Source organism: Brassica napus, chromosome A2, assembly GCF_020379485.1.
Source record: "Brassica napus cultivar Da-Ae chromosome A2, Da-Ae, whole genome shotgun sequence".
Lineage (NCBI taxonomy): Eukaryota > Viridiplantae > Streptophyta > Magnoliopsida > Brassicales > Brassicaceae > Brassica > Brassica napus.
In genome coordinates this window covers 19,744,178-19,880,076 of record NC_063435.1, presented here as the reverse complement: position 1 = coordinate 19,880,076, position 135,899 = coordinate 19,744,178, and the positions used below count along the sequence as shown (strand labels likewise).

Sequence of the window (135,899 nt, the reverse complement as noted above, 5' to 3'; positions counted from 1 at the left end):
TTCCTATTAACCTAATTCAAACTGGTCTCCGGTTCATGGTTTAACCTTGTCCGACTGGTGTTCTGGTTTGGGTTTAAAAACATTGGTCTGCAGTAAAGTTTTTTCTTTATTTGTAAAACAAATTTTAGAAGTCTCCAAATTCGAAAAAATGGGATATTGATAGCCCGATATTATTTGTGTGTTAATTTGAGAAAATCTAACTGAAAAACTCTTTGTAGTTAAGGAATGTGTTTGTTTGAAACTTTTTATGGTGAATATGTACAATTGCAAGAAAAAAGTCATTTTTAGGTGATGCGTTTTTTCCTAGTTTTTAGATTTTGGTTTTTGGTTTTGGCTTTTAGTTTTTAGATTTTTGTTTTTAATTTTTGGTTTAAATTTTGCCGTAGATTTTAATTTTTGAAAAAACTTGAATGGTGATTTTAGATTTTAGTTTTTTTTTTTTTAAATCAAACTAGAGTGCCATGTATAAACCTCAATATTACTCATATAATCTCTATGGTTCATCATATCGAATTATCATATTATTATCTATTTTACCTTGCAACAAAAAATCAGCGTTTCTGTACATAGAGACTCTCTAGTAGAGAGTGAACCATCTATAAGTATTACGTTTGGTTCTTAAATACGCTTTACAAAGTTCTGAAAAACTCTCATTTGTTCTTTTCTTTCTGTAAACATCAAAATGTTTCCTTGTTGAGCATGTACAACGTCATTTCTTGCTGCTTAAGTAACAATGGATCCTTTTCGTCGACCAGACACAAGATTCAGATAATTCTTGACATTGAATTTGTTGTTGATGTTCTGAGAATCTAGTGTCTTTTCCCGCAAAAAAATATAATCCGTGAACTTTGTAATCTACATCACCGAACTTCACCAGACTTCCTTCTTCACTTGCGTTTCGTTCATGAAAACCCTCTGTTCAACTGCCTCTTGGAAAACCCATGAATAGCAAGCATTAGATATGTGCACATAAGCATAAGTTTCATCTAGATCCAGCTTCATCAAACACTTTACTATTCGTTCAGCCATCTCAACATCACCAGTTTTCCTACTCGTTCATCTCAAAGAGCTCCATTTAATAGTGGCTTCTTCCACTGTTATATACGTTCTTTATTATTGCTCCAGCTTTCTCCAATAGCTCTGCTTCACCCAACACGTTAACCATGCAAGCGTAGTGTTTTATCGATGGTTTTATAAAAATGCTTTTAACTCATCACTAAACTGATCAAAAATTCAGGACAAATTCAAATTTACAGTTATCAAATATCTAATCACCTTCCTAGCAAGTCACAAAATTTAAATAATGACAGAACCAATACAACATATGTGTGTATTGGTAGATGCAATATTTTTTCCAACATGAGACTTGCAGTCTTCACAAACTGTTATTTTAATTATAAAAACCAACGAATAAGTTATTCCTGCAACTCATTTACAAATTACAATATTTACACTTACACATACTTTTTCTCAAGTCCATATCATTTACACATACTTTCTCCATGTCACATACTTTCTTGTGTGACAATGTCTAATTTACCCCCAAACTAGAATTAGTTTAATTATCTCTCTTTCTCTCTACCGTGACCCACTCTCTCTTTCTCTATCCTGACCCCACTCTCTCTTTCTCTTCTAATCCTAAATGTCAACGATTTGTTTTTTCTCAACGAACAGGCCAATAATTGCAGATCTTAACATCTTTCGAGTTCGTTTTCAGCTTCATCGTTGTGGCTCAAGCTTCTTCGCGGTGGTACAAAACCAGTATTGATTCGAAGCCGCCAAAACCACGTTATATCTGTCCAAGTGGCCTCATCCTCTCTGTGGTCAGCTCTCCCATCGTGGTCACTGTCGGAACTGTCATCATCAACCATATCAAAAGAGAAAAAGGATCGAGCACATCAATGGTGGTTTCTCCATATTTGCAGATCTGGTCTTCCAAATCTTAGGTGTTTACGAATTTATCTTGACTTTTAAAATGTGCAGAATGGTCCAATCAATTTTTCCCTAAACATTTTAATCTTTCAATTTAGCCCAATCAATGTTAAACCACTGCTTTTTATCTAAACAACTTGTATGCATTCACAACTCTCCAGGCCACATCAACGGCTAGACACCTTCTCCTATCTATAACCACACACCACTCCTGACCATAGTTAAAAATACCTTCACCATGACCACATCATTCCTAACCATCTTTCATCTCATGACCACAACAACTCCATCCACATATCCCATTTTTGAATCCCATATCCTCTGACCATCAGATCCACATCTGCACAACCTACACTATCACCACTACCACCGTTCCAAAAACTTTTTCATATTGTTTGACAATTTTCTATGCGTCCACATCTACCAATCAACTCCAATCAAATATACATAATCATAAAACTAGTTGACCATAAACACAAATAAATTAAAATTAAAAATAAAAATCAAATTGAATGTTAAAATATAGAAATACAAAGTTATAATTTATTATATCAAATACATTAGCTATACAAAATCAATGTGAAAGGGTGAAATAAAACACTAATAATACAAAAAGTATGAAAGTCAATTACTTATTGCAACCGAAATGTCTAACAAAAACCTCACGACTAATTACCTTCTTCCTTTTACTTTAACCAAAAAAATGCATCTTGTCTCTAAAAAAGGCATTTACGGGAGAAAAAAAATAAAAGTAAGTCAAATAGTACACCTCAAGTGTAAAGTATCTAAATATGTAAAGGAACAAGATAAAGTAACCTTCTATGTAACACTACAAGAAAAATGGGTTTTAATAGCAGACTGGAATAGCGTTTTTTACGATTGTGCTATGTTTGATATACCCGTTAGTTGTAGATAGCGTTTGTATATTTAGAAACGTTATGATAGAGTGGTATATTTGGAAACGCTATGATAACATACGGTTTTATATGTAACACTTGGATTTAATAGCAAAACATGATTAAAAACGCTATGTTTGGTTTTTGAATCCCTAAATCCTAAAACAAGTTTTTAAACCTAAACTCTAAATACAAACTTTAAACTCTATTTTAACATCAAATCATAAATTTAACTTCAAATATAAAACTTAAACTCAAAATTTATTCTTTTTAATTTTTATATATAAGTTCCAGACACACAAACTTTAATTCTTCAGTCAAACTCTATACCCTAAACTCTAACACCAAGCATATATAAAACCATACATTTACTAAATATAAACTTCGAATCTAAATTTTAATTATTTAACAAATTTCAAATCTAAATCTTAATCACAAAATATTTATATAAAAACTTAACACTTATACTCTCAAAACTATAAACCCTTAAATCATAAACATAACCCTTTATACAATATAATTATACAAACCCTATTATGCAGTTTAAAAAAAATGTATAACCACAAAATTCAAATCAAAATTTATATTTCAAATGTTAAATTATAATATATAATCATTAAATTTAGAAATTTTTTAAAACAGTAAAAAAAAATGTAAAAACAATCTTTATTGTCTTTTTTTGTGGCCATTGATTGATTCTAATCTAAAGGTTAAAATTTGTTCTTTTATCTATCTTCAACCTTTTTTCTCATTGGTTAATTTTTTTTTGTCAAGGATCACACTTTTTAGCCATTGATTTGTTTTGATCTGAAGATCTAAAATCACTCCCTCTCTTTTCTAACTCCCGATAGATCTGAGATCTCATATATTTTTTTTTTTTTGGGTTCTACGGTCTCACACTTCTCTTTCTTCTTCCTTTACAATTTTTACTCCTCTGTTCAATATCTTTGTCTCTGTTCATTCATGGAAACAAAACTATTAGATTTGATTTTGATTGAAGGTTGGGTCCAGGAGTTGAGAGATGAAGAATCTCGTAGAAGAGACATGACGACGCCTCTGTACAGTAGTCACTGTAACAAAACGTCTCTGGACCTGGCCTATGTACGCCTCCTCTCAAGTACATTGGAGAAGACGACCAGGAGACGACGAGAAAGCTTTGTGGAGAGGAGACAATGATGACGAAGACCAAGGTGGCTGGATGCGACGACGAGTATGCCTCTTCTCTGCAACTTGCCTTTCAAATCCCACGACGAAGAAGAAGAATCATGGCTGGATACGACGACGAAAGTCATGGAAGAACACGAGGACGAAGGTGGTGGTGCGGCGGTGAGGATTGGAAGATGAAGAAGACAACGAAGGGGCCAAGGGGGGTGTTGGTGCGGCGGCGTTTGGTAGTAATTAGGTTAAAACTGGTTTAGTTTTTGGTTTATTTGGTTTGTTGGTTTATTGTTTAATTAGATTTATTTTTTATATTTTTTTGTAAACCAATTTAATTATAGATAAATTTAAATAATAAAGAAAATTATAATTCTATGAATTAATTTTAAATTTAAATTATGTTTTTATTTTTAAATAATTAACTAAAAAAATTCTAAAATAAATATTTTTAATGTAAATAATAACAAAAAAAACATGCTATTAAAGACTATTTAATTGCATACAGAAAAACGCTATAATATATGAGAATAGGATAACAGATTAAAAAACCGCTATCTAATGTGTCTGACCTATTATGACGGGCGATGATACAGCGCTTCAAAAACCGCTATAGTATCGTTATATAGCGTTACTAGGGCCGGGCCGCGCTTCGCGCGGCGAGCGAGTGAATTCGTTAAGTATTCAACATGTTTTTTTTTAATTTCAAAATGTAATTATATATTTTGTATAGGACATTATGTGAAATTGCTTTATATAGAATTTCTGTCAATTGAACATCAAAATTATTGCAATAAGTAAATTGCATGATTGATGATTTGTGACTTGTTTTCTGCTTTTTATAAAATACATGTCATAATTTTTCTCATTATAAATCACTACAAAATCACAAAAGAATAATTGTTAAATAAAACGAATCATATTTTGATCAGATAAAATAATTGAACTAAAATATTTATTTTAAAACACAAAATACTACATTATTCCATTTTACTATTTACTTAATGTTTAAAATAATTTCGATGCGAAATTTATTTGAAAAATGCTTATATATTTATCCATAATTATTTATGTTCCATGATATATAATTAATTATAAGATTAACAATTTTTGAATAATATTATTTTGAAAAAAAAAAATAGTTACACTACTGTTATTGTCATTATTTCTAGATAATTATGTAGTTCTGAAATTAAAACCTCAAATAATCTTTGAATTAAAATTAACCGGTACCAAAATTGATATTAAGATAATTATTAATGCAAATTCAACATTTTCATAGCATCTCCTTTGATCTTATTTTGTTTGACATCTATGTGTAAGTCTAGATATTCACAGATGCATTAACGCATCCATCCACCAAAAGAAAATATTAGAGTAGATAAGTCCAAAGCATCCTTCTTTGCTGCTTCTTCTTCTTCGCAAAACTTTTGGATTTAAGTGGTTATTTATTAATTTGTTTTCTTTGATAAATACAGAACTGAAGAGGAACTATTTGTTCTCAAAAGAAGTAAATGTCTATCAATCGAAAGAATCAAGCTAGTAATGAGAAAACTACATCGTTACTGTAAAATATTACGCAGTGTATTTGTTATCATAAGTTAACTATAAAAATTATTATTCATTCCATTCGGATTTACTTAACGTTCTAAATATTTTTTTTGTCAATATATTCAAAGTTCTCAGAATTCTATATAAAGAATAAAGAATGATAAAATATGACTTTTTCTACCTTTGTAGTTAATGATCTTTAGCATTGAACACTAACGAAACAATTAAAATAGTAATTACATCAACTTCTTTAGTCTACGTGCAGACATCATGTAATTCCAAACGGAAGAAAGTACCATTTTCATTAAAAAAATGTAAGAATTATTACTCGAACTAATCCAGAAAATTTACAGTTGTTTTTTTTATTTCTTTGAATTGGATTTTGATCTAAACGTAATTAATTAACTATATTTAATTAAGGTAAAAAATACATTATAGAACTCTCAAATTTTATAAAAAGGGGGAAAGTAAAAGATTTTTGTTTCGTTCTTATGCAAGTGCAAATAAATAACTGAGACGTGGTGAATAATCCGCTAAATTAGCCGATAATATTGCTAATTACACATCTACATATATAAAAGAATGTTTTAACATTGTACGATTTGTTTCTTATTTGCTTGTAAATGTAAATTTAAATATCTGATTGGACGGTTGCATAACCATCTACTCTTTATTTTTATATTTTCGTCACTATCATCTTAAAACGCCAGAAGAGAAAGCAACTTCGTGTCAAGCATATATCACGCAGAAAATATTGTAGTTGGACACGTGTGTATTCTGAAAATGAAGGTCATCTTTAGCTGGATTTAAAATTTATGCATCTTATTTGGGCCTCAAATGATAAGCCCGATTCGCTGTAACTAAATTGTCCTTTAGAGCTTTAATGACGACAAAAAAATAAGAAGCGACTTCGTCTATTATCTCTCTTTAGTTTTCTTCAGACGAAGTATCTAATCTCTCTTTTTCTGTGCTTTCTGAGAATATAAAAATAGCATATGGATTCTCCGGCGGTGATGGTGGGCCGGAGTTTAACGATGGTACTGGTAGATTTATCATTGGTGGTCTGGAACTGTCACAAACTCCGGTAATAATAATCATCAGCCAACGTATTGGAATCAGATTCCCGAAATATCCAGAAACGGAGTTTCGAGTGGGAATGGAATCGCCTACAAATGATTTTCAAGCAAATATCAACGCTTTTCTTCTAAGGTGCGTGAAAGCCTGAAACTTTTCATAATCTTCAGTCGCCAACGATCGGAAAATACAGAAAGAAATCCTCAAATTGATTTAGAAGAAGAAAGTGATGAACTTCACGTGATCGAACTCACTTATTTATAGGTGAAGATCCGTTTGGGATAGGAAGAGGTGTATTGAATGAGATGGCTTGAGATGAATGGGTCGGTGATGTTAATGACAAAATTAATTGTGTTAAGCGAATCTAATCGACAACAGCAACCGTTTGCCAGTGATGTCTTCATTGTTTTTAGATAGAGAAAGATCGACATGAAGGCGGCGATGTGATCTCACGGGAAAAAAGTAGAGTGACGTCGTTAACCTAAGTTAAGCGAGGCCCAATTTTAGAAAGCCCACATAAATAACACACACGTTTAAATGAAACGCAAAACTTTGGTTACCTGGACACGTGTTGGCTCCTCCTTGCACGACTTTCTGACGTGGTGGATGACGTGGCGTGTCCAGGAGAGAGGAAACCTTACTTTATATATAAAGATTCGTCCGCTATTAAAACGCATTTTTCTTGTAGTGTAACTCTCTCATTTACAAATCATTCTTAATCGTCTTCCCTCTTAAACTCCCCATCACCATCTTTGCATCATACCACAGAGAAAATCAAGGAAGCATAAGACAAACTCATGAGGGAAATTCCAAGAATCATAGTCACTATGGAGACGACATTGATAAAAACTTCTTTTTAGCATCTTAAGCTGGCTATATAATATGTAAGGAATCCAATATGTAATTAACTGATTTGTAGAACCTTTTCCTGGACTTAGAAATGAACTGAAAAATAACGTTGCAGAGCTTATGCTTTACATCCTTAACAATATGCATACCAAATCCCAAACAATATATTCACTTGCAAGTTAAAAAAAATAACATTAAATTTAATGAGAAAGAACAAAGATTAATATTAAATGTTAACCAAAGTGGATTCAAATGTTTTTGAAAGAGAAATACAAAGATATTTTCAGAACAGATTCAAATTAATCAAAGATGAAACTGGTACACGAACACTCCTAAACAATTACTGATGAAAGCTTCTTGATACAATTCTCTACAACATATCTGAAGAAAACATACCAGACTTTTTTTTTGTCACAATCATACCAGACTTAAAAACTTGACTAATAGTAAGAAAGATCTAAATACGGCTCATCAACTATAGCCAATCAAACTTGGAAGTTAGCTATATCTCAGAAAAATGTGTTTTGCTGTTTAAAAAGATTGATAAGATTATTGTAAGAGAAAGAAAGCTGACCTATTTATACGCTCAGGTTCACCGACTCCTAATCAAAGCATGCATTTAAGGCTACATCGTGGTGACTGAAGTAATGGAGAATAATCACGAAGAAGAAACAAATGGATGCGTTTTAATGCCACAAATGATTCAGATGAAGATAAAAAGTCTCCACAACGAAGAAGGAGAGAACAACGCCATAAGCTAGGGTTTTCTTATTCAGGTTACGTGCATGTATTAAATCAACCGCATCCCACCACTTTCCTAGCCCATACATACAAAACCAAATAAATTCAACAGAAAATCTAAATATAAAATGGGACACGTGTCACTTTCTGGTGAGCCGACTTTCTGACGTGAAATCTGACGTGGCATCATCAGGAGAGAGTAAACACTCCATTATAATAATAGATGCTCATTGTGTAATCATAACTCTTCTCTTATGACCACATTTTAAAACAAAATATACCATATTATACAATAGGTAGAACAATACATAATAACTAATTTTATGTCATAATAGTGCATTACAATAGTATATTATTATAACATAAGTAGCTATATGCCTATATCAACTCTCACATACTATACTATTCCATTTTAATTTTTTTTACATAAACATTTATTTTTATATATAAAAAATGAATCAGTGTTTCAAAGAAAAAGAAATTAACATGTTCATATAGTTTCTTATATTACTTTAAAATTAAAAAAACTACCCAGTCTAAATCACAAGTTTGAATCACATCTTATTAGAGATAACTTTTTCACATATTATTGGTTTCATATTGGAAGCCTATTTAACTCAACACATACTAAGCCTATAAAAAAAAAGGGGTAAGATTCTTATGCGTCAAGGTAGCTTCTGCCTGTACGATCGTTGCATACTACTGTGAAAAATGAAAATGTGGGTGTGTTTAATTTTCATGAAAATAATTTTTTTTTATTATTTAATTTTTGTGGGATTAAGAATTATCCGAAAAGTAAATCGAGATGTCTGGATGATTGGGACCCAACAAGCTTTGATATGTGTCGGTTTGATTAGTATGGTTTCCCGAACCATCGGATGATCTCAGCGAGAGAGAGAGAGATAGGAATGTTTGGGTGCAAGTGTCTCTGTTGGAACAATCTCACAGAATTTCCGTCATTGAAGCAACCCCAAACCTTCTCCCTCCCTGCTTCTCTTCCCCACTGGCCTTCTGGTAATTTCTCAATTGTGATCCCTTCTTTCTTTGAATCTTCTAATTCATGATTCCGATCTAGAAACAAATTCTGGATTTAGCAACTTTAATGATATGATTTGATCCAATCCACCAAGAATTATGAACAATTTTATTTTTTTATCGAAACATTCCACTTTTTGTCACTTTATAATGCTTCAATTGGTTAGGTCAAGGCTTTGCTTCAGGAAGAATCAATCTTGGAGACTTAGAAGTAGCCGAGATCACATCATTTGAATTGATATGGCGATACGTCTCTCCTCGAGACAAGAACAAGTCTGTCTCGTTCTACAGACCCGACAACTTACCCGACAGTTTCCACTGTTTAGGACACTACTGTCAGCCTGATTCCCACCTCTTGAGAGGTTTTGTTCTTGTAGCTAAAGACATCGTCAAGTCTGCACTTGCAAAGCCACTTGATTATACATTGGTCTGGAGCTCAAACGACTTATCAGAAGACGAACCTAAAAGCGAGGGCTGCGGTTACTTCTGGTTACCGAAGCCTCCTCGAGGGTATAAACCGGTCGGATTCTTGGTTACAACGAGTCCCACGAAACCTGATTTGGATCAAGTTAGATGTGTTCGAGCTGATCTAACCGATAAATGTGAAGCACATAGAGTTATTATCACTGCTTTATCGGATTCTTTAAGAGTTCCTTTGTTTATATGGAAAACGAGACCTTCAGACCGCGGAATGTGGGGAAAAGGAGTCTCTGCAGGTACATTCTTTTGTAGAACTCCGTTGATGATCTCCACCGAGGAGATGGAAGAAGAAGAAGAAGATCGTCTCTGTAACAACATCGCTTGTTTGAAAAACCTTGATTCGAGTTTACACGCAATGCCAAACTTAGACCAGATCCATGCTTTGGTTCAACACTATGGTCCCAGAGTCTTCTTCCACCCTGATGAAGTCTATTTACCTTCGTCAGTCTCTTGGTTCTTCAAGAACGGTGCCGTTTTGTGCAGCGCTGATAACCAAGAACCTGTTGATGAAAACGGCTCCAACTTGCCTCATGGTGGAGCCAATGATAAACAGTTTTGGATTGATTTGCCGAATAATGATGAACAGAGAAACAAGTTTCTGAAGCGAGGAGATCTAGAATCCGCCAAGCTCTACGTTCACGTTAAGCCAGCGTTTGGAGGAACGTTTACTGATCTTGTGTTTTGGATTTTCTGTCCTTTTAACGGACCAGCGACTCTAAAACTCGGCCTCATGAACCTCTCATTGGCCAAAACCGGTCAACACGTTTGTGACTGGGAGCATTTCACTCTCCGGATCAGCAACTTCTCCGGCGAGCTTCACGCTGTTTACTTCTCTCAGCATAGCGGGGGAGAGTGGGTCGAAGCTCAAGATCTGGAGTTCGTGGACGGAAGCAATAAAGCTGTGGTTTACTCGTCCAAGCATGGTCACGCCAGCTTTGCCAGGTCCGGGATGTATTTACAGGGGTCAGATTTGCTTGGGATTGGGATAAGGAACGATACAGCGAGAAGCGATTTGTTTGTGGATTCGTGTTCCAAGTATGAGGTTGTTGCGGCGGAGTATCTCGGAGGGGCGGTGGTGGAGCCGCCGTGGCTTGGTTATATGAGAGAGTGGGGACCGAAGATTGTGTATGGATCGAGAACGGAGATTGAGAGGTTGAATGAGAGATTACCATGGAGGCTGAGGTGTTGGGTTGATGCAGTGTTGAGGAAGCTTCCGGTGGAGTTATCAGGCGAAGAAGGACCAACGGGACCCAAGGAGAAGAATAATTGGTTTGGTGATGAGAGATGGTGAATGGTGATTGTTTTCCCGTTGGAACAGAAACCTCTATTTTTGTAATGAGCTAATTAATATGTGTGATATATAGTGTTTTACTTGCCACCAAAATCTGTTAATGGGTCCTTCCTTGTCAAGTGACCAAATAGTAAAATAAAAATTTATATAGTAGTTTTTTTTTGTGAAAGATATATTAATCAATTATAAAATTTTATATGGTATCTATTTATCTATATATATAAATATAAATATATATAAAGTTGACTTGTGTGATGCACACAGCCCTCCACATCATCAGAAAGCATGGGGCTTTTTCTGCCACGTGTCATGTCAATATTTAAGCATTTCGTGTTTATGTTTCGGTGAGTTACGTTGAGTGGGCCAAGTATTGTGTCTGAAAAATTCATCGGGTTCTGTTACTGTTTTCATACAGGCCCAGATGTTAATAGTTTCTTTTCCTTTTGTTGGAGACGCAAAGCAAAGCCGCCGATGATGATTTTGGCCGACAGTCTTCTCTGTGTGAAACGTTAACGGTCCAGCTTCTCCTCCTCATTGATGATTCTGAGAAACGTCTGCAGTTATGGTATTCAATCAACTTCGTCCACTTCTTGAGCTTCAATTCATCGATACAATATTTCTAGACTCTCTGTTCAGTTTTCTCTTGGAGATGTTAAGTCTGTACGCTTCGTGGAGATTTTTCTTTCATCTCTGCTAGAGATTTTATTGGTAAATTTTCTCATCTGGGTCATTTGAATGCAAGAAACAATCTCTAGAACTATATCTTGTGGAGTTGTGGGTATAGAAAAAGAATCTGTCATTTTGAACTCTGTTTGTGTATATTTCTCAGCTCAGCAAAGTCAGATTTTTTGGGAACTCATATTCCATGTGAAGATATATTATCAACATATATCTCTCTTGGAAAGGGCCTCCCAATCTCCCATCAATAGAACCTCAATGGTATTCTCGCCGACGATCATTAAATCCTGTCGCAACCTCCCTTTCTTGCGTTAGATCTCTATCTATCAGTTCATTATGTTTTTAATACTTCTATCATTTGCTCATGATCCTATTTTGTTGCTTCGCGCCCGAAATTATTCGTATTTGGGTTGTTCAACAGATTGTCTCTAATAGCTTCATCAGTAAAACAATTGCGGATCTGGACATCACTGAAACTCTTCATCATAGAGATAAAAAAACACCGCAAACATGAAGTCGAACATCTGATTGTGCAACAACCATCAGATTCAACTATTGAAGAATCAGTTTTATTTACTACAAGAAACAGTCTTTAGGTGACTCGATCTCTTACCTTCTCTCATTGCTGCCATCATGTTTGCTTCTATTGAGCTGACTTCTTTCCCTAGACTAATAGCCTTACCAACATCAGTGTCTTTTTGACTAATATATCGAAGTCTTTGCTTATTAATCTAGAACCGTTTTTGGACAAACAAATTTCCTGCTGTTCACTTTATCTCAGGTGATTTGGAAAGGAAGAGCCTAAGATATAACATGTGGAGAGCTAAGAAAAAAGAGGATGTAGACCATTGACACCAGAAGTGATTGGTTCACTTCTTTCAGCTTCAGTTTCTCCTTGATATGTCACGTTATACTCTACCGGATCTTTTGCTCTTGATGTAGCATTAGTAGTTGGTGGCTCTCTATATCTCTTCGTCATACTACTTTTTCCAAAAATTATGTGTCCATTGTTAATATAGAGATATTACTGGTTTCAATTTTGGGTTGCTTCTGATTGTTTTCTTATTAATAGGGACATACTGTGGATAAATAGGGTCCTGAAGCATAGAAACAAGGGGTTATTTTATGTTTCTTTAACTCTATGACTATGTTCTTTACTGAACCATATTGGATTCGAAAGGTCTGAATTTTCTAAGAAATGTATCTTTGCGTACAGGAACTTGTGTGTTTGTAGTTTGTACATACTGAGCATGCTATTGACTCCTCACTTGCTAGGGTAATCTGTATAAACACAGAAAATCTACTTCTAGCACAGCCTAATTTGTGCGACCAAACCCTTAGTCTTGTGGATACTTAAATCCAAAGTGGTTCGCTTGATGTTATTAATGCTGACAGTGTAATTAAGGTGATTCATATGAGATTAATAATGGATCGATGAGTTTGGTCTGAGCTCTTTATTTCTCTCCTCACGGTTTTATGTTATTTTTTTTTAACAGGAGCACTTGAGGATGAGATTGGCGAATGCTCATATGGTTATCCAAGCCAGCTTGATGAGCCAAACTTTGCATAAACTGAGCCACTCTTTGTCGTTATCGCTTAATTGACTTCCTTGGCATGTACATCTCAGAAGGACAATACCATCTCCAACACTTATCTTCTTTATAAGTCAGGTATAGGATTTATGTAGGTAATATTATAGATAAGTTCCTATATTTGTGTTATGTAAATCTCTTATGTGAGTATATGCTCTGCACAATGATGTATATTCAAGAGAGAGCAACACTTTCTGCATTTGGAGGATTTGGAGGTCCAACAGAAGTTACTTGGGGTGGGAATTTCTTAAGTTTTATATGTCTGAATATCAGGTCAGGAAAGGTGAAGATGTAATCCAAACCTGGTCACAAATTTTGAGTTTAATGTTGCCTTTACTTAACTGGGCTTTCATGTATGTTGTCTCCTAAGTTTTCAACATATACTGATCATGAAAAGGATCAAGATTTTTACATATACTACCATCTGTTTGTATTTAATAATGTATATTTGAGCATATACTGAGCATTAAGTACCCGTTCAATGCCTTACACGGAACATTCTACGTTCAGCTTCGGAGAAGTTTCTAAGACTGAATGATCCTGTTTTGGTTTCACCATGAAAAGATGAAGAATGTCCTAAAAATGTCTGTTAATGTATGTGTTTTTGACATAAAAGCTACTTGTCTTGAAAATGAGATACCGATTCTTAATAATGTTGTGATGATGAGTCTACTTTTTATAACAATGTTGAATTCTTGTTCGGTATTAGTAATGTGGAAGTGGATTATTCTTTCTTGTGTATCAGTATTCTTTCTTGTGTATCAGTATTATTGGCGTTTGTGGCGACCAGAGCAGTAAGCTTTAGCCATTTAATATTTCAAAATTAGATTCTGCAATTCCTGTTTTGACTGATTCTTGGACCATGAAGCTTTTGGTGGAAACAGACAAGTAGAAATGATGGAGAATTGTTATGCGAAGTTTCAGAGCTCTGGGATCATATCCAACATCAGAACATTCAATATCCTCCTTGATCCATATGGGAAAAGAAGAAATTAAAAGAAAATGAGTGTCGTGATTAGTTTATAGATGATTTATAAACTTTACAAATAACTATAAACTTTTGTATAGAGATTATAGATCTCTATAAATTGTTTATAGACTCTTGCACCTTCTAATTTCTCAATAGATGCGACTACGGCTATTACTTTAACCAAATGAAAAAATGTCTATTTTGTTTGAACGTTGTCCATAATTTTATATCTTCAAAAAAACATCAATAAGCCAGTCTCTTTATGTTCTCAACCAATTAAATATACAATACGTCCACTACCATAACTATTTGTATACTTTAAACTGTATCAAAACAAATAGCATTTCGTAATTTGCACAATACCATCATAGGATAATCTATTACTAAACTCTGTAGGTGAACTAGAAACCCCTACATCTGTCTACCATAAAATAATCTAGACACATCTCATTCTTTAAAAGGGACAACCGCCTCCACACAAATAATAACTAAAACAATAGATTTTCAAATTAACCAAAATCTAAAAATTTTAAAAAATTTATTAAAAGTTAAAAATCTATTGATCTTATCGTAAAAAAATATTATATTTACTATTTTCAATATAAAATAAAATTTTAAATGATTTATAAAATATTATATTTTAATATAAAAATAGTTTTAATGTAAACTCACCCGCCCGTAGGGCAGGCAACCCCTAGTCTTAAATAATAAAGTTGGCTTATCTGCCCTCTCAGGCGTCCACATCATCATTCACATAGGGGGTTTTGCGACACGTCAGCAGTGTTGTTTCTATGTATTTTTTCTTTGCGATGAGTTTAGTTCTTGGACTTTATTGGGCTAGGTTTGATATACTTAAGTCTCTGAAAACAAATCAACAAAACTAAGCCCAACTAATACATTTCATCTAAACCTAAAGTCTCGCCTCTTTTCTTCTTCTTCTATGTAGCCATTGAATGTGTTCAGACTTTTCCACTTCTTCTTCCATCATAATCTCCCATTCCCATTAACTCAAACCATTATTTCATTCATCAAAACAAAAACAGCTTAACTCACATCACCCTTCCACTTCTCTATCCCACTCTATATAAGACAATGTCGTCATATGCAGCCTTCACACTGCTCAAAACACCACCAAGAAACCACCTTAAGCTACATTGGCGAACACATATTCTTTCAGTTCCACAGTTACATGTGAAGAATATTATATTGCTAGAGAAGCGACTGGTTCGTTTTCCCCTGAGCTCAGGTACAGTAATGATCGTAAGGAAACAATCGATTCCGAAGAAGACGATAACTACTGGTACTCTTTAACAGTTCCTACATTCGATTTTTTTTCTCATTAATTGTTTTTCGTTGATGGTTCTGTTTACCTAAAATATGATGTGCTTTGATGATTTTACTTTCTTCTTGCGATGCTTAACTTAAAAGGAACTTCTCCTGGTGGCTTGATTAAGGCATGTTTCCCTTCATGAAGGTCTCTGATCGTATCCTACTGATCCAAATTGTTGCAAGATGCAGCACCTACCTAAGCATTCCGACAATTGGGTACTGGTAAAAACTCTTTCTGATCTTTTTATCAGTCTAATATTGGATATTTTCATTTGTTTAAATTATCTGAGACCTTTGTTAGACATGTTCACTTTCCTATGGCAGTTGAAAAGGCCAAGTTCTACTACATTGCTGCTTTTTCCCCTAGCATGTATATCACTAGACTCCATACAGTAGGCATGTGAACATGCCACTGCAAACACCAAGGTAAATGGAGGCTGAGCTATGATCCTTCACTACAACCAAGTTCATTGATACTGCTCAGATATCTGGCAGGTGATCACGGTTAACCTTCATGTTCCTTATCTGTGAGTTTTTCATAGAGGTTCAGGAGAAGTACATGTCGTTACCAAATCCTAATACTATTATATCTTACAGTGTCTAATCATTGGAGATGTAGAGATAAGCAAGACTCTTGCTTGAACCAAGTACATGGAGTATGTTTTGGAATGAGACTGAGGCAAGAACCTTCTCCAGGGTTCACGGCTGGGAGGTAAATTGCCATATTTTCGCCCTGTTTTTTTTTTAAAAAAATTAGTATTAACAAAGACAATTTATAATTAATCTGTTTGGTTATTTTTTGTATAGACAATACAAGACGACTGATAGCAGCATCGCTAAAGGGAGTTACTTTCAGCCATATTGGACTCATACTTCTTCCAGTAAGTCTCATTGCCCAAGCATCTGCATATATTAGCTTTAACCTTACAGTCATGAACCTCCCATGACTCAAAAATAAAATATTTTGGTAAGAATTAATGGATTGCTAGAGTTTTATGATTCAATAATGAAGTTCTTTTTTTCTTTCTCTGAAACAACTATGTACATTGGTAGTTCTCTCATGATCTCTGGCAAAGATTTATGAATACTAATAATAATATTATTTGCAGGGGATAGCCCAATGCAGCCACTATGCTCAACATGGGATTTGCAAGTTTGTGTCAGCCTGCAAATTTAACCACTCCATGAGCTCTTATTCTTCACTCGCTGACATGCATGTTGCGCCTTAACCTCTTGGGTCTTGATTGCTCAGCACATTAGCTCCATCATCATCATCCTCTCCTTGAATGACCAACGCACAAAGATTCACTATTCGTGCTCCATTAAACCCAAAATCACAACAAGTGGTGGCTCAAACTGTTGCCTATGAAGTCTCTCCGTCTTCTTCTATGACCGCCGGTGTGAGAAAATTGGATCCTGCTGAGCCAAAATAGGTGACCCATCTAGCATTGAGGTTAAAACTTGAAGCTAAAGAGACAAAAAACTCAAAGGACAGAACCTCACTCTATTCTTTATATCTATTTTTCTTCTTCTTTTTTTTCATTTATCAAATTACCATGAAGTCCATGAACTCAGAAACATGAAAGATCTCCACAAACTAGACAGATGTTTGGGACTAAGTAAGATAGATTGGACAATGATTTTTATTATTTACATGTAAAGAAAAGAGAAACGAAGGTGTATTTATTCTTCCTCTAGCTAGATCATCTTATTTTCTAAATCTAAGCAATGATTAGAAGTCTTACTCCTCATAACTATGTGTGATCCGGGTTCATTTATTCTGCCTGCTATTTTTCCCTTACATAATAACATCCAACTTTCTTTTGCACGTTTATTTCTCTTTCAAAACAAATGGTTTCACTTTTAAAATTTCAGAATTTTATAGCTTGACACATAAAAAATAATAAAAGCTCTCATATATAATCTTAAATGCGATCAACTGATTTGCTACATCACTTTTCATTTTTTTTGAGAAATCACTTTTCTTATGTTGCAAAGTAAAGTCGGTATCAATGACATGTAATTAAGTAATAGAGCTTTAATCGTAGTTTCAAAGTATTTTCCCTCAAATTATTCATTTCTACATCATTTTGTTTTCCAAGAGTTACAAACGTCCATGTCTCTTTTCATTCTGGTTAAAGATAAACACGTCCACGCTACACAATAAATTTTTTGTATCAATATGAAAGAATGAAAATCTACTTTTTGGGTTTGATGATTTTAAAGAGCTATTCATTTCTACATCATTGTTGTTTTCCAAGAGTTACAAACGTCCATGTCTCTTTTCATTCCGGTTAAATATAAACACGTCCACTGTATACAATTAAAAAAATTTGTATCCATACGAAAGAATGAAAATCTACTTTTTGGGTTTAATGATTCTAAAGAAATTTGGTCAACCAATAAGTTCTAACCAAATCATAATCTATTCAAATCAGTTTATGTCGTTGGACAGTTGTTTGCTGTTCTTCTAATGCAATAACATGGTGTTGTCACATACTAGATATAATTGCAACTACATTCTAATTGTACTTTATAGAAACAAAAATACTAAGAGTCCGCCTGAAGAACAAAAATACTTTTTCCGATTGACACTAAACAAAAAAGGACTCGAAAAGATAAGAATAGTAGATTACCCAAAGACAATGTGATTTTAGTATTTGGTTAAAAGAAATTTTTAAATAAGAACATTGTTAAAAGACATTCATAATCACGGATATAATACATTCAGATATATCACAATCAAAAATAAAACTTTAACACATCATTTAAAATATATTAAAATATTACACATAATATCAAGCAAATGCAAAAAAAGAACGTATTTCCATTAAAAATATAACTGAAATGAATACTGAAAATAAAATAGTACAAATATCATAAAATGTAGTTGATAACAAATAAAAATTCAAACGCGTAAAAATTATAAACTAAAAAATATATATATAAATATATGTATATATCTAATTAGAAAAGAAACTATATTTATTATATTCAGTTTAAAGTAAATTTTCAAACTTTTTATGAAATTAAAATACATTTTAATATAAAATAAATTTAGTGTAAATTCACCCGCCCGTAGGGCGGACCAATCCCTAGTATACAATAAAATAACTTATTTAGAAGATCGTTTTCGCTTAACATTACTTATTAGTAATGGAAATATACAATAATTATTGTTTTATAATATAAGAGCAATTATACTAAATGACCTTAAAATAGTTTTTTTTTTCCACCAACATAGCTAACAATGAGGAAAATGATTAAAATAAGTTTCATTAAACAGCCAAAAACTCTTATATCCTAACTCTACGGTATACAAGATATGAGCCCGTTGCGTTGCAACCGGTTTTTGTTCGATGTTTTAAATTAATAAAAACCATAAAATGATAAATCATTTTATTATAGTGTTATGATTGTTTTTTGCATATGTTGTTTGAGATTTATTTATAATTAAAACGTTTTCACACATAAGTTCAAGTTAATATTTGTATTTTATAATCATGGTGCATAGATGAGTTGTTATAAACTTTATACTAAAGATTAGAGAAAATACTATAGATAAACATTAAAACTGAACACAATCCAAAATAAGAAATGAAAAGTAAAAAAAAAATGAAAGTTAAATACACCAATCGAATCAATAACAGCATCAATAACAGCACTATACATGCTCTTACATACTAATTTAATGTTTTATTTAATAAGTTTTTAAACTTTTATTTTGCTTGGATTTTTTTGAAAAATGAAAACATTCTATTTTATGGGAAGGAGCCATGTGAAGCAAAATGTATGCATCCTTTCCTATGCATATAATTCTCCATTATTACCTAACGGATAATATATATGAAAGAACGTGATCATTGCAAAAGCATTTTAAACAATTCGTAATATCTGCAAGAGCTTTTCTGTGAGATGTCACTGAACCTTATTACCTTACCAAAACTAAAAAAGAAATTAATTGTACTATTTGATTTCTGTTCAATTATTTTATATACCACCAACCAAACTTAAGTGCCAAGGGAGAAAGTCCAACCAAGGCCGTTAATGAAATCCAATATAATCTAGCTTCATAATCAAATATCACAAGATATATATTAAAGCTGATCTACATCGCGGCTAGCCAAATGCCCAAAAAAAATCTCACAAACGAATTTTTTCCATCTTTTTTTTAACACTGAAAGATGATTATATTAAACAAAAAACATTACATCAAGAGATACAGATATGATAACTAAAGCTGGATGAACCCAAAATTTAACCTGAACCTATCTTGCATGATGAAAGAGAGGGTAAAACCAAAAAAACAAGATCAAAGTGAAGAGGAGGAGATGCTCCTAAACGACACAACACCAATACTCCATGTGGGTCTTTGAAGAGACTATGAACTAGGAACCTCCCATAGTGAATAAGTGCAAGCAATTAGAAACCAGAGAACCTGAGCTTCAACACCGGAGAACAGAACACTTTGTTCTATAACATTCAACTGAGAAGTCGAGAGTATGACGAGAACGACTAAGAAACGCCAACTGAGAAGCCGTGAAAGATGAGGACTCGATCATATCTAGATCTTCAGCTTTTCACCTTCAGAATCAAACATGCAAATGATCGGATGAAACACTGGAGATGGAAGAAACAAAAAGCTAAACCTGACTCCAACCCTTTGGAAGCGGCCGGAGTCGGTGAACGGAGGCCAAGAGATGAAGAAGCTTTCTAAGAGAGAAGATGGAGTGTTTATTTACTTCAGCTAACCCAGAAAATACGAAATTTTTCCATCTATACTGATGCGCCTCAGATCGTAGAACCCACGTCCTGCTCCTTACCGCCATGGACTAGATTGGTTCGGATGAACCTGGACATTAGGCAAAGGGTCATCTTGACCAAATCGCATGGAAAATGGAGTCTTTGACTATCTTTAATATCAGATCGCATGGAAAATGGAGTCTTTGACTATCTTTATAATTTTCTAGTCAATCTTTGTTATTTCCTAGATATGTTTTTCCGCATTTCTTTATGTCTTTCTTTGACCACAAGAACTATAAATATGTAATCCCTTTCATGAAGTAATACAATCGATGTTCCTTCTTCTTTTGAGTTTATACTCTTTGTTCTTTGCTTAGAACATTTTTAGTTTTCTTGGTGTGGTTAACTCCAAGTTAATCGCCTCTTTCTTGTTGGACCGGTGCATCACATCCGGCAACAGATCGAGTTTTGCTTCCTTGTCGGACATGTGAGTCATATCAGGCAACAATGAAGCACCCTGGTAGTATCATTGGGCCATCCGCAACCTTTTGTGTCACCATTCATTCCATGAGTTCTCCTTCCTCACGGATCGAGTCCATATCTTTCTTTACCGGTCGAGTGTTCGTTCCTTAGGGCGCATCAAGTGGTATCAAAGCCACTCAACCGGTACTATCTATTCATCTTCTCATCTATCGATCTATCCTTCATCTTTTCAACAACATGTCATTCAAGAGGCAGAATGATACAATATCACTGTTCAAGAATTCATAAGTGAATTTAAGCAGATGATCGAGGCTAAGTTTGCTCCGATCCACAAAAGAATTGATCAGTTTGAGACACAACAAAAGCAATCTGTGCCTAGCCATGAAAAACCAGAATCAAGGAGGCTAGCAGCGGAAGACTGGTTTGTAGAACCGGAAAACCAGGCTCAAGGTTCACTTCTTGTCACTAGGAGACCATTGAGCTATGATCTTGGTCTAAACTTTGTTGAGGAGGAAAAGCAATTCGATAGTCCGACGCAAGATTCACTTCTTGTCAGTAGGAGACCATTGAGCTATGATCTTGGTCTAATCTTTGATGAGGAGGCACAGCAAGAAACAATTGAGCAATCAGATCCTAAGGAGACTAAAGAAGCTGCTAAAGAAGCTGCAAAAGAAGAACTGATTCAGATTTCAACTTTAACCCATTTCGATGATATTTTCAAAAGGTATTCTCATTATTCACGACCTGATCCATACATCCTTTATTTTGAGACACTGAAGGAACTAGAATATGGGGAGAAGAAGCTTTGGGCATCTCTAGGTAAATCAAACATGGAAGAGGGAAGGGTTTTGAGTTCGGTTCTTAACTCACAAGTGCAATCAAAGATAACTGAAGCTGTGAATTTTGTCTTTGGAGAATCAGCTTTCTGGAATCCAGCTGACAAAGCAAAGGCTCTGTTGTTTGAAGAATTGAAGCCATATATCAGAACGAAATTTCAGTATAAGTTTTTGGATGTTGGTTGCAGCAAAAATGTCCAGGATGACCTACAGTATTTGGAGGTATGGTTATTTCATCCCAAAGAGTATGATGTTGGAAATGGAACTCAAAGAAACCATCACATAATTTACAAAGTAAGAGATGGGCGTGGAATGATCAAGCTAAAGTTGCTCGCACAACTACAATGGTTGCATAAAGGTGGTAATGTGAACTTGATCTCTATTTCACCCATGTTTCTTTTTGATCCAGGAGAGTCAGATTTGTGGACAAATCCTTTTGAAGAGAAAGAGAATGATGTGCCTCAGATAGTACAACCCACGTACTGCTCCTTACCGCCATGGACCAGATTGGTTCGGATGAACCTTGACAGTAGGCAAAGGGTCATCTTGACCAGATCGCATGGGAAATGGAGTCTTTGACTATCTTTAATGCTAGATCGCATGGAAAATGGAGTCTTTGACTATCTTTATTATTTTCTAGTCAATCTTTGTTATTTCCTATATATTTTTCCGCATTTCTTTATGTCTTTCTTTGACCACAAGTACTATAAATATGTAATCCCTTTCATGAAGTAATACAATCAATTTTTTATTCTTCTTTTGAGTTTATACTATTTGTTCTTTGCTTAGAACATTTTTAGTTTTCTTGGTGTAGTTAGCTCCAAGTTAAACGCCTCTTTCTTGTTGGACCGGTGCGTCACATCCGGCAACAGATCGAGTTTTGCTTCCTTGTCGGACCTGTGAGTCATATCAAGCGACAATCAAGCACTCTGGTAGTATCATTGGGCCATCCGCAACCCTTTGTGTCACCGTTCATTCCATCAGTTCTCCTTCCTCACGGATCGAGTCCATATATTTTTTTACCGGTCGAGTGTTTATTCCTTAGGGCGCATCATATACATAAGAATATTTTTTTTTATATATTCTATCGATTGATCTGGTTGGTTTCTGAAAAAACACATTTACTGTTGCAGAGTGAATTGACTACAAAAAGGTAGACCGTCGTCTGTTACAATCCATCATGTTAACCACTTGGGCATAAATCCAAGTTTCTACTGATGAACCAATGATAATTTAGTTAGAATCGAAGATAGGATTGATATGGGTACACACCAAACTCAAAATATTACTACTAGACTACCCCATTTGGTTATATAAGAAATTTCACATTCTTTGATTGGCTCCTCTAGATGAAATATTGATGAGTGTTTCAGCATATAGATAGGATAAGTTGAAACATATAAGAGTATCGAATCACGTGAAATTTTCCACGTAGTATTCCAAAATACTCCCTCCGTTTGTGAATAAGTGTCACTTTGACACTTTTCACACAGACTAAGAAAGTAGCGGAAATATATGTAAGTCTTTATTAATTACATCTTTCTGGCCAATAGTATTTGAGATAAATAAAATTATTTATAAAACCAATGCAGTTTGCAATTAATTTCCAGCTGAAAGTAAGTATAATTTCCATTGGAATTGTAAAGTGACACTTTTTGTGTAACAAGAAAAAAAAGCTAGAATGACACTTATTATGAAACAGAGTGAGTAATAAATAAAAGGCGCCAGACAAACATTATATATTATATTTTATATATTGTATATTGTATTTTTTTTACGTATTCTGAAATAATATCTTATCTTAAATAATCAAAAAATCAGTAACTATTGTGTATATAATTAAATTGGTACGAACACATAAATAAATTTTATTAATCCAAACAATCACATCTTTTATTTTATATAATATATAATTAAATTTAAATGATATTAAGATATATATATATATATATAGAGTATACTTTTAATATTAATATCTATTAAATGATGTTTTCTACTCATATGATTTTTTTATAGCAAAAACATTGAATTGTTAATTACAACATTTTCATTGTAGGACTAATAGTTTTAGTAATTTATAATTTAAAAAAATAAATTCAATGCAATAGGTTTTAAATTTTAAGTTGTCAATATTTATTCAAAGTTTTTATCAAAAAAAATGTTCAAAGCAAATTTCGAGATTAAAATATTTATGTATTTTTTATATAGTATATAGTTTAATTTAATATACATATATATATCTTTAAATCTTAATATTTATTAAATGATACTTCCTAATATATATATATATATATATATATATATATATATATATATATATTAAATTTTAGTATTTATTAAATGATACTTCATACTTATATAATTTTGTAATCATTTGTATCTTGCAGAAACAAAAGTTTTAAGCCATGGATCACAAAAATTTGAGTGTGAAACTTTTAAAAATCACAAAAATTTGAATAAAAAAACCTATTTCTCTAAGAATTTTAGGAATCATTTTAGTGATAACATATGACTATCTCATTGTAAGGTTTCTCAAATAATATATAAGATATACTTTGAACTTTCTCATATATACCACTATAAGTAGTAATACGTATTATAATGAACTAAAATGTAGATGGAATAATTCATAACGCGCCCATCGTACATCTACTAGGCTCAATAAATTAGTTAGATGGGAAGAACATTTCCAACTTTTCCATTTCTAGTTCAACATTTTGAAAACCGTGTAATGGAAGATTCACAGAAAGCAATAGAAAGCGAGTAATACCATAAAGGACAAAAATAATCCTACTAAATAAGGTATAACAAAGTTGCAATATTGCAAATTGATTTGATGTGGTTTATTAGGTAGTCGGCGGAAGGCTTGAGAATTGGGTCACAATTGTGCCCCCACTGGGCTCACCATCTCATTTGCGTGCAATACTTTGTCATCACGCGTTCGCCACGCTTATTTTATCAAGTTGTTTTTCCTATATTCGAAGTTCTGTAAAATCCCTAAGATAACCCGGACTAATAAACATATAGAATACACATTTTTAATCCGATCGTTGACAAAAAGAAAAAAATTAATTCGATCGGACATAGATGGAAAGCATTAATGACTAGAGGCTAATATTATTGGAGAGAAAAGAATGTGGTTAAAAGTTAAGGTTTTTTTTTTCTGATTACCATAGTGTGTAGTGTGATCCCAAAATTTTATAAGCCAAATGACTATTCACTACGAGATCCGCAGGATCCGTATTTTATTATAACTTAAAACGCTCCAGTGGTCAAAGAAAACCAAACCAAAGGTGGAACTATCATGTATCTTTCTATTACCACTAGCCAAAACCACTTGGTTAGTTAAAAGTTAAGACTACTGAACCAGCTTCGAAGACTGTAAAATCTCAGCAAGTCTTGAAGAGCATGCATCAGCATAATTTGATGTAAAAGCAGTTATCTTTATCCAAAATAAATAATTGATCTTGGAGAGTTACTAGTTTAGGGTTTTTTTTTAAAAAAACATTGTTTAATAAACCAAATTATTTTGTATGTGTATTATCTAATACAGAAAAATAGCAGTTAATTATAAGCTATGCATGAATATAATAATGAAAAGTAATTAAACCATAAGATAATTATCAACTGTAATTTAGAAAATATAATTAAATAATTTGTGTTAACGTTATTACGATATTTAAACTTCCATGCTGTATAATATTTTAAAAAGTGGATTAACATACAAAAAAATTATTAGACACGATCAAAAACAAAATAACAAAACCCTTTTACGTTTCTAAGATTATCGTTTAATATGTAAAGACAAATAGTTATGCATGGCTATTTAATTAGTACGTGCCAATCATCGACTAAGTATAGATGAAAATTCACTACAGTGGCGACGACAGGCTTGATAAAATGGTGCACATTAGTTTTTATCTGTTCAAAGCATGATAAACCGACGCAATCACTCTCACACCAAATCAATTCTTGATGGACCTGAACACGTAAATCCCACCAATTGCATCGTCTGATCCTCTGAGGATCCACCCCGATGTATAATGTATTACTCGGACAAAGTAAACTCTACAAATAAAACATTACTTCGATAAAATTGTTATATAAACTAATCGGTTACTGTATTTGCATCAAATTAGCCTAAAATGACAGGTTAGCCTAATATCGCTTATGTTGTATATATTATACACTAATTAAATCCTTTTCTGATTTCCCATTAAAATACTCTAGAAATCACCGGTATTACAATGCTCTTTCTATTCATCTTATGCAAGTTCCGTTGTTTCCTAAAGTTCGAATCGACTTTTCCCGCAATATTATATATGATAGATAATCATTAATCAGCACCGAATATATATATTATATATATAACTTAACAATTAATCATCTGGAGACCATCCAAACAGTTTTTGAAACACTGATCACAAATAATATCAATTGAGCTAAATACACCTAGCTACCTCATAAAATACTCCCACACACTTTATATTTGAACCGAACCTAACCTAGCTACTTCGATCATTTTGCACTTATATATACATACATTAATTTCTAGATATCTATTTCACAAGTAATTTTCATATTTCAGTTTTATTCTCCAAAGCCATCTACAAGCTCATGGGGTAGGACCATAAGATCGAAAGAATTTGGATGATCTATATTATTATCACTGGTCCATTGCGCCTAGTTGATTACGCTTTCACATCATTAAATTTTAAACTATATCTCTTTGTAATATTCAAAGCCATTTAATCAGTATAAGTAATATCTCAATATATATATACCATAAAGCAATACTATTTTAATCATCACCAACTAATTAAGTTATGCTAATAAATGGAGCAAATATATGATTATAGATTGAGATACTCTAATCAAAGTCCCATCAGCAACTTTGAAGGAAAGAATCGAATAATTCCATAAGGAAAAGCTTAAATATCGTAAACTATTTTTTAGCAAAGGCATATGATTAAATGGGAAATCAAAATAAACTATTACATTTTAGTTAGCAACACTTAATGAAGAACTTTTGTATTCATTTAATTGTTAAAATTTAACCTTAGAAGGCGCAAGTCACATGCAGCTTCCTCCTAACTCGTCCTTTATATAAACTCACTCACACCACCTCTATCTCCACAACACATTCCAAACACATCTCATTCTTAATCAACAAACATATAACTTACTCAGCTTCACTACCAATCCTTTTGAATTCGATCAAAACACCTTGAAACCTACCTAAACCTTATTCGGTTTTCACTACATATACTATCGGTTCCATCAAACTCAACCCTAGAATGGAGAACATGTTTAGGCTCATGGGAAGTGAAGATTTCTCTGACAGACAACGGTGCATTTGGGTTAACGGTCCAGTTATCGTTGGAGCGGGCCCATCGGGGCTAGCCACAGCTGCTTGTCTCCGCGAGGAAGGTGTTCCCTTTGTGGTATTGGAGAGAGAAGAATGCATAGCTTCACTGTGGCAGAAAAGAACCTACGACAGACTCAAACTTCATTTACCCAAGAAAGTTTGTCAATTACCCAAAATGCCCTTCCCAGAAAACTACCCCGATTATCCGACAAAACGGCAGTTCATCGATTACCTTGAGTCCTACGCTACCCGATTCGACATTAGCCCTCAATTCAACGAGTGTGTTCAGTCCGCCCGTTACGAAAAGACCAGTGGTCTCTGGCGTATTAAGACGGTGAAGTCTTCTCCTTCCTCGGCCGTTTCCGGGTCAGAGATGGAATATATCTGCCGGTGGCTAGTGGTGGCGACGGGAGAAAACGCGGAGAGAGTTGTTCCCGAGATAGATGGGCTGACGACGGAGTTCAACGGAGAGGTGATACACTCTTGTGAGTATAAATCTGGGGAGAAATACAGAGGAAAAAGTGTTCTTGTCGTCGGATGTGGAAACTCCGGCATGGAAGTTTCTCTTGATCTCGCAAATCACGGTGCTAACCCCTCCATGGTTGTTCGTAGCTCGGTAAGTTATACAAATCAAAGTTCCAACTTTAAACTTAGTTTACAAATTTTTATAGTCAATAAAGATTTACCCTTAAGCTAATTTGGTATTTAATTTTGATCAGGTTCATGTCTTACCTAGGGAGATTCTAGGCAAATCGACTTTCGAAATCTCAATGATACTGATGAAGTGGCTACCTCTATGGCTAGTGGACAAGATTCTGTTGATCCTCGCATGGCTGGTTTTGGGAAACTTGACAAAGAATGGGCTAAAGAGGCCCAAAATGGGTCCAATGGAGCTCAAGGTCCTCACAGGGAAGACTCCAGTGCTTGATATCGGAGCTATGGAGAAAATAAAATCCGGCCAGGTAGATATCGTCCCTGGAATCAAAAGGTTCTCTCGTAGCCACGTGGAGCTCGTTGATGGTCAGATATTAGATCTTGACGCTGTTGTTCTAGCCACGGGATACCGCAGTAACGTTCCTTCTTGGCTTCAGGTGAGAAACAAAACAAAACAACTTCAATCTAATAGTTTCGGTAGTTTATTGCATAACAAGTCAACTGAATCTATTCTTTTTGTCCTTCAGGAAAATGACCTATTTTCCAAGAACGGGTTTCCTAAATCGCCGTTTCCAAACGCATGGAAAGGTAAATCGGGACTTTACGCGGCTGGATTCACGAGGAAAGGATTGGCCGGAGCATCAGCAGACGCTATTAGCATCGCTTAAGACATTGGTAACGTGTGGAGAGAAGAGACCAAACGACGGAAAATGAGAACACGAGTGGGTCACCGCAGATGCATCTCAGTTGCTTAGAGGTCAAGTTAGAGTTATTTCATACATTTATTATATTATTTTAAAACGGTTCGGGACAAAAAGTTAAAACAGTGTTTATTTATTAATTCATTTTTTTGTAAAGAAAAGAAGAAGAAAGTATACAGATAAAAAGATAGGGAATAAACAGTGTGTAAAAGAGAGCCCTGTCCTCAAGACCCAACGGTGTTGTTTTTGATGGCTGTCTGGGAATTTGTATTAACTTGGATGATGTGGTGTTTCTCTTTAATTATTTTATTTTTATGATTTTTTTATTTTACGTGTTGTTTGTAATGGTTTATGAAATACCAGTATTAATTCAATGCTACGCATGGGAATATTTTTGATTACGCAAGACCAAATTCAGTTCTGTATCACTAAAATTACACAACTTGATTATTAGAGGGAGATGAATATACATACACAAACCAATAACACATATTTTCGTTTATTAACCGCATACATAAAATTAGATTTGTTTTGAAAATGCATTGAAAATAATTATGTTATGAAAGTTATCAAACTCTTTAGTTTGAGAACATGTGTAATTTATTATTTAGTGTAATTCTATACCACCTTTAAAATATAGTATATGACATAAATGACAAGCTCACATACAGCATCACTAAAACTTCAAACGTACGTCCATTTATTTTTTTTCTTAGAATAGGATCAACTTTTTCATGGCGGCAATTTTGCATCTTTTCAACACTCAAAGTTCCAATCACCTTACATAAACCAAATTATCTCACTGAATATCAAAGTAATGACCGTAGAACTTTAAAGTGGTGAATTACCCGAAACCCGAAATACCCGAACCGAACCGATACCCGAAATGCCCAAGCCTACTCGGGACATTCATACGACACTAATTTTGAGTTAAAGTATCGAGATTGAATAAGAAAGAGTATAATCATTTCCTATTCTATTGTTAAACGATGGTAGTTCTGGTGTCGTTTATGATTTGTCAGTCAAATTTTAAAGATATGGGAACAAAAGAAATAAAACATCGTTGATATGTTTTGTTTTAATCATTATCTTGTTTTAATTGATTTTTAAATTTTTTTAAATCTAAGTGATATATGGCAGAATTTGGTTGGTCAGGCGTGTTTTTAAAAATATAGAAGATAATAAAACTAAATATTTTGACCATACATGTGGACATTATCTTCTTATGAATACTTATGAGTTTGTGTTTTATTAATTCAAAAACAAGCAGGATAAGTTATTCTTTCTATTTTCAAAATTTTTAAATCAAACATCAAATTATTTACGTATATATAACAAAACTTTAACTAAAATATGTTTTATTATTGTGTTGAAATTTTAAGAACACTCTATATTAATAATTTAAGAAAATATCTTTATACAAAAAAATTTCTTGATTAATATTTAATTGTAAATTGTTTTCTATCTTTTTTTTTAACTTTATAATAGAAAATATTATTTCAAGATAACAACATAAGATGTAAGAATTTTCTTATTTTTAAAAAATCTAATATTATTAATATAAATTTCCTTTTAATTATATATAAAAATTCATTAAGGATGTCATCAAATGCAAAAAATCACATCACAGATAATAGTATAGATAGATAATGTATTAATATATGTTTTTATTGTTGATAAAACAAATAATGGGTTACTCAAACGACAAAAAAAGTTGGTCCTTTTTTTTCCTTTTTTTAATCATGTTTAACATTGAAGTTCATTTTTCATTGAATTGTTTTTATTGGAAAATAATTTGAAAATGACCACTTATACTCCAATATACATATATCACGTTTCTTTTTTTTTACACAATGGGTAAACCACAATACAGCATCATATAATCTCTAATTATATTACATATGATAATCAACTACCTACAATATGTCATATTGATGAGCATCTCGCATAATGATTTTAGGATGAAGCTCTACGCAAAACACTTAGATCGACAGGACGGTTCTGCATGTATGACATTTTCGATGAATAGGTTCTCTCTGTAGTAGAGGACCACAACGAACAACACTACATGCAACATTCTGGAACCTTCAATAAGCTCTGCATTCTATAATCTGTAAAAAATTGCATTGTATGAAACTCGAACTCCAAACTTGAATATGGAAACCTTTATACTTTAACCACTGTTCTATGGTGCTTCTAAATATATGTATATATTATTTACAAAAAAATTTAAAATATGTTTTTAGGAAATAAAATTTAGGAGATTTTGAGGCCAAACTTTGAGTCCACTAACAACTATTTATGCTTTTTAATCACTGTTATGAACTTCTTTATAAAATTCTCTACGCTATGAATCATTCCTCTGTGTAAGAGTTTTTTTTTTGCCATCTGTGAATTTCATTTCAACAATAAGGACAACTAGATTTTGACCAGTGCAGGTGCACGAGTATATTTTTTTAAAAATATGTTTTTATTTATCTTTCATGTCAATAATATAAGGGTTAGGGTTAAGGTTATGTTTTTTTAGCCAAATAAATAATAATATAAGAGTTAGGCAAACTACCCGAAGTCCCGAACTGAAGAACCGAACCGATCTCGATCCAAAAAGTAGTACCAAATCCAAACCAAAATTGATTAAATATCTAAATTATTCAAAATTTTGGTTTTTAGATAACCGAAACCGAATCCGATCTGAACCGAAGTATTCCGGGCACCCGAATATATCTGAAATATATTTATATACATATATATTAATTATTTTTAGATTTAATATATATAAAACATCTAAAATATATATGATACTTTTAAGCTGGTTTAAATACTTGAAAATATATACAAATAATCAAAAGTAAATATATAAAATAGTAAAAGTGTACTTAAAACACCAAAAATACTTAAAATAATTATTGATTCTCTATCCAAATATTTGAACTAAAGTAATTTATATGTTAAGTTTAGGTATTCTGACATATGTTATTCAAATTTATATTTATTATATTATTTTGTTTATAGTTTTTGAAAAATTTAAAGTATATAAATATATAATGAATTTTAAAATTTTAAAAGTAATTTAAATGGGTTATCCGAACTCGAACCGAACCCGAAATAATCCGAAGCGAACCCAAATTGAAATTTAAAAATATTAGAATGAGGCTGAAATCTTTAACTCCAGAAACCCTAAACTCAAATAGACCTGAACCGAACCCGATTAGGTACCAGATAGATAGTTTCTCATAATATAATTGACTTCCAAATTTTCTTAAAAATATGAGCCAATTACTTTTTTTTTCCTCTTAATATACTGTTATCCATGTTTCCAAACAAACCTATTTTTTAAAACTACAATCTATGTTTCCAAACAAAACATCTTTTTTACAACTGCAATCCATGTTTCCAAACAAACCTAATTTGTACTTGAGTTTTAATAAGATAGATAGTTCATTACAAAGTACAAACAATCAATCCATCCATCCTATACTAAAAAGGATTGGGACTGGGGCTGTAACATCACAGATTTGGAGGGGACGGGTTTTACAAGATTCTGAGATGTATTGGTGATACTACAAACTTACCTTTTAATCCAGGAGGCGTTGTTTGTCTTACAAAGTGTGGTGTTGTAATGGTTTATAGATATATCAATGGGATGGACAGAACAAGTGTGAAAGTTGTGACTATATTCACAAGTTAGTCAGAGGACACGGTCCAGTTCTGCATTTAGCACAACGACTTCACAGGGTGAGTTCACATTCAGATGGTTCCATCTTTGTTCATTTGAGGCGTGAATTGCAATATGTGAATTGGTCCTCTAGCTGGGAAGAAGCTGAGAAACCAAAACAAGATTCAGAGGTTAAAGAGGGGTTGTCATGTTTGGAGTTCCAATTTTCAAGTGAGAAGATCACAATGTCCAGGACAAACACTGGTCAAGTTGAGAGTCGTGTCACTGATTCATCATCTCCAAAGTGTTTCATGTGAAAAGACCACCTGAGATAATATTGAGTGATGTGGATTCACTGTTTTGGGGGTTTCTCAGAATTTTTATGCATGTGGATATCAAGAAACTTGGTCTTTACTGAAGGTGAAAACAACCACGACTTGCTGCAGAAGCAGAAGCAACTACATCAGGTTCCAACACTGTTTTCCTGTTACCATCATGCCAGGAAACAGCCTTCTGAACATTAAGCTGGGAATCTATCCGAAAGCTGTGATCAAGGTACAGTGAGGATTCACGGTGAGATATCAATGGAAACGCAAAGGCTCGCAGCATAAATTTCCTGCATTAGAACCTTGGGGACAAAGTTCTCTCAGCCAGGGAGATTTGATACAGTTAAAGGAGAGGGTATGCCACGTCGACAGTAGCCACGTCAGAGAGAAAGAAGAATCACGTTATATAGCTGCTCGTTGGTAGAAATCAGATTATCGAAAAAATACTGTTGAAACTTTCTTTTCTTTTCTCTTCTGTTACTTTCCCGGAATATCTCAGAGTGTAGATCCGTCGTTATAGTCAGATTACATTGTGAGTCAAATAGGTTAGGTGTTTCATGAACATTGGATTTGTGGTTTCGCTTATAACAATGACGGCTCCTCTCTACGAAGAGTAAAAAGGAGCTAGGGTTTTGTTTTCTTTTAAATACACATGCATAGTTAACAATAACAAACGTTTGCTTCCATTTAATTTAGTTTCGATTTAGTTTTGATGATTAATTAGCTACGGACGCGGCTTAGGACCACGATAATGATGCTCTAATAACAAAATATATGGCTTTGGTTTAATTAAAAAAAAATTAATTAGGGAACAAACCAAACCTGTTAAGGAAACCGGGTCGTCACAGAGAGTTTATGTTAATGAGTTATTTTTCCTTTTTTTTGTTAATGGATATATATTTTTTGTAAATAAAATTCTCTAATTAATCCAGTATATTTAACATTTAAAAAAAAAGGAAAAAAAACAAGGCTGTATATATACCCTAATACTCTACAACTAATGAATTTACATAGAGAGCTAGATAGAAGAGAAATCTGCTATATTATCGATGATGGAAAAGGAGAACTGGATCTATGGAAAAGTTTGGGATCAAGAAGGAAACCCAAAGAAGCCAATACATGATGAAGAAGTAACTTCAGAAAAACTGAGTGCAGACTTTCTATTGAGTCAGGAAGACGATTATAGACGACGTCGTTGCATCTATCTGAAGAGCTACAGTTTGAAGAAGGCCAAATCCAATGCAGACATACGTCGCCACATATCAACTGCTCGTAAGTTTCTGTATCAGTTGAAGAAACTCGTCCGGTGTGGACATCAGCGTCGAATGTGATAGTACAGCTGTTTATGCATGGGTATTACAGATGAAGTGTTTCCCTTACTTCTGATTTACATATACGGTTTTGTTAGTTTAATAGTTTGCTTGAATAAACTATACTTTGACCAAATTCGTGGTTTCATCTCATCAGAATAATATCGAGATTAAGCTTCTGTTTTTTTTTTATTACTTACTTTTAGATAAGGATAAAGTTTACAATGATGTATATACAAATACAAAAACGTACATAATCTACAGAAAACAATGCTTTTATCTATTGAAAAGTTTTAACGTGCTTCTTAATTAGATTCATCTGATTGCGATTTTCAGTTTTAGCTATCAACCACTACATGAAACTCCAAAATTCTATAGGAAGCTTCTATATCTTTTACATCATCTCCAATATATTTTTTTTTATTTTTATCTCTAAAACTACGTGTTTTTCTAGTGTAGAAATAAAAGTTTTTAAAATTTAAAGTATATTTAAAAATAAAATTTTAGTAGCTTTAGCTTTTATTATTCGCTTACATTATTTTTTTAATTTAATTATATTTAAAAATTAGTATAAATAATTTTTATTTAAATTTTTATTTAATAATATATATATGTATATATTTAAAATAATAGTTTTGGAATATTTTTTATCTATTTCTTTTGGTTTATTTATATTTAATAAAATTCCATAAAATCAAGAGAAAATTTTGTTATATATAATTATCAAAACGTAAAACTAAATAAAATTTGTAAATAATAAAAAGAAACTAATGGTATTGGGATCAGAAATTATAATTTAAAGAAAAACTGCATAAAATTTGAAGAATTTTTTTAGCATCAAAAGATATATAATTATGATAAGTAAAATTAAATAATAATTTTAAAAAATTTTAAAACTATTATATTTATATTTCTACTATTATATTATGTGTTGTTATATAAATGATGATCTTTGAGTTATTACCATATTTTATAAAACTTGCCAAAATATAAGTCATATTAAATGTGAATATTTATTTCACAATTAGCTTCAAGCCATGTCATCATTGTTATATGTGGTGATGACACATGACAAACCACTTATCTAATAATGTCTAGAGATAGATGTACACTATAATAAAGATGAAGTTTATTCCAATGTATTCATGTAAACTAATAATATTTAACTACAAATAAAAATATAGAATTGCTATTTTTCTATTATAGAAGAAAAAATAGCAATTTCTAATTTAGTGGATCAAATAAAGTTGTGTTGGAGTGAATTTTGCCTCTAAATACTATTATAAAGGTAAATATAAAGAGGAGTTGAAAATTCTCTTAAGATCTATTTGAAGCTTTTCTATGTTAAATTGGGCTTACAATGGGCTTCTAACTTCAAACAAGTTGATGGTAAATGGATTGGCTTAAGTCCCTTATATATTATTTAAGTCCATTTTGTCTTTCCGATATAGGATCTTAATCTCCAACACCATCCGCCGAGATAATGGTGCATATAACCATTAATCTCGAGATAATCCATTATACCCCCTCCGAGATAATGCTATTTTTTTGCTATCTCGGTGGACTTGAGCATTTCCTGGACCATCGATTAGTGGGATGATCGGACCACTGTCCTAGCCGGATAAATGAGCCAAAGTGTAGGCCAGCTCTAATACCATGTTAAATTCAGACTTATCATGGGATTCTAACTTAAAACCAATTGGTGATTAAGTGAATTCACCGTAACCCTTTATATATTATTCATTTCTGAGTTAAACTCTTGATGTGGGAGATTAATCGTTTGTTTGGTTTCTAGATTCTGGATTTTGGTTTCTAGTTTTTAGTTTTTGGGTTTTGGATTTTATATTATTTTTTTTTTGGTTTTTGACTTTGCACTAGATTTTAGTTTTTTGAAAAGCACGAATGGTAATTTTAGATGTTGGTTTTTAGTTTTTAGTTTTAGTTTTTGCTTTTAAAATAATAAATTGAAAATATTCTTAATAGTAAAATATTTATCATGGAAATAATAAAATATTAAATATCATTACCAAAACATACATAAGTTTATTTAAAAAAAAAAAAACAGAAAACATAAAATAAATAACCGTGTTAATTTTATTCCTTAGAATAACTATCTCTCGCTGCAAGTCTAATCAGATATCTAAATCTTATGTTCCAGCACTCGCATGCGAACAAAGAAGAGTGTCGTTCGATACTACAGATAATGTCGATTGACACCTCTGTAGACAAGCATTAACGATCAGTTAATAATGTTCAACTAAATCCTAGACCATCTTTCGAATGCGCCTAGGTCTCTAATCCACTTAGGGTTCAGGTTTCGTTAATCGATTGCACTCTCGTACCTCTCAATTGTCTTATGATTTTAAGTTCAGATAATAAGTCACACTCTCCTGCTATTCTAACTACTCTAAATCCTAGTATTACAAGCTACCCTGGTGTATAGATCTAAAAACACCCTAGCAATCCTAATCTAAGAAACACAAAACATAGTCTGAATAGATAATAGATAAATAAATCAATGTTAAAACCAAAGGAGTTCCAAAAGAATCCTAAAGGAGTTCTTCTCTTATCTCCAACCCTAAAACTAAGAATAAAAGAAAATGTAGCTGTCAATATTGGCTTAGAAAACATATATATAGGGTTTAAAGTTGGATAGGGGTCTTCTGTAAATAAGGAAAACTTTGGGGTAAAGTGGTAATTCTTAAAAATTCTTTAAAATACGACGATTTGCTGATTTGGAGGATTTTTTATCGACACCAAGGTGTCGTCGATCAACAGTAGTTGATTCTCGATAGTTTTCTCTCGCGAGTCAGACGGACCATTCTTCAGTAAAGCGGACATAACTTTTGATCCATGATCCTTATTGACCTAAAACTGGTAGTATTGGAAAGCTAACTAAAAAATATATCATGTGTCTATATATGGGCTCAATCTCAATGCGATAAGACTTCAAACCATAGCTAAATTTCTGACGCATCTGGACAGCTTTGCACCTCAAAAAGCTCTAGAATCTCCAAAATAGCCCAAACTGTACCTAAACCTGAAAAAACTTTAAACACAATCTAAACACATATAATAGACACTAAAAATGACTTATACCATGGTATAAAAGTGGTAAAATTCATGGTATATCAACTTCTCCCGACTTATCTTTTTGTTTGTCATCAAGCAAAAATAGATTAGTCATGTCAAAGAGGTTTTAAAACGAAGGAACTCGCAATTTTTTTAAACTACTACCTTCACCTCTGCAATGTTGCAAACCACATTAGATCAGTGTCAACTCTAGAGGAACTTCCATGTATTAAACCTTGGCTTCGCAGCCATACCATCCATCCCACAGCTTAACTGACGCCACTTGGTATACCCCTTTACTGACCTCATTTCTGCAAAAGAATGTGTAGTCTTTATCTTGGAAGTATCAATCAATGAACACATGAGCTCTTACCCTAACAGGCTTTGGAGTAAACATGTAGTCTTATTCTGATTTCTTTTCCCTTTTTTTTTCTTCTCTGAATCTTTTCTTTTTCTTTTTTTTCTTTCTTTTCTTTCATTTTTTTTCTTTGCAAAGTGTAGTTGAATAATGAAGTCATAGGAAATTTGCCTACCCCATCGCTTCAATCTTTGAGTTAACCTAGTGAACTTATCGATCTGAACGATAAAGCCGGTTTAAAAGACGTATTTATCGACACTCTATAGGTGTATCAATCGACTCGTTCCGTATTAAATACCCATAAGTATGAATACAAATTTAAACATGTAGACTCACAGTGAGAGTTAGATATCTTATTATTGCTTTTGAGTTCTAGGATCAACTCCTTAACATCTATAGATTTAACCTAATGAAACCCTAAGTCTAGCCCCTTATCCCATCTGCTTACAAACTATCTTTTATTTACTGCTTTCTTATTTATTGTTTTATATTATATTTTGCCTAGCTAAATCTGAAACTCAAGTCTATTGTGTGAAATAACGAGTCTCTGTGGATTGGATTCCTAAATACTGCAACTGATCTCTTATTTGAGAGAGTTTCTCTATGGTAATTTTAGCACATCATGTATACCAAGCCCCAAGACAAACTATTAAATGGATTAAGGTTGGAAGTCAGCTTTGGTTCCTTATGATTTTCTCAACAAGCGTGGATGTTATTGGCAGGTGATCAGTTTTGGTGTTTCCATTTAATATACCATGCAGTCAATAACCTCAAAGAATGGTACTAAAAATATGAAAATTAGTAAAAATGAAATTTACACTAAAATTAAAGCTTACCAATGGGTTGCCTCCCATCAAGTGCTTGTTTTTAGTCATTAGCTTGACTTTTGGATATCAAGTTTTGTCGAGATGAGAATGGGAACTTGCTTCAGTAGTTTGTTCATGAAGTCAATGAAGATTCTTGCAGAAGCTTCTCCATTCTCTCTTAGCTCTAGAGTAACAAGCACTCGAATCCAGGTAAAAGGTTTCAAACCTCCTCTGTTGCACACTCAGTACTCAAGGTACTCATCTGAACAAGTCTGAGGAACCACTGTCAAGAAGTCATCATTCTTCTTTTTTCTCTTATGTTTCTTCTTCCGCTTTCTGCTCTTTCCTCCAGACTTGGCTGTTTTGAAATAACCAGACATCTTCTACTGGCCCTCTAGAATTTTTACTAGCACAGATAGATTCCAACTTGCTCTCATGAGGTGCTGCAGCGTCTTTGAGAAAGTTGTTGAGGAAGGCCTTTTTTATGTCATCCCAGGTAATGAGAGATCTTGGTTACAGTTGCTTGAGCCAGTTAGACGCATCCCTTGAGAGAGAGTGGAGAAATTTTTTGCAGAGTATGTATCCTTCAGAGACTTCATGACCAACGATACTCGAGACTAGATCCTAAAGTTCTTCAGTGTGACTCATGGGGTCTTCGTGTGGAAGACCCTGAAAAAGGTGTTGACCCGCTAATGCAGCACATCTTACGTCTTCTGCACGTCTACTATAGAAATTTATTTATGCGCGTTTTGGGCTTTATTAATTATTGTCGGATTTTAACATATTCGTTGAGTTAGGGTTTAACTTCATTGCACACACTTTGTTCCAGTTTCAAAGGTTTCTCAGACCTAACCCTCTTTCATTTTTTGCTTTTGCAGCATGAACTCCGTGCTACTTTTTCTAAGGACTGAGCTTCACAATTTTCTTTCCATAAGAACTTTCCACACAAGGAGTCAATCTCGTCAGTGAAGGCTTTTGCAAATATGAAGGCACTTATACAGAAGTTTGTGATACCATTAATGACAGTGGTTATGAGTACCATTCGTCACGCGTATGAAAGTCTTATTTGTGAAGCTTATTTTCTTACGGATTGGATAAGGGGAGCGCATTGGTGAATGGAGATCTTCTTGGAGCAGAGAGACACAACTAAGTAGTGAATGGGGGAGAACACCATATATTTAAGTATTTTTAGGTGACAAAAAATGTGTTTGTACACCTATCACCTATGAGTTGAAACTTGAATGTGAACCCGCGTGCCCAAAAGGCTAAAGAGCTTTAGTTGGGTGAGTAACCTTCGGCTGCAAACATTCTTCATGGTTTATCCACATTAAATAACTTATACTCTCTTTTTCTTTTTGGTTCGGAATGTGACATTTTTCTTATTAATAAATTTCCATTTATCTTTCTTCAAGGCCAATACCAAGACAGTGTTTATTCTTCAAATAAATCCAAATTAAGAACTTCCGTTATTACTTAAAATCCACGAGTAAACTTGTGGGGTCTTTACTCGGGTTCCTCCTATAATGATAAACAAGACAATGTTTTACGTTATCGAGTAATGTTTTTATAAATATAACTAATCAAATATAGCCTACACATTGACCCAAAAATATATAGCCTACAAAAATGTACATAGTGGCATTATGCTTCCAAAAAGGTTGAACTTTAGAGAGTGAATGCGTTAAAAATATTTGTTCTTACTATAAAAAGAGAAATAAAGAAGAGACAAAAAGCTGAAAGGAGAAGGTGGTGAAGAGTGTTCTGACTTGTCGTCACGGGTAAAACCTTACAAACATTTGATTTGTGGTTCCATACATATGATGGCAATTCCCAGCCACGCCTCCACGTGCACATCAGTCATAATTACACTCCCCCACTATAATATAACGGGGTATCTAAAGTAATTATTTTTATTTTCTTATAACTCGAGTTTCAGTTTTTTTTTGTAAATTAGTTTCAGTTTTATTGCACGATCGAAATTTGTTCACATTAAGATTACATTCTCGCCACGTCTTTGGTATTTTACGATGAGGAAGTTCCTTACATATTTCACAAAGGACAGAACTTAGGTTCATCCCATAGGGGTGAATCTTTAAATTCATCCCACTTTTTAAAACTAATCAAATTTTCACATAAATTATTAATTAAAAAATACTAAATTAAATAAAAAATAGCTACAAAAAATAAAAACGCAATTTTAACGACGTTAATGTTTCCACCTAAACTCTAAACCCTAAATCTTAAATTCTAAACATTATACCCTAAATTCTAAACCCAAATCCAAACCTCTAAACCCAAATCCAAACCCCTAAATCCAAAACCTATACCATAAACCTAAATTATATACCCTAAACCTAAAAACTAGACTATAAACCTAAACTATATACCCTAAACCCAAGTCCTAGATCCTAAACCCAAACCATAAACCTTAAACCCAAATTCTATACCCTAAACCCAAAACTTTAACCATAAGTCCAAACGATAAATCCTAAACCCAAACCGTAAATCCTAAACCCAAAACCTATACCCTAAACCCAAATTCTAGACCTAAAACCTAAACGGTAAACCCTAAACCCAAACCCCAAACTTAGATGCTATAGGGTTTGGGTTAAGGTTTACGCTTTAGGTTTATGATCTAAAACTTGGGTTTAGGGTATATAGTTTACGTTTATAGTCTATTTTTTGGGTTTAAGGTATATAATTTGTGTTTAGGGTCTAGGGTTAGGGTATATAGTTTGGGTTTAGGGTTTAAGATTAAGGTTTAGGGTATAGGGTTTGGGTTTAGGGGTTTGGATTTGATTTTAGAATTTAGGGTATAGGGTTTAAAATTTAAGATTTAGGGTTTCGCTGGAAGCGTTAGCGTCGTTAAAATTAGTGTTTTTTTTTTGTAGCTATTTTTTTATTTAATTTAATGTTTTTTAATTAATAATTTATGTGTAAATTTGAATGGTGTTAAAAGGTGAAGTGAATTTAAAGGTTCACCCTAGAAGGTGAACATAAGTTCTGTCCTTTCACAAATGTAAATTTAACTTTTTCTTAAACTTAGCCACTAACCGGTGATCATAAAGGAATATAAGGAATATGAAAAAAAGGAATAAAGAGGAATAAAACGAAAGTAAAATATTGTTTTTCTTAATTTTATGAGGAATAATTATAGTCTATTATTTTCTAAATTTTAAGGAATGTTAAGGAATCATAAAGAACAAATATTTCTTGTAAATGATGTAAATAGTAAGAACTGTTAAGAAATTTACTATTTCTACATATTCTCTTGGTCACATTTAGGTTCCGAATGGAGAAAGCGGATCAAGCGTTGCGGATCTAGCGTATCAAGCGGATTGAGCGGAACAAGAGTGGATCAAGCGGATCGAGCGGTTCAAGTGTGGATCAAGTGGATCTAGCGGTTCAAAACATATGTTTGAATGGTGAAAGTGGATAAAAAGTGGTCCAAAATACTGTACAAATTTAATTTAATCTATTTGAAAAAATTATAATACTATTTATTTTCATAATTAATAATGTTATTTTAAAAATATCTTATAAATGAGAAATTAAATATTTATTCAAACTATAATAGAATTTTTTTTAAACATATATGTTATTATTTTGAGTTTCATTAAATATTTATCTGATTTTGGATATTTTAAAAGTATTATATTTTGATAAAGAGCGTGTAAGATCAATTCAAAATTACTTCTAAAATAATTTAATTATGATTTCCTTTATAATTAGATTTAATTATTTTAAAATATTTGTTTGAATTTATTTAATATTAAAATAAAATAAAATATATTGTCATAACTAATTCGAACGATCTAATTTTCTTAAAAATTTAATTATTTTTAGAATATTTCATATATAAATATAATAATTTTGTATTAAAATATAATAAAATAAATTTAACTAAATATATAATTATTTTAAAATGTGAGCTAAAATCATAAATATATTTAAATCTATAAAACATATAATTTATAAATATATTTTGGTTCACTATGTAAATAAATTTAAAAGTATAAAAAATTGTTTGTGATGAACCAATATATACAAATATATTTTAAATCTATTGTACTTTATCAGTTTAAATAGTGACCAAAATATGGATAACAAGTCTATTTTAAAATTAATAATTATGTAAAATTAACCAACTTTGATATTGTAATAATAACCAAAAACCTAAAAAAAAGAGTGAACTGCTTGTTATACTCCAAATATGGAGTGATTCTACTGTAATAGGCAGTCCATTGTTTTACTTCATATTTCTTCATTAATCTGGATCACTAGTGGATCAACCATTTTTAAATAATGTAACCGATGTTTTGGTTGTATTTTCTTGAATGGAGACTCACAGGTGAAGCATCCACTTTGGCGTGCAATCCATCTTTTATCCTGCTCTCCATTCAAACTCTTAGACCACCCGCATCGGGAGTTTATGAGAGAGTCATGGGCTCGGTATCATAGGCCTTATCGATTAAAAGAAATGAATAAATGGGTTTTAACCCGTGAACCGGGTCTTCCAAGTGAGCCCGTATGATACGGGGTCATGCCACGCGGCGCAGAGGGAGTGGCTACGCGATCGCGCGGGTTGACTGCGAAAAAATGGGTTTCGCGTGAAAGACCCCATTTTCCCTTCTCTCTTCGAAATCTAGGGTTTCTCCGTCTGTGAAGCGATTTCGTGTCGGGGTCCAGAGCCGGAGATTTTGTCGATCAATTCGTCGTCGGAGTCACTCGTAAACGCTCTCAGGTGAGTCTCAATCACTCCGAGGACGAGATAGCTTCGATTTGATCTCGAGAGGTTTCTAGGTTAAGGAAGTCGATTTGGGGGTTTCGTCTTAGGGTGGGAAATCGAGAAGGGGTTTTCGATTTCTTGGTCAAAATCGACATACGGTTTCTTTTTAGGGTTCGTTTATCATGGATTTCATTTCGATTTGGGGGTTTCGTGTAAGGGTTCATGCATGATAGGATTAGAGCTTTGAACCGAATTTTTGACATAGCAATATAGATAGCATCAATGGTTACTAGTCGATTAACAGCTTCAGTATGCTTTCTTGAATGGAAAAACAAACCACATTTTTGATTTCTATAGTTATGTGGTCTTGTGTGGTCTATAGTAGTTTGATGCCATTTTTTTAAATTGGAACTCGATTAATACATGTAATTGGAACTCGATTGTTGCAGATGGAAACTCCCCGAGAACCTCATTTCTTCAAGCCTCTTCTTCCTGGTTTTCAAAGTGGCGTCGCAATACCACTTGACTTCTACTCAAAACACATACAAGGGGCTGAGATCAATAAACCATGGAAGCTAAGATCGGACGCTTCGGATCAAATCTGGAAGGTCATCCGAGAAGGCAGGACACTCACGAAAGGTTGGAAAGAGTTCACCGAAGCACATGATCTTCGAATCGGTGACATTGTCATCTTCAAACACGAAGGAGACATGGTCTTTCATGTGACTCCTTTTGGTCCTAGCTGTTGTGAGATTCAGTTTACAAATCCTCACATCGCTAAGGAAGAAGCCGACGCGGATGATGCTCATACTTTCTCATACGACTACTGCTTCTTGGCTGAGGTTACTCCTACAAATCAAAAGGACGACAAAATGGTGAGTAAAATTTAGTTATTTATTGTGTGATTCTAGTACTGCTTCTTGGCTGATGTTATGTATGTGTTTGTAGTTTCTTCCTGTGGAAGCTATGAGGTGTGGTGCTTTGAACCAACAATGCAAAGAGGTCAAACTTGTCAACAAGGAGGGAAAGTCATGGACTGCGCGCTTCGGATTTAGCGAATCAGACGGTGCATATTACATCAGCAGAGGGTGGAGAAAGTTCTGTCGTGATAACAGATGCACCAACGGAGATTTGTTTGTGTTCAACGTGGTTGGAGACGGGACGACAACTCCATTACTGTGTGTATGTCCGGAAAGGAAGGAGTGTACTGAACTACTGATCAAGCACTTCAGCAGAATCGATGGTAAGTCTTCTCATTTGACTTGTTTTTGTTGTCTATATCTTCAATGTTACTACTTTGCTTATGCTTTAACTTGTGTTCTCTTCTTCTACAGGTAGCATTGCTTCTACCTCACGAAATTAGATGGCTCTTTTGCGGTCTTTCCTCTCTATCATCTTAACTTGTTTCTTTTTGTTTCATTAGCAACTTATCAACTTATGTATTTCGCTTTGTAAAACTTGAATGGTTTTTCTATGTGAACTTTTATCCTAAGTTAAACATTCTCGAACTTAATTCCTTTGTTGAATGCGTAGACTGATCATCGAACAAAATGTTTCTATGAATTGAATTTAAGTTAAGAAACAACATAAAATTTTAAAACATAGCTTTTATACATTTGAAAACACAAACCAAAACTTAAACTCCAAAACTAAAACATAGGTTGAATAAAATGTTTTCATAAATTTTATAACATATTTTAATATTTTATTCATGTATTCTGAATAATTTTAATTTTTTAAAAAAATAAAAAAATTATTATTATTTTATTCCTATGAACTCCTTCTTCGGATTCACTAATGCAGAAAACTACAAATTCGGGTTCATAACTGTTCATGGGCCCACAAAAAAATATTAAAAAAATTTGGTGAACCCCAAAGTGGGGTTCACCAATGCTCATGCTCTTAGATCCTTAGTATAGAAGACTAAAATTCAAGAAAAGTAACACTCGAACAACATTCTCTAAACAGTAGCCAACCGTGTACATACTATATTATCCATAAAATTCTCAAAACTCAAACAAAAATATTCAACCTTAGTTCGATGACAATAAATATTCAGTTTTATAGTAAATGTCGTTTCAAAATTTAAAATTTATTATGAATTGTTTTACATATCTTTTAGAGAAAGATAATTCTCTATTCTTCCTTTTTTTATAACTCTTTCATATCTTTCAGAATGGAAAGAGATTTATGGCTCTTTTTTTTTAATTAAATATACTTTCTTCGGTCAATAGATCGAGTTTTTTTGCTTTCGCTTGCGGACTATATAGTTATCTAGGCTTTGTAGTGTTTTCAATCTAGAATCAGATTTTTTCTTCAAGTTCTTATGTTTTTTTTATTCTAGATTGAATAAATATTTTGCATAATAAAGTATCCGACAAGTTCGGATATAGTTTTTGTCTTCCCTTTCTCCTATAATCTCAACCATGAATTCTAGGTAACTGGATTTCATAATTCTGGTTGGAGCTAGAGATCATCCCTTTCGTTGATCATCCTTGATTGTTTGTTTAGATGGGAATCAACCTTTGCTTCAGTTTTTGCAAAGTATTCAGATGGATCTAAAAGATTAATATCCAAATAACCAGATCCAAATTTGATCCAAACTAAAATATTTTAGATACACCAAAAATATCTAAATCATAATTATATATTTAAATATATTAATTATTTTAAATTTTATATCTATTAGATATTCAAAAAATGAAAATATCTAAAAATTATCAACATATATCACATGTAAATATCTAAAATAACAACAAAAAAATGTTCAAAATACTGAAAATATTTATTTGTTCTCCATCCAAATATTTAAATTGAATTAATTTTTATGTAAATTTAAATATCTAGTCTTACATTATTCAAATTTTTATGTTTTATATTATTTTGTTTTAATATCAATTATATTTGGATTTTTGTTTAAAAATACATAATTAAAATGGGTATCCGAACTCAAATCCGAACCAACCCCGCAATGATTCGAACCAAATCCAAACCAAAATTTATAAATATCTGAATACGATTTAAATTTCTAACCCTAAAAGTCCGAAATTCGAATAAATTAATTGAATCCGAACGGATATATGAATATTCATTTCGAAAAAAATTATACAACAAATCCCTTATTACAAATACAATAAATTATCCAATAAACTATTTCAGTCCGCGCTGATATCATATTTGTGTTAGACACATGATTTTTAACGAGAGAAAATTTGGTTAACAATCATAGTTACGATGATATTAATAAGTAGATGGATTATTCTTATAGCCAAAAAGAGAGAAAATTCAGTTAACCATCATAGTTTTCTTTTGTTTGTTCTTTACTCTTTAGTTTTAAGACTACAACCGCCTACAAGTAATTAGCATGGCATTTAACTAGCTAATTATTAAATGTGGAGTGGAAGTACGAAGATAACATTATCCACCAAGATAAAGCCACGTGTTAGTTAAACAAAAATATTAAATCCAACCGTAGGATTTATGGCAGCTAAAACTATAACCTCAACCTCCAAATCGAATATCTCTGTCCGCTTTTAAATACCACGAAAGCTTCGCAATAACTTCCCCATTCTATCACTCTGTTTTTCTCTCTCTCTCTCTAGAAATGGATAAAGGTAAAACGTTTGGAGAACAATGGAGGTTCAGTCCATCGTTTAAACCGCCTGAAACGCCGTTAAATTCTATGGAGTTTTTGTCACGCGCGTGGAGCGCTTCCGCAACGGAAGTAACAAGAGCCGTTGTAGCTTCTCCGACTTTTCAACCGCCGCAAATGCGTTTCTCCGAGATCCAGAGCGCTTCTGACGTCACTTTGTTGCCGGAAGATGAAGAAAACGGCATCGTTTCCGGAAACACTTTCTCTTTCGCTTCCTCTGAGACTTCTTTAATGGTCATGGAACGTATCATGGCTCAGTCTGTAAGTAAATCTATCCATAACGGACGTTGTATTAAGAAATAAATCAAAAAATCTAAATTACTTTTTTTCAATTTAGAAATGTTTCTATCAAGTAACAAATATTGTTGCGTGAACAACTTTATTTATTGTGTATGTTCCATACTTTTTTTTTACTTACATTTTATAAGATGGTATAAAATTAGAAACTTCATTCCCTTTTCTTTTTCATAATAAAATAGTTTAATTTTAATTTGATTGCAAAAATAATTCTGACAGCCTGATATTTCATCACCACGGACTTCAGGGAGACTTTCACACAGCTCTTTCACTGAAAGCCCTCCGATTTCTCCCTCTGACATCGACGACTTTAAGGTCAGTCAAATTCTTGAACCAATTTTCAATAAATACTAGACCGAAATTGAAAGTCTAGTGGTAAAAGGAGATTCTTTATAGAAAATTATTACTTAATTAGTAATTCAACCCATTTAAGTGTTGGACTAGTGTTTTTTTTTTTTTTTGCGCAACTGTTGGACTAGTGTTTAAAATTAGGATTTGGTGGATTAAATATATGTCGTAGATTGAAAATAAGGGTCTATATGGTAAATTAATTAAACACGTTGACAAACAAAAAAGGCTAAAGTGTAAGAGCATCTCCAATGTATTACTCCATTTTTTACTCCAAAATGGTGCAACACCAAAATGGAGTAAGGTTTTACTCCAATGTATTACTCCATTTTCTACTCCAAAAATAATATTTCTTAAAGATTTCATTTTTATTTTATTCATAATTGCAAATAAAATCTTATACTTATAAAAATTTACCAATTAACCCCAACTATTTTATGTTTACGATAAATAATTAAAATATAAATTATTTGAATTAAATATTTATTATTAAAAAGTACAAGAAATCATTAAAAAGACAACATATATGTGGGTTCAACAATGAGCATTAGAATTTTTCCCACAAATGATCAACTAATGTATTTCGTAATGAAAATGAGCTTCTTTATCTTTGATATTCCTAAATCGAGAAAATGAGCTTCTTTATCTTTGATATTCCTAAATCGAGCAAGAAAATTTTGAAATCAGACATTTTCATCTTCTGCAATTTTGATACTCGGATGTGGAGCTTTTCTTCCAAGTTCAATTGGTGCATTGAGTTCACTCTCATCTATACAAGATCCAAATGTTCGTGCGTATATTCAAACTCAACAAATACAAATAATATCAAAGCGAAATGTTGAATCACAAGATCAACAAGCTCTTTCTTAGACTTCTCCGTTTGGGCAATATTTCACCGACCTTAGCGGATCCGGAACGGATTTTCCAGATTATTAAATTTACTTATTTTATGTTATTTTTATTTTTATTATTTATTTTTTCTGTTATTTTCATTATTTATTTAAAATTATTAAATAATCCTTTGTGGAATATACTATTTTCATGTTAATGTATCATTTTAAATATTATTTAATTAAGAAATAAAAACATTAAAGATTGAAATGACCATTTTATAAATAAAAAAAGTTCAACTCCAAAATGGAGTAATGGGTAAGATTACTCCATAAATGGAGTAACCCTAGCCATTACTCCATTTTCAACTCCAAAATGGAGTGGGATTGGAGAAGATTTTACTCCATAATGATGTTTGAAGTTGAAAATGGAGTAGGGTTGGAGATGCCCTAAGTAGAAGCAGCAGTAGCTGTAAGAAAAAAAAAACAGAGGAACACAAGACGCAGGCTTTCTCTTCGTCCCAAGTATTTTTCTCTGTCAATTACTACAAGATGAGCAGTATATTGTCCCTATTGTTAAAGTCTATTTTTATATTTATGGTTTAATTTTAGCAACATGGATTCGATTTTGTATTTTTATTAAGAAAAAATTTAGTTTGTTAGCATTTATGGTTTGGACCCAAGTATGGCTGGCATATGTTCACATAGGTCTATTTTCCACATCATTTTTCCCTACAAATACATAGTTTTAATTCGTTTTCATTTATGATAATATCAAACTACAACATTGAAATGTTATTAAAACCCGATTGATTTTGTATTTATTTTGCTAGAAATAGTGTTATAGCATTTATGGTTTAGGACCCAAAGATGGGCTGGTCTATGTTCACAAATCACAAGGGTCAATTTTCCACAGCCATTTATTATAGAAAATATTTTTCACTGTGGTCCACTTTTATTTATACTTTTATTGAACACATACGTTTAAACGGGTATTAATTTTGAAATTAAAATATTGGTCCAGCAATTCTACCGTATAAGCCCATCCTTTAGTGGACACATACGTGGTCCATCCGCCGTCTCCGGCGTCGCAGGAGGTTCTAAAACTGTCGGTCGGTGGTTGAAGGACAGGAGGGAGAAGAAAAGAGAGGAGACACGTGCACAAAACGCACAGCTTCACGCGGCAGTATCTGTAGCTTCAGTGGCTGCCGCCGTGGCTGCTATTGCTGTAGCAACTGCCTCTCAGTCGAGTTCTGGAAATGACGAGCAAGTTGCTCAAACTGACTCCGCGGTGGCTTCCGCCGCGACTTTAGTGGCGGCACAATGTGTGGAAGCCGCCCAGATTATGGGAGCCGATCGCGAGCACCTGGCCTCCGTTGTTAGTTCTGCGGTCAACGTTCGTTCCGCCGGAGATATCATGACGTTGACAGCCGCCGCGGCTACAGGTAGAGTTCTCATATTAATCATTTTGGTTGATCATAAAAATATAATTGTTACTTACACAAATTTATCAACTCAAGAAACACTAGACATTTGACACCAAATTTTTTTAAAAGTTCAATTGTTACCATAATATAGTTTTTTGTTTTGTTTTGTAATCACCAAGTTTCTGAGTTGAACTTCCGATTTACTTATTAGGACGTAGACTCACATACTGACTCCTAAACCATCAAATCAACATGACTAATAAAGTGTAGTATAATTCTTGGTTAACATTTTTTAAAAATGTACATACGTAGCGTTGAGAGGAGCTGCAACTCTAAAGGCGAGGGCATTTAAGGAGGTATGGAACATAGCGGCAGTGATTCCGGTGGAGAAGGGGATACCGAAAGGCGGTGAAAGCAGCGGCGGTGGTGGTGGTTACCAAGGCTGTTTAACTCCGGAAGACAATTTTCTTGGGATATGTAGTAGAGAATTGCTAGCTAAAGGTTGCGAATTGCTTAAACGCACCCGCGAAGGTTTGTTATTGTCTTCAAATACTTACGATTTATTTCATGTTACGTATAGTTCTTGAATACATTAATGTAATTCCAACATTTTAATACTCGTTTCATATCTATCAGGCGATCTTCATTGGAAAGTTGTTTCGGTATACATAAATAGAACAAAGCAGGTAAAAATATATTAAATCATACTATAGTTTAAGCTTTTTAGATACCTATACTATATTTTAGTTTTAAGTAATGGGTTTATCGACCTTTATTGTGGAAACTAAATTACATTTTCCATTGTTTTAATTGTCATTTTAAATTATTGTGCAGGTAATATTGAAGATGAAAAGTAAACATGTTGCCGGGACCATTACAAAGAAAAAGAAGTGTGAGTGAAATACTGATACTTTGCTTCTCTCTTACTCTTTCATAGTCTTTAATCGATCCCAATGGATAGAAGGTCAAAAAGGTACTAACTTTGGAATATATTTCGAAGTGTACTATTAGATCCTAAAGTCAAAGAACGATCTAAAGTTAGTCTGATGATTGTCTAAAGATATATAATCGGTCTCGAATACATTTTGTTTCAAAATAACACGAAAGACTAGGAGATGGTAGGCTAATAATGATATTATATTAGACATGTTAGCATAGTCTTAAATTTGGTCTCATAATTAAAATAAGTTTCTGAACGTGTTCTTGATTTTGATCTATATAGATGTGGTGGTGGAACTTGTGAAGGGATTAACTGCGTGGCCTGGCCGTGAATTACTCGAGGGAGGAGAGGATTTGAGGTACTTCGGGCTAAAAACATTAGAGAAAAGAGTGATTGAATTCGAGTGCAAAAGCCAAAGGGAGTATGATCTTTGGACACAAGGCGTTTCCATGCTTCTTTCCCTTGCTTCTGATAGTAGGCATTAATGGTGAATTAAGTTATAGGCTTGTTGGGTGTAAAGTCAGTATGAAAATGAAACAATGGGAATATTGGTATTTTATATTCTTCTAAAATGGGATTAAATCGTCTAAATATTTATAAGGTAAGATCTTATGCAAATTACGTAATGTTCTTGTTGTTAAGCTATGAACTATGGTGATGGAGAAATCAGATGAACGTAGGGGTTGACCTATTGCTTTGTTTCTTCTGGGGTGATTGTAGCATAGAAAAAACCGGCAAGCTTTCTTTGTTCGACATTGAAACCTAAAGATCATTGTGTACATAACCAAGAATCTCATTTGTAACAGGAAGTTTATGAACTTTTCCCAGCACACATTTCTGACAGAAATCCAATATATGAACCTCTTTCGCATTCAAATAACTATTCTTTACCATAGCATTCTTATTCTTCAAAATTATGCCCAAGCCTAAAATGCCATCTGTTCGTGATATCAACTTATATTCTAGCCAAGGTTGCTTGGCTTTCACAACAGATCCTTCAAGATGATAAACCATCTTTATAGTTTCTTCACAATGACTTTCTTTCCATCCTTGAAGAATGTGACTTTGTAGTCTTCTCCGGTATAATTGCAACCATGTTTCTCCATCTGATCATAAAAAAATCAGATTAATTCCCTCTGAAAGCAGCAACCTTACCTATGTTAGCCCCCACCTTAGACAGATCAGTGTTTAAAATCTTCAGTTTTCCAATTCCTTTAGCTTCACTCAATGTATTTTTCCCCAAGAGTATCTTGCCCCCTTCAAACTCTTCTAGATCAAATAGTACTTCTGGCTTTGGTGATTTGTGAAAGCTGCATCTAGAGTTAGGACCCATTTTTCTTTTGTGTCTTGCACTTGTTGTGAGGATCACTGGAAATTCTTTATTTTGTGCAACATTATCAGAATATGAAGATTTCTGGTCCTTTCTTTATGGACATTCGCGTTTAAAGTGTTTCTCCTTTCCGCATATCCAACACTCTCTTGTCTTAGGATTAAACTTGCCTTGAGACGTTGATCTAAAATCTTTTCTCTTTGACATATTCCTCCCTTGGTTATTAAACCTTTTCTCGGTTGTTCTTGTTGAAACAACTAACCCTTCAACATTAGATCTAGGATGCTTGCCTAATCCTTTTTCTTTAAGTTCTTGCCGAAGCAGTCACTTCTTTGACTATTAGCGTTTCTTTTCGATTTCCATAATTAAGTAACTAAAGAAAATTGAGTATTCATTGCGCCAAAAAAACGCTACCGTACGATACCATACCGTTATTAGGTACGTTGTATCATCGGCCGCGATAATAGGTCTTCCGCTTAATATAACGCTTTTCGCTTCCACTACAGTATGTTTTAGTTAGATAGTGGTTTCCTTTTTGTTATTTAAAGTTTTTAAAATAGCATTTGTATTTCATTACTGATCCCATGTCATATATTTTTACAAATTTCATTTTGTAGCGTTTATGTTTTCAATTATTTAAAACCACAATATATTTAAAAATAGATATAAATGAAATCTAATAATTTAAACATTATTAATTAAACATTAGAAGTTTACATTTCCAGTTGATATGAAGTTCGACAAAGATCCAACAACACAAAAACATACAAGCATCAGAAATTTTTTACTTTGTCATCATGCCAAGCCACAGTGGTACCTAGAGCATCAGATATGAATTCAACTTCTGCATTTGGTCTCCAAACTTTTGCATCTCCAATATTTGCCACTCAAACAAAGACCTTGCGAGCATTTTCTCCTAACGGGACAAAGTGTACTCTATCCTCTGGATTTGTGGAAACAAGACGGTCTTCAGCCACAGTCTTTCCCGAGTTTAAGCAATCCAACAAGAGGCACTTCTTCTCTAGACTTGATTTAGCTGTGTCCAAGCTGTTACTAACACTCTATCACCCAAAGTGGCAAACAAAAGCATAAGACCAAAGTTAATAACAACCACAACACATCTATTTAATGTTCGAAAAGCTTACCCGAGGTGAAGAGAATAATGGTGAAACTCTTAATGGTGACTGATTAATAGTATCTATCTTCTGAATTGGCCAAGCGATACTGAGACGAAGTGCATCACCAATTGTTGACATCTAAGGACTAGGTCTTCGCAAAGCCTCCTTCTTAATCACTTTTTCAGTCTTCACAATTGCAGCATTGGGTCCAAAGAGAATATTGTTGACCAGTTGCTTTGGATCAGTTGAAAACAAACCACCGTCAGCAATCACATCATCGCAAGTCCAGTCATAGATGCGTATTTTATCCGATGATGCCTAAGACATGAATAATGTGTTACACCATAATTGAAACATAAAACCAATTCATACCAGATTAGAGAAAGAAGATGTTTACCGATGAAGCAATAGTTTGAATTTTTGGTGGAGCCGTGGTCGTTATCCAAAATGATCTTTTCAGCTGGCCAGGATATTTTGCTATCCAATGCTTGTCCAAGTGAAAATATACTTGTGGTTGGCCTCCAGACATAAGCATCATTTTTTGTTACAGCATTGACAATCACAGCTGCTGCTCCAGGTCCAAGAGGAACACGACCAATTTTGTACATTGGTTCAGCCCAGCAGAACTCTCCTTCCCCAACAACAACATCACCTACTTCACACCAATCCAGAAGCTGACACTTCATAACTACCTTGCTAGCACTGGTAGTCTCAGCTACAGAACCATCAGAATGTTTTGACAAACACAAACTTCTGCACATGCGTCTGCAGCTCTTCGATCTTTTTGAGAAATTGCAAATGTGTCTCTTCAAGCTTCTGCACATGCGTGTTTCTAGCCTGAATGAATGCTAGCTTTGAAGCAGTAACTCCTCTGCCCATCCCTCTGACTCTTTGATTTTTGTCTTTACCTAACACTTGACTCACAACATCATCTCTGAAGTTATTACTACATGTGGATCTCATTTCAGTATCAATTGACTTTATTTGTTCCTGATACACAACAATATTGTGTCAATATCTTATGACTTCCTAAGTCAATTAACTCAGTATACACTCACAATTGTCTCTGCAAATTATGGTCTGACAAGTCTTCCATCAGAAGGATATATTAAATACATAGAGTACCTGAATCTCCTCCCATATAATGTAGCTAGTTTTTTCATCGAGGTGCCTCCAATCATCAATTAGTACATGAACATCCTCTCTCACTAGACGTCCAAGAAAGGATGACAGAGTTACAGATCCTTTGCCAACATGTTCATCTAGAGATGTGAATTCAACATCAACCTTTTCCTCTGGTTGTTTAGCAACTCTACGCATCTTAGTTAGACCTCGAGTTCGCTTTTTGGTGATTGTTTCTTCATTTTGAGCTTTTCCAGTTGATGGATGCGTACTCTCTTCCTGAGGCTGCATACGCTCTTCTTGAGGCTGCGTACGCTCTTCCTGAGGCTGCATACTCTCTTCATGAGCTTCTAAATTGTACTGCAATGTTACATCCTCTAAATACTCATCTTCGTCTTCCATATCAGCTTCTCCACTCTCTTCAGTTTCTCTGTGTTCTTCTTGTTCCTGTGCAGCTTCTTGGCAACATTGTTTTTTAGCCTGAGTAGCAGTTTGCTTTTTTCTGATCATCTCTGCAGGGGTTGGGGGAATGCCTGATTGACGTCGACTGCGTCGAGTAGTGACTGTATCTTCTCACTTTGCCATTTTAGCAAACCTGAAACACAACCAATAATCTATGAACTACCAGCAAAAATTACTTCAACCAACTATTCCACTACTAAGACTGCTTCATAGTCATCTCTAACATAAAACTTTCGTCATCAGAGGACTGGTTCACATAATCTTCAATTTTTGGAATTGTCAAAGTTGCGGCAACAAACTCCTTCTCTAACTCAAGCTCATGATACCCTCTAGGTGGCACCCTCATACAGACATACCAATGTGAGGAATCATCTTCTTTAGCGTAAAAGATTTGTTTTGCTTGTGATGTCATAATGTACAGATCTTGGATATACAGTTCACTTAGAGGTTCACCAGTGTAAATCCTTGCTCTTCTTTCACACTGTGACCTTTGTTCGCCCACTTACACTTGAAGAGTGGAATCTGAAACATATGGTAGTCGAGGAGTATGTATCTTCAATAACTCCGTAGAATGCAACCATGTCCGCCTTATGTGCAGTATCTCGGGCATTGGATCTACACATGCCGAAGGTTTCATAGGTAACTCCACTGTTCTGAGTCTTCCACATAACATCATCAGTCTGAAACCGATTTCTATTAATGATATATCCTTTAGTGTCTCAAAACTTTCTGATCCATTTTGAATTCTAGATAGAGTCCCTTCTTTAACTTTGTTGTCAAACAATTTTCTTCTTCGTCTGTAAGGATGCTCAGGTCTCAGCCTCTTTCTGTTGCCCAAATACACATGCTTTCGAGTAAACTTCAACCATCTAAAGGGTGTATCCTTTCCACAGATAGTACATGCTTGTTTCCCTTTGACTTTACACCCAGCCAATGTCCCTAATCCAGGATAATCACTGACAATCCACAACAACATTATTTTTAGTGTGATATTTTCCTTCTGAAACAAGTCATAAACAACAATACCTTCATTCCACAAATCATTTAGATCATCTATCAAAGGAGATAGGTAGACATCGATGTTGTTGCTCGGTGCAGTTGGTCCAGGGATCAGGAAAGTCAACATGATGTTCTCTTCTTTCATACAAATTGTTGGATGCATATTGTAGTTGACTAATAACACCGGCCATGTGTTGTATTTTGTAAACTGGATTTTAGAAAGGATTCATACCGTCGGTAGAGAGTCCAAACCGGAGGTTTCTTGCTTCTTCAGAAAACTGTGGCCACTTATCCTTCACGGTGGACCAAGTGATAGAGTATACTGGGTACCGCATTGTACCATCTGAACTAGCATTATTGAAATGCAAAGGTAAATCTTCAGCTATCCTTTTAGATATAAACATCCTCCTGAATTTGTCTTTAATTGAAAAATACCTTAGAACCTTAGCTGGAATCCCTGTCCTCTCCTCACCAGTGTGCTGATCCCTTTCCATCTTGAATTCCACATCATGGGCAACTTATGATGTCCTTGTATTCCTTACCGTAAAGTATGTAGTCGTTTGTGCATGCATGAATATGATCGTATCCAAAACCAAACACTTTCAAGAATTTCTTCATTGCATCTGTTGAACTTAGAAGGACATTATCTTTAGGAAGCATGTCATGAACTACCGTCAGGAGCTGGTCGAAGTAATTCTCAGACATACCACGCTTAACTTTGATGCGGTAAAGCGCCATAATTGCTGAAACCTTCGTGTAGTTGGGACAGCTAGAGAGTATAGTGGAGTTTCAGCATCTTCCAGTTTCTTCCTAAACTCAGATTCCTCTTTACTGTCACCTTTTTCTATCTGAACTTCATCGTCGTTATGGGGCTGTGGAGCTTCACCATCAAAGAAAGCAGTTCTGAACAAGTCATAAACTACATACTCTTCACTTCTGATATCTGATGGCTTATCAGCCTTCGCATCTCCATGTTCAAACTAACTCTCCTTCCTCTTGTATATCTGATCCATACCCTTGATAATTAAATGATCCACCACTGTATCTGTCGGCTTATGACACAAGTTGCGGTAGTCAATGCAGGGACACAACATATCACTCGGATGACCCAATCTCAAAGCTGATTCTTTCACAAAAGCAAATGCTCCTTCCTGATACTCAAGGCTAGCCATGTAAGTAACAAACATTTTGAAACTCATATCTCAAACACTTTTTACTTAACCAAACAAATGAAAATATATAGAAAAGCATACACATACCTTGGTAGCCAAACCCAATTCTTGTCCATTGTTAAATAAAACAGTGCTCCAGATCCAAGTGTACGTACAATACATGAGTAAGGTTGCGTATATCACACACGATATATGTAAATCACTACACTGAAATAGAAAACTAAAATCTCATAACAATATCAAAGGAACGAGAAGCTCACCACTAAAATAAGTGTACTCCTTTGATTTGAGAAGATATATGCAAATTAAGAACCATCGAGTATTAGTTAGAACAAAACTTAATGACAAAATTGAAGAACCCTAAATCGATTAATCTTAGTGAATATAAACCGTATATCTAACAGATGAAAACTCTAAATCGATTAATCTTAGTGAATATAAACCGTATATCTAACAGATTAAAACCCTAAATCAATTCGAAACAAATTAAAACCCTAAGTCAATTCGAAAACTGAGGACAAAATCGAAGAAAACTAAATCGATTAATCTCACCTCTGTGGAAACGAGATGACTCCTTCGACAGATAGAGAAGGAAATAGATTATGAATCAAACAGAGAGGTAGAATGAGGATTTTGAGTTTATTTCGATAGAACATAGAGGTGAAATGAGGATTCGAGAGAGAGGCATAAGATTTCGATAGAACTGAGGTGAGAGGGTGAAAGGGTTTCTGTTTTTGCCTTAGATTTTTTTGTGGGAAAAACCAAAAATTTAGGTTTATCCCGCGTATTGGTTTACATAACAGTTTTGGTTTTGTGATGTTATCAATAAGTAACCGCAAAAACACTTAGCTAAAAAAAATATGTCGCGTATCGAATTTATTTTTCCGTCTTATTTAAATATAGCATTTCATTAAAACCAAACGCTATAGAAAAATCCGCGTGTCGTAAACCATAGCAAAAACAAAACAAAAAAATGCTATATACTGGTGTTCTATGAATACTCGATATTCTTGTAGTGAGTGTATGAACCAAGGATTTGTATCGTGGTGGAAGACTGGGGAGATCTATATTGTTTGATCCTCATCTGAAACATTTATGTCCAGACTTGTGAGACCATAAACAAGCTTCAAAAAGGTGTCCTAGTCTGAGAATCACCTTTCAAACTCCCATAACAGTCGTCTCTTTCATCACCTTCCTCAACACCATATTTGTCAAACTCGAACAAGTAAGGTTTCTAGCTCTCGTGTCTTCTCCTTAGCCATAGGATCCTTCTTTGTCTCTTTTTTAGTACTGGTATCCACATCAGTTTCTTCTTTAGTAGAAGTTGTTTAGATATATCCCAATCCATACAGTTTAAGTTGCATGAACATGTTAAACTTCCACATACAAAATCACCTGATCCATCGAACTTCTCCATTTAAAACTTTCCATTAATAGATTCCATTTTGATCAAACTTCCGAGAGACAATCAACGACACAAGTAACATCAAGAAATACTGATCAACCTTATCTCCTCAGAACAAGAACGGATCGAACCTTATTGTCTGAGCCTAGAAAGATACCACTTGTTAAGGTTTCAATTTAGCTTCAACTCAATTCTGGTTAAGATTGAATCTGATTGTTCTTTAGTTATATCATATATGTTTAACTTGTAATCAATCTAATGAACTTAGCAAGTAAGAACATATGCAATTGTTAACCTGAACTTTGTTTCCTGCATGTATGAGGAGAGAACGAAACTCTCATACCTAAACTATTGGTCTAATCAATACAATATTGACTGATATCGTTTTTTTTGTGCAGCTACTGCAAGGGATTGCACAAATAGCTCACCGGAGAAGAATACTACATCAATTACAAAGAAGAAGACGACCCCTCAGCTTTTGATTCCTTGGAAGACGACAAGGACACGTAAACGAAACCATAGAAAGCTTTGTGGACTCCAGAGCTGTAATCAGGATTGGATCTCTCTATTCCGTTAAGTTCTCTCTCTCCTCTGTGATACTTCTCTCTCTACTCTCTTCCTCCGTTACTCTCTTCTAAATGTTGAAGTCGGCGATGGTTGTTATGGGGTTGGACCCGCTTTTGTAACAAACTCTTTAGCTCGCACTCGTAGAGAGCCGAGCTCATTCCTGGACTTTGTAATCCTTTCGGCCTAATAGAAACTCTGCTTGGCCCAATCCGAACACGCCCAACCGAAGCCCGTGAGCACCTAAACGACAAACTTCACAGTAAAGACAAATTTAGGGGTTCATACACCTCTTTCGAAATAGGTTCAGAAAACCCTACTACAGCCGAGGTTTTTGACTTTACCACTAATGCTTGGAGGTATGTCATTCATGCTGTCCTTATCGGATTATTGGTAAACCTGATCATGTGCGTGTAGAGGGGTCACTTTATTGGTTAACCTATTGCCACGAAATAAAAGTTGTATCCTTTGATCTTCATATATACCAATGCATTTCAAGTCATCTGGAGCTCCCTTTGCCAATATACATCGTTTCAACAATCTCATGTGCAACCTCGACAACTATTTGTGTGCATCCGAGATGAAGTGGCCCAACCAAGTCATATGTTGTTCAATTCAGGCAAGAGGACATGGGACAAAATGTTTTCCATATATCTAGATTTAACTTCTTCTTGGTTCGGAATCAACCACACATGCGCCTTCTCGCACTTATCTATGAGGTTAATCTAACGCTGACTACACTTGACCTAGAAACCAAATTATGTGATATTGTTTTTTTCTACCAGCTCCAGCCAGACAGTTTAATATCTGTTTTGTAAATTTATTTTGATTATTGAAATTGCAGAAAAAACATATATAAGTTTACCCTCCTAGTATTGTGATGTGAACGGGTTACTTTCATGAGGCAAGATGTCATTTGAGTAAAGACTACAAAATATAACTTCATAAGCAGTGTGACTATTGTATATTGAAAATAGGAAAAACAAGCTCTAAAGAAAATTACTTTTTAACCTCAAACTCTTGAATTTCAACAGGAACACCTTCATGACACCCATCTTTGATCTTCATCAACTCACAATCATCATCTTCCAGATAAGCCATCAAAAACGACACAACAATACCACCAATAAATCTCCTCATTGGTTTTCTCTCTTCACCATTCTTACACAAACAATAAGAACTCTTCCCTCTAAGCCCTTTTGTATCATCATCAAGCATGTCCAAATGTCCGTAATCCTTTGCGACAAAATGCCACGCTGGACCTTGACATTCCTGGAAAAACTCTCGGTGGTTCACTCCCGTAGGTGCACACGGTGGAAACAATGGGTTCCGGGCAAGTTCACCAAGTCCCGAACCAATAACTAGAACAGGCATCTTTTCTAGGTTAAATGAGTTTGGTTCATAGGTTAAAACCGGAGGAGGGGTTTGTTTACCTTTCCCTGTCCCATCCACCGGATCTACACCGATAAGTGCTGAGATCTTTAGTTCCGATGAGTATCCAAATTTCTTTAAGGCCACGGCGAATGCGGTTTTGCCGCCGCGGCTATGGCCGGTGAGTGCGAATTTAGATAGGTTGGGTGTTACTTGTGGTGGAAGAAAGTGGTTAAGTCCGACTGATAACCAATCAATAATCTCCGCCGTTGATTTTATCTCGTCCATCGTGTCTGGTCCGGCAATGTTATATAACTGTTGGGTATAACATAACCAATAAATTTGATTCATAACAAAATAAAAACGTGTAACGAAATTATTCTTAGAAGATTTGAGAGATTATTATAAAATTGGACAATTTGATTAGAGACAAAAACAGACTCATACATCAAGTGGACCCATCTATTTACTTTTCTTACTGTCTAAGGTTCCAATAAGAGCCAAGCAAAACAAATAAGGTCTCAGAACTCAGCTAAACGTGGCATCATGTACTCCATTCATATAAATCCTAAATACGACGGTCTCCTTGCACCTAAGTTTTACATTAATCCATCATAACTATTTATAGTTTACGTAAGTGCAAATTTATACCGAGTGACCAAATGGTCCACTTTTTTTTTTAACACAAATACCAAATGGTCTACTTGCAATGTCTTTTCACACTAGTATTGAATGGTGAACGGGGACTAATGTGTCACCAAACGCAGATTTACAAGTAGCTAACTAACTAAGAGGATTTCTAATGGAAAGTTCTACCAATGGGGCAATGGAGTCCTCAATATATATATAGATCATATATGTATATATATATGTATATATAACTGTGGAGTCTATGACTGGAAAACCCAACTCAAATTTTCTTAAAAAAGTTTCTCGGTTCACTATTTAATTCTAGTGTAAAATTTCTTTTTAGAAACTTTGGATTGAGTTTTCACAGGATCTCATAATTACATATACACATATAATATATACATATACATTTATGTGTATGTGTTTTCAGGACTCCAAACCTCTAATGCTCTAACAAATTAAATTTGAGAACGGAAAATAAATTTTAGAGGCTAATTAATTCATGAATCAGTGTAATTAATCTAAAATTAATTTGTGAGATAATATTGAACCTGCGGAGCGATGACAATGAAGCCATAGGAAGAGACATGCAACATAAGCTGGGAGTAAAATGAGTTGTAGAGAAGGTAACCATGGAGGAGCATCACCACCGGATATTCTCCTTCCTCCACCGGCGTTGCCACCAAAAGCGACTTGGGAGGAGGCGGCGGAGTCAGAGAAGAAGATGGCGTCGTTTTGTAGCAGCGACAGCGAGATGCTAAATCCACTGTTAAAAGATCTGGTTTGTATTTGCCATCCACAAAGGCGTTTCTTGATGAAGAAGATGACATTTTTTTTTTCTTCTCTTTGTTATTTTCTTCAATTTTTTTTCTCTGTAGGTTCATGAGAATGAAATGCGTAAGATACATATATAGACATGAAAAAGTTTACTTTATGATGGATTTTCTTTCTAAAATTTGAAATAATTATTATTAAGAAGTGTAAAATTTAATTCATTAACTAGATTAAGATCCGCGCCTTGCTCAGAATGAATATTATATAAAAATTATTTTTACGTATATATTACATAATAAACAATAAATATATATTAAATATTAAAAATTCAGTATCTATTATGAATGTTATCAAATTGATGCGAAAACAAATTTTTTTATTAATCCAAAAAAACATTTTTTATTTGCATGGTCTATAATTAAATAATTTTAATATTTATTAAAATGAATCTTCATACTTATATGATTTTGTAGTTATTTATATTTTTTCATAACAAAAATTTTAAACCACAGTTCAAAAAAATTAATGTGAGATTTTTAATAGTTTTGGTAATATATAGTCGTTGTTTGTGGGTTGAGGGTGACATGCTCCTCAGGGCCCTCTTTTTTTTTAGTTTTAAAATTTTAAATTATAAAATATACAGAAACATCTAAATTTATATTATATGGTTAATGTGGTTGTTTAATTTATTTTAATAAGTTAAAGTTGAAAAAAATGATAGAGGGTACACTAATTTTTATCAAATTTTTATTAATTAAAATTATTAAATATTATATATACTTTAACCACATTAGACAATTCCATAATTTTTATTTATGGAAAGAATGAAGAACATTAACAATTAATTTATGGTTAGTTTAATAAAAAACTTATTATATATTTAGATGAACCAATTTATTTTTCTATAGATTCTAAGAATCATTGTGGTGATGACACATGGCTACCTCAAATGTTAAAATGTTTCTCTTTTAATATATATGGGATACAAACATTAGCGCCGTTTTAAAAATTTGATATAAAGTCCTAATACTGCAAGTTCAGTATACACAGAATATATTTTATATTTTAATCAACTACTTAAATTCGGTTCTACTGAAATCATAGATGTTTTACGGATTAGGTTTCATATATACATAATGAAATATTATATTCGATTATATTCAAACCATAGGGGCCTTAAGGATTAGGAAATTAATATCTTGTATAATACATTAGTCTTAATGATTTATTTTTTCTTGCAGGTGTCTTGGCTCACATAGCTGCAACAGACTTCCCGTTCCCCGTGGAGTTGTACTTTACGAACCGTTTTTTGTAACCAAAAGGGGAATTTAAACTTGATCAAGTAAGTTCTCTAAACTTAATGAAACATAGACGTATGCATCGAACTGATAATGGTAGATATGACTAATTTCCGGAGGTTGATTGTTTATATATTATATCTTGATCTATACGGATCAATTGAGTTTGGATTAGGTGTGGTGTAATAATAGCTGAATAGAGGTAAAATAAAAGAACACTTTAGAAAAATTGAAAAAATTAGCAAAAAATAGTAAAACACATAGAGGCTTTCCATTAAATTAAAAACACCAAACGTAAGTATAGAATCAAAACATCAAAGCTTGGAAAATATAAGAACCTTAAATAGAAATCAAGCGTAAACATAAAGTAAAACGAAAGCCTCTTGATCAAGTGCTACGAAAACACACTTCAGCCACTTTTGGCAAACTTCCCCTTCTTAATCTTCACGGAAGTAACACTCCTTGTCACAGAATTGTCGTCAAGGATTTCTTCGGTATCAATGTTCACTGCCCTAATTCTTTTAGCTGGAGTCATATTAAACGATTCAGACTGTTTTGAAGGTAAACCTTGAATAGCAAGAGAGACCTGCAAAATGTAACATCTTCTAAGAATAACATAAAACAACAGACCAATAGTAATATTTGTAAATTTAAAACTTAGTTAGATTATCAAAACTTAAGTACAAAACTGTATCCACAAACCTCTGGTGCATCTGATTGAGTTTCCAGATCATGAAATTGGCCATCTTCACTTTTCTGAAGATGTCAAAAAGAATTTGAGTCATATCCTTAATTATACACAGTTACCTAAGCAAAAATTAAAAGTTCCAGAAAGAAAATGAACGTAGATTTGCAGAGTGGCTTTTTTCGAAATCGAATATCAAATCCTTGTTTGTGATGACCTTCAGAACCTTGTAGGTTTCCTGTTTGTAAACAAAATTCTCCCTTTCAATTTGAATCTTGAATTAGAAAGTTTCACCAATGATATTGTTAAGTGCGGGTGGGAGCAGATTTGTTTCTTCAATCTACAACACATAAGAAAATGATTTAGTTACTTATGTTATCAAAACAGTATTATATATTAAAGTACCACATTATAGAATTATGGTGTTACTACCTCGGATTTGATTAATAGTCCAGCAATTTGTAAGCATGGTTGATTAAGTAGTTGCATAGCATGATTATCAAACAGCACCAACTTAGTGTTACTTGTGTTATCAAGCACAACCAGATGCAATGTGTACCTATATTAAATATACAAACCGTTAGTTTCATTATCATAGCCCATAATCATGTAAAACCGTCTGTATAAATATTAAATTACCTTGGAAGAGTCATTGGATTGTAAGTCTTGCACTTAACACAATAATTGTTAAACTATATAATCTAATCTCTCCTTGATACATTTACATAAGTTAGTTATTTATGTTATTACACAAAGAGTTGTAACTCTTCATGTTGTGTCCTTTAGTATAAAGAGTTGTGTCTCTTATACTTGTATTGATTCGATCTCTATATAAAGATCAATCATCTGTTGTAAACATTATTACCGAATCTCAATAATACAAAAGTATTTTCAGAAAAGTTTATAAGCCTGAAACGTCTATCTTATTCTTTCTCTCGAACTCGTGTGTAACACACTGTGATCGTTGTGTAACACAAGCGGTTGGTAAAAGATTAACATGGTATCAGAGCTTTACGTTTGAGAGGACAAAGAACAAAGCACTAGTAAGAGAAACACTTGGCGTGGAGAAAAGGAGGCTAGAGGATTTTGTCATACGATTTCGGAATCACTCGAAACGATGAAGAATCAAGTAATCCCCATATTTGATGGAGAGAAGTACGACTTCTGGAGCATTAAGATGATAACCATTCTCAAGACCAGGAAGTTATGGTCTGTGGTTGAAGAAGGCGTAGCAGCCCCACCAGCACAAGTGGATGAAACCCCTGAAACAGCAAGGGCAAGATCGCTTAGAGAAGAAGCGATGATGAACGATACATTGGCTTTGCAAATCTTGCAAACTGCTGTATCGGATCAAATCTTCTCACGAATTGCAGCAGCATCAACATCCAAAGAGGCGTGGGATGCATTGAAGGAGGAGTATGAAGGCTCTCCTCAAGTTCGTTTGATTAAACTTCAAACATTGCGAAGGGAGTATGAGAATCTGAAGATGTATGAGAATGAAGACATTAAGGTCTTCACAGATAAGATAGTTGAATTGGCAAATCAATTAACTTATCATGGTGAACAGAAGTCGGATGTTCAACTCATACAAAAGATACTCATCTCTCTCCCAGCCAAGTTCGATAGCATAGTCAGTGTGTTGGAGCAAACAAGCGATTTGACTTCAACAAAGATGACAGAGTTGATCGGGATTTTGAAGGCTCATGAAGCAAGGCTGGCTGCAAGAGAAGAAAGCACCAGTGAAGGAGCATTCGATGCTCGTGTTAAACACAAAAATTCTGGTGTTACACAAGACAACTCAAAGCGCCAGGGAGGCAAGAAGTGGTGCGGTTTCTGCAAGAGAAACAACCACAATGAGAGCGAGTGTTGGAGGAAACAGAAGAAGGATGATCCAAAGAAGGATCACAGAAGTAACAAGGAGTGTTACAATTGTGGCAAGATAGGCCACTTTGCAAATCAGTGCTACTCAAAGAAGAAAGAGAAGGCACATGTGAGTCTTGAAGAAGACTCAAATGAAGATCACATGTTGTTCAGTGCGAGCGAAGCAGCAACAACAGTGATGGAAGATGTCTGGTTAGTAGACAGTGGAGCAACTAATCATATGACAAAGGAGGAGAGTTACTTCTCAAAGCTTGATAGGAGTATCAAGGTTCCAATAAAGATTGGAAATGGAAGCACAGTCATGACAGCCGGTAAAGGAGACATTACCGTCATGACTAAAGGTGGCAAGAAGACCATCAGAAATGTGTTCTTGGTTCCGGGTTTGGCGAAAAATTTGTTGAGTGTTCCACAAATTGTTTCAAGCGGATACCGGGTGAGTTTCCAAGAGAAGAGATGCATCATAGATGATGCAAAAGGAAGGAGGATAATGGATATCCCAATGACTCACAAAAGCTATCGAATCAGGATGAGTTCGGCTCAGGTAGAAGAAGCCATGAGCGCTAGTGAGCAAGGAAAGATGGAGACATGGCACAAGAGACTTGGTCATGTAGGCGACAAAAGGTTGCAACAAATGCAAGACAAAGACTTGGTAAAGGGATTACCAAAGTTTAAAGTCAAGAAGGAAGCATGTGAGGCGTGTAGACTTGGAAAGCAATCACGCAAAAGCTTCCCAAAGGAATCTCAAACTAAGACAAGAGAGAAGCTTGAGATTGTACATACGGATGTATGTGGGCCGATGCAGCACCAGTCTGTTGATGGAAGCCGATACTTTTTGCTATTCTTGGATGATCATACTCACATGTGTTGGGTATACTTCATGAAGCAAAAGTCAGAGACATTCTCACTGTTCAAGAAGTTCAAAGCAATGGTGGAGAAGCAATCGGATTGTACCATCAAGACGCTGAGATCAGATGGAGGTGGTGAGTTCACTTCACGAGAATTCAACCGGTTCTGTGAAGAAGAAGGAATCAATAAGCAAGTCACCTTGCCTTATTCACCACAACAAAATGGTGCAGCAGAGCGCATGAATAGGACCTTGGTGGAGATGGCTAGATCAATGTTGGCAGAGCAAGACTTACCGCTCAAGTTATGGGCAGAAGCGGTATACACTGCCTCATATCTTCAAAACCGTCTGCCATCAAAGGCAATAGAAGAAGATGTCACTCCTATAGAGAAGTGGTGTGGACACAAGCCAGATGTGTCACACATGAGAATGTTTGGTAGCATATGCTACATACATGTCCCGGATCAAAAGAGGAGGAAGCTAGACGTCAAGGCAAAGCGTGGAGTCTTTGTTGGATATAGCAACCAATCCAAAGGCTATAGAGTTCTCATCTTGGAGAATGAGAAGATTGAAGTATCAAGAGATGTCGAGTTTGAAGAAGGAAAGAAGTGGGATTGGAAAAGGCAAGAAGAAGTGAGGAAGACATTGGAGTTGTCTATGGAAGACCCTCACTCGCCTGAAGAACAAACCGAAGGAGCATCCAGCCCTGAAGAACAAACCGAAGGAGCATCCAGCCCTGAGGAACAATTCGGAGGTACTTTCAGTCCTGTTCTCTTTCAAAATGATGATCATGATACTAGTAGTGGAGATGAAGAAACTTCTGAGGCACCAAGAAAGTTCAAGTCCATGGTTGATATCATGGAAAGGGCACCGAGAGTAGAGCTTGATGAAGCGGCTCAAGCGATAGAAGCTTGTCTTCATGCAAATGAAGAACCATACACTTATGATGAAGCGTGTGGTACCAAGGAATGGAGAGAAGCAATGAATGAGGAGATAGCCATGATTGAGAAGAACAAGACGTGGGAACTAGTGGACAAGCCAAAGAAGAAGAATGTGATAAGTGTGAAGTGGATCTACAAGATCAAGACCGATGCAAACGGCAATCACATCAAGCACAAGGCGCGTCTAGTTGCAAGAGGGTTCTCTCAAGAGTATGGTGTTGACTACCTTGAGACGTTTGCTCCTGTCTCAAGACATGATACAATACGAGCCATACTTGCCTATGCGGCTCAGATGAAGTGGCGATTGTATCAGATGGATGTGAAGTCAGCCTTTCTCAATGGCGACCTCAAGGAAGAAGTGTATGTCACACAACCGCCTGGGTATGTGACACACGGGAAGGAACACAAGGTGTTAAGGCTACACAAAGCTTTATATGGTTTAAAGCAAGCCCCAAGGGCATGGTATGGAAGGATAGATTCATACTTTCTTCAAAACGGTTTTGAGAGGAGTATGAATGATGCGGCCTTATACATCATGAAGCAAGGAGGAGATGTGTTGATCGTGAGTCTATATGTGGATGATATAATCATCACAGGAAGCAACATTCAGAGCATCAACACATTCAAGGAGAACATGAAGAAAGAATTCGAGATGGTGGATCTTGGATTGTTGAACTACTTTCTTGGAATGGAAGTAATTCAAGACAATGGAGGCATATTTCTTTCACAAGAAAAGTATGCAAACAAACTTGTAGACAAGTTTGGGATGCGAGACAGCAAGAGTGTAAGCAACCCACTTACACCACAAGGAAAAGGAGTTGAGGATGACAAGGAGTATGGAGATCCGACTAAGTATAGAAGCATCATTGGAGGGCTTTTGTACTTATGTGCATCAAGACCTGATGTGATGTATGCAAGCGCCTATCTCTCAAGATACATGTCATCACCTCGCATGAAGCACTACCAAGAAGCCAAGAGGGTGTTAAGATATGTCAAAGGAACATCAAACTTTGGAGTGTACTTCACAAGCGTGAAAGAACCAAGACTTCTAGGCTACACGGACAGCGATTGGGGTGGTTCTAAGGAAGACAAGAAAAGCACTTCAGGTTATGTGTTTACTCTTGGATCAGCCATGTTCTGTTGGCAGTCAAGCAAGCAACAAACAGTGGCGCAATCAACGGCTGAGGCAGAGTACATAGCCGTGTGTGCAGCAGCAAACCAAGCAGTGTGGTTACAAAGACTATTTGAAGACTTTGGTCAGAAGTTTGAAGGAGGCATTCCGATCTTATGTGACAACAAATCAGCAATAGCAATTGGGAAGAATCCGGTGCAACACAGAAGGACGAAGCACATAGAGATCAAGTACCATTTCGTGAGGGAAGCTGAGCAAAAGGGAATCATTGAACTGAAGTATTGCAAAGGGGATGATCAACTCGCAGACATTCTCACAAAGGCATTGGGTGGTTCAAAATTTGAAGATCTAAGGAAGCAGCTTGGAGTCAAGTCGAGATATGATTAAGGAGGAGTGTTAAACTATATAATCTAATCTCTCCTTGATACATTTACATAAGTTAGTTATTTATGTTATTACACAAAGAGTTGTAACTCTTCATGTTGTGTCCTTTAGTATAAAGAGTTGTGTCTCTTATACTTGTATTGATTCGATCTCTATATAAAGATCAATCATCTGTTGTAAACATTATTACCGAATCTCAATAATACAAAAGTATTTTCAGAAAAGTTTATAAGCCTGAAACGTCTATCTTATTCTTTCTCTCGAACTCGTGTGTAACACACTGTGATCGTTGTGTAACACAAGCGGTTGGTAAAAGATTAACAATAATAAGTGTGGTTCAGATCATCCTCGTCATTACCATCATCATTGGAAGACGTTGGAACACTCAATACTCGTTTAGAACATACTTTGCAGCTTAGGTAAAACCATCCCATATCAGAATCAATCGCAGTGATGGTGCACAACAGAATACACTTCTAAACCTTAAAATATTTGTAAAACAGCTATTTATTAGAAAATAACACTAATCGTCACAGTAAGCAAACAAAGATGATAAGTAAGTTTGTAACCGAGTTGAGAGATAACAAACCTGTATTGTTTCCAGAATCTGAGCAATTGTTTTTCTTGGTGTAAGTATAAAGAAATCATCTTTAGCTGAAACACCATTCACTATGGCCGAGTTCTTAGACTCCACAATGGCTAAAGGTAAGTCATCCTTAGGCAAACTAAAATAGAGGAATATACAAAGATATTAGATCTCAGAAAAAAAATATTCTAATATTATAGTTATGTTACATTAACCTTTGAGTATATATATAGTACCTTGCAATGAACTTCCGTACTTCAATCATTGGAGGATTCAACCCAATTTTTCTGACATTGTAGGCATTGCTCAAACTTCTATCTTCTGTTAGAAAACTCAAAAGATAAACAGTTAGGTTATCAAATCAAACTTAAATTAAAATTACAATGAGGAATCATTTTACCTTTCCACACTTTGATTTTCCCAAAGAGTAAAACTAAGACAGTTGAATGCTCATTTTGAACCTGCATAGCCTCACAAACATCACAGGCGAATTTACCCCAAAGCACCATTGGAAGTCTTTCATCACTAAAAAAAAAGATTAAAACTTAAGATCGTATAATAAAAGATAATATGCCATAGATTATAGAAATTTCAATGTATAGGATCAGCCTATTAACTTACTTTTCATTTCACAACTCTAAGGAGATCTTCTCCGTCTCCTTCCCATTGACATAAATATGGTCAATATGACTTATTTCAACAATCTGGCCGATAATATCTAACGAGTATACACATTGAAAATAGTTATTAGATGTAGTGATAGAAAATGTTGCGTAAGTGCTAATTTACCAATACTTACCAACCAAGTAGTCGGGGTTAAGAGTTCTATCTAACACATATTTGTACTTCACTGGTTCAAAACCTGATAAATCCTCGGGCAACTGCTCACATGATCGAACACGGGTTGTGGACAGGAAGCTAATCATGTAAGCATGAGTTGTAGTTCTGTAGGAACCACATGAATGAGTCACTGAAAAATTGATCAACATCAATGGATATCCTTGTCTTAAGAAATGATCGAACTGAGCAACCAATTCTTTTTTCACCGAGGCATGAATTTTACCACTCTGTATAAAGATAGAAACACAAAAGACTGTCATTCTATATAAAACAAATACAACACAACATGAGTCTTCAAATAAACATGTTTAAGACATTCAAACTTCAGATCGCAGAGAACCATCTCAATGGTTTCACCTCCACCGGCTGAATATTGTTTCCACAACCGAATTACTTTCATCTTAATCTTCCACATGGTTTTGAAAGGTTTCAAATCGACAACAAAATTGATAGACATTTTTCTGCTTCGAATTAAGGGCTACTGATTTTCTTTTTGTAAGATGGTGGATTTGAATTGGTGGTTGCCTTCATTTATATAGGATTGTTTTTAGGTTAACGTGTTCTAAAAATTGAAATTCAATTTTTCTTTAAGCACAAGTAAATTTTCCTAATCTACCTCGAAATTAATTTCGATTGAGCCTTGGTCACAAAATTTTGAAGTTTTTTTAATACACAATTTACTTTTTTTTTATAATATACACAGTTGTTTATAGAGGCAACAAAATATACGAATATAATTAATGTTTGATAATACAAACGGTCGTTCTTATATTGACATAACATTTACGGTAACTGATATTAAAGCGAAATATTGTGTATTCCTTCCTTAGGTTAGTAAAAATTAATTAAGTTAGAAACCTTGGTGCCAAAGTTTTTGTGTACTAATTACAAATATTACTTGTTTAACTTATTCACCCTTGCGTATCAAAGCTAATAAATTCGATAAATATATCTACAGATTACCACGCCCACACAAATACAAATACCGAACCCTACCTAAGATGAATTAATTTATATGATACACATTTCATGTTCAGTAACTGTTATATAAATTCAGCGTTGGTTAATCAATTAGTAGAGACATTCTACACGTTTGAAACAAATACACATATTTTAAACGGAGACCAGAACCAATTTTCACAGCAACTGATAATATATACACCATCAGTTTAAAACTTCTTTGCCTCTGTTAATTATGTTTCATGGTTTAACTTTTACGTAAAGCTTCATTAGTATTTTTACTCATGTATAATAATATGCAAAGGTTTTTAATAAATGGATTGAAATGTTTTTTTGTAATTATAATAACTACATAACCAGCAGATGCTTATATATTACGAAAGCAAAAACTATTATTCATTTAGAAATAATAAGTTTCAATCCAACGTTCGCACATATTAAAAAAATCTGGCAACTAATAATTAGAAAACTGAATATATTATTCCTTTAGTACTGAATACTTGTAGAAGATAATAGTTTCATTCCAAAACATAGGATAAACAAAAACAACTAAAGACTACAGAGGTCTTCATATTTCATATTTAGGCTGCCAAGTTTTAGCATTTGGATCCCAAACAAAATGAGTTATAGAACAACAATCTGGATGTGGAGCAGTTTTTGGTTGACGATGTAATTTGTTACTCTTCATCCACTCCGTATACTCGGATTTCTCTTCATTAGCAAGGACATTGTCATAATTGTCTTCTTTCATATGCATACTGTTATATTGATACCAACTGTTCACTTCGTTCTTTGAACAGTCATTGATTATTTTGGATCCCTGAAACATATATAACAGGGGTAAGATGATATGAAGGTATTTTAGAAATATACTATAATATATGAAAATTTAAAATTCACAAACATCGATCCATGTACCTAAATCCTTGAGAAAAAAATGATTTTTTAGTTCTTATAATTTGATATTGTATTTCAACTTCAAAGGACTGTATATTGTAGTATATAACAACAATAATAATAATGTAATATCTTTTATATTAGATGGCCATGTGTATTTGGATGACTTCATAGAATAGGCTACAAAAAACTGTAAGACAATTTGCGATCAGTGTAAATTTGATTCCAATTTTGTTTTGTATTAACATCATTTATATAAGCATCACATAATGCCTTGTAGCCGAAGTTTTATCATATTTAATACAGTATATACATATAAACAAAAAAAAAATTTGTTTAGCAAGGAAAATATATTCAATATATCTTAAAAACTTTAATACCCTGCAAAAAGTTCTATACTCGAACGATTTATTAAATTAATACATAATTCAAACTTACCTAATTTACATGTCATTTCCCCTGTCTAACGTTGGAGAAAATAAATATTCCAAACCAGTATGATGCTTTCGTCGATTAGGATTCGGTTCTATTCAAACCATAGGGGCCATAAGGATTAGGAAATTAATATCTTGTATAATATTACATTAGTCCTTATGATTTATCTTTTCCTGCAGGTGTCTTTCCGAACATAGCTGTAACAGACTTCCCATGGAGTTGTACTCTACAAACCGTTCTTATTTAACAAAAAGGGGAATTAAAACTTGATCAAGTAAGTTCTGTGAACTTAATTTATCATAGACGTAGGCATCGAACTGATAATGGTAGACAAGACGAATTACCGGATGTTGATTGTTTATATATTGTATCTTGATCTATACGGAGCATTTGATAAATAATTAGGTGAGCTGTAATAGTAGTTGAATAGAGATAAAAATAAAACACGTTAGAAAAACTGTAAAAATTAGCAAAACATAAAAAGCTAATTGAGGCTTTCCATTAATTTAAAAACACCAAACATAAATATAGAATCAAAACATCAAAGCTTCGAATAATAAAAAAACTGTAAAGAGAAATAATGCGTAAACATCCTATAAAGTAAAACGAAAGCCTCTTCATCAAGTGCTACCAAAACACACTTCAGCCACTTTTAGCAAACTTCTCCTTCTTAATCTTCACGAAACTGATATTCCTTGTCGCGGAATTCTCATCAAAGCTTTCTTCGAAATCAATGCTGACTGCCCTAATTCGTTTCGCCGGAGTCATATCAAACGATTCAGACTGCTCTGAAGCTAAGCCTTGAATGGCAAGAGAGGCCTGCAAAATTTAGCAGGTTGCGAAATTAAATAAATAAACAGCAGACCAATAGTAATATATGTAAATATAAACTTAGGTAGCTTATTTTAGCTTAAGTATAATAATGTATCCACAAACCTCTGGTGCATCTGATTGAGTATCCATATCATGAAATTGACCATCTTCACTTGCCTGTACACATCAAGTAGAATTAAATTCATAAGCTGAAATATAGTTAACTTCGAAAAGAAAGTTAGTTTGCGAAAGAAACTTAACGTACATTTGGCGAGTTGCCTTCTTCAAAATCAGATATCAAATTCTTGTTTGTGATGACCTTCAAAACCTTTTAGGTTTCATGTTTGTAGACAAAATTCTCCCTTTCAATTTGAATCTTGAATATGAACGTTTTACCAATAATGTTGTTAAGCGCGGTTGGGAGCAGGTTAGTTTCTTCAATCTATAACACATACGATAAGGATTTAGGGCCTAACATTTTATCGAAACAGTATTATATAAAATTATGGTGTTACTACCTCGGATTTGTTTGATGGTCCAGTAATCTGCAAGCATGGTTGATTGAATAGTTGCATAGCATGATTATCAAACACCAGCAACTTAGTGTTACTTGTGTTATCAAGCACAACCAAATGCAATATATACCTATATTAACATTACAAACCGTTAGTTTCATTATTATAGTCCGTAACACATATAAAATCGTGTGTATAAATCTTAAAATACCTTGGTAGAGTCACTGGTTTGTAAGTCTTGCACTTTACACAATAATAAGTATGCTTCAAATCATCCTCCTCATTACCATCGTCATTGGTAGACGTTGGGACACTCAAGACTTTTTTAGAATAGACTTTACAGCTTAGGTAAAACTATGCCATATCTGAATCAATCGCAGCAATAGTACACAACAGAATACACTTCTCAACCTTACAAAATTTGTAAAACATAGATCTATTAGTAAATAACATTAATAATCACGGTGATTATACATAGAATATTAAAATAGTTTGTAACCAAGTTGAAAGATAACATACATGTTTTGTTTCCAGAATCTCAGCAATGGTTTTTCTTGGTGTGTGGATAAAGAAATCATCTTTATCCGAAAACACCATTCACTATGGCCAAGTACTTAGACTCCACAATGGCAAAAGGGAGGTCATCCTTATGCAAACTAAAACAAAGTAATATGAAAAGATATTAGAACTATCCGAAAATAAAATTCTGATATTATGAATAAGTAAACATTAACCTAAAAGGAGATATAAAATACCTTGGAATGAATTTTGCTAATTCAATCATTGAAGGATTCAACCCAATTTCACCGACATTGTAGGCTCACACTTCTTTCTTCTGTTAGAAGACTCAACATGTCAGTTAGGTTATCACATCAAACTTATCTACAAAGTTACAGTGTCAAATACATATACCTTTCCACACTTTGATTTTTCCAAAGCGTAAAACTAAAACAGTTAAATGCTCAGCTCGAACCTGCTTAGCTTCACTAACATCACAGGCGAATTTACCCCCAAAGCACCATTGGAAGTCTCTCATCACTAACATATAAAAAAAAACTGATTAACAATTAAGAGTAGGAAATATATGCTATGCCATAGATCATAGTAATCTCAATGTATTCAAACTTAACCAAAACATACTCCGAATTTCGCAACTCTAAGGAGATCTTCTCTGTCTCCTTTCCATTGACAGTAACATGCTCAATATGACTTATTTCAATAATCTGGCTGATAATATCTGAATAGTATACACAATAAAAATATATATTAGATGTAGTGATAGAAAATGTTGCGAAAGTGTTAATTTAGCAACACTTACCAACCAAGTAGTTGGGGTTACGAGTTTCATCTAGCACATCTTTGTACTTCACTGGTTTGAATCCTGCTAAATCCTTGGGGAATTGCTCACACGATCGAACACGGGTTGTGGACAGGAAGCTAATCCGGTAAGCATGATTAGTAGTTCTGTAGGAAGCACATGAATGAGTCACTGCAAAATTTCTCAACATCAACGAATATCCTTGTCTTAAGAAAGGGTCGAACTGAGCAACCAATTCCTTTTTCACCGAGGCATGAATTTTACCACCCTGTATAAATATATAACAACAAAAGAAGGTCAGTCTTAATAAACAGAATCAACACACCATGAAAATAAACACGTTTAAGACACCATACCTTAAGATCGCAAAGAACCATCTCAATGGTTTCACCTCCAGCGGTTGAATACTGTTTCCACAACCGAATTATTTTCTCCTTGATCTTCCACATGGTTTTGAAAGGTTTCACATCGACAACATCATTAATAGACATTATTTTTGGTGTGTGTTTTTCTTTCTGTTTTTCTTCTTTGTAAGCTGATGGGATTGAATAGGTGCTACACATCTCTTATATAGGATTAATTTTAGGTTTACGTGTTCTAAAAGGTTACATTAACTGATCATGAAGCCACATATTGTATTTTTCTTATCCAACTCAAAAGAAATTTAAATCGAAGCCTTGGTGCATAAGTTTTCTCATACATTAAATACCTAATTAACTTCTTTAAAATACGCAATTGCTTATGAAGGCAACTAAATACACGCAAATATTTTATAGCTCTAATACGTAAACGTACTGATTTCCGATTGTAAATCGTACACATGGATATTTACTTATACTGATCCCAGACATTATATTTTCCTTTCATTGCTGAAAAAAATTAAGCTAGAAGCCTTGGTTCTAAAGTATTTGTGTATTAAGTACACAATTATACAAACTTGCTTATCAAGGCAAATAAATAACACATAAGATTTCACACGACCACTGATTCTAATTTGATATTTTAATAAGAAAAATTTACATCAAATTAAACATAAAAAGCTCATATAGTCGAGAAGTCTAGATTTATTTACGTAGTCAGACATATATTCTGATTGATTAGGGTTTGGTTCAATGAAAAACGAATGCCACACAGAACCGACATTTACATTGCAAAACCTTGACGCCTTCAAAAATTTCTCATATTGCCAGTAGCATTAATCGAACAGATATTCTCATTTATTTTGGTTTGGTCAAATTAAACTTGAATGCAACAGAAAACCAATTTTTACATTATAAAACCGTGTCCGATATTTAGATTTCTCATATTGCCACTAACATTATGGTTTCGTCCAATTAGAATAGAATGCCACAGAAAACCAATTTCTACTTTGAAAAACCATGTCCGATATTTAGATCTATGAAATTTAGATCCACATCCCATATATTGTAGGATGATTCACAGATGATTTAATCAATTAAGAAATCATTGAGTTTGGAGAAATGATTATTGGGGTCAAAATCGGTCAAGGCGGAATCAATGTCTGAAAGCCCGTAAAAATCAGCATAAACGTTTTTACGAAAAGTAATCTTCGTAAAGATATCTTTACGAAGAGCCTTGCAGTAAAACATCGTCCAAATCTTAATCGAACCACTAAATACCGATTGTCCGAAGGCAACGGACATGTATCCAAATCGGCCGCGGACAAGCTCGAGTATGGAAATCAGACCGCGGACAAGCCAAGCTCGATCGATACGCGGCGACCAAGCATGCACACAGCTCGGTCGCTACGTAGCGACCGAGCTCGAGCCAAGCTGGTCGCTACGTAGCGACCGAGTATCCGTCCCGCTCGGTTGCTACGAAGTGACCCAGCTCGCATCTCGCTCGGTCGCTACGTAGCGACCGAGCCCGAGCGTCCGTCTCGCTTGGTCGCTACATAGCGACCGAGCCCGAGCCAAACTCGGTCGCTACGTAGCGACCGAGCGTCCGTCTCGCTCGGTTGCTACGTAGCGACCGAGCCTGAGCCAAGCTCGGTCGCTACGTAGCGACCGAGCGTCCGTCTCGCTCGGTCGCTACGTAACGACCGGGCTCGAGCTAAAGTTTGGTCGCTGCGTAGCGACCAAGCTCTTCCGAACATCGGTATGACACCAGTCCATGCATTCTCGTCAAACCTTCAAATGATATCTCCCGAATACCGTAGCGAGCTCAGTCTATATTTTCCGCTATTCTAAATCATCGATCAAACTTCGCGGATTAGAAACCGCGGAAAGTTCTTTCTTTGTCGAAAGAAATCGTAGTAAACTCTTCGAGTCAGAAGACGGCCCAAAGGGACCTAAAACACGACTCGAGGCCCATCCTGCGATTTCTTAACCAAAAGCCCGTAAACCACAGCCCGGTTTACGCTTGGTCCACAAGGAAGGATAAATGTCAAGTTTCCGCGGATAAATACAGAAGTTTTGAAGATAATTGTGAAAATCGAGAAAAATGGAATATCTCCATTTTTACGCTATGACGGCTTAAGGGCAGAAGAGTAAAAGCGTAAACCGACCTTGGAGCTAGTATATAAGGAGTCTTAGGCGAGGAGCATGGGGAGGGGCTTTTTAGATTCGGAATTCTCTGCACTTAGAAACTTTAGGCTTTATTCTCGACAAGTTCGGTTTCTATGACTGGCACTCAATTACTAGACGAACTCGCCCAGGCAGTTCGATCTCTTGTCCAGCTCTACCAATTGAACTACGTTCGGCTTGATCCTCGAAAGGGGTACGTAGGCAGCCTTTAACAAGGTTCAGTCCGAAATCAATCAAAAACCTTTTATTTATCTTTTTCATCTTTTGTTATCGAGCTGCGACTCAAATAGGTTTGAGCTTTTAGGCTGCTAGAACTAAGTAACTCGCTGACAGCCTTTGCGGCCAAAGCTTTTATGATCCCTTGTAATGATCGCAACGCTCTTACGCGGACTCGAAATAAGATCTACTGTTTTCTCTAAACTCGTTTGTTATCTTTTCATGATTTCCGCATATATTCGATCACTTGTCGTTGGCTCTCGCAGAGATCCGGGACCTCTGGGAAATTAGGGTTTTCCTAGTTTCCTTATTTAAACGGAAATCGACAGTGCGAATTTCGGTTCCCACAATGATGGTGCACAACAGAATACAATTTGACAGAACCATGGCCTACATGAATTGATATTATAGACACCATTTATGTCTGATAATGTGTAATGTAAACATAATCAAAAAAGAAACTGAAAGAGTCTCAAACGTGTGTTAGAAGTGAAAGAGTCTCAAACGTCCATGGACAAATCATCCACTACGCGACTTCCTAATTCTGGAACTCATGTAACTTCCATGGACAAAGTTTACATTGCTATGCGACTATTGATATGGTTGAGCTATATGAAGTTCACCTTTTCCTATCATTATCAAAGGTCAACAGAAAGTAATGGTGATCACAGATGTGGAGAGAGTTCAAAAGCAGACTTCGTGTCTCATTGGAGTAAAGCTTAAAATATATCGTCATAAATACATCATAATAAATATATGGGACTTTTGCTATGATAGTTGTGTTTCTATGATATATGCGAACCAATGTTAAATTTGTAAACTATGGTTTATATGAGGTGCTCTATAATTCCTTAAAAGAGGATTTAGAGGCCATAGACAACTGCCGCATAGGATGAGTCTTTTTTTAATTAATACAAAATTAAGGTTCTAATTTGTTTAAAGATCCTCAATTAATATATAGGGGATAGAAAAAAAAGTAAGTGGATATTTCATTTTACTAAACAATTGTATTGACTAAGGATATATTAGATTTTCCAAATATGATTCAAAACTTGATTTTAAATGCAAAATTATACTCAAATTTGAATCAATTGCAAAACGAACCTAAAAACCTTGTGATTACAGTCAACTCCTTGTGACCAAACAAAAAAAAAATTCATTTTTACGAATATAGCCCATAAAGTCTTTTGAGTCTTCTCGGATAATGTAAGTCTTCTGATATAGTTGATCTTAAAGATAATTTATAAATTTTGTAAAAAATATTTTAATGAGTGAAAAATTGAAATCATGTAACTATTCAGAGTTTTAAGTGATATAAATTAAAATATAGTAAAATTGAATTGAATTGTTTTCAACATAGATGAGTGAAAATAGTGAATCATGATATTCTTTGTCTAGGGTTTGAAAACATATGTTGTAGTATTGTATGTATTTTTAGGGTTAGATTTTGGAAAGCTTAAATAGTTTTTTGAAAAAGTAAAAATTTTACATGTATATGTTTATTTCTTTGTATAATAAACATCTTTTAAGTTTAATTTGATTTTAAAAAGTGCTAAGTTAGTTAATTTAGTTTAGGAAGTCGTCTAGAAAATTTCCATGGGCTTAGTTAGTGGACCAATTTTACAAATAATCTCTCATGGATTTATTAGCGTTCCTCCGAAGCGGTGGCTGCTACAAGAATGGAATATTCCAAAGCATTCGCTTCTTCAAAAGTTTGAAGAAGATTTTATGAAGATTTTTTTTCTTATTCTCTCAAGAGTCGAAGTGGAAACACTAGCATGTAATAATTATATGTCCTGAATAATCGACCCGTTTGCCAAGCAGTCGGCCAAACCGTACATAATATTCCCGCCTAAAATTGTAAGAAAATTTTATTTTCCCGCTTCAATATTAATTTTTCCAGAACTTTAAAAAAAAAAAAATTTTGCATGATAAATATTTAGCTTTACTGTATTAAAATGCAAAACCCCTAATCTCATAAAAAATAATTCTCTCTCTCAGAGCGTCTCCCTCTTCATCTCATTTTCTCATGAACACTTTTCTTCTCATAATCTTCTATAGCTTTCTTCCATGGGTTTAACCTATCCTGGGGACTCACTGATGATAAGAGCAGCATGAACTCAAGATCCGACTCAAGATCTCTCACGCCGGGCCACCTCTCTCACGGTTACCTCTCTCTCTCTCCCTCTATGTCTCTCCCTAAATCTGTGTGTGTGTGAGTTTTGATTCATATTATTTTTGATCTACTTTATCTCACGCCGCCACACCACCATGGTTCACCTCTCTCTCTGTCTCTCTGTTTTGAACTGAATTTATTTGTTTTCAGCTTGGAGGAAGCAAGACAAGATGAGGCCGGAACCACACCACTACGGTTCGTCCTCCCTCTCTTTCTCTATCTCTCACTCTCTGTCTCTCCCTCTGTTTATATCTGATTTTATTTTTGGTAAAGGGAGATGAAGGATTGAGAAGAAGCTTGATGGTTAAGGAGACAAGGCCAGCCGTGGTCGCTGTGGTGGTGGTGGTACACCGAGTGTTGCGCTCCTGCCAAATGGCATAAATCGCAGCTTGCCATGCTTGCAGAAGAGCAATTCTAAGAACAAGATCAGGGGAGGCAGAGGCAACCAATAATAATTCTTAAAAAGTTCAGAGCCTTTGAGCGCATCTTTAGCAGTCTTGGTTGTTCATTCTTGATAGGAATCCAACACTCAGCAAAATCAAACTTCGGTATATTCTCTTGGAATTGCTTGAAGAGTCAAGAAATCACTTATTTTTTACTGTGGTTAGTGCGAAGAGTTTTTTTTTTTTTTTGAAAAAAAAATAGTGCGAAGAGTTAAAAGAACATTAATCTATTTTATTGATCTTTCGGGTTGTCAAGGACAAATCTATAACACTTTCGAACGGTGGAGCTAAGTCTGGGGTAGAGCTTGTTGAATTATGGTCTATGCACTAATCGCTTGTGAGCAACAATACCATCATATGCTAAGAACTATGGAGTTGTGAGCAACAGTATCATCATCAATTCATCATTTTCTCGGGATTATGGTGCTGCGAGCATCAATGTCATCATCATATGCTTGAAAATAGAAAGATAATTCGACCATCCCGGCCCACCAAATCGACCTCAAAATGAAGATTGAGAAATTTTTAATTTGTAGATAATGAAGCCATCATCTTTGCATCAACAACCCACATATACTGAAAATACTCATAGGTCAAAATGATTGATCCCAGTTTACTATATATCCCCATGCCTTGGAAAATATAATGGCAAAGCCTTTTATAAAGATCTAGCCAAGACTAGGACAACAACAACAAGGTTTGATTTCATATTCACTCTTCCCATATGTGTTTAACAGTGAAATCATTTTGTTATATGGTATATCCATATTTTTAGGCGTTTAAAATTTAGGTCTTATGAAACAAGACGACATTTTAATGAAACAAGATCATTCATGGAAAATGAATATCACAACAAAAGAGGATAACAACCAGCTGATGCTTTGAAACTCTTGTAATGGAAACAGATCTAATGCTTGACAGGGGCAGATTTGGGTGGAGGGGGAAGCTTCTCGACTGTAACAGTGAGCTTCATGCCTTTAAAACAACCACCCCTTCCGTCAAGTAGATAGTACTGTTTGGTGACATTGAGAGGGACAATGTCTCTCCCAGCTCCACGTGTATAGTTTCGGATAGGATGGTCGGAGATGCATCTTTCGTAGTCGGTCTTGTTTACTTCAAGAATGTTGTGTTGGTCTCTGTAGTACACGAAATCTGACAAGAGACCATATAACAATATTCTTGATTAGTTACAAGTTCCGTTCTTTTGTTGTAATAACATCCAAGATTTCACCTCGAAAAGATTGTATTCAGACAAGCTTAATAGTGTGTTCTTACCAGATCTGAATAAATAAGGAAACATTTATGAAAAGAAGTAACTAAAATTAGTAGAAACTCGGACATGAAATACGTTATAGTAGTAAAAGTTGAAACTTTTGAAAATATAACCGGATTTAAAGAGATAACCATTGCAAAATCAGATCTAATGTAACAAGATCAGAGAGTATAAAAATGTAGAGAAGAGGAGAGGGTGAGAGAGAGCATACAGAGCCAATCTCCAAGGTAGAAATGCTTTCCCTGAACCCAGGTGTCATAGTTGATGTCTGGATTCCAAAACTTTTTGTCGCCAACTAAATACTTCTTCGCCGTCACTTCCGGCACCGGCGCTGCCACTAGAAAAGCAAGTACTGCTGCCGCAATCAACACCGTGAATCTCGCCATGCTTTCTCTCTCTCTCTGTCTCCTCTAGTGGACTTGTGATTAAGAGGTGGACTAGTGGGGTTTTATAGTGAGGAAAAATAGTCTCGAGATCTTCTATTTACACCGACACCCATCTTTTTTTTTTGGATCAATATGTTAAAAAACCTTTTAACATTTGTAAACATTTCTACGTGTTAGCACATTTTCAGCTTGATTAAATTTTCTTTTACCCTTCAAAATTTATTAGGAAAATTAGAGCATATGACCTTAAGAAATTATTACAAAAACTAACCATATCAACTTGTGTGCTATAATATATTATATCTTTGTACAAACACAGACAAAAAAATATCAGTGGTGAAATTTAGTGTTTAAGATCGTAGTTGAACATACAAAAAAGTGAACTAATTCATAAAATAAAGAAAAAAATGAAATCGATGATAATTGTGAAGGTGTGGTTCAATTGATTTTGCTGAGGAACATGTCGATCGAGTGTGAATGTGAAATTAAGGTTACAGCGGTGCTCGGCGGAGTACAACAGTGCTCGGCAGAGTGCAACAGCGCACGACAGGAAGAAACTAGTGATGAAGATTTAAATATGGCAGTTACAGAAAAAAAAAGATGTAAATATGGTCAGATCAGAGATAGTATAGTTGTACCGCAGATCCAATGGTAAGGAAAACAATAATGGTGATTTTAAAGAATAATTTTGCTTTGTCGCTAGTTAGACTTTACCAAGTACAAGTTGTAGTTCTGTCGGTGAGTATAAATAACGTAAAGAAGATGAAATGTAATTGTACATAATGTACCATACTATTTTTATCTAGATAAATCTATAATATAGTATACAATAGATTGTGGAGTTATTACACACGCCTTAGCACACTATATAAAATATATACTGTATAATAAAATATGTTTCTATATCATTTTGATAATGTTTATCTTATTTATCAATATAGAGACATATTTGTTATCCTAACCACTGCTATTGCTAGTGTCATTGAACCGATGCATCTACCAATTAAATCTAAAAACATCCTCCTCTCCTCCATATACAAAGATCAGAGAAGATGAATAATTGACTTTTTATACGTTCTATTTTATTATAAAATTATAAAATAGAAACATAATACATTTTTTTGAGTCAATTGGCTCAAAACACATAAACATCACCACTATTGGTTGTTTTCTTGCTGTCATCAATTTTCTTTTCCACCATTGTTATCACTGTTTATAAACCTACAGAATAGAAATGCAATACAATATGTATATTATATTTTTTGTTAGGTTATTACTATGAATCTATCGTTCTATATTATTTATTTTGTAAATAATAGTATAGTGTATATAATTAGTTAATTTTATTATCATGCACGGAAAAGAGAAATTAGTCCCCATTCCCCCAAAATTGTCACATCTCAAGATCACTTTAATATATGGTTACTTGGTAAAAAAAATTTGCCTATGTGTATTTCACTAATTCACCCAATTTATAACTACATATGTCCTTTTTGAGCACCTAACTAAATCTGTCCAGAAAAATATACTTTAGACCCTTTTCACACTGATACTTTTTAATATATTATTTTTCTTTCATGTTTTTATTAATTTTTATGTAAGTAAAATTTAACTAGTTTGTTGTGTAATGATGTATAGTTCTTTGTATCTTTCTTTTTTTCTGAAATATATTCCAATTTTTTTTTTAATTATAATTTAAACTATTTAATCTGAAGAACATGTTATTAGCAATATAGGGTGGATAAGTTGTGTAAACAAACTACTATGAATGATTTAGTATTTTGTGAAAGAAACATCAATTGTGTCAAAGTTATATATATATTTTATCACAATCTCAAGATTTAATGATATATGTGTTCATCGGGTTGAATCAGTTTTTTTTCATCTTTTATTTTAGAATTGTGTATCTACTTGCTTCGTATGAGTCTCTTGTCCAGTCACATTCTAACTACATATGTCTGAGTGAAGTAGAAGAACGTGTAGATTGACTATGTTGCTTACGATATTTTATGTTTAATTAACGGAGGAGATTCTCCAATGCTGTCCAAGAACCAGTGTTTTCACGTGAAAGGTATGACGATTTAAGTAGTTTCATATTTGAAATGATACAGTTTTTTATAAGTGTCCAAATAGTTGTCATTCATGGTGGATGATAAAACAGATAAACTATTTACTATAACCAATTGCAGGGACAACTAATGGACATGTACGACACACACAATTTGCAGGCAATTTCATTTCAGTAACTTCAAATTTGCAGGATATCATTAATTTTTATGTAGACAATTTTCCAACAAAAAAATATATTTTTTCCTATATTTACTTACAAAATTGGTTCGGTACTAACCTTATCCAAGTTGGCTTAACCGGACTATTATGCTTCTGAGATTTTTACTTCGTATTGTTTCCCTTTGTCATAAATCCTCTCCTTGCTGTATTCATATTTCTTGAAAATATAATCATAAAAAAAAGAATATAAGCACAACAAATTAAATTTCATATATCATTTGAAAAACATGATATACTATAGTAGAATCTCTATAAATTAATATTCGATAAATTAATAATCTCTATAAAAAAAAAGGTTTTGGTCCCGAGTTGGGTCGGTTCAAAATATGACACAAATCGATAAAATAATAAAATAATATTTTTTTGAAAATCCTATGTAAATATGTGGTCCCATTAAAATCATAAATTAATAATATATCTATATATACATTTCATATAAATACAAATTAAACATTATATTGTTGGTTTTATATTCACAATGAAAATTCTTCTATTTTTTCTTAACATGTCAATATATTTTGATAATATTTAGTAAAATTATATCGGAAAACCACATATAAGTTATATGAACCATAAAAATATAAACCAAGTAATATAATATGAAAGTCAAATTTCTAAAATTTTATTAATGTATATACAGTAAAATCAAATATATTTTATATTTTATAAATAAATATATTCAAAAATAGAAAAAATCTAAAAAATAAAACTTTTGGTAAATTAATATCTCTATAAATTAATAACATTTCAAAATTCCAACATTATTAATTTATATTGGTTCTATTGTATACTGTTTAGTCTTCATCACTTATCTTTACAGTGGAATTTATATATTTCTTTATAGTCACATCTCTATCCTTATTTTTTTCTCATAAGGAAGTTCTTATGTGCATTAGGTAATCAGTGATTTCATTTTCCTGCAAGGGAAATAAGATAATTAATGTAAAACTCACTGATATATATAGTCATTATACAGCCGCAAGGTAAATTAGGAGTGTCCAAAGATCGTAGGATATATAATTTATGCATTCAGTTATAGGAAGATTACATTATTTATAATTACTTTTTTTTCTCAAACGGCCAAAAAATCCCCTATATATTAATTGAGGTTTAAAAAATTGTAACTTTAAGTTTGTACTAATAAAAAAGATATTATGTTTAGGTATCACTTAATTAGGATGACAATTTAACTTACATGGCAACTTAAAAATCAATTGAAAATTTTTTGGTCCAAAATCAAATTATTAGGAAACATTATATTAACCCAAAATATAAAAAATGTGTATTCTTTCCATAAATAAAAGTTACAAAGTTACCTAATATAATTAACATATATGACAGTTAATGTTCATGAATAATAAAAATTTGATAACAATTTTTGTATCCTTCCTCATTCTTATATATTCTATTTTGAATTTTTAAAATGACTTTAAATTGCAAAAAATGTTAAAAATCTCTTAAACAATTTTGTGATCAATGGCTTAATTTTTATGTTATAACAAGATACAAATGATCATACAATCATATTAATATAATTTTAAAAGATATTTATATTAAATAATATATATATATATATATATATCAATACCATTTAAATTAAACTATGTACCATTTAAAAATACATAAATATGTTAATTTTGAAATTTGCATTGAAAGACTAGAGACCTTAATATTTTAATTTTGAAATTTTGCATAAAAAAATACTACATCGAAAATTTTGAAATAAATGATTAAAATTTTTGTTACATCAAATATACAAATGTTAATAAAACGATATGGTTAAGAAGTCTCAATAAAAAATATTTATATTAAAATATACTATATTTATGTTAATATCTTTGAAATCTAATTATATGATTACTATAATCTGCTATATATTAATTGAGAAATAATTGATTACTCTTGCAAGTGTAAGATTTTATTAATTAATATTGTTCAAAAATCTTACAAGAGATCGATACGACTAAAATTTATTTAGAAGTTATTGAAATCAATTAGCGAGAAGATGAATTGCACAACAACATTTGTTTTCCTAACCCTAACCCCCTTTCTATTCATCACAACACCAACATAGAATATTTAGAAGTGTCGATTGACAATCTGAAATGGTAACAACATTTTTTATGTTCATGCCATCGTTTTTCTTAAATGAGTCTTGAACAGTTTTTAATGATTAACTAAATGGGTCACATACATAGTAAAATATGTTTTGGCTTAAAAACTGTTGCATAACCAAAATCAATACGAACAATCATCATTTTCGTTTAAAATTTTGTCACAATTAAAAATATAGGGCTGGGTATCAAATCTGAATCCAAAAAAAAACTGAACCAATGCCGATCTAAAGAATAGTACTGAAATTTAACCAAAATTGGTTAGGTATCTGAATAGGTTCAAAAATTTTGTATCTACAGAACCGAAACCGAACCCGATCCAAAACGTAATATTTTAGGTATCCGAATATATCCGAACAAGATTTATATACTTAAATATATTAATTATTTTTAAATTTAATATCTAAAAGTATATACAAAATATATAAGACATTTTTAAGTTGTCCAAAATACTTGGAAATATATACAAATAGTTATAAGTACATGTTTAGAATAGCTAAAGGATACTTATAATACCTAAAATATGTAAAATATCTATTGATTTTCTATCCAAATATTTAAGCTAAACCAATTTTTATGTTAAGCTTAAGTATTTTGGCATACATTATTCAAATTTATATAGTATATATTCTTTTTATTTTTAGATTTTGAAAATTTTAAAGTATACATAAAATTTAACTTTTGGAAAAAATTAAATAGGTTATCCGAACCCATACCCGGACCAAACCCGCAAAGATCCATACCAAACCTTCAAGGATCCGAATGGAACCAAATGGTACTCGAATGTCTACTTCTAATCAAATGTAAAAGAAAATATTATTGATAGCAAAATGTATATTTTTATAATATTTAAGTATAATATATTTTTTGAAAAAAATTCATCCCGTACAGGGCACAGGTTATCATCTAGTTGTGGAGTTATTACACACGCCTTAGCACACTATATAAAATATATACTGTATAATAAAATATGTTTCTATATCATTTTGATAATGTTTATCTTATTTATCAATATAGAGACATATTTGTTATCCTAACCACTGCTATTGCTAGTGTCATTGAACCGATGCATCTACCAATTAAATCTAAAAACATCCTCCTCTCCTCCATATACAAAGATCAGAGAAGATGAATAATTGACTTTTTATACGTTCTATTTTATTATAAAATTATAAAATAGAAACATAATACATTTTTTTGAGTCAATTGGCTCAAAACACATAAACATCACCACTATTGGTTGTTTTCTTGCTGTCATCAATTTTCTTTTCCACCATTGTTATCACTGTTTATAAACCTACAGAATAGAAATGCAATACCATATGTATATTATATTTTTTGTTAGGTTATTACTATGAACCTATAGTTCTATATTATTTATTTTGTAAATAATAGTATAGTGTATATAATTAGTTAATTTTATTATCATGCACGGAAAAGAGAAATTAGTCCCCATTCGCCCGAAATTGTCACATCTCAAGATCACTTTAATATATGGTTACTTGGTAAAATTTTTTTGCCTATGTGTATTTCACTAATTCACCCAATTTATAACTACATATGTCCTTTTTGAGCACCTAACTAAATCTGTCCAAAAAAATATACTTTAGACCCTTTTCACACTGATACTTTTTAATATATTATTTTTCTTTCATGTTTTTATTAATTTTTATGTAAGTAAAATTTAACTAGTTTGTTGTGTAATGATGTATAGTTCTTTGTATCTTTCTTTTTGCTGAAATATATTCCAATTTTTTTTTTAATTATAATTTAAACTATTTAATCTGAAGAACATGTTATTAGCAATATAGGGTGGATAAGTTGTGTAAACAAACTACTATGAATGATTTAGTATTTTGTGAAAGAAACATCAATTGTGTCAATACTTATATATATATTTTATCACAATCTCAAGACTTAATGATATATGTGTTCATCGGGTTGAATCGGTTTTTTTTCATCTTTTATTTTAGAATTGTGTATCTACTTGCTTCGTATGAGTCGCTTGTCCAGTCACATTCTAACTACATATGTCTAGGAACTAAACAACCCGACAGTGATCTGTCACCTGAAAATTTATGAGAATTAGTGAGAGTTTATGAGAATTATTTGAGAGATTTTGGTGAAGAACTAAGAGAGATATGTGAGGAAATCCAAGAGAGAGAAACAAGAATATTTGAGGAACATTTTTCCTTAGATTGATTTAGTGTCTACAATAGTTACATAAATAGATCTAGCAAGGAGAATAAGACAATGAGAATGAATAAACAAATGGAGATGAATAAACTAATGAAGACCAGATTTGGAAAAGTCACTTTCGGATAGTGACAACTCTCTTCTCTCTTCCTTCCTTAGCATATCATGTCATTTTGGCTTGTTTACACACTCCAACAGCTCTATCCAGTTGCCTTCACTTGTTTAAATTCGTTCAAGACTTCAGGCAAGATATTTAAATCAGTCTCACACATTTCCTTACTTCAGTTTCCTGTCCATGATTTCATGTCCATGATTTCATGTCCATGATTTTCTGGCCATGATTTTCTGTCCATGATCTCATGTCCATGATCTCCTGTCCATGATCTCATGTCCATGATCAATCATGTTCTTCATGTCTTTACTCTTGCTCTTTATTCTCTTCATGTCAACACTCCCCCTCAATCTTGACCATAGGGACTTGGTCAAGCTTGAAAACCATGAAGCTTTCCCTCATTAAAACCTTTACTTGGAAAAACTACTTGGGATAAAAACCAAGCAAAGGAAAAAGAGTAGAACACTTCATGGCAAGAGGATCAGTGACAAGAGAGGTCTATGAGTCCAAGCTTAGGATGAATGAACTCACAAACCTTGCTGCTAGCTGCCTTGGTGAATGTGTCAGCTAGTTGATCTTCACTTCTTGTGTAGCATGGAAGAATCACTTGTTGTTCCACTGCCTGTCTCACCTTGTGGCAGTCCACTTCTATGTGTTTTGTCCTCTCATGAAAGACTGAGTTAGATGCAATGTGTATTGCTGCATGGTTGTCACAATGCATAGTCATTGGTGTGTTGATCTCAATGTCCAAGTCCCTTAGAAGTCCCTTGATCCATATAAGCTCACTTGTGAGCTTCCTCATTGATCTGTACTCTGCCTCAGCACTTGAGCAGGACACCACCTTATGTTTCTTACTCTTCCATGTGACCAGGTTTTCTCCAATGAAGGTGCAGTAGCCTGTAGTTGATCTCCTATCAACTCTATCTCCAGCCCAATCAGCATCACAATATCCAACAACTTCAGTACTCTTGTTACATGCCATCCATACTCCTTGGCCAGACGCCTCTCTTAGGTACCTTAAGATCCTCTCCACCATATTCCAATGATACACCTTAGGAGCTCCCATGTGTTGACTCACTTGATTCACAGCAAAGCACACATCTGGTCTGGTGATATATAGATAGATGAGCTTGCCCACCATTCTTCTATACTTCTTGATATCTCCAAATGGTGTAGACTCATACTCTCCCTCTCTTAGCACCTTGTATCCTTCTTCTAATGGAGTCTTGGCCTTTTACTCCCAAGGTTTTCTGCCTCATTTAAAATATCAAGTGTGTACTTCCTTTGAGATAAGAATAATCCCTCTTTAGAGCGGCATATCTCATTCCCAAGGAAGTACTTCAACTCTCCCAAATCTTTGATATCAAATGCATTTTTAAGAAATGTTTTAGTTGAGAGAATACCTTCCTTGTTGCTACCAGTGATGATAATGTCATCCACATAGACTAAGATGACCACAATACCTTGCTTACTAGTTAATGTGAAGAGGGTGTGATCAGCTTCTGACTTTACAAAGCCTCTTCCATTGAGAGTGGTGCTCAACTTATGGTACCAAGCCCTTGGAAATTGCTTCAAGCCATAAATTGCCTTTTTTAATCTGAGAGCATTTCCTGGCTTCGCCATGTTCTCAAGAGCAGGAGGTGGTCTCATGTAGACTTCATCCTCCAATTCTCCTTGAAGAAAGGCGTTCTTCACATCCATCTGCCATAAATCCCACTCAAGGTTGACTGCAAGAGACAAGAGAATTCTTATAGTGTGAAGCTTGGACACTGGTGCAAAAGTGTCTAGATAATCTTCACCATATACTTGAGTATATCCCCTTGCAACCAGTCTTGTTTTCTTTCTTTCTGGTTTTCCATTGGCTTCATACTTGATAGTGTAGAGAAGTCGGCTTGTCACTGCCTTCTTTCCTTTTGGAAGTTCAGTCTCAAACCATGTATCATTCTTGATCATGGCTCCCATCTCATCTCCAATAGATTCTCTCCACTCTTTGTGTTGCATAGCTTCTTCATATGTTCTTGGAATGTACTCCTGATCCAATTCACTAATGAAGACTTGATTCTCTTCTGGATATTGAGCAAGGGAGCATACTGCAGTTATTGGGTGAGCTACAGCTTCAGCATTGAAGTAAACTCTTGTGTTGATCCAGTGTGAAGGTTTCCTGATCCTTGTACTCCTTCTCAAAGGTTTTACTTCATTTACTTCAACTCTCCCAAATCTTTGATATCAAATGCATTTTTAAGAAATGTTTTAGTTGAGAGAATACCTTCCTTGTTGCTACCAGTGATGATAATGTCATCCACATAGACTAAGATGACCACAATACCTTGCTTACTAGTTAATGTGAAGAGGGTGTGATCAGCTTCTGACTTTACAAAGCCTCTTCCATTGAGAGTGGTGCTCAACTTATGGTACCAAGCCCTTGGAAATTGCTTCAAGCCATAAATTGCCTTTTTTAATCTGAGAGCATTTCCTGGCTTCGCCATGTTCTCAAGAGCAGGAGGTGGTCTCATGTAGACTTCATCCTCCAATTCTCCTTGAAGAAAGGCGTTCTTCACATCCATCTGCCATAAATCCCACTCAAGGTTGACTGCAAGAGACAAGAGAATTCTTATAGTGTGAAGCTTGGACACTGGTGCAAAAGTGTCTAGATAATCTTCACCATATACTTGAGTATATCCCCTTGCAACCAGTCTTGTTTTCTTTCTTTCTGGTTTTCCATTGGCTTCATACTTGATAGTGTAGAGAAGTCGGCTTGTCACTGCCTTCTTTCCTTTTGGAAGTTCAGTCTCAAACCATGTATCATTCTTGATCATGGCTCCCATCTCATCTCCAATAGATTCTCTCCACTCTTTGTGTTGCATAGCTTCTTCATATGTTCTTGGAATGTACTCCTGATCCAATTCACTAATGAAGACTTGATTCTCTTCTGGATATTGAGCAAGGGAGCATACTGCAGTTATTGGGTGAGCTACAGCTTCAGCATTGAAGTAAACTCTTGTGTTGATCCAGTGTGAAGGTTTCCTGATCCTTGTACTCCTTCTCAAAGGTTGTAACTGCTGAGGTTTTGCTTCATTTCCTTCACTTGGCGCCTCTACTTGAGTTTCGGCATCTGATTCTGATGGCATCTCATCTTGATCATGAGCTACTGAGTTCGCTTCAGGTTGAGCTTGCGTAGACTGCTCAACATTTCTACTGCTCCCCTCATGATCAGGATGAGTGTCCTGAACACTATCAGCTGCAGTAGATGGTACATTTTCAGGGATAGGTTCCACCCTTGGTAGAGAAGGCATACTGATTCCCAGGCTCTCCATTACTCTCCTAAGGTTGTTTGCTCTATCTGAAGCTGATTGAGAAAGATCTTTGAGCTCATCCCAACTCTTTCCATCATAATAGCCTCTAGATTCTACAAACTTCACATCTCTTGATATCAAGACTCTCCTAGTCTCTGGAACAAAGCATTTGTAGCTCTTTTGGTGAGGAGAATATCCAATAAACACTGCCCTGGTGCTTCTATGCGCCAGCTTATCTTTTTGTTTTCCTGGAATCAAGACAAAACACGAGCACCCAAACACACGCACATGCTCTATGGATGGTTTAGTTTTGTTCAGTACCTGATATGGAGATTGATCTTGAAGGATCCTGGTAGGTATCCTATTGATCAAGTAGCAGGCAGTAAGGACAACATCTCCCCAATAGCTTTTGGGCATGCTTGTATGGAACATCATGTTCCTTGCAACCTCCATGAGATGTCTATTTTTCCTCTCAGCTACTCCATTTTGTTGTGGGGTGTATGGACAGCTAGTTTGATGGATCATCCCATATTTGGCCAAGTGTTGTTTAAAAGCATTGCTTGTGTATTCTCCTCCATTATCTGATCTCAAAATTTTTATCTTGGCATTGAAATGGTTAGATACATAATTTTGAAAATTTATGAAAGCTTCTAAGACCCTATCTTTAGATTGCATCAGTGTGATCCAAGTATATTTTGATTTTTCATCTATAAAAGTCACAAAATACTTATGATGCTCTCTAGATAAACATGTGGCAGTCCATACATCAGAGTGAATCAGGTTAAAGCAATTTTCATAAATAGTATTTGATCTAGAGAAAACAGATTTGCAATGTTTGCCTAAGATACAAGCCTCAGAATCACTCTTAAAGGAAATACTAGGCAACATGATGTTTAAAGCTCTAGAATGAGGATGTCCTAATCTAGCATGCCACAATACATCTTTAGAGAAATCAGAAATAGAATTTAAAGCATGGGATAAGTCGGTAGCAAGGTGAGTATTTTCAAGCAGGTACAAGTCTCCCTTGGTGACACCTTTGCCAAGCAACCTACTAGTTTCAATATCCTGAAAGTAGACATCATTAGGAGTGAAAGTAACACTGCAATTCAAGTCATTAGTAGCTCTTTTAACTGATAACAAGTTTGAGGTGAAGCTAGGCATATAGAAAGCTTTAGAATCTTTATTAAACAACCTAAGATCACCTACTCCTTTAATTGGTACTCTTTCACCATTAGCTATTGTAACATTTCCTAAGGCAGGGACAATGTTTTTAATCAATTTTAAATCACTAATCATGTGGTGACTAGCTCCTGAATCGATAACTAAAGGTTTTGCCAACTTAAATTTAGTTATCGCATTCAAAGAAGTTCCACAAGCAGTGGCATGTAAAGAGGTACCAAGTAAGTTACCAGAGTTATCCTTAAGGAGTTTGATGAGAGTCTCAATATCAGATCTCCTGATGGTCTCATCTTGAGTGTTCCTTAAGGCTGACCCACTCCTGGAAGCTCCCCCTTTGTTCTCACAAGCTTCATTGGTCTGGCGCATGCTGCCTTGTATAGATGGCTCACCAATATCACCAGAGAAGTTTGCTTTGGCATCATTGTAACCTGTCCTGAACTTTTCTGTGGCTTGAAATGGGGATGGAGTATCCAGCACTTGTCCTTTCCATGGCCTTTCTTCTTGCAATGATTACAAATCCACACCTTCTTGTCTTCAGCTTTGTAAGAGCTTTTGTTTGCTGTTCCATCAGCTTGGTTTGCAAGCACCAGATCTTTCTTTTCTCCTCCAAAGAGACTAACTGAGCCTTGCTCCTTGTGAATCTTAGAGCATACCTCATCTAGAGAAGGTAGCTCCTTATTCCTTAGGATGTGCTTGATGAGGCCACCATAGCTTGGATGGAGGGTAAGCAGCAAAGCAAATACCTTGTCTTGCTCTCTCCTTTGATTAAGCACATCAGGATCAATAGTTGCTGGCCTGAGCATCTCAAGTTCAGCCCACAAGGATCTGAACTTCCCAAAATATTTATCAAAATCACTGTCCTCTTGACTAAGAGTATTGATAGCCCTATTGACTTCAAAGACTCTACTGATGTTGGAATTGTTTCCATACACCTTCTGAAGTGTATCCCACAGTTCTTTGGAATTTTCACAATAGGAGTAACCTTCCTGAAGTGAGGGGTCAAGACTGTGCTGAAGAATGGACAACACCAACTGGTCCTCTTGACATTTCTTCTTGGCACCAGCATCAGCAAAAAAAACCTCTTTGCCATCCTCTCCTAGGATAGTCTTCTTTTGTGGCCTGCCTTCTTCAACAATCTCCCAAAACCATCTGCCTCCAAGAGCTGTCTTAGCAAGCCTTGCCCAATGTAGATAGTTAGCTCCTTTAAGAGTAACTGGAATCACCACCATTCTTGAGTTTTCTCCTAGATCCATCAAGAATCACAAGAACAGAACTGGAAAAATTCAAGAACAGTTCAAGAACAGAGGAGAGAGACTGGTGTGAATGATAAGAGATTTTAAAACCAGAGTAATTTGCGGAAGAGATTTAGGTTTCAAGAGCTTGTAGCTCTGATACCATGAAAATTTATGAGAATTAGTCAGAGTTTATGAGAATTATTTGAGAGATTTTGGTGAAGAACTAAGAGAGATATGTGAGGAAATCCAAGAGAGAGAAACAAGAATATTTGAGGAACATTTTTCCTTAGATTGATTTAGTGTCTACAATAGTTACATAAATAGATCTAGTAAGGAGAATAAGACAATGAGAATGAATAAACAAATGGAGATGAATAAACTAATGAAGACCAGATTTGGGAAAGTCACTTTCGGATAGTGACAACTCTCTTCTCTCTTCCTTCCTTAGCATATCATGTGACTTTGGCTTGTTTCCACACTCCAATAGCTCTATCCAGTTGCCTCCACTTGTTTAAATTCGTCCAAGACTTCAGGCAAGATATTTAAATCAGTCTCACACATTTTCTAGCTTCAGTTTTCCTGTCCATGATTTCCTGTCCATGATTTCATTCCATGATTTCCAGTCCATGATTTTCTGTCCATGATTTTCTGTCCATGATCTCCTGTCCATGATCTTCTGTCCATGATTTCCTGTCCATGATCAATCATGTTCTTCATGTCTTTACTCTTGCTCTTTATTCTCTTCATGTCAACACCACCGACCCACGCCATTGGTCCAAGTTTCGAAACATGACCGCTTATGTAGCTTTATAATATTTCTTTCGTTTTTCTTTTCTCTTCCTACAATGAAACCACAATGGGTTTGTTCTGGTTTAGTCTAGTCTGGTGTATAAGCAAGAAGAGATTCAAAAGATTGGACATGATAAAACCAAAATCAGTAATGGTACTTCATGTGAGAACCTTTGGAAACATTTTTTCTTCTTGATTTCTTTACTTCACCATTCCTAATTCTATTTCTCTGACGCATCTCTTACGATTCACTATAAGCGGTGTTTTCTGTGATATGTGCTTCTGGCTCTCCACAAAGGAACATTCAACACCAAGCACTTTTTTTACCATTTATCTCATCGAGTTGCCACCATGCTCGTCTTTAAGTAACAAGAAACCAATTCAATATTTCCCACTAGGTCGAACCATCTCCATCTCCCTCTAAATGAGCCTATTCGATCCCGAATTGCGTATCAATGTGAGTACCCAACAGTGTAGGAGCAATTAGTGATATAGCGTCTATAGTTTCTTTCTCGCCACAGTGAGTGCACCGTTTCTTAGAATATTGAGTGCGGCGAAAAAATGTTTTGCAGCCATAAGAATAGTGATTCAGATTTTGTAGCCATTCACTCGATTAACACGATCCAAAGAGGATGGTTAAGTCGAATAGGTTAAATTGTTACTCGTGTAGTGGACTTTTTGAAAGTCTACAATCATATTTTTTGTTGTTTATTCTTTACTGTTTCAGTAGTTTTACTTTTAATATATGACTAGATTTCCACCCGCACAACCGTGCGGGTATATATTTTCACATTTATATATATAGATATTTGTTTTACATAATTACTATATATTTTTAATGTTACTCACATATTTAAATGTTTATATAATTATACCAAATATAATAATTTTATAGTTTTCATGCTATAAATTAAAATCATCACATATATATGTTGCTTATTATATATTTGTCTTATTGAATTTGCGTTTAATTACTAAACTAAAATTTTTAATGCATGAAACAACATATATGAAAACAATTTTGTATTTAATTTATTATAATCATGATCTGTAATTCAAATCGCTAGATTTTTTTAGTAATTTTTAATGTTTATTAATTTTATATAATAAATTACTGTATATTAAAAAGTTTAAGATAAGTTAAATTTTTATACATGTATTATATAGTTTACTAATATTAACCCGTTCTACCAACATATTATATTTTTAGCATAAATATTTTATATTTATGAAAATAAAATATGTTAACTTATCAATTTAAAATAATTTTATCATATTTTGTTCAATATAACATTTTTATTTTAAAATGATAGATATTATTATAAAATTATTAAAATATGATATAGTTTTGTTATTTTAGTAAACATTTCATTACTAATTACAAAATTAGTTGAAAACATTTATATTCAATTTATGACAATTAAGATCTTATTATAATCTTTTTTCAAGAGATTTGTTAGAATTTTAAATTTAAAAAAAAATAAAATAAAAGATATAAAAGATATTATGACTAAAGTAGTTAAAATTATTATGTATATTAGCATTAGTGATATACATTTAATATAAAATTTAAATGATGGTCCAAATAAAAATATCACTCATAAAAAAATCATGATTTTTATTTTATTAGAAAACAAATTTGAAAAAAATAAAAATAAAAATAAATATTTATTTCTGACAAAATCTTTTAAAATTATTAGTAACTGTATTTGTGAAATTAATTAATTTCATTTTATTTAAATTTTTGTGTATAAACCAAAACTATATTCAATTTTAATTTCTAATTATATTTTATGATAATTTAAATTAAAACTAACTAATTTTTAAAAATAAATTTAAAAAGATTCTAAGAAGATTTCAAGAAGATTTTGTTATAACATTTTAAATATATTTAATTGTATTTCAAATAAAAAGATTAAGATATTTAAAAATATAATAATGAACTTATGTTAAATATAATATTTTTTAGAAATGGTCCAAACTCAAAAAATCACACATGAAAAGAAGTCATGACTTCTGTTTTAATATATAAGATTTAACAATTTCTTTCTTCATTGTCTTAATAGTGTTAATATATGATTTTATATTTTTTTAATTCCTACAAAAAAACTAAAAATAATTTAAAATTAATTTAATTTTTGTAATCTCAAAATTTAGTAGACTACATAATAAGTCTACTATACCCAAAAATCAACTAGAATTCATTTGAAATCTACCAAACCGTAAACCACAAATCTCAAGCTCTAAATCCTAAGCCATAAACCACAACCTCTATAATCACCAAAACTCTTAATTAGTCATTGTAGCAAAAATGAAAAATAGTGTAAAATCTACTCAACATTTATATGTAAATTTAAGTCAATAAAACAAAAAAAAAATCTAAATCTAACAACTAACCCTAACAGTATATATATCTTTCAACCTATTGTTACCAAACCATAAGTATTGTACAAACATGGCTAAAACACCAATATATTTCCTTTCAAATTTTTCTATATAACTTAAATTTTAATTATATAGCTCCTATTAGTTCATATATTGAAAATTTATAACAAATTTTATACAAATATATTTCATTTTTAAAATAAAATTATATATCAAATTACAAAATAAAATTCCTGAGAAAACTAATTAGTAAACTTTTTTAAAAGTATATTTAGTAGACTTTTTCAAAAGTATACTTAGTAGACTTCTTCAAAAGCATACATAATAGACTTCTTCGAAAGTCTCTATGTAATAAACTTATTTTTGTTAAATTTAGAATTTAAATAATATGATCATAAAGTAACGTTTCAATTTTTTGTTAAACTATAAAAGGTAACTGGTAATTTTGCTAAGAATTTAAGTTAATCTTTCTTTTGATTGAATATGTGGTCAACTTTAATATTTCAAATTAATTTTTGGATTATATTTGGCCAATACATCTTCATTAAATAAAAAAAAATTGATTCTTAGCAGTTATCTAGTTGAAATAAAGTTTATAAAATGAGATGAAAACATATTGTTTTAGTTATTTGTTATGAGATACATTTTTATTTTCATTAAGTTTTATAAATGAATTTTACAAAAAAAAGTTTTACAAATTAAAAACTACATTTAAATATAATATTTAGATTTAAAAGAAAAAGTTAAAAATGAACAATATATATATATATGGATGACCCATTAAAATATCGTGTTTTTAGTACACGAATGAACAGCCTAGACTCAACTCGTAAACTGAACATAAAAACAAAAGTTGGTTTCCAGGATTTTATATATTCTCTTGCTGTTGATATTATTTTGAAAAAATGTTAAATATGAAATTCATATCTAGAATGAAATTTGATAATAGATCATTCTAGTTCACGTGAGATGGAAAGATATAAACCTTAAAAAATATATTATTGACTAAAACTACTAAATTTACTTATTGTGGCTGACAAACGAGTGTTGTTGTATTTCTGACAAAAAGGGTCGTTCACCCATTATGTAAAATCGGTTGTTATTTTTATTTTTTTTTTCATCAGCAATACAGATTCATACTGACTCTGTAGATCAAACCGGGTGATCTGCATCTATGTGAACGACGAAAGACAATTACTTTCTAGCACTGTGTGCTAGACTATCCGTCTTTGAATTTTGCGTTCGTGGTACATAAGTAAGCTTTGATCGGGTGAAACTCTCTTTCAAAATCTTGATATCATCCAAATAATTTGCAAAACCTGGTCATTCCTCTGATTCCGAAACTATCTTCACTAATTGAGAACAATCTGTTGCAAACGTGACCTGCAATTGACGTAAATTCGTCATACATTTCATTGCCCATAGTAACGCTTTCATCTCCGCATAAAAAGGCAAAAGACTAGCCCGAACATTTTTCACCTCCAACAATCCATCAGAACCTTCCCAAGTATTTCTTAATAACAACTTTTAGAACCAGAAATAATATAAAATAGAAACAATCTAGAGGAAAAAAGGATTCAGCATAGGACGTACACGTGGCATCATCGACAAAGGAAGTGAGCTCTTATATATCGACATTCGTCATGTGTCTGAAATCGAAGCATTTCACACGACAAAGATCAGTAATGGCTCTCGAGGTTAGCTAATTCTTCTTCACTACACTAAATTTGTTTTCTATATTTTGATTGTTAGAGTTTACGTTCTGATTTCGATACTCTCCTACTTCGTCGTTAAAATCTGCTAAGCATTGATGCAGGCATGGTTTATGGATGATAGCAATGAAGACCAGAGACTTCCTCATCATCGCAACCCGAAAGAGTTCGTAACAGTGGATTACTTGGCAGGTTTTTTTTCTAAATTTCTCGCTTGAACGTGATTGCTTTGCAAATTTTTCATGAAAAAATGACTTTGTATATGATATGTTGTAGTTTAGGTCTGGTTTGGATAACTTATTTGTGTGTTATTTTTTATTTACAATATAAAGCAGATGAGCTATTTTATAGCTAACACCAAAGAAACCTAAATTAGGAAAATGAACAAAAATATACATAAGAGAAGATCTAAGAGATTCACAAAGTTATCAGAACAATAGTTATGCTCTGTTTGGCAGATCTGGGAGTGGTGCACTGGAAGCTGAACCATGAAAACTACGAGAATGATTCCAAGCTAAGCAAGATTAGAGAAGAACGGGGTTACGATTACATGGTACGTACGTGCTCATGCTCACAATAAATGGCTCATGTATATGGTGGTTTGGCATTGAAACCAATGAGACAGATACTAATTCTCAAAAGTTTTATCTGTAATCAAATCTTTATATTAGGATTTGCTGGATCTATGTCCTGAGAAAGTGAGCAACTACGAGGAGAAGCTGAAGAACTTTTTCACAGAACACATTCACAAGGACGAAGAGATTCGTTACTGCCTAGAGGGAAGTGGCTACTTTGATGTTAGGGACAAGGATGACCGTTGGATCCGAATCTTGATGAAACCGGGCGATCTCATTGTCCTTCCTGCCGGAATCTACCACCGGTTCACACTTGACACCAGCAACTACATCAAGGTATTATAAAGCCAGCTTCAGTCTTTGTAACTAAAACAACGCAGATACATCTGTTACATCTTATGTAAAAAGATTTAATTTTGTTAGATTGTGATGAATTAGTGGTTGGTTTTGCAGCTAATGAGTCTGTTCGTGGGAGAACCAGTTTGGACACCATATAACCGGCCCCAGGAAGAACATCCGGTTAGGAAGGAATATATAAAGAGCTTGACCCAGAAGTTTGGAGAAACCATCCGAGGTTATTAAGAAGTTTACTATATGCTTTGTGGTGTCGTATGTATTGTTTACTCTACCAGTAAAAGGAGAGACTCCTTCCTGCTTGTTTTGTGACATACTTTAATATATGCTTTTACACCTAGAAAGTATTAAAACTATATTTATTAATATTTTACATAATAACCATTCTAAAAAAAACCATAATGTTATGTTTATTTACTATTTTTACAAATCAAATATATTGAAATCATAAAGAGTATATAATATATTTTTAATACAACTGTTAATATAAGAAAAACTGCTTTTTTACAAGCAATCTCTGTAAACAGTCCATCATATGTGTGGGCTACTATCTCATTAGCAAGAAAATTATTATTATTGGAAATCAAACATAAGGTGCATTCATCATATGAGGTCAAGGTGTGGGAGGTTCCTTGGATCCCGACAACACCAGCACGGCCCTTGACCCCAATGCTGAATCCGAACATGAGAGTCAATGATCTCATTAACCATGATAGGAAGGAATGGGATGTTGGTCTATTGGAGAACTATGTTGACCCTGCCAATATACCCTATATAAGAAGTCAGGCCATAAGCACCACTCATCGACGGGATACTTTCTGCTGAACTATACTAAAAATGGACAGTATATAGTTAAATCAGGATATTGGCTAGCTCGAAACTTACTAAAGGCTGAAGATGAGAAGAGGTTCTGGAACCTAGTATAACGAAGCTTCAAGCATTTGCTTGGAAGATAAAAGCTCCTCAAAAGATTTGTCATCTTATATAGCAACTGTTAACTGGTTATGTGGCAGTGACGAGGAATTTGGTACGGTTTTATATGAGATGTGATAATTACTGTCCACGATGTGGAGAGCCGGAAGAATCTATAATTCATGCAATTTTTGAATGTCCACCAGCTTTACAAGCTTGGTCTCTCTCAGCGACACCAACAAGTCAAGGGGTCTTTCCTCTTCCGAGCATATATGCTAATATGATGATACACTAAAAATAAATCCTTGCTACTGTCAAGTTTAATAGTGGTAATTGCAATATTTGAGATTCAATCCAGAGGACCAGTTCACACTTTACTCTTATGAGTTCGATATCAAGATAAGAACAATGAGTGGTTTTGATTTCAATAGTGACGTAGGGAACAAGTAATGAAAGGTTGTATTCAATTTGAAAAAGAAGCTAGCCTAGGGTAATTCATCGGTGCTGATACTGAGCCAAACAATTATTGAAGCGCGATGAGATGCAATCTAGAACTCGGATCACTCATAATTGGACAACCCACTGTCGTGGTGTTGTTCCCTTTGCAGATCGATTTTGTTACCTAAGCTCTCGCTTGGAACAAGATGCGATACCAAGCTTTAGAGATCAGGTCCGATCAGTTCACTTAACACCCTAATATCTATTTTCGCTGATTAGGGATATTAAGCTCATCCATAATTGAACCTGCTATCTTCTACACGGTTAGTGAGTTGATTAACTTAGGTTCGAACATTAAGTGATCAAGTTAATGCAAGCAATAAGGACTATATGAATGAAGACACTAATGAGATCGCTTATCTATGTTCAGTTCATGTGATCAAACACCCTAAAACCCTAAGCAGGCTTAGCCGACTACTCGATCATTATGCAAGATGACACATACATGATTTCTGAATAATATTGTATAGAAAATAGAGTAGAAAACAAGGGTTAAGGATAATCTTCTCTAGATGCGAGATGGAGCCTTCTCCCTTAGAAGTTTCAAATCGCCAAAGACAATCTAGAGTTCTTGCAAAAACTAGTGTCCAAAACAAAATAAAGATAAGGATGGCTTTTATATGGAGGCGCCATCGACTTCAGAGGAGAAATTAGGTGATTAGGAAAAATATTTGAAAGATATAGAAACTTCCATAAATGTCGGGAACAATCATCTGGCTGCTCCTGTGGGATCAACAGTCAGACTGCTCCGCTCGATTGTTCCGAGGGGAAAGATTCCAATTCTTACTCCTTTCTTCACGCTACTTCCTTCAGCTCTTCAGTCAACTCTATACCTGAAATGGCTCTAAAAGGACTAGACTAACTCGATAAAACATTGAAAAAACAAGTTAGAAAACATATACACAATAGTGTCAAAAACACCATATATCATATGGATTATCTCTTTTGAAAAAAAAATAATATTGTTGAACCAAAATTAGACAGAGACCCATATCCCTGGATAATTTGGTACCTTTAGAGGCCACAAATGATAAACTTTTTAGGGGAATTGACAGGGATCCTTTGGAGATAGTCCGCTATGCGAAGAGTGAGTGTCAAGCCTGGTTTAACGCAAATGAGATAGTACCAATAGTTCCACAAGCCCTTAATATTGAAGAACCTCAAGTCTTAAACTTGGGTAATATCTGCATGATAGATGGGTCTTTGACATCTACTGCACAGTTTAGTGAATATGGATGGGTCTGGCTTGATAATTGGAGGAAGGTTCAACTTAGACCATCTCCAATGTATTTTGCTATTTTCACCTCTAAAATAAGGGAACTCTATAATAGAGGTGAGATATGCTCCAATGTATTCCCCTAAAATAGCAATCTCTAAAAATAAAGTAAAAAATAGAGGAATGCTATTTCTTCCTCTATAAATAAAGGAAAAAATAGAGATATCTATTATAGAGGAAGAAATAGAGGTGAGTTGGAGCAATTTCACCTCTAAATGCTATTATAGAGGTGAAAATAGCAATGGGTTGGAGATGCTATTATGGGGACCCGGAACCAAATTCGGAGAGAGTCTGCATTATATTCAGAGGTGGAAGCACTGAGATGGACGATCGAGTGTATGCTTCAGTATTCGACTTGTCAAAGTTTTGGAACAGGCTGCAAGGATTTGATTGCGATTATCAACAAGCCTCATGTTTGGCCGAGCTTTGCGAAAGAATTGAAGAGAATAGAGACTCTCAAGATTTGCTTTCCGGACTTCAAGATCACTCATATTCCAACTCATATTCCAAGAACGTAGAATCAGATTTTAGATTCTTAGCTAGGACTGCGAGATCTTTCTATAGAGTACTATATTTCATTGGTTGTTCTATTCCGGTTTGGTTACTCAGACCACCTCAAGTTTGAGTAATAGCATAGCCTTTCGATGAAAGAAAAAAAAACTGAAACAAAATGGAATGAAGCCAATAAAACTAAATTTTTTGGTTTCTCAATGGAAACTAATTATTGGTTTTTGTCAATCTTTATATGAGGCTCAAAATAAATGGTCAATATAGTAAATTGTAACAGACGATCGATTATGATATTTGTTGGTAGAAATTCAAAATTTGGGATAAACACCATGATAACCAGTTTATTCTATAGCACCAAATTCATTTTCACCAGAACTGAGGATATATAAAAAAAACAAAATGATTGTGCTAGTTTTATTCGAGAATGTTACAAACGTGAGGAAATAGAATGCCAACATTACACGCACTATATTTGACAAAGTTACGTGAATGTAAATCATGTGGAGCCTACCGTCATTGTGCATGCATAGTAACTTTTACTTTTTACTTCTATATAAATGAACGTTTGTGTTCGACGAAAGACACACTAACTCTTCTTTCTCTTATAATATATTGTCTCTCGTTATTATTTTGTATCAGTATTATCTCTTTTTTATGGATACTAGAGTTTTTAACCGCGCTACGCGCGGATAAGATATTATATGTATTTCACAATTCTAAAAAAATAATGTATAATATTGTATTACATTATTTAAAGAATATAAAATAAGGCTACATAACATAAATATTTTTTTTTTAATTTTCTTTGTGAAAATTATTATGTTGTTTGATTGTTGTACTTGATTCGCATATTTGCATAGATATCTGTGATAGATGAACAACTATACTTTTATTATCAGTAAATAATATATATTTATTATATAATATAAGAAAAATGAAATTATTTACTTTTTAAACAAACTTGTCTTATGTTGGGGATTCGGTTATAGACATATCATATTCGAATGAGACATTTTACAGTTATCAATCTTCTTAACAATCAAGAAACAAATCTGAATATTAAAACAATATCTCATACGATCTCTTTGCGGAATAACTGCTCTGAAGAAATTGAATTTGGGCATCAAAAAAGACTTGAAATAGATGTGCAGATGTGTTATCTAAGTCAGGTTTACAAAGTACTATTCATAGTTCATATATCATTTATGTCCATCCTATTTTTTTGTCCATACTTTCTTAAACATCTTGAAATAACTGATGCTAATTAATAATAAACTTTTGGCTGGCAAAAAAAAAATCAAATTTGTCTAATTATCGCTTAATTTGTCTAACTGATTTATGTATTTCTTAATTCTAAAAAAATAATGTATAATATTGTATTACATTATTTAAAATAAGACTACATAACATAAATATATTTTTAAAATTTTCTTTGTGGAAATCATTATGTTGTTTGAGTGTTGTACTTGATTCACATATTTGCATAGATATTTGTGATAGATGAATAACTATATTTTTATTATCAGTAAATAATATATATTTATTATATAATATAAGAAAAATAAAATTATTTACTTTTTAAACAACCTTGTCTCATGTTGGGGACTCGGTTATAGACATATTATATTCGAAGAAGATATTTTTACAGTTATCAATCTTCTTAAAAGTCAAGAAACAAATCTGAATATCAAAAAAATATCTCATATAATCACTTTGTGGAATAATTGCTCTAAAAAAAATTGAATTTAGGCATAAAAAATGACTGGAAATGTATGTGCAGATGTGTTATCTAAGTCAGCTTTACAAAGTACTTTTCATAGTTCATATATCATTTATGTCCATCCTACTTTTTTGTCCATTCTTTCTTAAACATCTTGAAATAATTGATGCTAGTTAATAATAAACTTTTGGCTGGCAAAATAAATCAAATTTTTCTAATTATCGCTTAAATTTTTTATTAATATTGTCTAAAAAGCTTTCAACTGATATCATAATTTAATTTTTGTTAGTTTTTTTTTTAATTATTAGATTTTTTTGTATTTAAGATTTTTTCCATATTAAGCTTCTATTTTTTTCACTGAATTGATATATATATATGTCATAAAAATTACCATCAAATCAGTTTCACTTATTTATTATTTTGTTTTTAATGAAAATACATTTTTTAAATAATTTAATTTAAAATAAAATTATATATTAATTTGTTGTATTCTAACAATTTGATTGATTTAATTAATTTTCTTTGGTGGATAACTTAAAAAGTTTTCATATGAATCGGGGAAAGCAATCTTATGTTGTTATATTATATTTATTTGTGTATATAGAATCTATATATAATGCTAGTGTAATAAGGAAAGAACATTATTTTTTTTGTAATTTCAAAAAGATACATTATTACAATTTGAAATTAATAAAAATTGAATAAAATGGTAATTAAATATTTGTAAATCTAATTATTTTTTTTATCTTGTTTAGTTGGATTCTCATGAAAAGAAATCGATAGGTTAAACAAATGTATCAAAATTTGTTGTGTTATTGTTTTGTCTATAAATTACAAAATTTATTGAATTGATATATTTAATTATTGCACCCTTAAAATAGTATTTTATTAAGACATTAGAGAACTATGTTTTGAGTTGTTTTGTCAAAATTGTACAAAAATCTATGCTTTGTCATATTTGTCACGGAAATTTATATGTTAAACTTACTTTTACAAAATTCTTAACTTTGTCACGAAAACAAAAATCTATGCTTTTTCATATTTTTCAATGTTCTCACACTGTCAAAGAATATATTAATAGCTTAGTCACTTACTTTTTTTTTTTACAAAATAAAGTATCGGAGTATTGAAAGTTGAATTCATATTCTTGTATATGTGTTTAAGAAAGTTTCAATGGCTTAGTGGTAACTGCCATATATTTATGTCGTACTAACCCGGGTTCTATCCTTTCTTTCGCATCGTTTTTCATTTTTTACGAAAAAATAAATGAGATGACGTGGCAACTTCGGGCTCTCTGATTGGTTGATTTTTCTATCCTATGTGGACACCCTCTCCATGGCTTATATTTGTCTTTTAGTATAGTATAGATATAATTTCGCTCATTTTTAAATTTCTCTTCTATTTAAATTTCTCTATACTATAACATTATTTTATAACAGAGAAAAAATTAAAAAAGGAATACAATACTGTTAAACCGGATCCAACGACATCAAATAAATATTTGCACAAAACGAACATTAATTTCATTTTAGATAAGCTTTCCATGAGCGTCGGACCGGCCTGCTTCACAGTATTATTGGTATAGCTGGGTCCGGTTTTATCCCCACCCTAATCAATGGAATCGCGGATACATTAATCGAAAAACATATATTTTCTTGCACAAATCTTTTAAAGGGTTCCACCAAAAATCCCATCGTTCTGACTTTGGAATACACAAACAAAACCACGAAACCTAAAATTAAGCATTCGCCACAACGTGTCAGGACAGGTTCAATACGATAGTGATGCCTATAAACGTGGAGCATAGTAACTACAACAACTCACTGAGCTTTGCACTTTGTAATGACGATTCGAAATTCAATGATAACTTATTTGGGGATGATTGGTTGGGGCTGTAGATGCTCTGGACAGCCAAAATTTAGTCTACAGCTATATATCTCAACCAATCGAGCTTTGCTTTCCTTAAAAAACTCACAGCAAAAAAATCTCTGCAAAATCAAAATATGGCTGTAGAGAGCTCTATTTCCAGAGCAAAAAATTAGTGCTTTAGAAATCTACAGCAAAGAAAGTTACAGCAAATAAATCTACAGATTAAATTCTACAGCAAAAAATATAAAGCTACAGCACTTACCAATCATCCCCCAGACAAGACAAAAACACAAAGTAACATCATCCAATGAATATATGCCACTTAAATCTCCCATTTCTATTTCTGGCAAATCGTCTTTGTCCACATCAAAGTAAACTAATCAATAGACTTATCCAAGACACAAAATAAAGCAAAACATTTTCTCTGTAAGAAACACAAAACCCCAAAATAGTAGACAGCATAAAAGCACCCTCAAGCTTCAGCTATGATTTATCACAATTGTTCTCTTCTTTCCTTTGCTTCTTCAACTTTGATACCTAAAGTTTCCATATCAAGAAACTTGTGACAGAAACCCATCTTCTTGGCTACCCAAATCTCTATTTACAAAACAGAATCTCAATTTCTTCACTCTCTCATTACCCTCTCCTTAGTTTTCTTGTGCTTAAAACATGGATTATAACCTTCCCACTCCGTTAGAGGTTCTTAGAGAAACAGGACCAACGCCTTTCATTACAAAAGCCTACAACATAGTGGAGGATTCAAGCACAAACAACATAGTTTCATGGAGCAGAGACAACAACAGCTTTATTGTCTGGGAACCAGAGACGTTTGCTCTAATATGCCTCCCCATATACTTCAAGCACAACAATTTCTCCAGCTTTGTTAGACAACTCAATACCTATGTATGTTAAATATATTCATTCCTATGTATGAAAAGCTCAGATATGAGCTCTGAATCTGCTATATCCACTTGGCTGTTTCTCATTAATTTATAACTTTTAATGATTTTTAGGGGTTTAAGAAGATTGATACAGAGAGATGGGAGTTTGCAAATGAGTATTTTCTGAGGGGACAGAAACAACTCCTTAAGAACATCAAGAGAAGAAAAACATCATCTCAAACGGAAATGCTAGAAAAGTTTGGACTGGAACGAGAGATCCAGGGGATGAGAAGAGACAAAGCCGCTCTAGTAATAGAATTGGCGAGATTGAGACAAAAGCAAGAAAGCGTCAAGACATATCTTCGCTTTATGGAAGAGAAACTGATAATCACAGAGAGAAAGCAACAAATGATGATGGACTTCTTGCTGAAAAAAGTTAAGAATCCAAGTTTTTTAGAGAACATAAAGAAGCGTAAGCAGCAAGAAATCGAAAATCTAGAGCAAAGTGAAGAGATGACCTCAAGCCATGGGGTTGAGGATTATGAAACGTTTGTTAAAGCTGAGCCGGAAGAGTATGGTGATCAATTTGGAGGTGTGTTTGGTAATGTGGATGAGCTTCACATAGCTTCAATGGAGGATCAAAGACAAGATGATAGGGTTCAAAGGGAGATGAATAGTTAGGGAATTTGGAAAGCTTACGTGTTGAGTGATGAGATGTGTATTTTAGGAGAACACTTGCTATAGTTAAGTTAAATTATAGTCTATGAATATTTTTTTTTAGTCTATGAAAGTTTTTACATATATATATTTTTTTCTACAGCTGAGCTCACATATGATAAAAAAAAATATCTAAGACAAACTATTAGAATACATGCCTTGTTTATTTTTTAAATTCCTTTCAAAATCCAACATAGAAATATATTCCTTTTTATCGACTGTTTTAGACTACTAGGTATTTTGCCCGCGACGCAGGCTTAAACATTTTCATAATTTTTGAAAAGTTCTTTGTACACTATATTTATTATACTAAAATAAATTTTAAAATAACTTAATATTATATTTTTAATTATATAATTGAAAGATATTATTTGATTAATATTTAATATATAATTTATGTTTTAACTTTTTACTAAAATACTTTTTCAGATAACAATAAAATATATATATATATATATTGAAATTATCTTTTTTATTATATTTTTAGATTTTGGATGATTCAATATTCTATTTTTAATTATATAATTAAGAATTTTATTTGATTAGTATTTAGTTATATAATTCATGTTTTAACTTTTTACTAAAATACTTTTTCAGATAACAATACAATATATACAGAAATTATCTCTTTTTAAAATTATATTTTCAGATTTTGGATAATTCTAACTATTATTAATAATTCAGTATTTGATTTTTAATTATATAATTAAGAATTTTATTTGATTAGTATTTAGTTATATTATTCATGTTTTTAACTTTATACTAAAAGACTTTTAGATAACAATACAATATATACAGAAATTATCTCTTTTAAAAATTATATTTTCAGATTTTGGATAATTCTTACTATTATTAATTTTAGTCAATTTTCTAATCAAATCAATTAAAATTTCGTTTTTATTTTTTAATTTAGTTATACATTTTATTCATTAAGGGTATAAACGATATTAACCACTCTAACTTTTAACGTGAGAGCACGATTCCAAAAATTTAATATATAATTTATGTTTTAACTTTTTACTAAAATACTTTTTCAGATAACAATAAAATATATATATATATATTGAAATTATCTTTTTTATTATATTTTTAGATTTTGGATGATTCAATATTCTATTTTTAATTATATAATTAAGAATTTTATTTGATTAGTATTTAGTTATATAATTCATGTTTTAACTTTTTACTAAAATACTTTTTCAGATAACAATACAATATATACAAAAATTATCTCTTTTTAAAATTATATTTTCAGATTTTGGATAATTCTAACTATTATTAATAATTCAGTATTTGATTTTTAATTATATAATTAAGAATTTTATTTGATTAGTATTTAGTTATATTATTCATGTTTTTAACTTTATACTAAAAGACTTTTAGATAACAATACAATATATACAGAAATTATCTCTTTTAAAAATTATATTTTCAGATTTTGGATAATTCTTACTATTATTAATTTTAGTCAATTTTCTAATCAAATCAATTAAAATTTCGTTTTTATTTTTTAATTTAGTTATACATTTTATTCATTAAGGGTATAAACGATATTAACCACTCTAACTTTTAACGTGAGAGCACGATTCCAAAAATTTACTTCGCAAATAATAGTATAGATAGATAGATAGATAGATAAAAAATAAAAATTACAACGGTCCAATTAAAATAGACCTCACTAATCATTATCATATCATACCTTTTAAATCTACCCAATATTAATATATTTTTATTAAATATATTTATATATTTAAAACAGAAATTTTAACTAAAACCAACTTTATCTTTCCATGGTATTTACAGAAAATGTCACACACTAATTAACTTAACCTAAAATTTTCATTAAAAATAATTTTAACATCTATACTATTGAAAGAGAATCATCCTTAAAATTTCTATAGAAAATTGTTAAACCTATCAATTTATTAATTTTTTTAATCCGACAATATATTATAACATGTACACCATTCTTTTCGTATTAATCCAAAATACAACAAACTATATATATACTAGTAGTGTGGCCGTGCTACGCACGGAAGTTGTCCATTAATTAGTATAAAAAGTCATGTTCTTAAGGTATAGTTTCATATTTACCTTTAGAACAATTAGCTTTTGTTTAATAACGTTTTATTATTACTAATGTTTTTTGTATGACATTTTTTCTTTTTAAAAAAATTCTTGAGATCATCCGTATTGGAAAAGTGCAATATATTTGAACTAAAGTTGACTATAAGGTAATTTACTTGGGACAGCCCTAATGCGAGTCATTTGTAAACTTTGAAACGTTTACTTATATTATAAATAGAAACAACTCGAATGGCTTTTGATAAGTGTTCAATAACCACCATTTTCATATATTAAAAAAGAAAAATAAAGAAGGAACATATTAAATATTAAATTGAGGGAAAATGTTGAAATCAAAAAAGCATCGTTTTGTAAACAAAATAAAGGCGAATTTGGCGACAAAAAGGCGATTCCGATCAATGTTCTCCACTGTCTACGCAGGAAGATGGATTCGACGGGGGTTAAAGACGATCCTCCGCCAGAGATTCAACAGAAGGAGAAAACCTGGGTCAAGGTGGTACAGAAGAAGCAAGTTTTGAAGAAATACGAATTTGAAGTTTCGATCTCCAATGGGAAACATTCAGTAGAGGTTTCGTCAGAAATCATCGAGAAAGCTAATTCACTTTGGGAAGATTTTGTGATTGCGAGGTTCTTTGAAACTGCTCCTCACATCACGAAGGTTCACATGATTTTGAATAAGATTTGGACATTTGGGGATAAAACGCAGAAGTTTGATATGTATAAGATAGATGGAAAAACAATGAGGATCAGAATCACTAGTGCGATGATCAGGGAGAAGGTTGTGAGACGTGGAATGTGTAACATTGCAGGTGTGCCAATGGTGGTTTCTAAATGGGCTCCAGATGAAGATAACTCATAAGCAAATCTGATACCACTATGGGTACATTTTACGAATGTCCAATGAGTATGTATTCTTGGGAGGGATTGAGTTTTATGACGAGTGCAGCAGGAGTTCCGGATCATATGCATCCAGAGATGATTACATGTACAAATTTTGAGGTTGCAAAGGTTTTTGTTATGGCAGATCTATCGAAAGAGTTACCATAGAGAATTGATCTTAAATATTCAAGGGGGGAAGATAACAGTTGTTTTCACATACCCATGGCTCCTTCCAAAGTGCTTTACATGTGGTAAATGGGGTCATTATGAAATGTTTTGTAAGGAGAAGGAGGAGGAGCAAAAGAGCCTTCAAATTCCAAAGTCAGGTTCTCGGGTAAATGCAGAGTTTCAACGAAGCTGGGTGATTAAGAGTACATAAACAAGAAGAGATGTAGTTGATAAAGAAATTGAGAAAGGAAATGAGGTAGATACAACGGTTTTGAGTAATATGGAAGGAAAGGAAAGTAAAGAAGAAGAAAATATAGAAAAGAGGGAAGAGAAATCTGGAGGAAGGAAGGATAAATGAATGGAAAACAGTATCTCTAGAGAAAGTGGGGAGAAGTCCAAGCTCGTAGAACTTGAAATATGGTCAAGTTACCATTGCTACTCCTTCATGGTATGCATCTTTAAGTAATATGGATGAAAATGGAGAAGATACGGAGGAAGAAGTTGGAGAAATGGAAGACAGTAGAACTGAGGAAGATTTATTTTCAAAAATAATATGTTGAATTTTTTTTTTTTATTATTTCAAATTATAAAAACTCGAAAACGTAATAAAAAATGTAAAATGTATAAAATAAACTCCTATATTAATAAAGTAATAAGAAACCTAAACAATAAAATTAAAGACTTATAAAATACATAGCACTAAGATATAAATTATATATTTAAATTTATATAATAACATCAAAATTAATTACTTATAAAATGAAAATATATTTGCACGATGTGCGGGTTAAACTCTAGTATATATTAAAGTTTGGCAGAGGAAAGTGTGGAGGAAAATAAGAAGGGTATCTTTACGACTACGAGTTCTTCTTTTGTATTCTCTGCTTCGGCATTTTGTAAACACTTCATTAAACAAAACCTTTGGCCCCATTAATCATATTTTATTCTTGTTTAGTCTATAAATCCCATGTTACCGGATTTTGGATTCAACAATCATGCACACCACTGATTGCGTATGGGATAAAAAATGCAATCAGATATGTAAAAGATAAGTCACATCAGTACATTAAAAGACAACCATAACAAATAAATCTCCAAAAGAACTATTATTAAAACAAAACTAGGACGACGTAACGGGAGTGATCCTAGGAACTGCAACAGGAAACTCATGAATCTCATCACTCCATGGATTAGAATTTTCAACCGGATCAACCGTTCTCAAAGCTTTCCAAACCGCACTATTACACTTGAAACCCGATCCAAAAGCAATTTGCCAAGTCCTGTCTCCTCTCTTGATCCTTCCTTTAGCTTCACTATACGCAAGCTCATACCAAAGCGAGCTACTTGAGGTATTACCAAACCGGTTCAACGTCATCCTCGATGGCTCCATATGCCATTCGGACAAATCAAGATTCTTTTCTATCTCATCAAGAACGGCTCTACCTCCAGCATGAATGCAGAAATGCTCGAACGCTAGCTTGAAATCAGGAATGTAAGGTTTGATCTTCTTGACTTTGAATACTTTGCGTGCCACGAGGGTTGCGAAAAAGAGAAGTTGCTCGGACATTGGCAGGACGAGTGGTCCGAGAGTTGTGATGTTTGTTTTGAGAGCTTCTCCAGCTATTGCCATTAGGTTTTTGGATAGAGAGACTCCGACTTTGCCGGTTTCTTCTGCGTTGTTGTCTTCTCGTTGGTAAACGCAGCCAAATGCGTTGTCATCAGCTCCTTTGTGGGTACGGACAGTGTGGATGAGCTGATATTTTGAACGGCTGCGATCGGAAGAGCGGTTCGAGAGAAGTACGGCGGCTCCACCCATACGGAAGATGCAGTTAGAGAGAAGCATTGATCGGTCATTGCCTAAGTACCAATTTTGAGTTATGTTCTCTGTGCTCACCACTAGTGCGTATGAGTTTGGCTGGACCTGCATTATTAGCATGATTCGATAAGAACAAGATTCTTGAATCTAAAAGACAAACTATGAACATGGCTTTTTAAGTTATGCTATGATATTATCATTACTACATGGAAGGTGTTAGTGTTGTAGTGTGTATGCACCTAATATTGTTGTAACTATTTGAGAACTTTTATTCAATTTGCCAACTAGCTTAGAGATTTAAGGAACTTGCAAGCATGTGCTACCACGTTGGTTTCTCAACTGTCATAGACTCTTACATAAATATATATATATATATATATAATATTAGTATACTTCTACATTTTATCTTCGATCTAGCATTTCAGAGTAAATATTTGTTACAGGGGACTGTAAATAATTACGCATCAATCCTACATGCACTGTTCCTTTTTTGTTCAATAGTGGATACTTCTTCTTTTTTTTTGAACGACTATAGAGGATACTTCTTTGAAATGAAAAAAATGTCATTAACTTTTATATTATATATAAATAAATAAAATACAACTTTGGTCATTAACTCAAGACATTATGATTTTTCCAATTTCTCAACTACCACCTACCCAAATACTAAAAGACCTGTCACTGTCAGAATTTTCATAGACACGTGACTTGTTTGATCTTTATGCTTTCATACAACTCATATTATAAAAAGTTCCACGATATAAATGAAATAGTATCTCAAATAATTCGATTTCAAATAATTTAGTCATAATAACATGCTTATAGCACGGAATAGTGACAAGAAAGCGAGTTATTCCAAAAAAAAACACATATTAAATGCTTATTAAGTGAGACATAGCACAAAATAATTAAAACTTTTACTGTTTTTAATAACATAAAATTCATGAGTTGTCGTTAGCCTTTTCAAACATTTAAAGGCTGAATAAGAAAAGTCACGACGGCTCTTAAAAAGCAAACCGGACTAAACCAAACCAAATAATTAATTAAAACATAATATGAAGTAGTACTAAAACAAATTAAAGAATACATTATTTACCTGGAGAAGCTGTTTAGCGAGATCAATGGAGATAAGGCCAGCACTACAACCCATTCCACCGAGATTATAGCTCAGAATATTCCCTCTAAGCTTATACTTATTCACAATCATCGCAGAAAGTGACGGCGTTGGATTAAACAAGCTACAGTTAACCACAAGAATACCAATATCTTTCGGTTTAATACCGGTTTTCTCAAGAACTGCGTCAATAGCCCCGAACATAACCGTCTCTGCTTCTTTCCTCGCTTCCTCCATACAAGGGTTCGGAGGAACACGAAGAAGAGCTTCAGGGAAGTAAGTCTTCTGACCAAGACCGGACCTCTCGAGGATCTTCTGTTGAAATGCGAGATTATCTTCAGTGAAGATACCTACACGTTGAGAACGGTCCATGAAGGTTTCTCGAGTGCAGATCAAAGAAGGGTCTGGTTTGTAACATGAGAAGTCTAGGAGGAAGACACGGCGAGGACGGGTGGTGAAGTAAGCGGTTGAGAGAGAGATCAAGAGCGCGGTGGCGATAGTGGCGGAGAGGAAATGGAAACGGAGGTGGTTGTAGAGAAGAGTAAGGTCGTTGAGGGAAAAAGAGGAGAGGTTTGCGAGTGTGGCGGCGAGGAGAGGGAGGAGGAGGATGTAAAGCGCGTTGGAGATTAGGTAATGGTAACCAAGTTTGACGTATTTGAGACGAACGGACAAGAGGAAGTTGGGGAGGTTGTTTGGGTTTTGGTCGGAGTTTGTAACGTGGACGGGGACAGGACGGTGAGGTTGGTCTTGATTCTGGGTCATGGTGAGAGCGATGAAAGGTTTAAGCTTTGTTTTTACTGTCGTTAGGATGAATGAGAAGAGAAATGAGGAAATATGTAGAGAAGAGAACTAGAGAAGTGTCAAGACTCAAGTTTAAGTTGAGAGCCTGAAAAGTTGGAGGAGCTTTGAGAATTTAATGGCAAATTTTCTTTGCAAGAGAGAGAGAAGCTTGGTTATAATAATGTAATTAGGGAAAATGGGAACTAGTTAAGGAAAATAATGATTTTTTCTATAGACTTTACAAAAACAATAATTCTAGCAAGTTCAAACTAATACATGAATAATAACGAAATTCGTTTCTGCAAATAATGAAAAGAGATTATTTTAGGATATAATAAAATGATAGCATATACAGTAACGATTACGTATTACTATTATATATTTTTAAAAATTATATGAAAATAGTAATTTGATGTGAATAGTGAATTATGTATATTTTTAGGTATATATTGAAAAAATATATAAAGGGTTTCAGCCAAAAGCGGATATTGTTAGTTTTATGTATACATGTGTTTCAACTTGTGAGTTTAAAAATCAACAAGTGAAACATAAGTTAAATCCACAATTTTATTACATGCATCCTGAGTTATATAGTCTTTATAATAAAAACTAAACCATAAATATAACTTGGAAGCTTTTGTTTTCATAATAGTGGATATATTTTTGTTTGTCAACTCATAAAAATGGATAAATTGACCAAAAATGGATAAATAAAAGATGCAACTACCCTATTCACAGTCGAGATTGACACCTAAGAGACGGCGATGACTTTTATCCTAGAAAATCCAATTGGTGGCCAAAATTGGCCGCATATGATCAAATTACCCTTATGCCCGTTCTTGACCCGTTATCTCCAAGACTACCTTCTTTTGCGAACAACTTGCATACAGTGAATATGTGGGGCCTACTTTGTTTCCGTGTCATGTTATGTTGTGAAACGTCCGTGTGTACTGGTGTATAATGGTAGTTGCAGTTTTGATAATATAAGAGGCGTAGAATTAAAGTGCAGCACAATTTTAACAGTGAGAGGCTATTGTTCGGTTGATCTCGGGTAGCATGGAGAAGAAGAGGCGTTTCTGTATTAGCTATGTTCTTCAAGTTGCCATTTACTCTCTGTGGGGAACGGCAGCGTCATGGAGATCAACCTATGCCACTGAATGTCTTGATCAAGTTCATTGACAAAACTATCCGAAAAAAGCTCGGTTTGGTGCAGGGGAAAAGAGTTAAGGGACTTGAAGAAGTGTTACAGCTCTGGTTCCGTACAAGATTATAAATATCTTAAGCCGTTTAGGAGTTTTGGAAGCTGTAAAGTTATAGGAGTAGTCTCTCTTTAAAAACAAGGTTTCACTTGATGTAAAGTTATCGGGAGAGTTCCTCGGTTACTTAGTGACATACCGCAAAATTGAAGCTAATCCAAAGTAAATCAACGCATTGATCAAAATGGCTTCACCCAAGAATAAGCGGGAAGTCCAGAGGTTGACCGGCATAGTCGCAATACTTAACTGATTTATTTCACGGTCAACAGGCAAGTGTTTACCTTTCTACAATATCTTATGGGGAAATAAAATACTCGAATGGTTAGAAAAGTGCGAAAACGCTTTCCAATAGCTGAAACGATACTTAGCTGCTCCTCCAGTCTTCGCAAAACCCGTGGAAGGGGAATCTTTGTTCTTATACATCGCGGTATCAGCAACGGCTGTGAGCGGTGTCCTGATCAGGGAAGAACGCGACATAAAACCTATTTTCTATATAAGCAAACCCTTGCTGGATTGAATCCAGGTATCCGCTAATGGAAAAATTAGCATGCGGAGTCGTAATATTGGCGCGGAAGCTAAGACCATATTTCCAATCCCACACGATCGTCATCCTCACGACCTTCCCCCTACGGAAAATTCTGCATAGCCCGAGTCAGTCGGGCCGACTAGCCAAATGGGCAGTCGAGTTGAGCGAATACGATATCAAATACCGGCCAAGAACGAGTGTGAAATCACAAGTGCTCGCAAACTTCTTAGTCGAACTACCAACGGGGACCGTAACCAAACGAGGAACCAAATTTCACCTGGCTCCTTCACGTCGACGGATCCTCATCCAAGCAAGGATCGGACATCGGAATCTGCCTCACATCTCCGACCGGTGAGATCTTGCACTACAAGAAATATTGGTTTTGATAGCAGTAGAGGATACCGTTTTTTGTCTTTCTGCTAAGGTTGACATACCTATTTGTTTTATATAGCGTTTGTATATTTTGAAACGCTATGATAGAGTAGTATATTTGGAAACGTTATGATAGCGGATGTTTAATAGCAAAATAATTAAAACGCTATGTTTGGTTTATTTAATCCCTAAACCCTAAACAAGTTTTTAAACCCTAAACTCCAAGTATAAACCTTAAAAATCTTATATTCTCATAATATAACTTCAAATCTTGAATTTTAACTCAAATTTATTCTTTTTAAGTTTAATATATAACTTCCAAACACACAAACCTTAATTCCTCAATCAAACTCTATACCCTAAATCCTAACATGAAACATATATAAACCATACATCCAATACATATAAATTTCAAATCTAAATTTTTTTTAATCTAACAAATTTTAAATCTAAATCTTAATCACAAATCCTTATATAGTAACTATAACCCTTGTACTTTCAAAATTTTTAACCCTAAAATCATAACACAAAACACTTTACACAAACTAATTATAAAAACCCCATTATGCAGTTTTTGAAAATCATATAACCACAAAAATCTAATCAAAATTTATATTTCATATGTTAAATTACAATATATAATCTTTAGATGTAGGCAATTTATAAAACAATTAAAAAGAAATCTAAAAACAATTTTATTGCTTCTTTTTATGACCATTGATTGATTCTAATCTAAGGGCTGAAATTTTTCTTTTCTCTATCTCCAACCTTCTCTGTCATTTGTTAATTTTTTTTTCTCGAACTCGGAGGGAGCATGGTGGTGCTTAGTAGCGAGGGTGATTTCTGAAACGGCAGCGGAGAGAGGAGGCGTGAAGAGTTCGAGGTGGTGATGAAGTTTTGTCAAAGCAAAGCCCTCGCAACATCGCAGTGCTCATCCTCTTGTCCGGTGACGTTTTAAAACTCCTGAAGCAGGTTCGATTGTTGTGACTCTCTCTCTCAGCATCTGTGTTTTCTTAATTTCGGGTATTGATTTTTAGGGTTTTCAGATCTGTTTATCCATGTCAGTTATGATTCCTTTTTTTTTTTTGGAAAGCCAATGTCAGGATTACACAGGTGAAGTTTGGATTGTTCTTTTAAGATGTATTATCGGATTTGATTAGTGAATCACGTGTTCTGTTCTGAGACTTTCATTTGATTCTTAAGATGGCAAAGGAATCTATCGGTGGTGGTGGAGGTGAAGCCGAGCAAGAAGAAGAAGAGAGGTGGAGAAAGAGAGACGACAAAGACACACAAGGAAGAAGAGGATACGGCGAGGTGGATGGGAGAAGACAACACATGCGGCTGAGAAGATTAGATTTAGGTTTATTTTTTAATCTAGGTTTAGGCTTCTTTTTAATTTTGGGTTTCGTTTTTGTAATACAATTTTAATTAATAAATTAATTTTAATTATAAATCAATTTTAATTTATAAATTGCTATTTCGATATATATTTTTTTAATCTTTTTATTATTATTTAATAAGATAATAATAACGAAAAAGAAACGCTATAAAAAAATATTTAATTACATACACAAAAACGCTATAATATATAACAATAAGATAGCAGTGCAAAAAACCGCTATCTAATGTGTCTGACCTATTATGACGGGCGATGATACAGCGCTTCATAAACCGCTATCGTATCGTTAGATAGCGGTTTTCGTCCGCTAATAAAAGTCTTTTTTTCTTGTAGTGCTGGAACAATCGTTCAGGCTGGAATTTCACGACTCCAACAACGAGGCCGAGTACGAAGCACTCATCGCTAGGCTGCGTTTAGCTCACGGCTTGAAGATACGCAACATCCACGCCTACTGCGATTCCCAGCTAGTTGCAAGTCAATATAACAGAGAATATGAAGCACGAGACGAAAGAATGGACGCATATCTCAAACTGGTCCAAAATTTAGCCCAAGAATTTGACTACTTCGCCCTTACGCGAATCCCCCGTTCCGAAAACATCCAGGCCGATGCTCTCACGGCCCTGGCGTCAAGTTCCGAACCATGTCTTAAAAGAGTAATTCCGGTCGAATTCATCGAACACCAAAGTATCAGACCACCAATCGTCGTCAACCTCATTGGGGATCAAGACGACGAGGAAGAGGAAGTTGCAGTACGGCCGGAACTAGAGCAATCCGATTACGGCTATGATACCTCATGGCTGCAAACGATTTGAGCCTACATCACCGACGGAAAATTACCTCCCGACAATTGGGCGGCCCGCAAAATCCGAACGCAGGCCGCACGCTACGTAACGGTCGACGGCAAAATTTAAAAATGAAGATTCTCTGAACCACTCAAGACGTGTCTGGAAGGAGAGAATGCGAGAAAATCTATGGAGAAAGTTCATTCTGGGTCCTGCGGAAACCATTCCGGTGGAAGGTCACTAGCAGTGAAAATCCAACGCCATGGATACTACTGACCAACGATGATCGGAGATTGCGAATTTGCACGAAAATGCGAAAAATGCCAAAGGCATGCTCCCACCATCCGACAACCAGCCGAAGTCCTTTCCTCCATCATGTCGACATATCCCTTCATGCGCTGGGCCATGGACATCGTCGGACCTCTTCACAATTCAAAGCAAAAGTGTTTTCTCTTAGTCCTCACCGATTTCTTCTCAAAATGGGTAGAGGCAGACTCATACGCAAGTATCAAAGATGTCCAAGTTGAAAATTTTGTATGGAAAACCATCATCTGTAGGCATGGATTTCCTTACGAGATCGTAACCGATAACGGGTTTCAGTTTATCTCCACCCGATTCGAAGCATTCTGCGAGAAATGGAAGATACGACTGAACAAGTCAACTCCCAGGTATCCGCAATGCAACGGACAAACCGACACAATCAATAAGACCATTATTGACGGACTTAAGAAACGCCTTGAGGCTAAAAAAGGCAGGTGGGCCGACGAACTCGAGGGAGTCCTCTGGTCGCATTGCACCACCCCGAGGCGAGCAACGGGAGAAACGCATTTCACTCTCATATACAGAACAAAATGCATGATTCCCGCAGAAGTCGAGTTCTCCGGTGTTTGAAGAAGATTACTAACCGAACGTGAAGAACTTAATAATGTCATGATGTTAGACGATTTTGACCTCGTTAACGAGCGCCGGGACCGAGCACTCATTCGAATCCAAAATTACCAACACGCAGCCGCAAAATATTATAATTCCAACATACGGAATCGCAGATACAACGAAGGGGATTTAGTCCTTCGCAAAGTCTTCCAAAACACCACCGAGCGAAACGCGGAAATACTTGGAAGTGGGTACGTATACTCGTATACTCGTATATTCTCAATTTCAAAACATCTGACCACGTCCTCGATATTTCTGGAACTTTTTAACCAAGCAAATCATCTTCATCCACAAATTATTTTCGAGTCCTGAAAAAAAAAACTCGAAAATAAACATGTCGTTAGGGAAAAAATCAACCATTGGCATTGCGAGACGTCGCAAAAACGCCTTAAGAGTTGTTTCCCGACTAACAAAATGAAACCCTCGTCACGAAAAACAATATACACGTTAAACGTCTCACCAAACACATATTTTTCTCAAAGACCCAAACGGCAATATCTACCACCAAGTTCGTTATTGATCACATCAATCTCTTAAACGTCCTAACAGACATAGCCATCTCACGAAGATGACTCTCGTACTTCTAACACAAGGATAATAGCATTATAAAAGAAATCCAAAAATTTTGTCTGGAGAGATGTTCGATTCATATCAGGCAAGTCGTATAAGCCGAGAACCTATCGCAGACTTTAAATCGGTACGAATCAGGTTAAAATTGCAACAGATAAATCGATAGCCGGCTAGTCACCGCATAAATTTTAAAACCAAAACTAAACCTTGGTTTTGCCCTAAACCCAGCGCACTGGTCTCTAACATCTCAAGGCACGATATCAAAAAGATCCGAGATCCTAAACCATGCCTCTATGCTTATATTCAACATCTTTAGATATCCCGGGAAATCTAGATCTCGCGAAAAAACTCTCGTAACATATCGCGAACAAAGCATTCTACATCGAAGAAGGATATGACACGACAACTCATCATCTTCCTTCGACACCATACGCTAACTCACGAAAACGCAAATTGACAATCCTTTCATAAAAAGAAAGCCGCAAAGCGGCATGATTCAAAGCCACAAACGGTCAGTTCCGAAAGATGAAATGAAGCCATTTAAGGCCAAAACATCAACACAAAAAAAAATCTCTCACAAGAGATCGAAACCATAGTCATCTTCTGAACTCAAGCCTCCTCTTCGCCCATCACCTCGTCCAAGCTTGGAGCCGCGTTGCCTCTATTTTCCCCGACCACGGGATCCTTCCCCTCTGGGTCTTCTGAACACGTCGGAAGGAAGCACGTGGATTTCAGGTTAGCCAGGACGAGATCAAAATCTCCATCCACGGCCTCCGAGTGTCCCTTGGAATCAGGAAATTTGGTCTCTTCAGCCTCTAAGGACAGAGGAGTCTCGCTCTGGAGTGCCCGAACTACGGCCATCCCGCCCTCGATAGTCGCCAAGGCCAAATCCCTATTGCGGATGCACTCGAGGGAGCCAAGAAAGGCATAGATCTTCGCCAAACGAGCCTGGAACTCAGCAGGGAGAGCATCCTTGGCCTCTTCGATCCCACGGCTTGTCGATCCTACGTCATTCTCGATCTGACGCTGAAATCGACGCACCTCCGAAGACTTGGCCTTCCTGCCCTTCTTCTTCTTAAGCCGAGAGCTCGCCGTCTTCCCGTGATCCTTCTCAAGCTCCATGATCTCGACCTCGAGCTTGGACACCTTTGCGGAATGAGAATCCTTGACAGCTGTCAGCATGGCTTCAGTTTCAGACCATCTACCTTGCATCTCCGTCAACTCCCCCACAAGACGACTGGCCTCAGAACCGCACTCGCTGATCATCCCGTCGATGAGCGACATGAACTGCAAGACGAGAGAACAGTTAGAGATACAAAATGAAACAAAGCTAAAAAAAAAATGGAATTATCCGATGAACTAATCGTAAAAGTCCAAAGTGAGCGACAAATCTTTCCGCGGAGTCCCAATGCCAGATTCGAGCCTCCTTGCTGCGAAGATTCCCCGTCACCGCCCTTGGTGAACTTCCTCTTCCGGCCCTTAGTTTGAGCGACCAGAGCAGCACTGGGAGCACGCAGCACTAGAACGATCTCTTTCCTAGCCGGAGGAGGAGGCATAGACTCGGCGGACCTCTCTTTGTCCTCGACAAGAATCGGAGTCGTAGATCCGGCGGGATTAACCAAAGCATCCGGAACACACAGAACACTCGTGTCGATGAAAGTTCCTGCGTTCTGCAGAACCTGAACCTCAGCTCCATGATCCGGAGCAACGGCCAGAGTGGAAGAGGATGAGAACTCGGTACCAGCTCGAACTGGCTCCTTTTCGGCTTTGCGGCTAGGTAATTTCTCTCGGAAGGAAAGATGGCCGGCAATGCAAGCTGGAGCCTCAACGGAGGAATCCGGAACCGGAGCTTGGGAGGTGGCCTCGCCCATCTCAACGTCGGAATTTCTCTTGTCACCTTGGGAAGAAGACATGTTGAAAGCTAGAGTGTAGGAGAGAAGCTAGAGAGGATTTGAAGGAAGGCAAGTGTGAAAGAAATGAATGATAGGAGCTCACTACTTATAGAAGTATGAGCTTAGGATTTTGATATTTATAAACGTATTTATCGATGACTTTCCTCCGCGGAATTCAGAATGTGAACTTCGTCCGATACACCTATATTTGCCTAAATTGCCAAACCGCACGCTAGAATCTCGTCGTGATCCACGATTCTAACGAGCTGGGGGACTAACTATTGGGGTCAAAAATGGTTACGAAGAATTTAACATTCAAATGTCCGAAGAAGTAAGTGAGAATATTTCTACTACAAATATTCTTTCGAAAAAGATTTATTTTTTACGAAGAGCCTTGCGGAGAAAATACGTTCATAAAACATCGGAGAAAGACCCGAATAAGGCCGCTGCGTAACGACCATACACACGACCCACTCGGTCGCTACGCAGAGACCGAACTCGAGCCAAGCTCGGTCGCTACGTAGAGACCGAACCGGAGCCAAGCTCGGTCGCTACATAGCGACCGAGCACCTGCTCGTTTCGATCGATACGAAGCGATCAAGCTTTCCCAGAACGTCGATACGACACAAATCCATGCATTCTCGTCCACTCTTTAATGCTATCTCTCGCAGACCGTAGCAAACCCATTTCATGAATCTCGTCATTTGAAGTCAACAATCGAATTTACGATAAAAACCGAGAAAAGTCCGTTTTTGTCGAAAGAAGCCGCGAGTCAAAAGACGGTCCAAATAGACCTAAGACGTGACTCGAAGCCCACTTACGATTTCTTAACCAAAAGCCCATAAACCGTAGGATAGTTTATGTTTGGTTCGCAAGGAAAGATAAATGTCAAGTTTCTGCGGATAAATACGAAGTTTTGAAAGATAATTACGAAGATCGGGAAAAATGGAATATCTCCATTTTTAAGATATGACGGCTTAAGAGTAGAAGGAAAAAAGCGTAAACCGACCTTGGAGCGAGTATATAAAGAGTCCTAGGCGAGAAGCACAAGAGAGAACTTTTCAGAGCAAATTTAGCACTTAGGAGAATTAGGCAACTTTCCGTTTTTGTTATTTCGAGCTGCGACTCAACTAGGTTTTATAGTCTTAGGTTGTTAGAACTAGAAATCTCGCCGACAGCTCTCATAGCCGAGGGTTCTACCTTATGGTAACGCTCATACGCGAATTCAGAATAAGACACCTTTTGCTCTTTTTACGATTTCTTATATTTTCATCGTTGTTATCTCGTATTCTGATTGCTTGGCGTGTTGTATTAGTAGATATCCGGGACATGTGGGAAACTAGGGTTCTCCCACTTTCCTAATTTAAACGAAAATCAACAGTGCAAATTTCGGTTCCCACACAGTGCATTAACTTACGGAATTCTTCTATAACTTCAGAGAGTTGATTCTTGCAAACGAGCAAGCTGAACTACATGCCATTCTAGGTATTTATAATGAAGGTGGAGCCAATAAATACCTAGGATTCCATGAATGGTTCTTAGAATCAAAAGTTGAGTTGTTATCGTACCTTAAATATCATACTCAATGTCGTTTGGATAGCTTGTTTACACAAGTTATCGCAGGGAGGTAAGGAGATTCTCTTGAAAAAATGGCATCAGCTCTCCCTGTCTTCGCCATGTCCTGTTTCAGATTTCCCAAAACTATCATTGCCAAACTCTCTAGCTTGATAGAAAACTACTTGTGGAATTCAAAATCTCACCACAAAAAGATATACAAGGTCTCATGGAAAATATTGTGTTTACCAAAGAATTTAGGAGGAGCGGGATTCAAAGATCTTGAAAGCTTCAACTAAGTTTTATTGGAAAAGCAAGGGTGGAAACTCATTAACCAACTTGAGTGTTTCTTGGCAATATTTACAAAGAGTAGACACTACCTTCATTCTGAGTTATAGACAGCTTCGAAACGTGAAAGACCGTCCTTCGCATGAAGAAGCCTCATCTTCGATAGAGAATTACTCCAAAAAGGCTAAAATTGTAGGTATGGAATAGTCAAACACGAGTGTGTAGAATGATAAGTGGATGGAGGACCCTGATCTAGGCATGAGAGAGCCTTGGATTCAGAATTATCTATTTGATGTGAATCTGATGGCTAGTTCACTCATTGACTCTACTATAAGAATATGTAATCTGCAGGCGCTTCAGGAATTTTTTTTTCCAGGTGACATCAAAATGATCAAAGCCAAGCAGCTGGTTCTTTCTCGAGTGGATTCTTTGTCCTGGAAACATAATAGAAGTGGTAATCTGTCAGTGAAATCCGCTTGCTGGTTGGCTCGTGACTCGAAGATTTAAACTTATTAGCCTGAAGTTCTTGCTCTTCCTTCTCTGAACATTATAAATGAGAAGGTGTGGAAGATACAGACGGCTCCCAATATCAGAATTTTCCTATGGAAAATTCTGAGTGATGCACTGCCTGTTTCGGACTTAATTAGTGCTAAAGGAATGAAGGTGGATGAAAGATGTCAGTTGTGTGGACTGGATGGAGAATCAATTCATCACACGCTTTTTCAATGCTCAGAAGAAAGAGAGGTTTGGGCTCTCTCTGGAATTCCTCAACCAGAATATGGTTTTCAGGAAGCCAACGTCTTCACTAACATCAACTACCTTTTAAATTTAAAATATGTCATCGTTGAGAAATGGACGACAAAAGAGCTTGGCTGTGGCTGTTGTGGTTTATATGGAAGAGTAATTATGATTTCTTGTTTAATGGCAAAATATGGTGTCAAACCAAGCGGATACAATAAATGATCAAAACATAGGTCATTGGAGACCTCCACATCAAGGGTGATTGATGTGTAATGTGGCATTTTATTGGGACAACGATAAGAGACTACTGGGTGTAGCTTGGGTGGTTCGGAATCATAGAGGTGTTTTTCTAATCCATAGTAGGCGAGCTTTCTCAAATGTTCTCAGAAAGTATAAGGCTTGGTTAAAAACAATGAAGAGCATGATCAGCTTGCATCTTAATAAAATTATTTTTGCTGGTGATTTTAAGAGATGTTTTGTGCAATAGGAAAACCTCATGATTAGCCTGCGTTTAGGCATCATGGTGAGGATATTAAGCTGAAGCTAAACTTGATGGGGGAGTATCAGCTCATGGCGGTTAAATTTGAAGAGAATAGATGGGCGTCTCTCATTGCTCAAAGTGTAACAAGACAAAGATTGGCTCAATCTTATGTGACTAATGGACATCATTCATGGATCGTTGAACTCTTTGTCAATGAAAGCCGGTTCTTCTAACGGTTCCTTCGGTGGGAAGGTTCTTAGGGAGCTTTTGGACATAAAATTTTAATGTAATTCAGAAGAAAAAAGAAAGAAAATATTTATGTTACTGCTGCTAAATTTGTTCCTACAATTTGTTATAGATAGAGAAAATAGAAAAAAAAATATATTGAATTTTAGAGTTTTCCCAAAATAACCACAAAACACTTCATTAATCTGAAATTTTAATAAAATTGTGTTGATCGAGCCAAATATATATATATATATATATATAGTCAATATGAATTTTCATTTAACGTTAACCTTTAAAATAAAGAAAAGTTTCATCATTTTAAAAAAAATGAAAAACCAACAAAATTTACATTAAAAAGAAAAGAAAAACCAAACCAAACTAAAATAAATGAATTTGTACCTGATCCAAGATGTAAAAATACCTGAGAGAATCTTGTAGGATGATATAAAACACATTTGAAAATCGAAGTATTATTAACAGATTCCATATAGGTTACCTAGAATTGAAAACTGATTTTTTTTTTTAAATAACCTGATATGAAGATCCAAATTATTTTTCGAAATAAACATTTAAAATCTAAATGAGTATACTCAAATACTTAATTTCATATTATCTAAAAATTAGTATTGTTACACTATGATTTTTGGAATGAGTTACATTATGATTTTTGGAATGAGTGAAAATTATATATGAACCTCAATTGTTATTAATCAAACCTAACATGTACTGAATTATATCCAAATGGAGCTTAAGACGTTGAACTTGGAAAACTCCCCCCCAAAATAAATGTTGCTAAGATTTCTAACCACGTTAAAATAATTGACAACTAAGTTAAAATCGATGTCGACTAAATTTTTATCTAACATTATAACCCTGAAAACCTGGAAAAATTAATCCAAACCAATCATTGTCTCATCCAAAACAAGAATATATATTTTTGGATCAATGATGTGTTTGTGCTTTCTTATGGCTACATTGTGTAAGTTCAATATTTTTACTGTGATTTTTGTTGCTTTTGCTTATTTTATTGAAACTACATCGATTTGATTTCTATTAAAAATAAATGCTTGTTAAGTAAAAAAATAATATTCACTAAATTTATATCTAATTTGGCTCGATCTTATAAGTTTACATATTTTGGATTAATAGAGTATTGTGCTTTTCTCAGAGAAACTGTATAAACTGAATATTTTTTTGATCTTTTTCTCATTTTAGATATGATTTAGACAATATTTTCAAACTGAACCTCCATCCTACCTTGACTGTTAAATAAACTAAATCCGATTTGGTTTAAGACCGAAATTTGAATTAAACCAGCAAAACCAACCAAAACTGGTTAATTGGGTCAGTATAAAAGCTGGGTTCATCAAGTTCAACATATAGTTTGATGAAAATTTATTTTATCAGCTAGCTATATTTTTTAACTGGAATAGTAAAAAAATTAAATACGACTTTTTAATTTTAAAAGTTAACTTAAACTAAAAGATATTTTTTAAAATCAAATATATTGTGAATCAGTTGAATTAATCTGATCATCTAATCAACAACTATACCAAGTTAAAATTTAGGGTGTCTCTTATATTACTATAACTAGGTGCTGAGACCCCGCGCAAGCACGGAGCTGGTTACTTTGGATATCGGTAGGACGGTATGATTTACGGAATGTTGATGTTGTTTAAAATTTGTGCAAATTAAAGAATAAAATTTATCGGAAGTAAGACAACAAAATTGATCCTAGCTTTTGACGATTAACTCAAGTTAGAGACATCTCCCAAAACGGAAGGAAAATTCAAAAAGTATAATTAAGGTAAAATATAGAAAATGTAAAAAAAGGCCTAAACATGAAACAAAGAGCGTGGAACAACGGAAAGGGAAAGAGAAGAAGATGAAGAAGCTTACGTCAGGTATATGAAATTAAAAAGACAGATATTGTGACAGCGCAGCACCAACTTATTTGGGGGTCCATATCAAGTTATCAACTCTGTATATATCCGTTGTTTGAAAAAATACTCAAAGTTTCAAACTATTTGCATTACAAAATTATTTTATTTTTTCAAAATACACATTGTTTCCTAGTACTTGTTAGGGAGCTCAAGGACCGTAGTAGCATATATTAAAGCTACACTAATCTTCATCGCTAAAATCACACATTGTCTACATCCTCAACGTTAGGATATACCAAGTAACACTTCTCCTCGTCTTCCTCGTCACGGGTTCCATCTTCATCTTGTAAACTCCAAGTAACCATCTTCAAAAAGCAGCACTCCACTTCTCTTCCCTTTTCAGGCTTAGCGGTGGTCTGTGACAAAATCCAGCCGTTGGATTGAAACGGAGCTCTTATATTGGCTTTGTGGTTCATAAGAGTTTAAAGAATGGTGAAATTGGAAGCATCGTGGCGAGTGGCTCCCCTTCTAAAGAGATATGCCCCCTGTGTGAAATAGTTAAACAAAACATGAAGATTAAAATAGTTTAACAAAAGATAAACGAAGGTTGACGTTTTTACATTATGAAAAAGTAGTTGTGAGTTTAAAATGTTTGGGCTCAAATTATGTTGGGCTCTATGTCTAAAACATGATTTTAACTTAAAAACTGAAAATAAAAAAAACGTTAGGTTATCTTTCTTTTTTTTTTCTCCGTCGTCGGGACAGCATCACATGTGGGATCCCTGGCATGATTAGAGCTTAAGTTTGTGAGATTGGGGAGCGATAATAGTGTGATGTGTTATTGAAGAGGAGTTTACTTACATCAGTTAGGCTTCGTCCGCATCATTCCATTGTCGTTGGTCCTCGGGTGCTTCATTCTATTTCTTTTAGATTCGGTTGCTAAAAACATAATTCATTCAGTTTTCCTGTTTTGTTTGGAGATTGCAGGGATGAAACCGTAGATCACAGAATCCTGTAAGAAAAATAGAGAAAAATCATTAGTTGTTCATAAAAAAACCCATAGACAAAACCAAAACAAAAAGATGAAGACACGTTTCATATATAAACAAAGAATAAGCAAAGCAGAGTTAAAGTGATAAAAAATAAGTTAGAAACAATCATCACCAGTTCATCAAGGAGGAGAATGGTGATGCCCATAAACTCTCCATTCTTGATAATGTTTATGGAATCCTAGAATCGGATGAGCCGACCAACAATGGACTGAGTGGACCTTCCAAGGCGGAGAGAGTTGAAGGTGGAGTAGGGAACGGCGGCTGGAGCAGCTGGATAAGTCATTTTCGTGACGGATGTGAGAAAGTAAAGCGATCGGAAAACTGAGAAAGAAAAGTTTGAGACAAGATGGAGCTTTTACCTCGATGGATTTTATATATATGAGAGCTCTGAAGGCGTTAGAGGAGAAACTAAGCGTTTGGTAGGCACAAAACGTGCGTAGAGCCTTAAAGATCGACCATAATAGCTGATTGCCGGAAGGGAAATCGCAAGCGACGAAGGAGATGGTGAAGATGGCGCTTCCCTAATCTTTTTAGCTTTGTCCGTGTCACCACTTTGGGCAGATACAAAGCCTAATAAACAGAAAATCAATAAGTGCAATGCCCACTTTTTGTCGAAAGCTATTCGTTACCCATCAATTAAAAAAGAAAGGTGGGGTCCACTTAGTTTCCGACTTTTATAATATACTCCCTCCGTTCCTAAATGATTCATGTTTTAGAAAAATATTTTGTTTCTAAAAGATCCATATTTTACATTTTCAATGTATGTAATAATGAAAAATTGTAAATTTCAAAAACATTAATTGTGTTTACTGAATTTTGATTGGTTAAAAATCATAAGAAATAGCTAAACACAGAAAATCATACATTTATTATCAAAATTTTAAGTGTTTTCTTAATAAGTGTGAAAATTCTAAAACATAGATTATTTAGGAACAGAGGGAGTATATATTAGTTTCGACCATTAATGTACAAAGTATCCTTTAGAGCATTGGTATAGTTGTGGGTGCTTATATCTCAATAACACAGGTTCGAGCCATATATTTGATATTTTTTCACACTTTTAAAAAGTGGGACCCATAAACCGCTGACGTGTCGCATCAGGAGGAGAGAAACTCTCGTATTATATAATAGATTTTCTTTAAACGTTATTTATATAGCAAAATCATTTATAATGGTACGCCAAATTTTACACTATAAACAGAATACTGTAAAAACAGGATTTTTTTAATTCCTATAGTTAACTCTATTTTTAAGTCCTAGATTGGTGGTGGGTTGCAAGATCTATCGACAATGATGAGAATTCAGTTCCTCCACAAAATCTATTACTACATGGTAGTTTGGAGAACAAGCAAGTTTGGCAAATCTTATTTAGTAAATTCTCCGTAATGATTGATGTTTTTAGATTTTGTTTTTATATTTCAAAATTGATATTTTAGACTATAATTAATGTATTTGTTTTTTAATCTAAAATATAAATTAAAATATAAAATTATTAGTGGTGGGGCTTTGTAGGTAAAACAAGCAGTAACAAAGAAAATGTATTTTGAATTATGTATGAAGTGTAAAACATCAAGAAAATACTATACTCTCTTTGTTTCACAAAAATATCATTCTACCATTATTTTCTTGTTTTAAAAAGCGAGTCATTCTATTTACATTGCAACTTTCCATATATAAATATTTCTAACCATTTTAAATAATCATTAAATAAGGTTATGTTTGTGTATTTTATCATTTTTAATTTATAAAAACAATCTTTGTTAAATGAAAAGAGTATTGTAGACATTTTATAACCATTAATAGCATTCTATCATATAGTCTTTGCTATATTATGAGGATTCAAAAACTAAGTTCGTAATACTCCCTCCGTTTTTAATGGTACTTTGATATATTTTATGGAAATTAAAAAAACTGTATAATAGACTAATATAATATTATTTAATGTACGATTAATTACATATAAATACATATAAATGATTAAAAAAGTTATTAGTTATTCAAAAGGGTAAACAATTTATTTAATATATAAAGTTGTGTTGGAAATGTAGGATGACAATATTTATTTTTTATGAAACAGAAAGAGCATAAGCAATATGTATTAAATTGATTTTCTGAAGGTTGGTTGTATCCGAAGTAATAGTTTGGATCAAATCAAAATGGTACAATAGAGAGAACAAGTAACTAAGAGAATTTAATGGGCTATATAAAATAAGGTGGAGAAAGTTGGGGAGACAGCTTGAAATGTAAGTGTTAGGGAGTAAGCACATGACATAAGAGGTACTCTCTCTCTCTCTCTCTCTCTCTCTCTCTCTCTCTCTCTCTCTCTCTCTCTCTCTCTCTCTCTCTCTCTCTCTCTCTCTCTCTCTCTCTCTCTCTCTCTCTCTCTCTCTCTCTCTCTCTCCATTTATTCCCCTTTAACATTCTATTAACGTCAATAGCTTGCCTCTTTTGTAAAAGGTTTTTGTGTGTGTTTTAGGGTGTTTTTGTTTAATACTTCTTCTGTTTCAACTAAAATTAAATTTTATTTAAAATAGTGAAAACATCATTTTTTTCCAACAAAAATATTTTCTCTAAACACCACTTATACTAAAGTAGAGAGAGTATCTCATAAGTTACTCATTCTACATTTCTTAAGTCAATTTAGAACTAGAAAAATCAAATATATCGAATAATTAGTAAGGATCAACGAGTCAACTGATTTTGATTTTTAATGTGTACATTGCAAACATGTAATTATAATCTGTTTTATTAGGAGTTCTTTAGATATTATGAATTAATATTTTTTAAAATAGTGAATCTTATCAGAAACAAATCCATACTTGATTTTCTTGAATAAACGAATCAAGTCAAACTATAAAAAAAATCATATTGAACGTCAGAACAAAAACTAATGCAAACTTGATTTTCTTAACCGAAAACGAATGTTTTATAAATTCATTATAAAAATCTTCTGCTTACGAGGTACTGACTTAGATAGTTTTTTTTTTTTGCTTAAACTTTAAAGATTGTTTAATTTGTTTTTGAAAAATAAAAAGATAGTTTCACTAGTATGATCTTATAAAACAAAATTGATTGACTTTGTGAATACCACTCATATAGATCATTCACTGCATCCTGATCGAAAAGAAGATCACCGTTTAACAAATTAAGTCTTCTATATATATACTAAGGACAATGTGTTGAATATACCAAATTAATGTCCAAATTAGCTGAATGCCTATGATTATGAATAACCTGAAAATGAGTAACATTTTAACATTGTGCGGACAAAAATGTCCTCATGCTTTGTCGAAAACATGTAACTCTAGATCTATCAGCTAAATATTTACATAACATGTAACAATCTACATACCAACTAACATATCAGCTAATAATTTCATTATCATCTAACAATTTATTTATTACACAAATGTATCGGCTAACAAATCATATTTCAGTTAATGAAACTATTAACAATTAATTAATTATCTATCAAATAGCCCAAAATCTATTTGTAACAGCTAACATTCTATATATCGATTAAGAATCCATTAAAATCTAAATAATAGCAGGTAAGTAATAAAATACCTACTAACGTATATATTATCTAAATAAAAGAGTGTAGATTTCAAGCTTTCTTCTTCCCAAGATCTTTCGATCCTTTCTCCATGAATCCGCAACAGAGATAACAGATTATTCGATAATCGCACAGAGAATCGTCGAATTTCCACAATCTTCAAGATAACAACACATACATTTTGCGATTGAAAGCTTATACAAGTTGATTGTGATTCAAAATTGGAAACATTAGAATTAGAGTGAAATAATAAGATTAGCATTATGGGTGTCAAAAGAATCAGAATAAAAAAATAAAGATTTGTATTGAATTAGAAGATGATTTGAAAAACATATACGAGAGATAAATAGATTAAAATACAGAAAATGGAGAAGAGAGAGATCTAGAGATAAATGTATTATAGTCATAAAAATATTTAAAAAAAAACAAGAATATATGATAAATTATATGGGTTTTTGGGTGTATCCACACTAATTTCTTTATATACTATATGCTTAATAGTAATTAATGATTACGCAATATAGAAAGCATTAGCTTAACTGTAACTCACGCCTATCGTTTCATGTGTACTTAATTAGGATCTTAGTTAATATTATAAACCGATATAGAGTCCCATCGATTCACGTATAAAAGTACACATTGATTCACGTTTAAAATATACACATGCGTGTGAAAGTAAGAAGTTTTGAATTGATCATTTAAACTGATTGCCAACGAAAATTCCTACCAAACGAAGCAATCCTGGTGAGAAATTATTCTCGGAAGAAACCATTTTCTATATCTTTTTTTTTTTGTATACTTCTTCATAAACCAGTTTTACAAACATTACTTGCTAAAGTCATTCCTAAAATAAATAAAAAAAGTCATTCCTAAATTATACACCAACTATTATATATAGGTAGAAAATGACGTTTTGAAAATGAGTTGATTAGTACACCAAAATACGACGAAAATGAGTTGATTTTCTGTACCTTATAAGAACCTAACTACTATGGTTGGAAATTTCTTAGAAATAATATTTTTGACTTCAAATTTCAACAATCAAAATTATATATATACACTAGTAACACTATTTTGGACGTGTTTTATGATGAATTATAAATGTATACTAGAGTTTGATTTTTGATTTATTTTATTTTATAAATATTAATTTTAGATTAAATTTTATTTAAAACCAATTTTATATTAATTTTAATTAATTATAGACACATATTCTGATTTTTTTTAAATGAAAGTCATTAAAAAAAATCTTAAAAAATATTTCTTATCATGCTAATGGAAATAGCTTCAAACGTGCAGATTTGGAAAAAATTTACTTTTAGACACTATGGGCCTTAAACTTAAAGTATATGATCAGTGTAAACATCCCCTATATATTATTTGAGAAGCATTGCAACATTTTTTGTATCCACATGTTATCACTAGAATGATTCTTAGAATCCTTATAGAAATATGTTGGTCCATCTAAATATATAATAAGCTTTTTATTAAACTACAATAAATACATTATTAATGTGCTTCATTATTTCCTTAAATAAGATTACGGAATTGCCTAATGTGGCTAAAATATATATGATAATTAATGATTTAAAATAATAAAGATTTGATAAAAATAAGTGTGTATTATAATTATATTTTTTTAATTTTAATTTATTAAAATAAATAAACAATCATAGTAACCATATAATAAAAATTAAAAAATTATTTATATGTTATATTTTGAATTTTTTAAAAAGAGTATAAATTACTAAAACTGTTAAAAGTTTCACATTCAAATTTTGTGATCTATGATTTAAAACTTTTGTTATGACACAAATAATTAAAAAATAATAAAAGTCGAAAGTCTCATTTAATAAGTATCAAAAATAAAAGATATATAAATATATGTATCATTTTAAATTAAACTATATGCCATATAAAAATACATAAATATCTTAATTTTGAAATTTACTTTGAACATTTTTTTGATAAAAAAATTTAGAAAATATTGACCACTAAATTTTTTGAAATATTATAAATTACTTAAACCATTAATCCCACAGTAAAAATTTTATTATCAAGACTTTTTGCTATAACAGATACAAATGATAAAAAAATATGAGAAAAAAGCATCATCTAATAAATATTAATATTAAAATATACCTTATATATGTTACTATCATTTAAATTTAATTATATATCATATCAAATAGAGAAAATATTTTTTTGGTTTATAAAATTTATTTATATGTTCGCACCAATTTAATTATATAAGTAGTAGATAATGACTTTTTAATTATTTAATATATATATTTATTATTTCATAATATGTTATAAACATATAATATATAAAATAATTTATATATATAATGTTCATCCCGCGCAAGGTGCGAGTCTTAATCTAGTTTCTTGTATACTACAAGAATACTTGCGCCTTGCGTATGGTGAGTTATGTAGTTAAAATATAAGAGATATGGTATTGACAAAATTTAAGATTTATACATGATCTATTTTTTTATATATGTACACAGTTTTGGATTGTTTATATAATCATCTATACGTTGGACATAGAACAATTTTAATTGGAATTTCGGATTAAAACTCTAAATTTATGATGGATCCGATACATTTGGATATTTTTTTTTTACTAACTTGGTGAATAAGATTTATATATTTTTTTTGGTTTTGAAGCTACAATAATTTTTAAAATATTATATTTACATTTTTTGACAACAATATATAGAAAAATTAAATATTAAAAAATACAACCACAAATTGGGTTTGCTCAAATAGATGAAATTAGTTTTTTGTTTGCAACCGATACTTTAAATACAATGAAAGCTACGTCAACGTGATATATATCATAAACTACTATGAAAGACCATTATTAGCGTTTTCCTAAACTACAAAAAAATTAGACAATTCATTTCTTGGTGCCAATTGTTTTTTTAATCTTCAATAGAAATTTTCTAATTTAAGTTCTAAAAAATTGAGTAGCAAGGAAAAATATTTGATACATAAATTCAGAGAATGATATATAGGGGATTTAATTAGGAAATGATTAAAGGGTTTAATTTCTGGGTAAAAAGGAAAAAAAAAAAGATACTAAGCTCTAAAATATTTGATACAATTTCCATGATAAATTTGTATGTATATTTTCTTACAAATAATTAGGTGAATGATAGATACCTTTTACATAAGTAAAAATTTGACATTTACTACACGGTGCTAAAAGGTATTACATTGACTCTTGGTGGGGAAGAAGTAATAAATTGGGATTTATCCGGACCATGTGAATTATGTCCCCTATGAATATGAATACATT

General features: G+C 33.7%; 10 protein-coding genes and 1 long non-coding RNA gene across 13 annotated transcripts; 7 read left to right on the top strand and 4 right to left on the bottom strand.

Moving 5' to 3' along the window:
• The first annotated feature begins 8,948 nt into the window (after window positions 1-8,948).
• Window positions 8,949-11,207, top strand: LOC106407222. The gene is made up of 2 exons (XM_013848048.3): window positions 8,949-9,212; window positions 9,401-11,207. The coding sequence occupies exons 1-2, from the start codon at window positions 9,077-9,079 to the stop codon at window positions 11,002-11,004; spliced, it is 1,740 nt and encodes a 579-aa protein (XP_013703502.2). The 5' UTR covers window positions 8,949-9,076; the 3' UTR covers window positions 11,005-11,207.
• A 15,052-nt stretch (window positions 11,208-26,259) lies between these two features.
• Window positions 26,260-28,689, top strand: LOC106409498 (probable indole-3-pyruvate monooxygenase YUCCA5). 2 transcript variants are annotated; one of them, XM_048759508.1, is made up of 3 exons: window positions 26,277-27,619; window positions 27,723-28,094; window positions 28,185-28,689. In XM_048759508.1, exons 1-3 carry the CDS (start codon window positions 26,933-26,935, stop codon window positions 28,323-28,325), a joined length of 1,200 nt encoding a protein of 399 aa, XP_048615465.1. In that variant the 5' UTR covers window positions 26,277-26,932; the 3' UTR covers window positions 28,326-28,689. The 2 variants fall into 2 exon arrangements, with proteins under 2 accessions (XP_048615464.1, XP_048615465.1); XM_048759507.1 differs by having other exon boundaries at window positions 26,260-27,619; window positions 27,723-28,689.
• A 13,518-nt stretch (window positions 28,690-42,207) lies between these two features.
• Window positions 42,208-44,127, top strand: LOC111208654 (B3 domain-containing protein REM9-like). Its single transcript, XM_048759506.1, has 4 exons — window positions 42,208-42,629; window positions 43,064-43,489; window positions 43,563-43,857; window positions 43,949-44,127. Exons 2-4 carry the CDS (start codon window positions 43,064-43,066, stop codon window positions 43,975-43,977), a joined length of 750 nt encoding a protein of 249 aa, XP_048615463.1. The 5' UTR covers window positions 42,208-42,629; the 3' UTR covers window positions 43,978-44,127.
• Window positions 44,128-46,144: 2,017 nt separating this feature from the next.
• On the top strand, window positions 46,145-50,799 carry LOC106408427 (VAN3-binding protein-like). The gene is made up of 7 exons (XM_048759505.1): window positions 46,145-46,527; window positions 46,783-46,878; window positions 48,766-49,186; window positions 49,481-49,699; window positions 49,805-49,854; window positions 50,003-50,060; window positions 50,391-50,799. Exons 1-7 carry the CDS (start codon window positions 46,219-46,221, stop codon window positions 50,591-50,593), a joined length of 1,356 nt encoding a protein of 451 aa, XP_048615462.1. The 5' UTR covers window positions 46,145-46,218; the 3' UTR covers window positions 50,594-50,799.
• An 8,376-nt stretch (window positions 50,800-59,175) lies between these two features.
• Window positions 59,176-61,200, bottom strand: LOC106407289 (chlorophyllase-2-like). Of its 2 annotated transcripts, XM_013848129.3 has the most exons (3): window positions 60,833-61,200; window positions 59,714-59,966; window positions 59,176-59,641 (listed from the first exon to the last, which is right to left on the bottom strand). In XM_013848129.3, exons 1-3 carry the CDS (start codon window positions 61,187-61,189, stop codon window positions 59,280-59,282), a joined length of 972 nt encoding a protein of 323 aa, XP_013703583.2. In that variant the 5' UTR covers window positions 61,190-61,200; the 3' UTR covers window positions 59,176-59,279. The 2 variants fall into 2 exon arrangements, with proteins under 2 accessions (XP_013703583.2, XP_013703582.2); XM_013848128.3 differs by having other exon boundaries at window positions 59,176-59,966.
• A 7,337-nt stretch (window positions 61,201-68,537) lies between these two features.
• On the bottom strand, window positions 68,538-70,061 carry LOC125584500. Its single transcript, XM_048753048.1, has 7 exons — window positions 69,987-70,061; window positions 69,606-69,873; window positions 69,440-69,524; window positions 69,207-69,331; window positions 69,043-69,127; window positions 68,810-68,945; window positions 68,538-68,696 (listed from the first exon to the last, which is right to left on the bottom strand). The coding sequence occupies exons 1-7, from the start codon at window positions 70,059-70,061 to the stop codon at window positions 68,538-68,540; spliced, it is 933 nt and encodes a 310-aa protein (XP_048609005.1).
• Window positions 70,062-78,742: 8,681 nt separating this feature from the next.
• On the top strand, window positions 78,743-80,120 carry LOC106406891. Its single transcript, XR_001281622.3, has 3 exons — window positions 78,743-79,512; window positions 79,673-79,717; window positions 79,796-80,120. It is a non-coding gene; the product is annotated as an uncharacterized LOC106406891 (long non-coding RNA).
• Window positions 80,121-80,644: 524 nt separating this feature from the next.
• On the bottom strand, window positions 80,645-81,714 carry LOC106406890 (lamin-like protein). Its single transcript, XM_013847632.3, has 2 exons — window positions 81,450-81,714; window positions 80,645-81,117 (listed from the first exon to the last, which is right to left on the bottom strand). Exons 1-2 carry the CDS (start codon window positions 81,622-81,624, stop codon window positions 80,873-80,875), a joined length of 420 nt encoding a protein of 139 aa, XP_013703086.1. The 5' UTR covers window positions 81,625-81,714; the 3' UTR covers window positions 80,645-80,872.
• A 17,015-nt stretch (window positions 81,715-98,729) lies between these two features.
• Window positions 98,730-100,197, top strand: LOC106409006 (acireductone dioxygenase 4-like). Its single transcript, XM_013849694.3, has 5 exons — window positions 98,730-98,913; window positions 99,033-99,120; window positions 99,387-99,481; window positions 99,600-99,839; window positions 99,957-100,197. Exons 1-5 carry the CDS (start codon window positions 98,860-98,862, stop codon window positions 100,083-100,085), a joined length of 606 nt encoding a protein of 201 aa, XP_013705148.1. The 5' UTR covers window positions 98,730-98,859; the 3' UTR covers window positions 100,086-100,197.
• A 5,794-nt stretch (window positions 100,198-105,991) lies between these two features.
• LOC106409962 (heat stress transcription factor A-6a) lies at window positions 105,992-108,338 on the top strand. The gene is made up of 2 exons (XM_013850493.3): window positions 105,992-107,545; window positions 107,656-108,338. The coding sequence occupies exons 1-2, from the start codon at window positions 107,312-107,314 to the stop codon at window positions 108,202-108,204; spliced, it is 783 nt and encodes a 260-aa protein (XP_013705947.1). The 5' UTR covers window positions 105,992-107,311; the 3' UTR covers window positions 108,205-108,338.
• Window positions 108,339-112,388: 4,050 nt separating this feature from the next.
• On the bottom strand, window positions 112,389-115,257 carry LOC106411081 (3-ketoacyl-CoA synthase 20-like). The gene is made up of 2 exons (XM_048759504.1): window positions 114,285-115,257; window positions 112,389-113,293 (listed from the first exon to the last, which is right to left on the bottom strand). The coding sequence occupies exons 1-2, from the start codon at window positions 115,062-115,064 to the stop codon at window positions 112,493-112,495; spliced, it is 1,581 nt and encodes a 526-aa protein (XP_048615461.1). The 5' UTR covers window positions 115,065-115,257; the 3' UTR covers window positions 112,389-112,492.
• Between the last annotated feature and the right edge of the window lie 20,642 nt (window positions 115,258-135,899).

Excerpts from the sequence above, each read along its gene's own strand:
- LOC106411081 (XM_048759504.1), bottom strand. The coding sequence starts at position 115,064 with ATGACCCAGAATCAAGACCAACCTCACCGTCCTGTCCCCGTCCACGTT. Across the intron at positions 113,294-114,284 it reads TCGCTAAACAGCTTCTCCAG|GTCCAGCCAAACTCATACGC; the intron begins GTAAATAATGTA and ends CTAATAATGCAG.
- LOC106409006 (XM_013849694.3), top strand. The coding sequence starts at position 98,860 with ATGTGTCTGAAATCGAAGCATTTCACACGACAAAGATCAGTAATGGCT. Across the intron at positions 98,914-99,032 it reads GATCAGTAATGGCTCTCGAG|GCATGGTTTATGGATGATAG; the intron begins GTTAGCTAATTC and ends GCATTGATGCAG. Across the intron at positions 99,840-99,956 it reads ACACCAGCAACTACATCAAG|CTAATGAGTCTGTTCGTGGG; the intron begins GTATTATAAAGC and ends TTGGTTTTGCAG.
- LOC111208654 (XM_048759506.1), top strand. The coding sequence starts at position 43,064 with ATGGAAACTCCCCGAGAACCTCATTTCTTCAAGCCTCTTCTTCCTGGT. Across the intron at positions 43,490-43,562 it reads ATCAAAAGGACGACAAAATG|TTTCTTCCTGTGGAAGCTAT; the intron begins GTGAGTAAAATT and ends ATGTGTTTGTAG. Across the intron at positions 43,858-43,948 it reads GCACTTCAGCAGAATCGATG|GTAGCATTGCTTCTACCTCA; the intron begins GTAAGTCTTCTC and ends CTTCTTCTACAG.
- LOC106407222 (XM_013848048.3), top strand. The coding sequence starts at position 9,077 with ATGATCTCAGCGAGAGAGAGAGAGATAGGAATGTTTGGGTGCAAGTGT. Across the intron at positions 9,213-9,400 it reads TCTTCCCCACTGGCCTTCTG|GTCAAGGCTTTGCTTCAGGA; the intron begins GTAATTTCTCAA and ends TCAATTGGTTAG.
- LOC106408427 (XM_048759505.1), top strand. The coding sequence starts at position 46,219 with ATGGATAAAGGTAAAACGTTTGGAGAACAATGGAGGTTCAGTCCATCG. Across the intron at positions 49,855-50,002 it reads ACATAAATAGAACAAAGCAG|GTAATATTGAAGATGAAAAG; the intron begins GTAAAAATATAT and ends ATTATTGTGCAG. Across the intron at positions 50,061-50,390 it reads CATTACAAAGAAAAAGAAGT|ATGTGGTGGTGGAACTTGTG; the intron begins GTGAGTGAAATA and ends TGATCTATATAG.
- LOC106406890 (XM_013847632.3), bottom strand. The coding sequence starts at position 81,624 with ATGGCGAGATTCACGGTGTTGATTGCGGCAGCAGTACTTGCTTTTCTA. Across the intron at positions 81,118-81,449 it reads CTACCTTGGAGATTGGCTCT|ATTTCGTGTACTACAGAGAC; the intron begins GTATGCTCTCTC and ends GTCTCTTGTCAG.
- LOC106409498 (XM_048759507.1), top strand. The coding sequence starts at position 26,933 with ATGGAGAACATGTTTAGGCTCATGGGAAGTGAAGATTTCTCTGACAGA. Across the intron at positions 27,620-27,722 it reads CCATGGTTGTTCGTAGCTCG|GTTCATGTCTTACCTAGGGA; the intron begins GTAAGTTATACA and ends AATTTTGATCAG.
- LOC125584500 (XM_048753048.1), bottom strand. The coding sequence starts at position 70,061 with ATGTGGAAGATTAAGATGAAAGTAATTCGGTTGTGGAAACAATATTCA. Across the intron at positions 69,128-69,206 it reads GAAAATCAAAGTGTGGAAAG|AAGATAGAAGTTTGAGCAAT; the intron begins GTAAAATGATTC and ends GTTTTCTAACAG. Across the intron at positions 68,697-68,809 it reads AGATTCTGGAAACAATACAG|AAGTGTATTCTGTTGTGCAC; the intron begins GTTTGTTATCTC and ends TTTAAGGTTTAG.
- LOC106407289 (XM_013848128.3), bottom strand. The coding sequence starts at position 61,189 with ATGTATCTTACGCATTTCATTCTCATGAACCTACAGAGAAAAAAAATT. Across the intron at positions 59,967-60,832 it reads TCATTGTCATCGCTCCGCAG|TTATATAACATTGCCGGACC; the intron begins GTTCAATATTAT and ends TATACCCAACAG.
- LOC106409962 (XM_013850493.3), top strand. The coding sequence starts at position 107,312 with ATGGATTATAACCTTCCCACTCCGTTAGAGGTTCTTAGAGAAACAGGA. Across the intron at positions 107,546-107,655 it reads TTAGACAACTCAATACCTAT|GGGTTTAAGAAGATTGATAC; the intron begins GTATGTTAAATA and ends AATGATTTTTAG.